This window comes from Sparus aurata, chromosome 8, assembly GCF_900880675.1.
Source record: "Sparus aurata chromosome 8, fSpaAur1.1, whole genome shotgun sequence".
Classification (NCBI taxonomy): Eukaryota; Metazoa; Chordata; class Actinopteri; order Spariformes; family Sparidae; genus Sparus; species Sparus aurata.
In genome coordinates this window covers 32,909,194-33,011,123 of record NC_044194.1, presented here as the reverse complement: position 1 = coordinate 33,011,123, position 101,930 = coordinate 32,909,194, and the positions used below count along the sequence as shown (strand labels likewise).

The following is a 101,930-nucleotide window of genomic DNA, read 5'->3' as shown; positions in this document are numbered from 1 at the left end:
AAGACCCAGATGTGGCTTTTCCTTTGTTCACAATTTGAACATCATGCATAGGATTTACATTGTCTCAAAAAAGTGTCTCTGCTTGATGTGCATTCTTGGTATCCGAGGAAACGATCTCTCTCTCTCTCTCTCTCTCTCTCCTGGGAACAAGGTAAAGATAAAACGCCAGTTGTTAAGAAGTTAAAATTTGCATGAAATATTTTGAGATAACCAAGATATTAAAATGTAAAAAAAAAGTATTTCTAAAATTTCATGGGTTCTGAATGTTTTAAAAGCAGTTGAAAAGTAATTCTTATTGCGTGTGAGAGTTCATGACCTGTAAGAGTTTTTACACTTCCGGGTAGCCCGGAGCGTGAGTGACGAGGAAGGAGCGGAGAGTTAATGGCGTTGAGCCGCTGACAGTGGACTGTGTGTCGTCAGTGTCGTGTTTGATCACTAACAGACTGTGAACTGTTGTCGGACGACGTGCTGTGAGTGTGTGAGTTGGACTCTCCATCGCAGTCGAAGTGTTTGTGTTTTATTGGACACAAAGCAAGTTCGGCTAAGCTAGCGAGGAGGAGCTAAGCTAGCTAGCAGGAGCTAGGCTAGCGGCCCGGCCATTGTCGATAGGACGTCTGCGCGGACGGGAGGAGCTTTGCCGGGTCGCCACGAAGAATGTCGCCGATGGACGGAGCTTCGCTGCCGCAGAGGGACACGGAGGTTTATCGCTGCGAGCATTTTGTTTTCACAGACTAACCTCGCCTCATAACAAGGCCGCGACCTCCTGTTAGCTCGCAAGTCCAGATTTACACGATGCCGATAATGACGCCATTGTGTGTAAGTAACTGTTACTGTTTTCTCCCTCGTTTAATTTTACTGTGACGTACGTTTCTTTATTCATACCACTCTTTTTAATTGTTTTCCAGCTGCCTGTAAGACATTACGAGACAGTACGCAGGACAACAAACAACCTGATCTTGCATCGCAGGTGGACGCTGTGAGGAGTTCAGCTCGGAGTCGATCGAGGACAAAGAGGGTAAGATTTATTAGATTAGATCCGTTTTTGGTCAATGTGACTATTATTCTATTAAATAAGATGTGTTGTATCCATACGTAGTGCATCGCGCAGTACTGATCGTCTTTATTGATTGTTTTTACAGCTGCTGGAAGCGAGACAGAGTGCTAGCTGAGGATGAGGTGGACCTTTGGAAGTGCGCCGCCATAGACCTGATGTCTGAGGAGGAAGACGGCACAAGATGGCGGGGTGTCTGGATGGATTGTGCGACCTCCGTCCTTTCGCAGCTGGGAGCTCACCGAACTCTGCGCCACACTGCAGTCACATGAGAGGCGATTCCGAAGTACAGCGCAGCCACCACAGACGTCTGCAGAAACAGACACTTCGCGGTGCTGTAGGATTTTGGGCCTCTTGTGAGCTTCCCGTTTGTTGTGTGGGCAGATTATGCTTTGTACATGCTGTGTTTGTGCTAATTAAACTCTTTCTTTGAATAAACAACTCCTTCCTGGCAAATGTTCCTTTCCTCAGTAAATTCATTCATGTCATTGATGATATCATAAATATAAATGAATGAATAAATCAAATAAATATATATATATTCCCACCGGGGTTTACATTTATAATGATCCAGGGTGACCAATCACGAGTGATTTTGCTTGTTTATGAGTAGTGGTTTCATCCAATACTGAGTGAGGATATTCAAGCCAGCCCACACATTCTCTGGCCAGGCGTGGTTTTGCTGCTATTCATATGGAAATTAGAGCCGTTCGCACCTCCGGGAGCTCCACTGACGTCATGGTTCGTTTCCGACAATTTTCGGCACAGACAAACGCCACGTTCACAGCCTGTAAATTGTTGTTAACTGCCGAAAATTAGGGAGATTTCCGGGCGTTTACGGGGCGAAAATCCCACTTTTCATGCAGTATTAAACGGGACGGCCTCCACCCAAACCAGGAGGGATCACGGCCTTTATCTGTCAACATTGACCTGACTGTCCGTTCCTGCACCACACCCACCTCCTGACTCACTGTAGACACACATGCACACGGACTGTCTGCCACTCACTCACCTTCACCCGCCCCTACCTACACTATACACGCCCCCCATTCAGTCGCCCCAGAGGCACAGGACAACATCCACACAATTGAGACCAGACTTTCACGCAGACAAATTAGACCCAGGACTGCTTTTAGACCAAACTGTGTTTTTAACATTCCTTTGAAAAGACATGATGAGCGCACGTGCACTCTCTTTTAAACAAATCTTTTATCATAAATTATGTTATTTTAGACAACAACTTAGACAGCATTCTCCTTACAGAGACATGGCTTGGCACTGATGCACCTGTTTTTTTCACTGAGGCTTCCCCACCAAATTTTAACTTTTTATTTTCTACAAGAGGGGGACAAAAAGGAGGTGGAACTGCAATAATCACTAAAGACACCATGTTGTCAGATGAAGTTTTTTTTTACAAATATTTATCATTTGAGTACCATGTCTTTGTTTTTAGCAGCCCCCCCATCCTCTGTATGACAGTCTACAGACCACCCTGCTATTCCACCTCTTTTAACAGTGAATTCTCAGAGCTACTGTCAATAACCCATAGCAATTATAACAGAATATTAATAACCGGTGATTTTAATTTACACATAGATAATTCCTCATATCCAATGTCGAGAGAATTTTTAAACCTTCTACAATGCTTACATTTTAATCAACATGTCACACAGCCGACCCACAGCAGGGGGCGCACCTTGGACCTGGTCATAACCTATGGCCTGTCCGTAAGTGCGCCCTCTGTTGTGGACCTGGTTGTGTCTGACCACTTTCTGTCGTTTTAACCAGCGGTAGGCCCCAGTGAGAACAGTGAGGAAACGCTACCTAACTTCTTAAGTGGCTGAAAATTTTATCCAGATTTTACAGAGCACTCCTGCAGAAATTTTACCAGCACCATGTGATTTTTTTGTTGACAGTTTTAACCATAAAATAAAATCAGCGCTGGTTTCTGTGGCTCCACTTTTAATAAAAACCATTAATACAAGACCTACACCCCCCTGGAGAAATACAGAAACTAAAAACTAAAGAGAAACTGCAGGAGAGCTGAGAGGAGATGGAGAAAAACAAAGTTAACAGTTCACCATGAAATTTTACGTGGACACCTCAAAACCTACAATAACGCAGTCAAACAGTCAAGAATTTCCCATTTCCAAAAATTAATCAACGAACATAAAAACAACCAAAAATTCCTCTTCTCCACAATTGACCTTTTAACAAACACAAATTTTAATAGATCCTCCAAAACACCAACTGATGCCCTTTGCGAGGACTTTGCAGACCACTTCAGAAGTAAAATCAATGACAAGTAAAGCCCACAACCTGCCTATTAGACCCAATTCCCACACCGTTTTTAAAAACACTTTGTGGATTCTTTGAGGATCAGCTGTTATACATGGTGAATTGCTCTCTTCAGACGGGTGTCTTCCCCGCCTCCCTTAAAACGGCGGTGGTGAAGCCCCTCCTAAAGAAGAGCAACCTAGATCCCAACATCTTTAATAATTTTCGGCCTGTATCCAACTTACCGTTTCTAAGTAAAATTTTGGAAAAACTTGTTTTCAATCAAGTGAATGATTTTTTAATCACAAACAACATTTTAGAGAAGTATCAGTCTGGTTTTAGGACGAACCACAGTACAGAGACAGCCCTTTTAAAGATTTTAAACGACATCAGGTGCAACTTAGATAACCAAAAACTCACAGTCATGGTACTACTGGATCTAACCGCCGCCTTCGATACAGTAGACATTTTATTAAATAGACTGAAGAACCTGGTTGGCCTCTCTGGTACTGTTCTTAACTGGTTCGTTTCTTACCTCACAGATCGACACTTCTTTTTAAGTATGGATACATGTTCCTCAGAAACCCACAAAATAAAGTGCGAGGTTCCCCAAGGGTCAATTTTAGGTCCAACTCTTTTTAATCTTTACATGCTTCCCCTTGGGGATGTCATCAGGAGGCACGGCATCAGCTTTCATAGTTATGCTGACGATAAACAACTGTACATCGCCGTGTCTCCTGATGACACAGGGCCTATTGATGTCCTTTTTAACTGCATTTTAGATATCAAGACATGGATGGCAGCAAATTTCCTACAGCTCAACCAGGACAAAACAGAGGTTTTACTCATTGGTCCTGAAGGCCAGAAAGAGAAACTTTTACCAAAGTTAAAGGATTTTAAACCATCACAATCTGTAAAAAATGTGGGTGTGATTTTTGACTCTGAGCTCTGTTTTATTTCATACATCAAAAATATAACAAAGACAGGTTTTTACCATCTTAAGAATATAGCCAGAGTCCGCCCATTTCTCTCTCAGGCCAGCATGGAGGTGCTGATGCACTCTATCTCTTGTCGTTTAGACTATTGTAATGCCCTGCTCTCTGGCCTTCCCTAAAAGAGCATTTCGAATCTACAATTATTACAAAACTCAGCTGCACGAGTGCTGACGAGGACCAGAGGGCGGGAGCACATTACACCAGTTTTAAAGTCACTGCATTGGCTCCCCGTGCGTTTCAGGATTGATTTTAAGGTTCTTTTACTAGTTTTTAAATGTCTTAATGGTCTTGGGCCTTCTTATTTATCTGACCTGCTTTTACTCTATCAGCCCCTGTGGACCCTGAGGTCCTCTGGCACCGGCCTTTTGACCATACCACAGGTTAGTTCAAAAAAGCACAGGGAGGCGGCTTTCAGTTGTTATGGGCCCCGACTGTGGAACAGCCTGCCGGAGAACCTTAGGGTCGCGGAGACCCACCTTTTTAACCAGGCTTTTAATTGATTTTTAAATTCTTTTAAATCCCTTTAATGCTGTGCTAATCAGAGCATTTGTATTTATTTATTTTTTATTCTTTTTATCCTTTTTTTTACTGTTTTAATCTCTCACGTTTTAGCCTTTATGCTTTTATGTTTTAGTCTCTCGTGTTTTTAGCCTTTATGCTTTTATGTTTTAGTCTCTCGTGTTTTTAGCCTTTATGCTTTTATGTTTTAGTCTCTCGTGTTTTTAGCCTTTATGTTTTAGTCTCTCGTGTTTTTAGCCTCTATGCTTTTATGTTTTATTCCCTCGTGTTTTTAGCCTCTATGCTTTTATGTTTTAGTTCCTTATTTTACCGTTTTAGTCTGTCAGTTTTTAATCTCCGGTGTTTCCTCATGGGGGCCTGCCAGACGGGGAGTGGTCTCTGGTCTGGCCGCGGGGGGTGCTGTCCCGTGGACAGTTCCGGCCTGGGTGACTAGAGGGCTCTGCACCTTGGTGTGTGGCCTCCTGTCTGCTTGGGTTGGGGTGGTCTCTGTGGCGCTGCTCCCTGCGGCCTTTGACCGGGATCTCTCCCAGTGTGGTTGGCCCCCCCAAAGGTAGCTTCCTCCACGCAACAGGTCTCGCTGCCCGGCCATGTCTCTTTAGTGACAGCTACTGTATGTGTGGGTGTGAGTGTGTGTGTCTGTGTGTCTGCGTACGTATGTGTGAGTGTGTGTATGAGTGTGTATGTCTCTGTGCATGTCTGTGGGGTTGGGAGGGTTGGGTTCTTTTAATTTTCTTCTCTTGATTTTATTTTGCTGTTTCTCTTTTTCTGCTGCTGTTTGTAAAATTTCTGAGGCACTTTGAGATACTTTTTTGTATGAAAAGCACCATATAAATAAAGATTGACTTTGATTTGATTTGATTTAAGTTACTAGTTCCTTTGCAGATTACATGCTGCATGCGAGCCAAAGTAGCATATTTAGATCATATTATTTCATCAACAATCAAAATACTACCAAAAATGATGATTTTCAGATCATTTACCATGAATGATCATTGACCATCAATGATCACCCCCTAGTTACAGCATATAGGACGACATGCATGTAAATATGTTGCTCGAAATACTGTTGGTACTTAAATACATTTAATATCAGATAAGACTTTTACTCAAGTACTATTGATATGGGTGAGATTCAGCAAACATTCATTCATTTTTTATTTATTTATCTATTGATATTTTACTTTTGATCAAGTATTACCTGTGCTGTGCTGCCACTGATGGTCAGTTTTGGAGCTACACAGCTCTTGAAATACATGATGTTGAAGGATTCAGAAAAGTCTGTTATGCCTTTCCCCAATATAAAGTGTGAACATACACTAATGAGGCCTAAGATTACAACCACTGACAGTAGAAGTGAAGCGAAGATAAGCTACTGTTGCTCAAATTGTTGAAGAAGTTAACGCTGGTTCTGATAGAAAGGTGTCGAATACTGTTATGTCCACCTGGCTCACGGCAGACTACAACAAAGGGGAGACTACACAGTTAAACCATTTCAATAATTTATTAAATTTATATGGACTGTTGCATTGAGAATGTGCAAACTAACAAGAAATAACCAAGAAGAACTGTTGGCAGTTGTCATCGCAGGCAGGGAGGGAGAGAGAGAGGCGGCCCTGGAATCTTCTCCCTAAATACTCTCCCAGGCAATCAGACCCAACCATGTGCACCTGGATTGGACCTGACCTGGAAAGCAAAAATGGGCAAGGCACCAGGGAAACAGTGCCTCCCCCACCACACAGGAGAAGGACACCTATCCCCAGGAATACAAAGATACATAACAATACACAGTCAATCACAGTGTGTTGCGTATGAGGCTGCATAGCCGCAGACCAGTCAGGGGGCGCATGCTGACCCTTGTTCACCACTGAAAGTACCAACAATGGGCCCATGAGCATGAGAACTGGACCACAGAGCAATGGAAGGTGGCCTGGTCTGATGAATCACATTTTCTTTTACATCACATGGATGACTAGGTGCATGTGCGTCGCTTACCTGGGGAACTCATGGCACCAGGATGCAGTATGGGAAGAAGGCAAGCCTGCGGAGGCAGTGTGATGCTTCGGGCAACTTCGGGAAACCTTGGGTCCTGTAAGAAGTAAGTTTAAAGCCTGCAACTCCCCTCCAGTTAGTTAGAACTGAAGAAGCCTCTTGGATGGGAGGTGAATCGTCTTCAATAAACTGAAGTCCAGATGTCTACAATACAGCACTTAGAATTACCATAACCTGGATGACTGAGAACCTTCATCAACAAATAACTATGACATTTTGGCAGGACATACACACAAACTTTCAAGTAGAAATGCATGCTTCATATGGGATAATGAGCGATGAATAGGGTTTCAATCATCTAACCCTAACCCTAACCAGGTATCAAAAAAACAACATTCTTACATTTGATTTTTATTTTGTTTATTGCTGTGAGCTTAAAAATACAGTTGTTGACACTCGTAACAATAGAATATATAATAAAGAAACATCTTATTAACTTTTATTAATAATTATTTATATCACATGTACATGTTCCAGTATTATTTGCACATACAGGTGACAAATGAGAATATATCTTGGGGCAATTCTTGTGAAGTGTGTGCATTTGGATGACAGTGGATTCACAAGGGTATTTGGCTCTTTTTCAGTCCTGTCACATTATGCAGTGTTACTTCTTGCTTTGACTTATATGCAGTAATATTCTAACTCAATGGAGCCACTAATGTATCAAACAAAAAAAACATTTGATGTGTACCTGTTAGACAGTGGTGTCTACTGTCTAACAGGTACACATCAAATGTTTTACAATACCTGCACAAAAGAAATCTTGCAGGCATATATTCTGTATAAACGTCTCTTACTAGCTTGACTACAACTATGATATATATGCCTACATACAAACTATGTTTGGCACAATCTCACCATAATACACAAACAAACAAACAAACAAACAAAAAAAGATCTAACAGCATAATATGTGTCATTTAGTCTTGTTAATCTATAGTAACATATAGCGGGTGATTCCCCCACCTCGAAGCTCCCGTAGGCGCTGGCAGTGTCGTAACATGTTCAAAATCCCCTGAAATCGTTTGTCCACCTTCAGCTGAGTAAATTCACGAATGTCATCCTCCACCACAAAATACTGACCTGAAACACATTTGAAAACCACAATGAGACCAGTGTCACCAACAGTCTGTCCAGGAAAATTTTCTAAATTTTGGTGATAACTTCCCACAAATGTGTGAATGCTTTCACATCTTTTCTGCATGCATTTTAACAGCAAATTAATAGCAAAATCTAACTATCTTAGTATGAAATACAGTTATACTGCATGGCATTTAATGATTGGGATGACTTTTAAGGCAAAATGAAAATATATCTAAATTAGGGCTGTCAAACGATTTATTTTTTTAATCGCGATTAATCGCATTTTGTCCATAGTTAACTCGCAATTGATCACATTTCTTTCTGTTCTAAATGTAACTTGATGTATTTTTGTCATGTTCTTAATACTTTTAACAACATAAGAAAGGGCAAATATGCTTGCTTTATAAAAATGTTTATTCAACACTTCAAATCATGCAGGAAAATGAAAGGCTCAAAAAATATCCCCTCATCCTAAATGGGATCAAAACATGGTGATGTCTGCTTTTGGCGAGGGGGGGCGGTGGGCTCTCTGCATCTGCCATGTGTTTGGCTTGCAAATGATATTTGAGACTCAACGTACTTCAGTGGTAACTCATTTCATGTCGACAGCACGTGCAGATAACTTTTGTCCTATGGACCGAACCATCTGGCCGTGTTTTGAAAGTGAATTTGCCATCTTAAGTCCTTTCTCCATTTACTTTCACTTTCGCTTTTCAGTCCACCATGTTTTTCCCGAACGCCAACCCTGCTTCTTCTTCTTCTGATTCCCTTTCTTATTCTTCTGCTACCCTCTGGATCAAGACTACAGGTGCCACTGACGGCCGTAAATCAAACAATGCGCGTTTCTTTTTTTTTTTTAATACCTAACATTAATCGCGCGTTAAAAAAGTTAACGGCATTAAGAGGATGTTGCCTTATTAAAGCGTTATTAAGTGAACTTTGACAGCCCTAATCCAAATACACAGTGCCAGCACTTGACTCGATTTTTGGGACATTTTCCTACAAAATAATCCTGCAGGAGTGATTATAATATTGGTTTCAAACTGTAGCCAACCTCTTTTATGTGATCCACTTCATGACATTTAATCAGTGTTGGGTACGTTACTTTAAAAAAGTAATCAGTTATAGTTACTAGTTACTTCTTCCAAAAAATAACTGAGTTCGTTACAGAATTACTCCACTATAAAAGTAACTAGTTACCAGGAAAAGTAACTATTGCGTTACTTTTAATTACTCCCTTTTGAGCTCAGCATTCATTTTAGCATCCATGTATTTAAAAAACTAGTGCAGTGCCCGTAGGAAATATGTATTCCTATAGAACAGTGGGCGGTTAAGTAGCTTTTTCATGGATGGCCAAATGATGCTGTGTTTGAAGGGGAGACGTCAGGGATATTTAGGTTTGTTGTGAAATCCGATATTCCAGTTCCGTTTTTGACTATTTTTGATTTTGCCATAATATTTCACCTTAAAAACTATTTACCTTGCCTTGCTTGGTGTCATTATTTTCATCACAACCTCACATGTGTGACTCTACAGTTATTTTTTCATTTCGACAAATTGTTATAACACCACGGACCTTAAATCACAAAAAAAACATAAAAGGAGATTTTTACTGTGAAAACCACAAATATGTTTAACGAACATTACTTATTATGCAAATATATAAATTGCTGTTAGCTAAAAAAAAAAAAAAAAGGAAATTTACAAAGTTACATGTAGTGATAGTGTTGTCACGATACCAAAGTTATGACTTCGGTATGATACCTGCCTAAAATATCTCGATACCGATACTGAAACGATACCACGAAGGAAAACTAAATATCATCAAAAGTAATGGCATAAATTTTAGATGACAGAATGTGGAACTTGAAATTATAATTTTTTAAAAATTATATATACATTTTTGTAAAAGCTGCTGAGCTTTATAGGTTATGTATCTGTATCCAAGAAGACAAGTGTCTTCTTGTTTTGTTCATTTGCCTTGTTTGCTCTCAGAGATTATTAAATAACCTGATTTTTCAGTGCCAGTAGTAGAAAAAAAATAACAGCACATTAACTACAATTTTGTTCAGCATAAAAATAATGAACATAAATGACATTAACTGCAAGTCTGGCAATTCATGAATTAAGACAATACTTTATTCGTCCCACAAAGGGGAAATTTGCAATTTGCATTTCATGTCGATAGAATTTCAACCTTGATTATTAGCCTGCAAACTACATTAGTGCACTAAAGTACAACACAAATGACACAGACCTGGTGGAGGTCTGTGCTCTAATCAGACCATTTTCTAATAATATAAATTACAATATATGTTATAAATTATTCACAAAAATGTACATGCTATGATTATATTACTAGTACTGATTGACTTAAAATAGATAATTTAAGTGGTGCTGTAAATCAGCATACTTATGAACACCAGCGCATGTTATGGTACAGTTCATGTTACCAGTGTGAACGTGTTTGCATACAGAGATGTGTGGAACCACATCGGACTGTTAAACATTTAGCGTTACCCCTGACTGCCTCGTGCAACTCTGATGGTGAAAAAGGTTCGCTTGTCACAACAAAAACCTCGCTTGACTTACATCTGAGGGATATTTAACGTTATCTATCGCTAACCTGCAGCTCTTTGAACACTTTGAACATGTCCACATGTCTGTCAGCTGAAAGTGGCATCAGGGCTCCTGCCAACCGTCCTAGGCTTGTAGAAGAGGCAGACGCACGGAGCCGACAGTAAGGGCAAGCCCACGGACACCACAAAGCCCGTCTGTAAACGATGCTTTAAATCGGTAATGACCAAGAGAGCCAACACGTCTGTCTGGCTCTGCTCTGTGACTGTCTGTCACTGTGAAACCACGCCCACTCTGTCAGCAGGCAGTGAGGAAGCAGACAGAAGCTGCACACAGACACGCTGCCCTGCTGTCGCACAAAGTTCATAAAGTATCAATACTAATAAAACATGAAGAAGTATTGTTCTTAACAGCTGGGTACCATGGTACCTTTCTAGTATCGGTTTACCGTGCAACACTACGTAGTGATATGTTTCCCCCAGCTACTTTGTGCCTGCTGAACATTCAGCAGTCTCCTCATTGTTTTGCCTAAAAAAAAACCCAAAAAAAACGACTCCACTACACACTAAACTAAACACTACATAACACACTAACAATACAATCCAAACACGCTTAATGTCACAAATCTCTCAACTCTCAAAACTCGCTATCTCTGTCGCTGTCACCGTCACTGTCACTGTCCCTGCGACAACTTCCCCCTGTTCCTAAGCAAGCAAATCACGTAGTTTGCCATTTAATTTTGTGATTTTGTGAATGCAGTTCCAACACATACGTCGGAACCGAGACTCACAGAAGCTGTGGCTTGCTGTCATCTTAAATTGGTCATGTGACGCACTGGCACGTCCGTCGACTCAGGAGGAGGGGGAGGTGGTACTGGTGGGGGTGGGCTAGCAGCTAGCTGCACACGAACATCCACAGTTTTTTTAAAAACTTTATTTATTGTATGTTTTTCCAATAAACAATACACAATGAACACAACAACAATCATTTATAAAATCCCTTCCCTCCCTCTCATAACCAACAGACATCTCGGAGAAAAACAAATAGTTAAGTCAGTCATAACCATAGTACTCTAGCTGTGGTACAAGATTAAAAGCCATTTTGGTTGGCGCAGAATAAAGGTAAAGGTGCAGTGGCAGTTCTAATGTGTTATTCTCTATCTCTAACATGGCTGCACGGAGTTGGGCTGCCCAATAATAAAGTTTCATATTAGGCAATCTTAGTCCCCCACGTTATGGTAGGTATAAGAGGGAGAGTCGCAGCCTCGGACGCTTGTTATTCCATATAAAGCAGGTGAAGTTGTTTTTAAGTGTGGAGAAAAAAGAGGCGGGCAGAGGGAGTGGGATAGACTGAAAAATATATAAAAATTTGGGCAGAATAGACATCTTTATAATATTAATACATCCTATCATAGAAATAGGCATTGAACTCCATTTCTCCAAAGAATCAGAATTCAGTAATAGTAAGGCACTTTTGGTGTTGTTGACTTTATAGCCAGAAAACTGGCCAAATTCCTTCAGAAGCTGGCAAAGCGCCTTAATTAATTAATTGAGGTTCCCAGATTTGTTAAAAACACTACAATATCATCTGCGAAAAGAGACAAGCGATGCTCTTACCTATAGTCATTCCTGTGATTTCAGCTGATTGACAGATAGACATGGCCAAGAGTTCGATGGCAAATAAAAACAAAAGAGGAGACATGGGACAGCCTTGTCATGTAGATCTATACAGATTAAAGGGCTTTGAAAATTGGCTATTCGTTTTGCTTTCTGCTAGTGGTTCAGTGTATAATAATTGAATCCATTTAAGACATGTTTCCCCTAAACCACATCTTCTAAGTATATTAAAAAGGTACTTCCATTCAATCCTGTCAAATGCCTTTTCGGCATCCAATGACAGGACTGCATGGTCCCTGGCGTTTTTTTTTTTTCATATAAAATATTCATCAGCCTGCGTGTATTATGAAACGCCTGTCTGCCCTGTACAAACCCATTTTGATCATTGGCAATCAGGGTAGGGATGATAGTTTCTATCCGCCTGGCCAGAGCCTTGCATAGTATTTTGGTATCACATGACATTAATGATATAGGACGGTACGATGTTCATCCGAGGGGGATTTGCCTGGTTTTAACAAGAGGGAAATTACTGCAGATCTTAAAGAAGGAGGTAGTATTCCTTTTTCAAAGGATTAATTAAACATCTCAAGTAGATGTGGTAACAATTTTCCAGAGAACTTCTTATATATTTCCAGTGGTATGCCATCCGGCCAGGAGCCTTTCCACTTCTCATGTTCTTTAACGCATCCGATAGTTCTACAATACTTAATTTTTTAAGATTTGTCTTGATCTCCTCAGTTAGCGTTGGGAAATGAAGCTGGTCTAAAAATTCATTCTCTTTTTGTGAGCTACCTGGTTATTCAGATTTATATAGATCTTCATAATAATTTTTAAAGGCAGTATTTATTTCAATTGGATCTACTAGTTCTTTCCCATCCTCTAATATAATGGAATTAATGGCTCTATCTTTTTGTATCTTCTTTATTCTCCATGCTAGCAACTTTCCAGCTTTTTCTCCCTGATCATAATATGATTGTTTTAACCACAACAAATTTGAAGCTATTTTATTTGTAGTTAAATTATTGTATTGGGCTTTCAATTGGAGAAGTTCCTGCTGTTTTTCTGGAGCATCACTGTCATAGAGCTCCTGCAAGCTATCGTTAGCTTGCTTAGCAGTCCTGCGTGTGTCAGGCATGGTGGTGTTTTGACTCGTTAAACTCGGTTTAGACAGTTGTATCTGTTACCTGGAGACTTGACAGTCATAAAAGCCGTGAAAGTGCGGTTATGAAGTTGAGCAGAAGCCTTATTAACAGGTAACTGGTGTCAAGCTTTGTCACCTTGTGTCCTCCCTACATGGCGTCGCACCGGATGTCCGCGCAAAGTGGCTATCTATAACAAATTTGTCAACCAACTTCTTTACCACAACAGAGGTCATCAGGGTTTTTAAAAGAACTTAATACTAGAAAAAAAACAGCTAGTCCAGATAATTTAGAGCCACTATTTCTTAAAATGGCTGAACTTACCTTGTTAACAAATAAAATCCCCAAGGACTGGAGAAGTGCTTTTGTTATTTCACTATTAAAAGGTGGTGATCCAACCAAATAATTATAGACCAATCTCTGTTTTGCAAAATAATACCTGGCTTCCAATTCAACGCTCTCTGTATTTCAGTCAGGATTTCACAAAGACCATAGTACTGCTACAGGTGCCACGAAGGTCATAAATACCGTAACTGAAGCCATCGATAATAAGCAGTGCAGTCTTTCGCTGTTAGATTTTTCCAAGGCCTTTGATATTTTTGACCACAATACACTTATTTGACGACATTATATTTTTATGCTGATGACGGTCATTTACTGCTTTGCAACTACTCCTGCTAGGGCTTCTGCCTACCCTCAGCATTCATTTGAGTACAAGCTGTCAATTGCAACTCGCCCTAAATGCAGATAAAACTAAACTTATGTACCTTACCACTTCATAAACATCAGATCTGCATTGTCTGTGTAAACACAAACTGAGCTCATACTTTCTTTTAAATACCAGGGTTTTTTAATTGATGACCACTTGACTTTTAGGTAACATTTCCAGTTTATTACAAAAAAGCTGAAACTATGACTGTAAACTTTACCATAGAAAAAAGGTTTGCTTTTCTTTTTGCGTCAAACAGAAATTGCCTGTTATTGTTATATATATATATTAATGCCTCTGGTAATTGTTTCCACATGCCGTGCATCACAAGGCTCCAAGATTTATTACAGACCGTGGTTTTCTTACTAATCATTGTGTGTTATACTCAAAAGTGAAATAGTCGCTTTACGGGAACACCACCACAATCACTGGCATGTTTTTTATTTAAAAGGGCATTCTTCCAAACTCCCTATTTTTCGTTTGAACTTGAAATGTGGAAGTCATAGTCTTTGTTTTCTAGACATTTTGCAATTTGTTTTTCCTTCCTAAAATCCAAACTGAATTGGGAAAGAAAGCGTTTAGGTTTTCAGCACTCACTGCATGGAACTATATATATAGACCGAACTTAAACTCCAGAACACTGTACCATTGAACAGCTTTAAGACTATGGTGAAATCAATGGAGCCCAGCTTGACTGTATGCAAATGTTTTATCTGATTATATGAGAGTGCTTCTCTCTGTCAATTTGTTGGCAGAACGCTGTATTACTGCCATTCTTGGCCAGGTCTAGAGTTGTCACGATACCAAAATGAGTAACCACGATACTATACCAGACAAAGTATCACGGTTCCGGGTATTATCGCGATACTGCAGCCTTTTTTTAATCATCATTATTTTTATGAACTGCAATGTATTTGTACAAGTTATAAATACTTATTAATTACTTATAATGTTGTTTGGTGCTTGATAAACATAATACTAATGAAGCATGAATTAGACTGAAACAAATACTTTTATGAATAACATTTATTAAAAAGTTAAAATAAAAAAAATAAAAAGGTATGGTCTTGGCCATGGGTTGCTTCCCTTTTGGGTTGGATGGCTCTCTCTAAAATAAGGAGTGGGAAATACATAACAAATTAGCCCAATGGTCCTAATGGTTTTAGTTCATAACTGGGTCAATAAGAGTACATGAACAAAAGCATACGAGCAATAAAAATGAAGTTAGAATTTATATGGTTGAAATCATATAATCATTTAGTTTCCTTTGCACATTATTTATGTTTAACTAATATAAATAATCAACTTAGGATAACAAATCCTCTGTCTTTTAAAAATATCTATTTGACAATAATATAACATAATAAACCATAGAGAACAAAATACAATAAAAAGGAACTGATTCCCTGTGAAAACTATATTTTTATGCATTTTCTAGGTGCTTTATACTTTGACATCCTTTAACTCTTCATTCCTCAGCCTGTACACGGAGCATATAGACTAATATTAGCCAATGAGAAAATAAACAGGGCATACTAACCTGGTATTCGACATATAAATCTGGGTGACGACCCTGCAGGTGTTTATGAGGTTGGATGTGTTCCCTCCTTTGGCTTCTATAGCTTGGTGGCAGCGCCTGCACAGTGGACGGCCATCGTCTTTTGCTTTACCATCTGTGCCTTGTTTAAAGCTAAAATAGTTCCAAATGTGACTTTTGGAGTTTGGTTTTTTGAGCAAAATTAGTGGTGCCACTGAGACGCCGCCGCGGCAGACTCGCCGCTCGGGCCTGGTGCTTCTGCCATGGTGAGTGTGTTGTCTCGTGTTAGTGACTGTAAGCTCGCATCTGGGTGAGACAGAACTTTAGCTTGTTGTTTGTTTTGAAGCGAATTTCTATCGAAGCGGAGCTGTCTTCACGGAGTTCGTTCTTGCCGGCAGAAACACACGAACAGCCAATCAGCTAACAGACGGGCGGACCCAGCGTGCGGAAACAGCCTATCATATCCCCGGACATCACCAGTAACAGGCAAACAGCCAATCATTCAGCAGCTGTGTAGTTCGGTTGCAGTAGTTAGCATGTGGGTTTGTTTACAAGGGAGTAGCATGCAGTGAGAAGCCGGGAGGAGAATAGAGGCGGCCGCTATGTAGCGGAAACTGGCACCGGTAGTGTAGTAATCCATGGTAGTACCGTCGTGTAGAATTTCTAGTATAGTAGGAACCGTTAGGATTTGGCACCGCGGGGTACCGTGGGTACCGCGGGTATCGTGCAACTCTAGCCAGGTCTACTGTGTAAAAGAGATCTATGATCTCAATGGGACTAACCTAATTAGATGACGGCTAAATAAAAAACATAGACACATAAATAAACAGAAGATCAAAATCAATCAGACAATAAAATCAATGTGTCATAAAATCTTACTGAATGAGATGTGAGAACCAAATCATTTCTAATGCGCATCAGTCAAAAAGAGAAAGCTGCAAAGGGAAATACCTTTCGTATCCTTGGTCTCCTGGTTTCTGAAGCGCTGGTGCAGCTTGCGTGCATTACTGTTGAGAGATTTCAGCGACTGACGCAGGATCTTGTATTTAGCTGTTACAGATGTGTTAATACTCTGCACCACAGCGTTAAGTTGACCATATGTTGCACGTCCTTTCATGTACCTGAGTGAAACACAACATTCAGCCTTTGAAAATAAAATAAAGGTTAAAAAGACACATAAAAAAACAACAACTATCTTTTGGCAATACCAAAACATCTCCTATTTAACATGCTATATTTACAGGGACAACTGGGGGGGTATGGTCAAAAGTCCACGACATGATATATGTGGGCCTGCTTGCAGTTTTAATGTATACGCTGCTCAAAAACATGAGATCACTTAATTGTCACATTATAACACCAAGTCAGTTAAATTTCAGCGATATCAATCCATCCATTTAGGGAGCACAAGTCATTGTGAATCAATTTCACCTGCTTGGTGCGAATGAAAGTGGCAACGGATGCAATGGAGAGGCAAATGCAAGACAATCCCCCAAAAGGGAATAATTTTGTATGTGGTGGCTACAGCCAATTGCTCTCTTCTTATCCTTCCTTGATTCTTTTGTTGTGTGTTGTGCTAGTGTCCTTTTCACATCTGGTATCATGAGCTGGTACATCCAGTTAGGGCTGAATGATGTATTGTTATCGTATCTTTATCAAGATATGAACATGTGCAATATTAATGTAGCAAAAAGCAACGATACTGATGATATCAAATTTCTCATCAGTTAATTGTCCTTTGAGGTGCCAGATTGATAGAGTGCCAGAGATGGTGTAGTTATATGTTTTATTTAGAGCTGAAACGATTACTTGGGTAACTAGAATAATTAGATTACAAAAAATGGTTAAAGCAAAATCTCTGCCTTGAGGCTTCCAATCACCCATGTTATGTGAATTGAGTGGGCGCGATGGCGGAGAGCCAAGAAAGCCAAGACAGAGAATGTCCAAAGTTTGGGATCCTTTCACACTTAAAAAAGAAGATAACAAAGTGCAATGTGTCTACTGCAAAGCAGAACTGGCTTACCACAACAGCACGTCAACAATGATTAAACATCTGAACCAAAAGCATCCAGTCGTTAACAACAGCTCACCAAGCTTCGCTGACACAAGGTCAAGTAAACATTTATCTTAGCTAATTTAACGTAGCCTCCCATCGCTTGTTAGAACGTATGGTACTTGTAGATGCTGTAGCCTGATGTCGGTATGACTAGATATCATGTTAAGATGTCGAAACTAATTTGTGTTAAATTGCAAGGGAGTAATAGCCTACACTAAATAACTCCTTTACATACAAACACACACACACACACACACACACACACACACACTCATCTCATCTCTCTCACTCTCCCTCATGTACACCCACAGACAAACAAACACACACCCTTACCCCCAGTGTTAGGAATAGCTGAATTTAATACCTGTATGTTTTTTTTCAGGAATAAAAGCCAATTGCTTGGTCTGTTTAACAGGCGTGTCATTTTCATTAGAGATGCACCGATCAGGATTTTTGGGGCCGATCACCGAAAGCGGTATCTGCCGATTACGATATTGCCGATCACCGATCACAGCGTCAAATCCATAAATTCTTCTATATTACTGTCTTGTATAACTTTCATATATTTAATTAATGATTCTTCTTACACAACATTGACATTGTATTAAGTATAAAAATTAGGAGATGAGAAAGTATCATGAATTGACCACCGTTTTATTGCAGGCTGAGGCAATGTGCAATATTTCACACTCTAGAGACTCTCTTAGAGACAGCTTGGACTCAGCTTACATAGAGTAACTGTAGCTTACTAGTGGGAATGCATGCAGTCAGGGTGGGAATTTTGTCATTTTAGGGGCAAGTCCATTTGGCCTTCAGTTTTTTTTCAGGGGCACCAAGGCCACATGACAGGGCACAAAGGCCACTGGGTAAAATGTGTTGATTTACCTTTCAGACTGATACCATAACATCTTAATTTATAATAAGACATGGATTGTGTATTAAAACATTTTTTTATACCAAAATCAAGTTACATTAGAAAGTAGTTTTTGTTAAGTAGGGTTAGGGTGAGGTGGGTTTTGTGACACCTCACTAAATATTAGTGTTATTGAATATTTCTCCCAATAGAAATTCCCCCAAATTATGGCAAAGCACATTTTTTCCAAACAAAAAATTGTAGAATAACCAGCAGGAGACCACTGATGTGTGTAGTGATTTTTGTGACACTACACTCTGAATAAAAGTGAAGTTATTAAATTTTTTGTAGTTTCTCTTTTCGGTGTTGCACTTTGTAGACGGTCCCTGCGCCCTCGTCTCACAGCTGGCTGACCATACAGACCAGAGTTAATGTCCAGACGCTCATTTTGATTAACATACGGTTGTAGCTCGTTGTCTACCTTACAACGGTAGAAAAGAGCCGTCGTTTGTGTTTTAACAAGGTTTCACTTGAGTTATTGATCCGGGAAGTTCGAATCTGTGAATATATTTCCAACTTTACCGGACTAAATCCTACCACATAAGTCAGTTACGTATCATGTCAAAACCGGCTACGCTCGCTTTCGCACCTGTGCTGTAATTTTCGTACTTCTGTTTTGAGACGCTGCTGCTGTTTGAGAGGCTTTCACATGAGATCATCGTGATGATGAGACTCCACCTGCGCGACCGCGGACTCACTGAAGTTACTGTGAGTGACTACTGTGCACTCAGGTGGCTGTAATTAAAGGCAAGCTCGCTACGCTGACCGGGCCAGGGGCACAGAGGCCACTGTGGCCGTATGATGAGTTTTTTTTTCACGGGGCATCAAGGCCAAAGTGCGGGGCAACGGCGGCCATGAAATTCCCTCACTGCATGCAGTTAATGCACTGTCTTTATACTTAAACGTCATCTGATCGGCCTGATGTGATCTATTTTGAGAACTCCGATCAAAACCGATAGGGGCATTATCGGCCGATTGTGATTGGTTGCCGATCGATCAGTGCATCTCTAATTTTCATCATGAATTATTTGGTATCGTTGTTTTTTAGAATAGACCCTTTGAGGGCAGGAGAGTGAACAATTCAACAATGGTTGATGAGCTAATCTTCCTCACAAAGAAAACTCTCAAAGAAGCCATGCACATAAATGCATACAACTGTTTTGTGGAATGTATGTTGTTTTTGGAATTCATTCTAATTTGTTTGTATCCTTGTTTGGGTAGTAAAGTTTACAATAAAGAGAAAAATTGCATTTCCTGCGAAAATACAGTGTGAATGCTGAAGGCCTAAGTGATTTTGGAAATCTGCTGAATGTACTTGAAAATGCATAAAACTATCAGAATGGTCAAGAATTTGCAGAAAAACCTGCATTTTTCAAAAGATTAAAAGGCAGAAAAGCTGAAAGGTTATAGGCTATAAGAGCTCAGAAATGTGACAAAAGGCTGAAAAGCTGTAGAGTGAAAGGGCTGGAAGAGCTTAAAAAGATGAGAAAAGGTGAAAAGCTGTAGAGTAAGAGGGCTGAAAAAGCTTAAAAAGGTGAAAAAAAGCTGTAGAGTAAGAGGGCTGAAAAAGCTTAAAAAGGTGAAAAAAAAAAGCTGTGGAGTAAGAGGGCTGAAAGAGCTTAAAAAGGTGAAAAAAGCTGTAGAGTAAGAGGGCTGGAAGAGGTTAAAATGGTGAAAAAAAGGCTGAAAAGGTGAAAAGCTGTAGAGTAAGAGGGCGGAAAGAGCTTCAAAAGGTGAAACAAGCTGTAGAGTAAAAGGGCTGGAAGAGGTTAAATGGTGAAAGAAGGCTAAATACGTTTAAAAAATTAAAGGCTGAAAGAGCTTCAAAAGGTGAAAAAAGGATGAAAAGCTGTAGAGTAAGAGGGCTGGAAGAGGTTAAAAAGATGAAAAAGGCATAAAAGGTGAAGAGCTGTAGAGTAAGCAGGTTAAAAAAAGTTTTTAAAAAAAGGCTAAAAAGGTGAAAAGTTAAAGGCTGAAAGAGGTTAAAAAGATGAAAAAAGGAAGAAAAGGATGAAAAGATGTAGAGTAAGAGGGCCGAGAAAGCACAAAGTACTGTTCTACTCACCTGTTTTTAATATTTATCAAATATTGTTTACTTGTTCTTGTTCTACCTCACCTGTTTTTAATATTTGTTAAATATTGTTTACTTGTTCTACCTCACCTTTTTAAATTTCAATAAATGTTCCTTTTTTTTTTAAATTGAGACTCGTAACATTTGTTATCGTCATTGTGTGAATGTTATGATGTAAATTGTGGGAGCTCCAAATATCGGCTCAAGAAAATCGGCAGTCTGTATCGGTCATAGGCTAAGGCTGATGAAAAAAAACGGTATCTGCATCGGCCCTAAAAAATCCATATCGGTCGATCCCTACTGAAAAGTACAAGGCTGAAAGAGCTTAAAAAGCCTAACATTTTAATAGTTGAAGGGTTTCTATAGCTGAAGGTATGCTGAAGTTGTAGCAGAATGAAATTTGAAAAAATTCCCGTAAGGATGAATGGGAAAAAATTTGCAGAAAAACCTTAATATTTCCAAGGGTAGAAAAGCCAAAAGTAGTAGCGATCATGTCCTTTAAAAGCTGAACATTTTGATAGTTGAATGGTTTCTGTAGCTGAAGATTTGTAGGAGGAGATAGGTGCCAAAAAACGTACAGAATCTTGAATAATAAAATCCAGAAGAACACTAGAAAAATTGCATTTCCTGCGAAAATACAGTGTGAATGCTGAAGGCCAAAGTGATTTTGGAAATCTGCTGAATGTACTGCCGAAAATGCATAAAAACTATAAGAATGGTGAAAAAAAGGTGAAAAGCTGTAAATTAAGAGGGCTGGAAGAGGTTAAAAGGATAAAAAAAAGGCTAAAAAGGTGAAAAGTTAAAGGCTGAAAGAGCTTAAAAAGGTGCAAAAATCTTCAGAGTAAGAGGGCTGGAAGAGGTTAAAATGGTTTTAAAAGGCAAAAAATTTGAAAAGTTAAAGGCTGAAAAAACTTAAAAAGGTTAAAAAAGGATGAAAAGCTGTAGAGTAAGAGGGCCGAAAAAGCTAAAAAAAAAGGGAAAAAAGGATGAAGTAAGAGGGCTTTTTCGCCCTCTTACTTCATCCTTTTTTAGCTTTTTCGGGTGATAAAGGATGAAAAGTTGTAGAGTAAGAGGGCTGGAAGAGGTTAAAATGGTTAAAAAAAAGGCTAAAAAGGTGAAAAGTTAAAGGCTGAAAGAGCTTAAAGAAGTGAAAAAACGATGAAAAGGATGGAAAGATGTAGAGTAAGAGGGCCGAAAAAGCTTTAAAAGGTGAAAAAAGGATGAAAAAGTAAAAAAGTTAAAGGGGGAAAGAGCTTAAAATGGCTGCACATATGCTGGAGCAGGAGCAACCATGGAGCAAGCCAACTGGATTTCCTACATTTGTAAGCAGAGATGGACAGAGTACTCGACCCCAGTACTTGAGTAAGAGTACAAATACTACTGTTCAAAATTTACTCCGTTACAAGTAAAAGTAGCTCAGTCGACATGTTACTTGAGTAAGAGTAAAAAAGTACTTGCTTTTAAAGGTACTTAAGTAAAAGTAAGAGTAAGAGTACATTTCTTATTTTTCACATCAATGAATTACTATAATTTTTTCTAAATGATTTTATGGACCTTTTAACTCGTTTCTGAGAATGAACTCTTTGAAACCACCTGCACTGATGTGCTTGCTTTTAGAACCACAATGTTATATAAAGCCTGCAGAAACACCTATGAAAACAAATCAAATGAATGGGATCACAGGAGGACAGCACAGTGATGTTGATAGGTTTTCAATGTAGTGAGTCCCTGGGACCCACAGGTGGTGAGTTGAGTGGGTCCCCTGGGAAATTCAATGGGTCCCGACTCCCGACTTGAGTGTTAAACTCCTTTGATGGTGGTATGATATGGTTATAATAAACGGATATATTCATGTATGTTCAAAATGTATCTGAAATTAAACAAATTAAATTCCAAGTCTGAAAAGTTTATTGTAAAACAACTGTCACAGTGGCATGACATATGACAGTAACAAAATGGCAGCTGGCCTTCAATGTAGTTTTCATCACCACCATCGGATTATGTTTTATTTATTTCATTACAGCACGTCCCCTAAATGTTAAAATATAATCGACACAAATGAGCACAGCATCGAGCAGTGGAAATGTCGGTTTATTTAATATAAAGTTTGTATTTTTAATTGTTGAAATCAGAGGTGTAGCAAGCTTTTCAAAAGTGTGGGGGATGGATGTGGTGGTGATGGTGGTGGTGGTGTTTTTTTAAAACAATTTTGGGTCAGGGGGTGATGATAAATGACACTTAAAACTGTGTCTATGATAACCACACCCTGACATGTAAATGTGACATCTGTCTTGATTTGTTTAATTATAATATTTGTAATAGAAGCCTACTGCAAGTGTACTTTTTTTTTTTTTACCATTAAATGTTATTTTATACATTATCATATTTTATAATGTTCTGTCACTTCACTGCTAACAGAAAAGAAAGCTGCTCGTTGCAGCTTCTTATCTTGATCTGCAGTCTTTGTTAATTTCTTGTCATGATTGTTATTATTAGTACTTAGATTATCAAAAATCTCTGTTACATGTCAGGATGTGGTTATTATAGACAGATTAAATATTTAACTGTCATATGTCATCACAGTAACAGTGTTACATACATTAACAGCTGTAAACACATTAAAACATTATAAAACACATCATGTGGTTTGGTGTCGACCTGTATACGGAACGTATCAGGACTAATCAACGTTTATAATAATCAGAGAACGTTACAGACATTGTTTTTGGTTGCTCTCCGTTTCCAGAGAATTCACAGAGAAGCTGGAGAAGTTCGTGACATTTTCATCCCGGATTTTTGTGAGGAGGGAATTAAACGCCTGTCCCAAATAAACGCCTGGTCTGTTAAGTGGTTGAGACAAATACACGCCCGGATATTATTTGGTATTTTACGGTAGATCCCGCCTCATCAGCACGAGCTGAACAATAAATCTAACACAGCAAGAGAGCCGGGACTTAAGGCAGAACAGCCAATCATCAGCCGGTCAGTCCCAAAGCCGGTGTCATGTTTGAATCAGCAACAGGAGAGGGAGGGGGAGAGGAGGCAGCTGCAGCGAGAGCAGACACAGAGCGGCCGGAGAAAGTGACTCCGGCCGCAGTGAGGCGTTTGTACAAAACTGCAGAAAAAGTGTGGGTGTTGAACCCTCTCACCGGGAAAAGTTTGGATGTTAACACACACATCCCCCACGGGTGCTTGTTGAAATGAAATCAGCGGTGACGGGCTAGTTGTTTGGTAGCGGCAAAATTAGCATGTCGCGATACTTTGTACAGGGGATCACGTTTGCGCCGAATAGATGCGCAGAGGGTTGAAACAGCGCTTGTCCGGTCTGCTAACAACAAGGTTTCTTTGCCAGTTACTGAGATTAAACACGAGTTGTTTAATGTTCACAATGTATCGTTTTTCATGGGAAAAATGAGGTGCGTCCCCGGGACGCAGGACGCGTACCTAGCAACATCACTGCAGCAGATGTTGCAGATGCAGATGTTTCTTAACAATCATTAAAACTGTAACCAAATGAACATGCACCGTCCAACTAACTCTCTATCATTTAGCTAAGTTGGGAACTTGAACCCCCTCAAAGACCAATGTTGTCCCCAGACCACTGGTTGAGAATCACTGCTTTACAAAAAACTACATCTGATGCAGCCATTGTCGCGATTTTGTGTTGACAAACGCAGTCGAGAGCGTGGCTACTTTGGTGGTATCTTTATGGGGTGGGATGACGTATTTCCGCTTTTACGTAGATCCGGTGGAGAGCGTGCACTGTGATAGGTTTCCTTCTTTGACAAACACAGCTTGTGTCCAATAGTATTTAAGAAAAAAAAAAAAAAAAAAAAAAGAGCAGACCTGAAAGTAACGAGTACTTTTCAGCCTTCCAAGAAATTAACTCGAGTAAAAGTAAAAATATTCTTGGAAATGTATTCAAGTAAGAGTAATAAGTACCAAAGAAATCTAATACTCAAGTAAAGTACAAATCCTCTGGATATGTACTTAAGTACAGTACTCAAGTAAATTTACTCCGTTACTGTACACCACTGTTTGTAAGTATATATTGTCTATGTAAAGTAAAAGATGTGGGATCCAAATCCAGCTGAAGAGAATACTTTCTCCAGATTTTCCAGCTGCTCTCCGCTCTAGCGATGATGTCACGCAATCTAGCTCACGCAATACACATACATTCTTCAGATACACACGCTGGAGAAATGGGAGAGACAAAGATAAAAAATGTCTCGATAAGAATGAATGGGTAAATGGCTCCAAAACTCCTGCAATTTTTGAAACCTGTAATGGTTATCACCAAAATATTTATATGTTGAGTGAGAGGAGACATGGTTGAACTCGGTCATGTAATTTTTTTTCTTTAGAGTGAGAAATGAGGGCATAAAAGCGAGAGACAAGTCAGGTACTGTCTGCTTTTCTCACGAAATTTAGCTTCAAAATGAACATTGCGGCATATGGGGGAGCTGCTCCAGTTCCTGACACTCCCGTCTATGTCAAGTATAAGATGTGGGATTAAAATCAAGCTAAAGAGAATTTTTTCTCCAGTTTTTGAAGCTGCTCCCCACTCTAGCGATGATGTCACGCACTCTAGCTGACGCAATACACACCCATTATGAATTGAGAAAACAGGCTAAAACCCCTTAAAACTAAAACTGATTATTTCAAAACCGTACAGAATTTTTAAAATCTGACTACAGGTCTAATAATTCAAGGTCTTGTGACTCTTTTAGAGTTGGAATGGTGTCTCTCGGTCAAAGCATGTGGGACAAGAAGGGGTGAAAGGCGATGAGTTTTGAAGAGGATTTGAAGATTTTCCCATTTGACTCAATTTTAATTTTTTTGGGGAAAAAGCTGAATTTCTGAAAAAGTTGAAAAGTTAAAAAGTTGAAAAGCACAAGGCTGAAATAGCTTAAAAAGCTGAACATTTTAATAGCTGAGCGGTTTCTATAGCTAAAGGTATGCTGAAGTTGTAGGAGAATGAAATTTGAAAAAATCCCTGTGAGGATGAATGGGAGAAATTTTGCAGAAAAAGCTGAATATTTTCAAAAGTATAAAGGATAGAAAAGCCAAAACTAATAGCAGTAATGTCCTTAAAAAGCTGAAAACGAGAAGAGCAATAGTGTGAATGCTAAAGGCATTCACACTATTGTTCTTACCGCAATCACCTGAGTGCATGCGTCCCATGATGCAAAAAGCAACTTGAACAGGAATTCTTAACCGCTGTACTATCGTCACAATCATGCTCACCCCTCAGTATTTATACTATATAACATATATCCCGCTGCCTGGGTAGCTGGCTATTGGCTAATATGGCGAAAGTAGAGCCGCTATTGTTCTACTTTATGTTGATGTAGCTATTGTAATGGAAAGCACGGGCGCTCGTGTATTGATTAACTGATATTTTATTCCAAAAGTCGTCATAAAATAAAGGGAACCACCACATTTAACAGCCCGGAGGATGAAGTAGATAAACCCGGTAGAAAGAGTGCCCGTCTGTATGCAACGCTCCTTGAAGTACAGCGAACGCACCCGCAAAGAAGCGGGTATAATCTGATTGGTCAACAGTAGCCGGCCTTCTATTGGTTGACAGTGTTGATACACAAGAAAAATCCGTGAGCAGAGCAGAGATCCGAGAGCAGAACTTGACCTGTGAGCAGGTGTGTGTTCCAAGTGCGTGCACTTAGATCTGAGCGCGCAGACAATTAGATCTGAGCGCGCAGAGGGCACATTTGAATGCGAGCGACATTTTTGTGTGCAAGAAGGAGAAATGTGAGCACAGACATGTGATTTTTTACTTCAAGCAGACATTTTGAAAGAAAGCAGAAGAAATTTAAATGCAAGCAAAAAATGTGAGCATGAGGAGAAAAAATCTGAGCACGCGAAGGAGCTGTGTCTGAAAAGGAATGAAATCATGCTCTCAAACTGAAAATCTATGCTCTTGATTAATGACATGATTCTACTTCCATAGAAAAGCTGTAGAGTAAGAGGGCCGAAAAAGCTTAAAAAGGTGAAAAAGCATGAAAATGTCAAAAAGTCCAAGGGTGAAAGAGCTTAAAATGGCTGCACATACACTGGAGGAGGAGCAACCATGAAGCCAGCCAACAAGACTTCCTACATTTTGTATGCATACATTGTCTATGTTAAGTAAAAGATTTGGGATTAAAATCCATCTGAAGATAATTCTTTCTCCAGATTTTTCAGCTGCTCTCCACTCTATTGATGATGTCACGCAATCTAGTTTATGCAATACACACGCATTCTTCAGATACACACGCTGAAGAAGTAGCAGAGACAGAGATGAAAATGTCCCCATAAGAATGAATGGGAAAACGCCTCCCAAACTCCTGCGATTTTTGAAAAAATTGTAATGGTTATCTCCCAAATATCTATATGGTGAGTTAGAGGAGACATGGCTGAACGCGCTCGTGTCATTTTTATTCTTGTCGAGTGAAAAAGGAGGGCAGAAAAGCGAGAGACAAATCAGGTACCATCTGCTCTCCTCCAGAAATTTAGCCTCAAAATTAACATTGCAGCTTATGGGGCAGCTGCTGGACTTCTTGTCGCTCTCGGGCTTCAAAATCCAAAACTGTAAGTTCTACATCTGAAATAAGATCATCAGCTGACACCCATATATTGTCCATGTCAAGTAAAAGATGTGGGATCAAAATCAAGCTGAAGAGAATTTTTTCTCCAATCTTTGAAGCTGCCCCTCACTCTAGCGATGATGTCACACACTCTAGCTGAAGCAATACACACCCATTATAAAATCAGAAGAGGAGCTAAAAATCCTTAAATCTAAAACTGCAACATTTTCAAAACCTGAATATTTCCAAAAGTATAACAGATAGAAAAGCCAAAAGTAGTAGCCATCATGTCCTCAAAAAGCTGAACATTTTGATAGTTGAATGGTTTCCATAGCACAAAGTTTGTAGGAGAAGCGTGCCGACAAACGTAAGAAGGAATAATAATAAATTCCAGAAGAACAAAAAATATTAAAAATATATAATGAAATACCTAACTGCATAAGAATTCACCCCCTTTGAAGTAACTGAATTCAGCAGAGGTCCAGCCAATTGGTGCTAGTATTCTCACAATTACCGCAATCACCTGAGTGCATTGAATGTGTCTCACGTGATTGAAGTATAAAGACACCTGTGTCTGAAGTTCCAGTCACTGGTTTATCAGCCAGGAATTGGCTACAATTAAACCATGAATACAATAGAACGCTCCAAGCAACTCAAATTACATTGTTTGTAAATTCAGTAATCAATGTGTGCTAAAGAGTAGGATGAGGAGTGGAGAGGAGGAGGGGAGAATGCCTTTGGTAAGGTGTCGAAAGCCACATGTGGAGCAATTTTCTACATGGGGGTTACAAGAAGGAATCCAATCCAATCCAACTTTATTTGTTAAGCACTTTAAACAACCAACGTTGACCAAAGTGCTGTACAGAAAAATAAATGAGACATCATAAATAAAAAGACATAACAGCTTACATGAGGCGCAAAAGTACATATAATATACAACAATAAATTAAAAGAAATAAAACATGAGTAAAAATAATAGCCATGCAATAAAAGCAATCAAAATAAGGAATAAGATCAAGTAGATGAAGTCGACCTCTTACTAGGTGTCAAAAGCCACAGAGAAGAGATGGGTTTTTAGAAGTGATTTTAAAACCAACAAAGAAGAGGCCTGTTTAACGTGCAGAGGCAGATCATTTCATAATTTAGGAGCTGACACAGCAAAAGCATGGTCCCCTCTGAGCTTTCGCTTAGATTTAGGCACACTCAAGAGCAGCTGATCGTCTGACCTGAGAGAGCAGATGGGTGTATAAGGGCGTAGAAGCTCAGAGAGGTAGGGTGGGGCAAGACCATTCAGGGATTTAAAAGCAAATACATTTATTTTAACATGGATCCTAAATAAAATAGGCAGCCAGTGGAGTGAGGCTAAAATTGGGGAAATGTGCTCATATTTACGTGTGCCAGTTAAAAGCATGCAGCTGCATTTTGTACCATCTGGAGACGGTCGATGGAGGACCCACTGACCCCCACATACAGGGCGTTACAGTAATTCAGCCGAGTGGTAACAAAGGCATGGATTACCGTCTCAAAGAATTGGCTTTATTTTTGCCAGCTGACTCAAGTGGCAAAAGCTTGATTTGACAAGAGCCTTGATCTGACTGTTGAACTTAAGCTCAGTGTCCACTTTAACCCCTAGATTTGTGATGTTTGGTTTAATATACTGGGCCAAGGAACCCAGATCTACAAGGGGGATCCCAGTGGTGCTACCACAAACCATCACTTCAGTCTTTTTATCATTAAAATTTAAAAAGTTCAGAGCCAGCCAGGCCTTTATGTCATCAAGACACTTAAGTAACAGTCTGACAAAGTGTTCATCTGTCTTTTTAAGAGGCACATAAATCTGACTGTTGTCTGCATAACAATGGAATGAAATGCCTTTCTTCGTAAGTATGGAACCAAGTGGGAGCAAATAGAGCAAGAAGACGACAGGGCCAAGAACTGAGCCCTGTGGGACCCCACACGAGAGAGGAGCAGAAAAGGATACCGAGTCACCAAGGCTGACACAGAAAGTTCCATCAACCAAGTACGACCTGAACCACTCCAGTGCTATGCCCCTGATGCCCACCCACTGCTTCAGACATGAGATCAATATTTCATGATCCACTGTGTCAAATGCAGTAGTTAAATCTAAAAGCACAATGATAAAACAGTCATCATAGTCAGTAGCTAAAAAAAATATATCATTAAAAACTCTTAAAAGAGCTGATTCTGTGCTGTGCAGGGTTTTAAAACCAGATTGGAAAACCTCTGGGATATTATGTTTTTCGAGAAAGGCCATTAATTGACTGTGCACATGGTCTCCAGGATTTTATTTAAAAAAAAGGCAGTTTGGAGATAGGCCTGAAATTAGCAAGAACTGCAAGATCTAGAGCAGGTTTTTTTAATCAGAGGTTGTACCACTGCATGTTTGAAATTTTCAGGGACCACACCTGAGGACAGACTGCTATTAATGAGTGCAATAACAGATGGTCCTACAGTGGGGAAAACCTCCTTAAATAGTCGAGGAGGGACAGCAAAGTCCTTCTAGGCAAGTCATGCCACTCGGCGGCCATCTTGGCGATGCCTCGAAAAGCCCAAAGAGACCAGACCCCTATTTAAATGAATGGAGGCATGGTCAAATCCACCCTTTAACGTGATAGCAGGATGGAAAAAACATACAGACATGCTCGCCAGTGAAATAAGATACAAATAAAAACCAAAAAACATCGACTTTACCGTAGAAATTATGTTTAAAATGCTCTTTTCCTACAGGGGAGAACTCCACTGCGCATGCGCGCGGATTTACGACACCGACGTCCATCGTACGGCTGAATCTGTGCTGGCTGCTGTGCTCTGGCTCTACTCTACCTGACCATTGATGTATGGACCAGTTAATGTCTAAAACATCATTTCTTATCATTCACTCTATAAATTAGATAAAGACAGAGACGTGAAGGACTTTGATGGTCTCTGTCGTAAAAACTACTTGTGTGCATGCGCTGGTGAAACAACATGATTGGGCTATAATTTTCCCGGTTCGGCTGTGACAACGCAGGTGACTGGCTGTTGGTGAAAGGGGCGGGATATGCGCCACCTTTGGCGTCGCAGATTTCCCCATTCAAAATGATCAGAGTGATCTGTCTCTACAATAGTAGAACGTCTCTGGGGACAGCATCATTTGGAGAACCTGAGGGCTTCAAATGACCAACAATCTCCTGTAAAAAGGAACAAGTCACTGGCTCAAACTGGTTGAAGACAGCAGAGCAGGGGACAGAGTTTGACGGGTCATAAGCAGATGGTGAGATTTGAGCCCCGATTGGAGTGACCTTATCAATAAAAAAGTTAAGGAAGTTTTCACACACAGCAGGTGACACCTCAACATTGGCAGTCCGCAGGGCATTAAGAAGAGAGTCAATAGTGTTAAACATAGTGTCACAATAGTGTTGTGACAGTTTGACAGGAAAATATCAGAGAAATGTTTTCTTTTAGCATCTTTTACAGTTTTCTGATAATGACACCAGCAGTCCCTTAACATTTGAAAAGACACCTGCAGTGTGTCCTCCTTCCACTTGCGCTCAGCTCTACGGCACTCATGTCTGCGAGCATGAGTTGTGTCATTTAGCTAGGGCTCAGGTTTAGTTTTAGGCTGCCTGAATTTTAATGGAGCCACAGTGTCCAAAGCAGTTTGGCAGGTGGAGTGAAACCATGAGCTAAGCTCCTCTGTATTGCACACAGACTCAGGAATGATGGAGTTCTAACTGAAAGCAACCAAGAACGGAACAGTAGTGGAAGGGTTAATAATGTGACAGCGCCGAGCAGCAGCGCGAGGTTTAAATGTATTACAAGCAAGAGCAGCTTCAAATAATACAGGCATATGGTCACAAATCTCTAAATTAAAAACAGGCAAACCACATGATAAGACCAAGACCAAGTGTGTTTCCCTGTTCTTGTGTAGGTCCAGACACATAATGCACAAGATTAAAAGAATCAATGAGGTTTAAAAAGCCTTTTGCCATTGGCTTATCAGGACAACACACATGAACATTAAAATCCCCGACAATAAGAACACGGTCATATTTAGGCATGATTTCAGCCAGGAAATCAGAAAAGTCATTTAAAAAGTCCTTATTGTACTTAAGAGGCTGATAGACCACAGCAAACAACACTGTGTGAGAGCGGCCAAGCTTAAATAAGCTCAGTTCAAAGCTGGTGAAAGAGGATGACAGCAGTAGCTGCTTACATTTATAATGACTCTATTAGACAGTAGCTATTCCTCCTCCTTGGCCCGACGTCGGCAGGGAGTTAAAATAGCAGCAATCCTGCGGGTAAAAGTTCAGTGAAAGCGCTGGACTCAACAACACTCAGCCATGTCTCAGTCACACAGAGGAAATCCAATCCTCTGGACATGAAGAAATCCTTTAAGACACAAGTCTTGCTCCCTAGTGATCTAGCATTTACCAGGTCAATCCTGGCAGGAGCTGGCAGGTCTATGGCATTGGCTGGCCAGGGAGCCCGACACAGAGGGCGTAAGCTGCAGTGATTCACCCCGCGTCAGTGGGGACGAGGAGAGCAGGTAGTCTACTGGAAATTTCTTGGACCCAGAAATCGTGTTTCCTATACATTTTTATGATTGAAATGTAATCTAAAGGCCTAGTGGATGAAATTCAACTTGGTTGCCAAGAGTTGCATGTTGGGCAATTTGAGTAATTAGCATAATTGCCTAATTAAGGGGAGACACTACAGGTGAAGAATAGGGACATTTTTTTAACTAATGTGTATCACCATGAAACTTACCCAGTCGATTGCTTACATTAAGACAATTATTTTTTGTATTATGAGTTTTCTGAAATTGTATGTTTAAATATGCAAATGAAATATTGCAAATTATCTCATTAAATATGCGCTAATTTGCATACATTTCCAGAACATAAATCTAAACATTGAATAAAGCCAGGATCAAAATTCCTGTTTCATTTTGTTGACATATTATAGCCAAATGTTTTTATAGAGGGAATTTTGGATGTCTCTTTTTATCACTCCATAAATCAGAAAATACTGTCAACAGCCATAAAAAAACAATTTTCGCCCTGTTTTTAGAAATAAAATTTTATATAAATCAGGCTATGAATGATATATGAACAAACCCCTCTGTTAAAACCTTTAGAATATAGATAGGAATAAAACTGTTAAGTTTGGTGTATATAAGTGTTACTGAAGTGGAGATTTTTGGCTCAGAGTATGAAAAAAAACTCATTTTGACAAAACGGCCTTTAAAGATATGTATTGTATATGAAATCTATAGAAGGGTGGAGGAGGGGTGTTAAGAAACATTCGGCGCTTTGGGATTTCTGGATATCACAAACATGGACTTAGACTCTTAGATAACCTTTCGAACTTAACTAGAAGCAAAATTATAGCCATTTTCAGTTTCTCGCGATTAGGGGAAACATGGCAGGCAAACACATCGTTTTTTATGAACTGTCAATTTTGAGATTTTGGGTTATTTTGCTTCCATAACATGTCTTCTTTCAGACTAGTGGAAATAAACATCCAAAATACACATTTAGGTGTTCATTTTACTTCACTTTGTCTATTTCCTTCTATAGATTTCTTAGACAATACATATGTTTAAAGGCCTTTTTCTCAAAATGAGTTTTTTCTCATACTCTGAGCCAAAAATCTCCACTTCAGTAGCACTTACATACACCAAACTTAACAGTTTTATTCCTATCTATATTCTGAAGGTTTTAGAAGAGAGGTTTGTTCATATATCATTTATAGCCTGATTTATATAACATTTTATGCCTCAAAACAGGGCAAAAATGTTTTTTTGTTTATGGCTGTTGACAGTATTTTCTGATTTATGGAGTAATAAAAAGAGATATCTAAAATAATATGTCAACAAAATGCAACAAGAATGTTGAACCTCGCTTTATCCAGTGTTTAGATTTATGTTCTGGAATGTATGCAAATTAGTGCATGAGACAATGCCTCATTTGCATATGTAAACATACAATTTCAGAAAAAACTCATAATACAAAAAGTAACTATCTTAATGTAAGTAATTAACTAGGGAAGTTTCATTGTTATACACATTAGTTAAAAAAATTACCCTATTCTTCACCTGTAGTGTCTCCCCTTAATTAGTTAATTATGCTAATTACACAAATTGCACAACATGCAACTTTTAGCAACCAAGCTTAATCTTATCTGCTAAACCTATAGATGACATTTTAATAATAAAAGTTCATAGGAAACAACATTTCTGGGTTTAGAATGGGCCATATAGGGGTTTCCAGTAGACTAAGGGACCGCTGGGCTGGAACACGTCTTTTCAGGCCGACGAAATGTACCAGCCAGATGCGACAGGGTCCAGCGAGCGTCAGTGAATAACGAGGCTAGGCACGGCTCCAATCTCATTCCAAGCAGGCGTAAAAAAGCACACGAGACGGACCTTCAGCCTCACCAGCCAGCCGCTTCGTTTTCCCTGGCGGCGGGAGCACTTACACCGAGGCAGTGGGACAGGGGAGCGGCACAGGTGAGCTGGGACCCTCACCAGGAGCGGCTGTAAAGTTTCACGTCCTCCATTATCCAATTTTACTACATCTTCGGCAGAAAGTCGAAGGTCCAGCAGCGTTTGGCGATCATACGACATCCAGAGCAAGAAGCAAAACAAACAGCAAAAACACACACAGCACTGGAAGTGACAGACGGCAGGCCACACACACTGGCGCCATCTTGCATCCCACTTTTCATCTATGATGATCTGTGTGCAATAACCGTTGCTGGGATTCTTCACCACACAAAGCTTTAAGGGAGAGTGGCAAGGAGATAGCCACTGTTGAAGAAGACTCATTAAATCTCCACTATAGTTCACCCAAAGGCATGTTCACTAGAGAAAAATGACTAATTATACGTTGTCAAGAATAGACCGCACCACGAAAATGTCATTGAAATTAAATAATGGTTGTCAGACAAGGCTAACTTCCTGTTGCCAGTATCTGGCACAATGAATCAAATCTTAATCATTTGTATCATATTTGTACATAAGTTTCTGAGGCCTCTATCTTATCAACATAATCAATACTTTATTTATATTGTTACTCATTTTTTCAAGGAAATATGTTCTATATTTCTTTATCCCTGAATGGTCATGTCACATTTTTGTAATGTAATCTACATCATGCCTACCACAATACAAACACACGCTATTTTGCCATCACTGCACCAGCGATCACTTCTCATATGTCTACTGTAAAGGTGTAAGGTGCATCTTTGCCTGAACAAGGACAGAAACTGCTTTTGTGCCGACCACAAAGTGAAAGAAATAGGCTGTGAAAAGTTTTATGTATAAAAAAACTATGAGAGAAACTGCCTGAAATGTAGGGCTGCACAAAAAATCGTTAAAAAATCGCGATCTCGATTCACACATACACGTGATCTCATTTCTACACACAGCGATTCTGAAGCATTTTATATCTCGAGCCGAATCACAAACAAATGCTCCTATTTTCCTCCCGGATTTTTTGAAGCGCCCCCAAACGCAGCACGGCCGCTTCCTCCTCCCTCAACCTGTGGTAAAGCGTCTTTACAACACGTGATTCAGTGGCGGAAGCCCACCTGCAGTTGAGTGTTTGGAAGGAATGTGAGAAGCCGTTTTTAGACACGGCAGCAAGCCGCCAATCTGCCCGTCCTATTGACGGCTAGGTCCGCGGTTTTAGACAGAGGGCGGCAAATTGGGGGTCTGTTTTGGTCCGCCGATTTGCTGCCTCGGACGGTACACTTATTTCCGCCTCGACTGCTAGCTTGTTGTTGTAGCGACAAGCTAGGAACGGTCGCTACTTTCAAATTAAAAGCCCCCCGCTAAGAACCCAGTTCTAAACTCCAATGGGGTGCAATGTAAAGCTCTTATTTTGAAGACAAATTTGTTGTCAACTGTTTGCAGCCCAACTTCGGGCTTCACGTCACGTCACCTCTGAGGCGGCTTTTGGAAAAGGAAGAATATTATGCCTCCGTTTTAGAAAGCCGATCACAGCAGCTATCACATATCACCTAGCCAAAGCTACGGCCCCAATAAACACTGTACAACATGAGGTATTAGAGGATGCCCTCTCATCTTGGAGACTAATTTTTTTTTTACTTTTGTAAAAATCATTTATCATCCAGTGATAGAACTAACAAAACAAAAAAAACATTGCTTTTTCATACTACAATGTTTTTTTTTTTGTTTTGTTCAAGTTCATCAGTGCAATAAACATTTTGTGAAAAAAATCGTGCCAGAGAATCGTGATCTCAATTCTAAGCAAAAAAATCGTGATTCACATTTTTTCCAGAATCGTGCAGCCCTACTGAAATGTTCTATATTTTCAAAATGTTATTTGCATAATTTGTTTTGTATCTAAAATCAACATTGTTGTGAGCAAAAACTTGCCAAAAATGCCCAATGTATCAAATGTGATACAAAAAGTATCCCATAGACAAAATGATATGGCAATTTTTTTTTAACTGATTTTGTTAAAAGGTTTTATAAACATCACAGTTCCAAAAAATTAGAATTTTATGGCAATTTTTTGATGTGTCAGGCTTTATAGGGTTAAGTGGCGCTTACAAGAGTGTTGGGCAGGACTTATGCAAATGATACAATTCACAAAGGTGAGTCACTGACCTTCGTCACACCACCCTTCCCGGGCACACCCTTCAACGAAAACTTCAGGTTTTAATTAACTTTTGAAAATGACAACACCATTTTTCCCCTTGTTGTATTTAACATACAATATGCAGAAAAATGCTGCTGCACTGATCAAGTATGTTCCAATAACAGCATCAACAATATCAATCAAAACATCATATTATTTTGGATATTAAAGGGATAATACTCACTGAGGGATGCTCTCAAACTCTGACATGGTGATAAACGCCATCTCCCTGACAGCAGTTTTGTTTGACTTTTTGACATCGTCCAACTGAACAGGCTGAACGTCCACTGCTTCATTCTGGGTCATTACAGCTTCACTTTCACTGAGAGATGACAGAAATTAAACAGTTATTTTGTATTAGCATGGTATTTTTTTGATAACTAGTCTGAAAAAGAAGAAAGAAAAATATCTGGATAGAACCTATGACAGTACTGAAGTCAGAGAGTCAGTTAGAGAGAGTTTTATGGGATAAACACAGTTCATGTTGTTTGAATAATGAATAATGTATTGGATTTGTATAGCGCTTTTCAAGACACTCAAAGCGCTCTGACAGGGTTCCAGGTTCCATTCATTCACACACAGTCATACTGGTGGTCGTAAACTACGATAGTAGCCACAGCTGCCCTGGAGCAGACTGACGTTTGGGTGAAGAGAAAAAGATGCGTTAGCTACTCCTGTATAAGGGTGGGTTGACAGTGCAGGAGCATCAGGCAGATTTAACCCCAATTTGCCCTCTCAACAATCAGGGGTGAAATCTGGTCCGAGAACTTGGTCGATCCCAAAGGTCTGCGAAGATCATCTGGTAATATTAGGATTTCACAGATCTAGTCTTAAACCTCCTGAACAGCTCACAGACCCAATCAGGGCCGGCCCAGTAAATATCAAACATGTATGAGATCTAGAAATACTCTATCACCAGATCCATTCTGTCCCCGTTTTATCGGAGAGAAAGAAGGAAAGAGATGGTGCCTGGACGTGGGCAACAGCTTGCCCATGACCAAATTAGCATAAAATATAATAACATTGCAAAGAAGAGCGACACCTGTATAAGGTGGATCCATCAATACACATTCAAACTGCAGACGCATTCATTTGAGTCAGCTTTCACTATTATACAGAATCCAGTCTAAAGTTCAAGCACTTTACTGGTAACCAGAATTTTAGAGTAACACTGGTCTTAGAAAGTTATAGTAGCACATCTACAGCTGTTCATACCTGTAAAATGGCTCACATTCTCTCATCCACCAGTGCTGTCTCTCTTTCTCCTTCCCTCTCTCCCTGTGTTGTACAATTTGTTTACACATTGAATTAATACTTATTGTTAAACCTCCAGAGTGTAAAGCAATATCTTGTTGCCAGGTAATTTTTAACCAAATCGCATGTCCTATTGTACACATTGCACATAGCAGTAGGGATGTCACAAAAGACCACAAATTTTGCTTATACCGTTGAGGGACTGTGATGACATCTAGCATCATATTACATGATTATTTTCCTCGTAAAGCTGATGGATCGAACAAGGGAAATCAGTATAAATGCAGTGTTTCCCACACATTGATTTATTTGTTGTAGTCTGCCACAATATCAACACTGGCCGGCACATATTTATTTTCTATTTTTGAAGCTGTGCGTTCCATTCTCACTCACTCAAGACAGTGCAACCGTCAGTGAATAGCATGAGGTTATATACTTCAACACAGTGGAGCTGGTAAAACCAATGAAGAAGAGGAGGATGACTATTTAATGCCACTGGCTTGACAGAATCTTCCTCTGCAAAGACGGCTGGCCTCATCATCAAGCTCAAGCCCCCACAAAGAGCACCAGGTCTTGAAGCCAGTTTTTGTTGTGGCCAAGCAGTGTAATTACATTGTCATGTGAGGCACTGTAGACTTTATCCCAAAAGCTAACACTGTGAAAGAGGCATCTGTAATAGTAATAAAAGCCACAATACTGCTGTGAAATGACTCGTTTTACTATCCCTTTTCACCTGTTTTTGTATATATTCATATGGATGCAGTTATAATGTGTTGTGATTGAGATCCTGACCTGCCATGCATCCTGGAAAGTGACAAATTTAAGTTTTTCGCTGAATTACATAATTACCATCCGTAAACAGAACGCTGTCTGGCTCTATCACTCGCGGGGGAGATGCTGTTTTCTGGGGGAAAAATCACTAAAGTCTCGGTTGTGAGGGCCTACCGTCGCTGTGATTTTTTTAAAGACTAACTACAACAACATAATAGTGGAAGGAGACAACTTTGTCAGTTTATGTTTTTTGCCGGGGATAAATGCTATTTTTCAAAATGTGATGAAGAGTGGGTAGCAAGCCCGGTTCTAGGCATGGGCACGGGGGGGCAATGCCCCCCAAATGCTTCAGCTGTCCCACTAGACTGACCCCGCTTCATTCCGGAAAAAAAAAAAGTATATTCAAATATATAAAATTGCACCGTATTCCCATAAATGCTGCTCAGAGAAATCGCAGTCCATGGCTCTTCTGCCAACAGAGCCGCTGTCTCTCTCTCTCTCTTGTACCGTGCATACAGTCAGTAGCAGCTTCTCTCAGTTAGAATCACATTAGATACTACAGGCACTCCAGGCTTGTCAGTTGCTAGCATGTCGGCTAGCAACTGCTAGTAGTAGCCTAATCCCATCAGCGGCTGCTGCCCAGTTTGTCTCTGTCCCGCTCTGCGGCATGGGAAGTGTCACACGGGCAGGCTACATACCGGTTGTGAAGCGGGTTTCAACTTTCAACCCTTGCCAGCCCCGCTGTTAGTCCTGTTGGCCCACAAGCCTCACCCACCCCCGCCGACAGGATTGAACAACACACATTAGTGAGAGGGGACTCCATAACCTGTAAATTCAGGTTAGCGCCGCCGGCCACTGTTTAACATTACTTCCTGGGGTCAGAGCCTCTGATGGGGCTAATCTGAGGCTGCTGGCATCTTGCAGGGAGAAACAGGGAATCCAGGCAGGCACACATGACTTTCTAAAGCGCAAGAAAGTGGTGCACAATAATAAAGCATCAACGAATCAGAAAGATTTATTATTTATTTTCATAGCGCTGTTTACAAAATTGCTTTGTCAGAGATTATAAAGAAACTTACATTTTGCCCCACCACCAAATTTCCCAACCTCCTTTTATATCTACCACAATGAATTTGGGAAATTTGGTGGTGGGGCAAAATGTAAGTGGCAGACTTACAATCTTAAACATGGGCAGATGTCAGAGGAACCACAAGCCCTTATGGGCCGGCTGACTGATCACTCTGTTCCCTGTCTAGCGTTATTCAAAGGCTAAATGACAATTTAGTCTCTCCAATTCCTTCACATCTGCTAAAACAACAATCTGATCACTATTTATATACCACATACAAGTCTATATATCACAGTTATGGTTACCCTCTACAGTCACGAACATTTACATCAGTCTGCATTCTTTTGTAGACAGTAATGATCATCATTGAGCTGCTGAACTCTACTGCACTCGGTATTCGACTCACAGGGCTCCCCCACAACAAGGAAGGCTTCTCGGGTGGTGAGTTTTGTTCATCTTTTCCGATAAATCCGGCAATGATATCAAATGTTTGATGCATCGAAATATGTGCTGGGACCCTATTTCTAATGTTGCTGAAGTTTGGTGCTGCTCTGAGCATTATTTGTGGCTGTTTGATGGCGGACCCATTTACTGCAATGTAATGTTGCCGTGCGGTCGTTTCTAAGGGATGCTAAAACTACGTTAGCTAGCGGTCTGCAAACTTGATCTCTCGAGAAGGAGTTTCACAGTTTCACGGTGTGTTAGGCCATCTCTCTATAAAAGCAAGGAATCTCTGTCTGTCTGTCTGTGTGTGTATGTGTCTGTGAGTCAAATATCTCTGCGGATCAGGATCACACTGACCTGAGACTTTCAACATGGCTGCTGCGTGGTTCAGTGGTGTGCAACTAAGCATTTGCTTGGACTGCAATGATACCGTGAATAAATTATTTCATAAATGCTTTACCGTGTGTTTTGGACACTCGGGTGAAGAGAGGGGCAGAGCTGTCAACTGATCACAACCTGGTGGTGAGTTGGTTTCGGTGGCAGGGGAAATCCCTGGACAGACCTGGTAAGCCCAAACGAGTAGTGCGGGTAAGCTGGGAACGTCTGGGGGAGGCCCCTGTCCGAGAAGCCTTCAACTCCCACCTCTTAAGGAGCTTCTCTAGCATCCCTGTGGAAGCTGGGGATATCTAACCTGAATGGATGATGTTCAAAGCTTCCATTGTTGAAGCTACAGCTGTGTCCTGTGGCCATAGGGTCTTAGGTGCCTCAAGGGGCGGCAACCCTCGGACACCGTGGTGGACACCGGTGGTCAGGGAAGCTGTCCGACTGAAGAAGGAGTCCTTCAGGGACATGTTGTCCCGGGGGACTCCTGAGGCAGTCTTGTGGTACCGACGGGCCCGAAGGGCAGCAGCCGCAGCTGTGTCAGAGGCAAAGCAGCGGGTGTGGGAGGAGTTCGGCGAGGCCATGGAGAAGGACTTTCGGGCGGCGCCAAAGCGCTTTTGGAAAACTGTCCGTCACCTCAGGAGGGGGAAACGGGGAACCATCCAAGCTGTATACAACAAGGATGGAACTTGTTGACTTCGACTGAGGAGGTCATATGGCGGTGGAAGGAGTGCTTTGGTGACCTCCTGAATCCCACTCAGCCACCCTCTGTTATGGAGACAGAGCTGGAGGATGATGGGGTATCATCGCCGATTTCCCTGGGTGAAGTCACTGTGGTAGTCAAACAACTCCACAGTGGCAAAGCCCCAGGGATCAATGAGATACCACCAGAAATGCTGAAGGCTCTGGGTGTTGAGGGGCTGTCTTGGTTGACACGCCTCTTCAACATTGCGTGGGGGTTGGGGTCGGTGCCGAAGGAGTGGCAAACAGGTGTGGTGGTACTCTCTTTAAGAAAGGGGACCAGAGGGTGTGTGCCAATTACAGGGGTATTACACTACTCAGCCTGCCTGGGAAAGTCTACTCCAAGGTGCTGGAAGGAGGGTCCGGCCGATTGTCGAACCTCAAATTGAAGAGGAACAATGCAGATTCCGTCCTGGTCGTGGAACAACGGACCAGCTCTTTACTCTGGCAGGGGTCTTGGAGGGGGCCTGGGATCTCCCAGTCCACATGTGTTTTGTGGATCTGGAGAAGGCATACGACCGGGTCCCCCGGAATGTTCTGTGGGAGGTGCTGCGGGAGTATGGGGTGAGGGGGTCCCTTCTCAGGGCCATCCAATCCCTATATTCTCAAAGCGAGAGCTGCGTGCGTATACTCGGAAGTAAGTCGGACTTGTTCCAAGTGGGTGTTGGCCTCCGCCAGGGCTGTGCCTTGTCCCCAATCCTGTTTGTGATATACATGGACAGGATTTCGAGGCGCAGTCGTGGTATGGAGGGGTTACAGGTCGGTGACCTTAAGATCGCATCACTGCTTTTTGCAGATGATGTGGTCTTGATGGCATCATCGGCTGTAGATCTACAACGCTCATTGGATCAGTTCGCAGCTGAGTGTGAAGCAGCAGGGATGAGGATCAGCACCTCTAAATCTGAGGCCATGGTTCTCAGTAGGAAACCGGTGGATTGCCTACTCCAGGTGGGGAATGTGTCCTTGCCCTAAGTGAAGGAGTTCAAGTACCTCGGGGTTTTGTTCATGAGTGAGGGGATGATGGGGCGTGAGATTGACAGGAGAGTCGGAGCAGCGGGTGCAGTGTTGCATGCGCTTCACCGCACGGTTGTGACGAAAAGGGAGCTGAGCCAAAAGGCCAAGCTCTCGATCTACCGGTCAATCTTCCTCCCTACCCTCACCTATGGTCATGAGCGATGGGTCATGACCGAAAGAATGAGATCGCGGGTACAAGCGGCCGAAATGGGTTTTCTTCGCAGGGTGGCTCGGTTCTCCCTTAGACATAGGGTAAGAAGCTCAGCCATCCGGGAGGGACTCGGAGTAGAGCTGCTACTCCTCTGCGTGGAAAGGAGCCAGTTGAGGTGGTTCGGACATCTGATGAGGATGCCACCAGGGCGCCTTCCTATGGAGGTGTTCCTGGCACGTCCAACTGGGAGGAGACCTAGGGGTAGACCCAGGACCAGGTGGAAGGATTATATCTCTTCTCTGGCCTGGGAGCGCCTGGGGATTCCCCAGTCAGGGTTAGCCGATGTGGCCGGGGAAAGGGATGTCTGGGGCTCGCTACTGAAGCTGCTGCCCCCGCGACCTGATTTTGGATAAGCAGTTGACAATGGATGGATAAATGCTTTACAAATTCCGCAAGCATTGTCCACCGGAGCCACCACAGTCACGTGCGCACCAAAACCAATAATAAATATTGTCCACCACGCTTTTTCGCGAACATTGCCATCACGTTTGCTTTGTGTCTGGCGCAGGAAGAAACGGTAACAACGGGCTTTCGTCACGAAAGTGTCCAAGCAGCAAGTTTGGTTGTTGAGGAACAGGAAGTTGTGGGAGGGACGTAGGCGGATGATTGACATGCAACGACGGTCGGTGTATATAGCGATATTGAGAGTTGAGAGATTTGTGACATTTAGCATGTTTAGAGTGTATAGTTAGTGTGTTATGTAGTATTTGGTGTAGTGTGTTTAGTGTGTAGTGGAGTCGGTTTTTTGTTTAATGAGTCAGAACAATGAGGAGAAGCTGAATGTGGAGCAGGCAGTCCAGCTCTTAAATCAGCTGGAAGGAGCACAGGCAGACCTGAGCATTGCCTGCATTTAAATGTAAATAGTTACATATAACTTCATAAATGTTTAAAATGTATGCACAAATTTAGCAAACAATTTATATTTGCATTATAACATTAAAAAAAAATTAAAAAAATGGTTTGTTAAACATATTTGTGGTTTTCACAGTAAAAAAAAATCTAACTTTTTCTACTCGGATTTTATGTTTTTTTGTGATTTTAGGTCCATTGTGTTAATACAGTTTGTCAAAATAAAAAAATAACTGTACAGTCACACATGTGAGGTTGTGCTGAAAATAATGACACCAAGTAAATAGTTTTTAAGGTGAAATATAATGGCAAAATCAAAAATAGTCAAAAACGGCCAATTATACCCTGGAATATCGGATTTCACAACAGACCTAAAAATCCCTGACGCCCCACCTTTAAACACAGCCTCATTTGGCCATCCATGAAAAATCTACTTAACCTCCCACTTACACTGGAATATCCCTTTAAGCTTAAGCTATTTTGCAAAGAAGAATGGGCAAATATTTCAGTCATTATATGTGCATCGCTGCTAGAGACTTACCCCATAAGACTTGCAGCTGTCATTGCAGCAAAAGGTGGTTCTACAAAGTATTGACATGGTCTGCTTCGGCACACAGACAGAGAAAAATAACTCCACGTCATCTCTAATAGCTAATGAATGTTCCCCCAAAGTCGCTTGGATTTTTGGTCAATACAAAAAGCCATTTAATGATGGAGTGGTTGTGAAGGAGTGCACGAGTGCAGCAGCTGAAACCTCACTTGAGGGGAAACAGAAACAGAAATTTTCTTTTTAAAAAATTAAGTACATTTTCACTATTTCATGTTTATATGCAGCCGTTCTTTGCCTTAAAGAAAAAACAAAATAAAACATTATTATATATCTGTGTAATTAAATGTTAATTGACAATAAAAATTGTCGAAATGTTTTTGAAATGTTCTTTCTTTATTTGATTTGACAGTCAGTTCTTGATTACATGCAGACGTTGATACAACACCAGGCTACTTCGATATATATCACACTGATTCAAATATGGAGACAATAGCCAAGCCAATGTGGAGACTTTTTGTTGACACAAGAAATTATTCTTATTTATATTAATTTTTATCTAATGTATTACGTTAATTTATGTGTTGTAACAAGCAGAGAAGAAATCAGAATCGGTACTCAGTATCGGCAAGTACACAATGAAAATACTGGTACTCGTACTCGGTTTAAAAAAAATGGTATTGGTGCAACCCTAATTTTTTTCCTCATACAAGTTACCAAAAACACAACCCGTTCCTATGTCATTGTTTTTTGGTCGTTGTTTCTTTGTGGGACATTTCTCTTTTAATTGTTGAGTGAAGGATCTGTTAAGGTTTCATGGCCCCGCTCCACGCCGCTGGCTTATCCATTCACGCAGGTTCAACCGAAATTGGCCAATGCTGCACCACAAGCCCCTTCAACACAGAGAAACCACATTATTGCCGCAGCAGTGGTTTGCCAGTTCTCCGCCACTGGTCATTCACACAGAGCTAAGCAGCACTGGCGTAAAGGCGAATCGCTGTCTAATTCACACAGAAAGCCAGTGCTGTGGCTCCTATAGAGGTGTGACAGTACATGTGATGATGGTGACGTTTGTGTGTTTTCAAGGTGTTTCCACGGTGTCCTCCTGTCAATCTAAACGTGCTGACTGTTTTTAATCACATGGATGTTGTTATAATGTGTAGTGACTGAGATCCTGACCCACCAAACATCCTGGAAAGTGACAAAGTTACATTTCTCGCTCTAAATTACATAATTACATAATCACCATCAGTAAACTGGATGCTGTCTGACTCTTTCACTCGCGGGGAGGGATGCTGTTTTCTGGGAGAAAGTTCACTGAAGACTCGGTCTGGAGCGCTGACTGGCGCGTTGATTTTTTCCAAACACAAACACCTGGGTAGTAAAAGTTTTTTGCCAGTGACAGTGGCTGTTTTTCGGGAAGAAATGTGACAAAGAGTCGGTATGACAGCCGAGTGGACAGATGCTTCTCCACGTACAACTGCAGTATTTTTTTGCTCGTATAGACAGTTACAGTTACTACATTACTTTTGTTTGGTGATGTAACGTTGCTTTGTGGGACATTTCTCTTTATTTAGTTGAGTGAGGTACCTGTGTAGTTATCAGACACCAGACCGACATGCCCTCTATACGCGCAGCTGGCTTATCAATTCACACTGGTCTGCCAATACTGCCCCTCTGATACTACCTCCAGAGGAAGATCAGCGCCGGAGTGAAATTTCACTCCTCGCCACCTCCGAGAAATTCACACAGAGGCAGATGCGGAGAATTGGCGCAGGATCCCCGTATCCAGCCGCAGCAAAATTTCACCCCTCACCGCATCTGAGACTTCCCCTCTCACTCAGATAGCAGTGCGAATGGAGCTAGTGTCAGAATTTGGGCAGTATGGTCCAATATAATTTGAAGAGTGTTGAAAAGCTACCTGATTACATTTTATCCTTATCCACGTAAGCTCTGTGCTAAACTGGAATTTAGCCGACTTGGTCGTCGGAGGTCTCAATTGTGCATGCTCTATGGTACCCCAGCTGGACAGCCACTGCCACCATTAAAGTCTGATTCTGTTTGAAACACTGTAAATGTATACTCAGCGTCTCCCCTAGGATGAAGTTATAGCAGCAGGATGTCATGTGTGCAAAGATTTATTCCTAAGTTTGTAAAGTGCGCTGTAAAAGTACATATGATGGGAGATGAGCCAGTATTTTAAACTCAAATGAAAGTTCAATCCTACAGGGGTGAAAATCTAGTTTCAGCTTTGGATGGCACACGTGCATTTCTTGGGTTCTTGAGTTGGACACCAAAAGTAAGCTGTAATCTGCTAATGAACACTGTCACCCTGCCATTAAAAAAACACTACATTATTCAATATTGTTTATTATCATTATTGTTTATTGTTATATTATTATATTATATCATATCACTGTATATTTTATCATTGTTTTTTTTCTAAATATTTTTTGGGCCTTTTATCAGCTTTATTGATAGAATAGCTGAATATAGATAGGAAACAGGATGGGGGGGCCTAGGCCAGGACTCAAACCCAGGGCTGGACTCGAACCCAGGGCTGTCGCAGAGAGGACAAACCCTCTGCACATGGGACAACCGCTCTACCAACTGAGCTAAACAACGCCCCTGATTTCTGATTCTTGTTCCTGACAACACTGCTAGTTGGGTCTACAGTGATGTATTGAGGGGGTAAATTATTTTGTTTCCAGGATGGGGGGGGTCATGCTCCCCTAATCCACCTGGGATTTATACCTATGTGATTATACTTATACTGACCATACTTATACTAAAGTCGTACAAGAAACTTTCATTTTAAATATAAACACAAACATTATAAGATTATTTTATTATGACTTCCAGTATGAGACACGTAAGGTAGACGCGCGCTCAATTTGCTCCCACTAAAGCACTTTTAATTACCTTTTTAAAACCCTCAATTTTTTCAGTATTTTTTTTTCTCAAACTGTTTACAACAGGTTTATAGAGCTGTACTGATTACTTAACAATGTCAAAGTCTAAAGGAAAAACCACTGAAAAGGACAAGGAAACTTCGCCTGCTGCTAGCATAACTTGCTGATTCAAGTCTTCCTTCGACTCGCTGACATCCACGCTGGATAACATCCACTCCACTGTGACGGACCACAAACAGCGGATCAGCTCTCTGGAGGTTAACACCACCAAGGTTGACCAACAGCTTTGACAACTTGAGACTGCTTGCGCCGCTTTGCAGGTAGACAAGAAGGCACTCACAGTCAAAGTGGCAGACCTGGAGGGGCACAGCAGGCGCCAAAATATCTGCATCATCAGCCTGCCTGAATCGATTGAGGGCCCTTGTCCATCAGCTCTCTTCTCTCAGTTCCTCGTTGATGTCCTCGGCACAGAGAACCTCACCCCCTGAGCTGGACTGGGCGCACCGGGGCTTCGCACCCAAACCTGCGCCGGGAGGCAGACCACGGCCTGTCATCCTGAGCTTCCACCGCTTCCAACGCTTCCAAATTAAAGACTTGGTGATCCGCAAGGCTCGCAGACAAGGTGTCCTGACCTACAAAGGCCATAAGGTCCGCTTCTACGATGATTACAGTCTCGACGTGCTGAAGCAGCGCGCCGAGTACAAGACCTCCATGGCCAAACCGTATCAGCGCAGCTGCAAGCCGGCTCTCCTTTACCCAGCCAAGCTGCGCATCAGCATGCCTGACGGAGAGAAGACCTAGCTCCCCTCTGCTTCAGTGGTGGTCAAGTTTGTCCAGGGTTTACACAAAGATCCGTAAGCAACTGATCTGGGATATTTTCCTCTTGTTATTTTATCCTGTTGTGATTTTTTCAGTGCAGTCTGTAGCTTCGTGACGAGACATTGTGCCTTGTCTCGTTCTGTAGACTTTTTTCTGCCCCTGACACTTGCCATATAGGCTTACTGATCCCATCCTCACTTGACCGCTCGTCTAACAAGCCGTGTGTCCAATCTAAATCATCCAACGTCATTTAGCTGTTCATGGAGCAATATGCAGTCTCAGATGTGTAGTGATTTTTCAATCCTAGCGCCAAGCAGTTCTCTTATTTTTTTTCTTATTGACAGCAAATTACTCTCCTCTGTCAGCTCATGCTCCTATAGCCCTATAGTAATCTCAGACCATGCAGCGGTCATAGTTGACATTTGCCTTCTTGGTAGATCCCTGTCGCGTTCCCCCTGGTGCTTTAATTTGCTACTTCTTCGCGATTCCAAATTTGTTAATACTATCAACAGTCGCATTGACCTCTTTATTTCCACTAATGTTGATTCGGCTGTGTCTGCGGCAGCAATCTGGGAGACATGCAAAGCCTTTTGAAGGGGAGAAGTAATATCCTATTCTGCTTACCATAGAAGGATTGCTGCTGAAAAGGGTACTTGTATCTCCAGTGCTATATCAGAACTGCAAACAAAAATGTATAGACTCACCTGACACAAATCTTTTTAAGGTTGTGAAAAAAGCAGAATTTGACATCCTGGCCTCTCATGAGGCAAAAAAAACCCTATTAAAAAACACGGCATAACTATTATGAATTCAGAGCTAAACCAAGTAGACTACTTGCTCACCAAATCCGACAATCTTCTTCGTCAATGCACATTACCAAAAATTAATGCTATCAGTCTCCACTTCTGCTAAACATGTACAATGAATCTCTACAGTCTGGCATCCTCCCTCCAACACTAGGCCAGGCCATTATTTCTCTTTTTTTTAAAAAAAGGATAAAGATCCCCTTTTCTGTAACAATTTTCGGCCTGTCTCTGTGCTCTGCACAGAAGTCAAGTTATTGGCTAAGATGCTAGCAAAACGCTTAGAGTCTGTTCTGGCTACTATTATTTCCACAGACCAAACAGGGTTTATTAATGATAGGATTAAGGTTTATTAAGGATTCTCCAGAATTAGTCATTTCAATGGATGCTGAGAAGGCATTAGACCGTGGCCCTATCTGTTCCACGCATTAAGACGCTTTGGATTTGGCAACACGTTTATTTCTTGGATAAAGCTTTTATATGCACATCCCCCATAGCCTGTGTCCGCGCAAACAATGATTACTCTGATTATTTCCCCCTCAATCGTGAAACTAAGCAGGGCTGTCCACTTTCCTCGTTACTGTTTGCCATCGCCATTGAACCTCTGGCAGTGGCCCTCAGGTCCAGGTCAGGCGTCTGGCATCTGGAGGGGAGGAGCTGAGCACAAACTTTTGTTGTATGCGGATGACCTCTTACTGTTCATCACTGACCTAGACTGATCTGTCCCCCTTGTGTTGGCCATGCTAAAGGAATTTGAGCAAATTTCTGGTTACAAACTAAATCTTCAGAAAAGTGAGCTTATGCCTATTAATACTGCAGCCGCAGCCTATCCCCTTTCGGACTTGCCATTTAAGACGTCTTTAAGTAATTTATTTATTTTTTGAACACTATATTGTAGATTTTCAGTTTTTATAGACAAACATCAAAGATTACGTACAAAAACAGAAAAAACAGACAAACACATCTCTTTATAAATGCAAGGAATCTCTGTCTGTCTGTGTGTGTGTGTGTTTCTGTTAGTCAAATATCTCTGCGGATCAGGATCACACTGACCTGAGACTTTCAACATGGCTGCTGCGTGGTTCAGTGGTGTGCATCTAAGCATTTGTTTGGACTGCAATGATACCGTGAATAAATTATTTCATGCTTTACAAATTCCGCCAAGCATTGTCCACTGGAGCCACCACAGTCACGTGCGCACCAGGGCCAATCACTGCACACCGTGGCCACGTGCACACCAGAGCCAATCACAGGGTCTCTGCAGGTTTGAACAAGTCAAATTTAAGACTTTTTAAGACCTTTTTAAGACCATTTTGAACTAAATTTAAGACCTACACGAAGTACGAAAAAGTAAGGAAAAATGCGGTCCCAGAATTGCTTTAAACAAATAACCACATTTATTGCCATTCACAGAGCAGCTCAAACAATTAAGAATGGAGGGAATGAGTGTGTGTCAGGGTTATTATAGTTTTAACATTTTCATTAGTTTTTATTTTAATTTAGTTTTTCAGTTTGTTTTTTCATTTTAGTTTAGTTTCAATTAGTTTAACAAGTGATCTAAGCAGTTTAAGTTTAGTTTTTATCAAGGAATTTAATTTGAGTTAACTATAATAACCATGGTGTGTGCGCACACACACTTACACTGACACACAGTGTTCAAAATCGAAAGCACCTCCGCTTTCAACGTCGGAGTCGGAGATTGTAAAATTTAAGACTTTTTAAGACTCCGCGGATACCCTGCAATCACTGCAGAGCTCAAGCCCACGACATACCTGAAGAAACAAGCAGATTTATACCTGCAGCGGTGCGAGCTGGACCGAGATTTTGCCAGCGGTTAGATCCCGTTCTGTTCTGTGCATCTAAACTGACTGTTGTGGATTAATGAGATTAAACGAGTCCGGACCGAGTCTGTTCGGGTCTGAGGAGATCCGGAGACGCGCGGACAACAAAGTGGGATCGGAAGCTGCTAGCCGCTAGCTACACGGCCCACCTCCCGAGGCGACGGACCGGACGCATTGGCACGTCCAAAACCGGACCTAGGGTAACTAACGTCCGCCATGCTTTTTCGCGAACATTGCCGTCACGTTTGCTTTGTGTCTGGTGCAGGAAGAAACGGTAAAAACGGGCTTTTGTCACGAAAGTGTCCAAGCAGCAAGTTTGGTTGTTCAGGAACAGAAAGTTGTGGGAGGGACCTAGGCGGATGATTGACATGCAACGACGGTCAGTGTGTAGACAGCGATACTGAGAGTTGAGAGATTTGTGACATTTAGCGTGTTTGGAGTGTTTAGTTAGTGTGTTACGTAGTGTTTGGTGTAGTGTGCTTAGTGTGTAGTGGAGTCGGTTTTTTGTTTAATGAGTCAGAACAATGAGGAAAAGCTGAATGTGGAGCAGGCAGTCCAGCTCTTAAGGAGCACAGGCAGACCTGAGCATTGTCTGCATTTAAATGCAAATAGTTACATGTAACTTTGTAAATTTTTTAAATGTATGCACAAATTTAGCAAACAACAATTTATATTTGCATTATAAGTAAAAAAAAAATAATAGTTTGTTAAACATTTGTGGTTTTCACAGTAAAAAAATCTAACTTTTTCTTGCTCGGATTTTATGTTTTTTTTTGTGATTTTAGGTCCATTGTGTTAATACAGTATGTCAAAATAAAAAAATAACTGTACAGTCACACATGTGAGGTTGTGCTGAAAATAATGACACCAAGTAAATAGCTTTTAAGGTGAAATATAATGGCAAAATCAAAAATAGTCAAAAACAGCCAATTATACCCTGGAATATCGGATTTCACAACAAACCTGAATATCCCTGACGTTCCACCTTCAAAACACAACCTCATTTGGCCATCCATGAAAAAGCTACTTAACCTCCCACTTTTTTATTGGAATAAATTTTTCTTACGGGCACTGCACTAGTGACACTAATACAAAAACAAAAGGCTCTACCATTCTCTATCCTCTGGAGGAAATAAAGGGGAAACAACAAAAACAAGACAAAACAAACAAACAAACAAAAACAGTGAAACAAAACAAAAAACAACAACAACCCTGCACTTAAAGAGTTCAACAGTTAACATAAAAAAACAGTGCCAGCTATGAGATGAAAGTTTATAGTATGTTGCCTTGACCGAGAGAAGGACCTGCATATATTATGCATATACATACACATGGATGCACACACATGCAAACAGATACACGCACAGCACATACCATGTCCGAACACGAATGCGATGACATTAATGCTTTATTCCGCTCTCGACAGGTAAGAGAGAAATGGTTGCCTCATTCTATCAAAGGTCACAGAATGATAGGAAGTAGTGCATCTAATCCTCTCAAGATGCAATAAATTGGTAACCTCTGCCAGCCATGCCCCGAAAGTAGGCACCTCTTCCTTTTTCGACAGGGTTAGAATATTCCTCTCTGCAATGACCAAACAGTACCGTATTGCCTTTGGTTGCAGAAGGGTTAAAGTTAAAGGGTGACGGGTCGTGCCCAGAATGGCGATGAATGGGTCAGGTACAATAACACAGTTATGCACTTCAGAAAGACACTTGAAAATATCTGACCAAAATGTGTTTATTTTGGGGCAAGACCAGAAAAGGTGGCCCAAGGTGCCCTCCGCAAATTTACATTTTGGGCAAATTGGAGAGACAGTAGTATAGAAAGAGTGTAGTTTAGTGCAGGAGTAGTGTAATCCGTGGATTACTTTAAATTGAATAAGCTGGTGTCTGGAATTTATAGAGCAGGTGTGAATAACCTTAAGGCTAGCCTCCCAGACTTCATCACCAATCGTCATACCAAGGTCGTTCTCCCAGGCTTCCTTTAAATACTGTGTGGAAACTGGGTTATGTGATGCAAAGAGACCGACAAACCAAGACACAAGTTTCCTTGAATCAGGGGCCTGTTTCATAAAAGTATACAGTTCAATGGGGGTGGGATTGATTCGAAATTTGATATATTTGTGCAAACGTAATCTCTGATCTGAAGGTAGCGAAAGAAATTTGAAGCTGGGAGTGAGTATTTGTCCTTCAGCTGGGCAAAGGTATCAAAAGTGTTGTCGATTGCAATAGCTGTGATGCCTTTATTTCCCCAAAGAGCGAAAGTGCTGTCAGTTAGTGATGGGGGGAAGGCATGGTTGTAGCACACTGTACTGTGAATAGAGGTGTCCAGCAAATTAAATGATTTCCTTAATTGGTGCCAGATATTTAAAGAGTTGGTAACCATAAAGTTGTTGACTGTAATGGATGCTGAGAATTTGGCTGGTGAGAAGAGGAGAGCGGAGAGAGAGCTTTTGGGGAGATCTTGCTCGATCGCCAGCCATGAAGGGGTGGAGGCAGAGACTTTGCCTGGGAGTGCATCTTGCCAATACATTAATGCTCTGGAGTTTGCCGCCCAGCAATAGTGCTGGAAGTTAGGTAGGCTAAGGCCTCCCATAAGTTTAGGCTTGGTTATGTGATTTTTGGCGATGCGGTGCGCTTTAAATCCCCAGATGAAGGGAAAAACAACAGAATCTAGTAATTTAAAGAAGGCTTTTGGTATGAATATAGGTAGGTTTTGGAAGAGGTAGAGAAACCTAGGGAGAGCCATCATTTTAATTGCGTTGACACGACCTAACATGGACAGAGGTAGCAGTCTCCATGCCTCAATGTTAGATATAAATTTTTCTATCATATTCAAGTAATTCAGCTTATAAATCAATTGGGATCTTTGGGGACAAAGACTCCTAGATATTGAATTTTTACTGCAGCGATATGAAAAGGTAGGTTTTTGAGAAACAATGGGCTCAGGTCACCCTTGAGCGGCATAACTCACTCTTTTCCCAATTTATCGTGTAGCCTGAGAGTTCCCCGAATGTATTAATAAGAGCTAACAGAGGAGGCAGTCATTCCTCAGGGTGGGAAAGGAACAAAACTATGTTGTCAGCATAGAGCGAGATGTGGTGATCGACCTTAACTAAAATCAGCGGGGAGATAGAGGGATGATTTCTTATGCTCACGGCAAGGGGCTCTATGGCCAGTGCAAAAAGCAGCGGGCTCACAGGGCAACCCTGTCGACAAGAACGATGTAATGAAAAGGAAGGTGATTTTTCATAGTTGGTAGTGACTGAGGCTGACGGGCAGGCATACAGCATTTCAACCCATGCAGCACAGTTATCGCCCAGACCAAACTACTTTATCACGGCCAAGATATACACTACTCACAATAAGTTAGGGATATTGTGGGAGACTCAGTGGATTTCATACATACGGTGTTTGTTTCACTTCAGAGAGTTTTGGGATAGGGAGGCAATTGTATTGGGGTGATAGACACACCTCATTTTGTGTTTTCCACGTAATGGTCTCACTGTGTACAGTGTGCCTTACATATTGGGGCCAATACCAAAAAACTAAAAGACAACCCTTTTCAATGTGGCATCAATTTCAACATTCTGTGGGTATAAAAAGCTGGTATTGTCAGTAAGTCATTCCAAGTTCATCATTCAAACAGCCATGAACACACGACGTCACTTAATGGACGAGCAGCGCCACCTGGCCATAGCGCGCCTTCGGGTCGGTGGCAGGCAGTCAGATGTTGCTCGTGAACTTGGTGTGTCTCAAAGTGTCATCAGCAGACTTGCATCAAGACACAGAACTACTGGCAGAGTTTGTGACAGACCCAGGAGTGGAGCCCCACGAGTGACAGACCGCGACGATCACCAGTACCTAAGGACCTATGCACTCAGACATCGTTATGCAACTGCCACACAGCTGCAGGCCCAGTTACGAGATGTGAGGGGTACTAGGGTTTCCAGACGAACCATTCGAAACCAACTCCACCGCTTTGGCTTGAATGCCAGACGACCGTTGCAGGTGACTCCACTGACACCAAGACACCGCCGTGAACGTTTGCAGTGGGCACAAGACCATGTGACCTGGACAATGCAGCAGTGGTCTACCGTCCTGTTCACTGATGAGTGTCGGGTCACCTTGCACAGAAATGATGGTCGTCAGCGTTGCTGGAGAAGGTGAGGTGAGCGATACGCCGAGGTCAACATGGTCCCCAGGGTTCCCTTTGGTGGAGGAGGTGCAACAGTCTGGGCAGGCATCACCAGTCAGCGCAAAACAGATTTGGTTATTGTAGATGGCTCAGTCACTGCATGTTCTTACCTCAGAGACATCATAGAACCCATCATCATCCCCCAATTCCGTCAGCATACCCCCAACTTTCTGTTCATGGATGATAATGCTCCACCACATCGTGGCAGAATTGTCACAGCTCGACTTCAGGAAGTCGGAGTGCCTCATATGGTATGGCCAGCAATGTCCCCTGACCTGAACCCCATAGCGCACGTCTGGGACCAGCTGAAGCAGAGACTGGATGATCGTACCCCACCCCCACGTGACCTGGCAGAACTGCGTGTAGCACTTGTGGAGGAGTGGAACGCATTGCCTCAGAACAACATCATGAGGCTAGTGAGGAGCATGAGACGTCACTGTCAAGCTGTCATTGCGGCAAATGGTGGAAACACCCGCTACTGACATTGTACATTTTTGTTATTTGGGGCTATCCTTGTTATTGTCTAAATTTTTGGGGTAATAAATATTAAACTAATGAAAATGGTGTTTCTTCTCATTCATTATTAGTAATATCAAAGGGAACTTTTACTTATTTCATTAAAATTCAGACCAAATAGGAAAAGCACTCATGTAAATAACAATATCCCTAACTTATTGTGAGTAGTGTATTTCCACTCAACCTGATCAAAAGCTTTTTTTGTATCAAGAGCTAGTATGGAAATTTTTGAATCTTTGCTATAATTGGAGTACATAATGTTCATCAGACGCCTGACATTAAAGAAGGAGAATCTGCCTGGGATGAAACCAGTTTGGTCCTGATGAATTATACTTGCAATACACTTATTGAGTCTATTTGCAAGTATCTCCGTAAAAACCTTAAGATCACAGCCGAGGAGAGCAATAGGGCGGTACGAGGCTGGATCTGTCTCATCCTGGTCTTTCTTCAATATTAAGGAGATGTTAGCTAAATAGAGTCAGGGAGTCGGCCAGTTGCAATGTTATGATTAAACATCCTTAACATGATGGGGGAGACTTTGTCCAAGTATGCTTTACAAAACTCTGCCAAATCCATCTGGATCAGGGGCTTTCCCATTAGGAAAGGAGCATATAGCCCCAGCAATTTCTTCTAAAGTAATATTTGCATTTAAATCTGTTTTTTGCTGTGGGGTTTAATTTGGGTAAATGCAGATTATGGAGGAAGTCGGAGATCTGCGAGATATCTTCAGTGGACTTGGAGGTGTAGAGCTCCTCATAAAACTTACGGAAACAATCATTCATTTTTTTCAGATCAGTGGAAATGGTTCCTGTTTCGGTTTTAATTTTGCGGATTGCCCCGTTAGCCTGTATGTTCCTGAGCTGTCGCGCCAAGAGTTTGTCAGGTTTATCAGCCAATTCGAAGTGTTTTTGTTTTACTTTTAATAGCCTCATGCTCACTTGTTTAGAAAGAATAGTGTTATATTTGAATTCAAGTTTTAATGTCATTCAGCATAGAGGGTGAGGCGGTAGTTCTGTAGATGTTTTCAAGAGCTGAAAGCTGGGCCACTATTTCTGACATCTCCCTCTCTCTATCTTTTTTCAGTTTAGCTTCGTAGGCTATAATATGTCCTCACATGACAGCCTTGAAGGCTTCCCAAAGAGTACAATCAGTTACATCAGACTTGTCATTGTGAGACAAATAGTCTGTTATCAGGTTGGCTGTTTGTTTGTGGAATAGCTTGTCATCGAGTAATAATGGGTTAAATCGCCAATCAAATGAGGGCTTTGCTCTGCCGAGGTCTATTTTTATTTCAACAGGGCTGTGGTCGGAGATTAAGATGTTGTGATATCTGGTTGAAATTACATCAGAAGTTAATTTAGCATCTATCAGAAAGTAGTCAATTCTTGTATATGATTTATGCATGTGCGAGAAAAAAGAACAGTCTCTATCAGTCGGGTGCTGCAGTCGCCATATATCAACAAGATTCATGGAGTCAATTAAGTTATTTAGAACAATGGTGGAATTAGAAGGGTTGGAGGGGTGAGTTGAAAGTCTATCTGTAAAAAGATCCAGAATAGCATTAAAATCTCCTTCTGCAATAAAGTGGGTGGCTGATAAATCGGGGATAAGATTGAAAACTCTCCTAAAGAATCCAGGATCATGAAAGTTAGGTGCATATATGTTTAAGAAGGTTACATGTCTTGGCAAAATGTGGCCTGTTACAATAAGGTAACGGCCATTCGGGTCAGAGGTGGTTGAGATATGTTCAAATGAGATGTTTCGGCAGTTGAGTATAGCTACACCTCTAGCCTTGGAGTAAAAAGTTGACTGATATATTTGTGAGATCCAGCTACATTTCAATCTCCATTGCTCAGTGTGTTTAATATGCATTTCTTAGATAAAAATAATTTTTTAAATGGTAGAAAAAATCTTTCCTCTCTTTAAGCCGGTTCTTGCGACCATAAAAGCACATTATTTGTACTAAAGAAGTAGTGGCATATTGACAGTGATAATAATGAAAATAAGATTGGTGCTGTTCCACAATAAAAGAGCAGGGAAGAAAGAAAAAACAACAAACAAACAACATACACTGTTAATCCCTCCCCCCATCCACTTCCCCAAACGAAGCGTAGCATAATTACCCCCATATACATTGAGAGACAGGTGAACACTACAAGAATATGCCTAATTACCTTAACTTTGTAGGTTGATGAAGGAAACACAACGTACCTCATAGGTGGGCTCACAAAACATCCTAGTCCACCCTTGTATGTCCATAAGGCTTATTTATTTGAGCTAGTTGAGCAGTCCTTGGTTATAACACACACACACACACACACACACACACACACACACACACACACACACACACACACACACACACACACACACACACACACACACACACACACACACACACACACAAAAAGGGAAACCAGAAACAGATTTTGTGCGGCTCATCTGGAAATAGCAGTGAGCTGGTTGGACTGAATGCCTCATGCCTGCTGTGTGGTAGTAGCGGGTGTAACAAACATGTCTATGAAGCTTTCGGCATCAGCCGGTTTCGTAATTATGATGTTGGAGCGTCTAGATCGAGCTTCAAGGTCGATTAGTTTCCGTTTCATAGTGATGTTGATTTCCATCAGCTCCGCACAGCGTCCCTCCAGGGCAGAAATGTGGGTCTTATGGTCGGAGGCACACCCCTCTAAGTCTGTGATATGTGTTGCATGGTCAGTCAGGGAGGCTTGGACCAGTTGTAGTTTTGAGTCCAGGGTGTTGAATCTGGTCGTCATGCCAACCTCCAGTTACCCAATAGCTGTTAAGATGCTAGCCAGTGTAGGCTGTGGGCTTAGTGCCTCATCGGCGCTACCGCAGGTGCCGCTAGCTAGGGCGGTTAGACTGTTAGCCTCATCATCTTCTTCAGCTGTAAAAACAGCTTTACCATCTTTCTTAGCTGCTGGTTTTGGGTTTGCAGGTTTCCACCTAGTCAGGTGTCTACCAGAGTTACTCATAATTGCACGTTAGTGGCGTAAGCATGGAATATAAATCTAATTTTAGCAAGGGTGTTTTGGAGCCTCCCGGCAGAACGTCTAATCCATGCGGTGCTCGCTAGCACCCCCTACTACTCTGATTTGTTTAAATGTAATTTCTCCCCTCTGCTTGCTCGGCTGACTCAAGACTTCCACCGTTGGTCTCTCATACCTTTATCTTTTGCTGGCAGAATAAACTGTATTAAAATGAATGTGCTACCCAAATTCCCCTATCTCTTTTAATTTATACCCCTATTTATTCCAAAATATTTTTTCCATTCACTCGACAGCCTGATCTCTTAGTTCATATGGAACAAAAAACCTCCCAGAATTTGAAAAAACACTCTATAAAAACCCAGCAGTGGGTGGACTAGCACTACCGAACTGTTTATGTTATTACTGGGCCGCTAATATTCGATCTGCACTGGGATCACATTAACAATCAGCCTCCACCGTGGCTGCAAATTGAGGTTGCCTCATGTGGCTCCTCCTCTCCAATGTCCCTTTTTTGCCTCCCCCTGACATGATCACCATTGTCTTATTAATATTATAATAAAAAACTGTCTCAAGATCTGGACTCAACTGAAACTACATTTGGGGTTACTGTCAATTTCTCTTTTATCCCCTGTGCATTCTAACCCTCTGTTTACTCCCTCAATTAATGATGAGGCTTTCGCAGCCTGGAAGGATCGTGGGATTGTCTGTCAAACATCTTTACATTGAGGGAATATTTGCATCCTTTAACCAACTAGTGGGTGTATTCAAATTGCAGAGATGCCACTTCTTCAGATATTTCCCTGGCTTCTCTGCTATTCCTCCTTCTACTCTGATTGACACTATTTTAAATATTAACCCCTACCTCAAAGGTACCATCTCAGAGCTATACTACTCTCTCCTTACACACCAATCCACGTCCTCTGATAAACTGCGCACTATTCAGTCCGAGGACTTAAATATAGAGATAGAGCCTGCGGTCTGGCAGTTCACTCTGAAATGGGTCCATGCATCATCTATTTGTGCCCGGCATGGGGTTTTGCAGTGCAAAGTAATTCATAGAGACGACTGGTCTAAAAGCAAACTAGCTCGCTTTTATCCAGGCACCGATCCAAATTGCGATATGTGTCACTTAGGGCCAGCTAACCTCAGTCACATGTTTTGGACCTGTCCCACTCTCTCTTGGTTCTGGAAGTCTATATTTGACTCACTCTTGGCCATCACATCTACTAAAGTCCTCCAATCACCCTTAGTAGGCCTGTTCAGTGTCCTGCTCGCTACCAACCAACTGCCATCCTACTTCACTGAACTTGTGGTTTTTCTCACATTATTAGCGAGGCGTGTCATTCTGATGAACTGGAAGAGCCCGTCTCTCCCCTCCCACACCCATTGGATAAGGGATGACTTATTCTTTTTGAAATTAGAGAAAATCAAACACTCCCTTCGTGGCTCCAATGAAAAATGTTTAAAGATTTGGCAACCCTTTCAAGAGCTTGTCAAGTCTCTGCAGCTGGATGCTCCCCCCACTGGCTAAACGGCCCCCTGAACTGCACCTTTTTGTGGCTCCTTGGTGGGTTACATTCTCTCACTGTACTAGCAGCACACAGTATGCCTCATCTTTTTTCCATTGGTATTATGTGTTTCCGGGTTTGTGATTCTGTGTGGGTATTGACAAACTTTATCCTCTTATTTTAAGTAACACCACTTTCTGCTATTAGTGCTTACCTCACCCCATTCAATGGACTGTTGTATCTTACTCGCTCACTGTATATATGGATCTGTGTCTGTTCTTTTTGTTGAAAACTCAATAAATAAATCATATTTAAAAAAGGTTATTTTATTATATTTGAATATTTTGTAAGATTTTCATTTGTTCTTCAATGACAATATTCTGATTACTTTCTTCGCGTCTGACTGGATGTCCACTCTGATCCCATCCATCCATCCATCCATCCATCCATCCATCCATCCATCAGTCATCTCTTACTGTTTATCCATTGCAGGGTCGTGGGAATGCTGGAGCCGATCCCAGCTGACACTGGGTGAGCAGCGGGGTACACCCTGGACAAGTCGCCAGTTTATCATAGGTCTTACATTTACACAAACAACCATTCATGGGCACATTCTCTCCTACAAGAAATTTAGAGTGAATGATTAACCCAACTTGCATGTCTTTGGATGGTGGTAGGAAGCCAGAGTACCTGGAAAGAAGCCACACAGGCACAGGGAGAACAAGCAAACTCTGCACAGAGGGGACTTGAGACCCCAACTGGGTCTCAAACCCAGGACATGTTTGCTGTGAGACAGCCATGCTACCCATTGTGCCTGACAATGCTATGACCCTAGCATATTGCAATTACGTCCAGGGGTTCACTAAAAACTCCCTAATTGCCCGTTGTTCTATTGTTTTATCACACAAAAACTGGACTGGTTTAAAATTAATTATTAACAGTTTCTTTCATTTTGGTCTGCCAGAAAATAAATTCCATTTATTAATGTAGTCTGAAAGGGAAGGGACAAACAGTAAGGGACAGGTCTGCTCAGATGATTTATAAACAGCATTAAACTCATATGAAGCTGATTTACGTGAGAATGTATGTAAAATGGAGGTTGAACCATGCACAGAAATCACAGATGCCCTGTGTAGTTTTTTTTTTATTTTTTTTTTTTCATACAAAAACATACAATCTCTCATGATTGCTAACCTCTCCTGATTGTTAAAATGAAAAATAAATTAATAATCAGATTAATCAAAAGTGAATGATTTCTTGCATGCTGCCAATAGCTTTTTGTTGTTGAAATTCCAATTTCCGAATAACATATCACCCAAATACAGAGTTTTAAATTTGAAAGAGATGTTTACTCCAAATATGTTATTTGTGTGTTTGTCTCAGTGACGATTAAGGTTTTAAGTTGACCAAAAATGTAAATAGGTTAAAACTGAGATCAATGTAGTTTTTACCTTTTATGAGGATGTTATGTACTCAATGTTAAAATTTCATTTTCAAAAAATATATTTTATGTGTTTTAATTTAGAGTTATTTGATGACACCAGTCAAAAATGTCCTACTGGATAACGTTAATGAATTTTCAAAATATTATTATATTAGAAGTTTTAAAGTCAATAATACTTAATACATATGTAAAGTAAGACAGTTACCAATATTTAAAGCTCAGAAAATGAAACTTAGACAATTCCTATTTTTCATTATAATGTGTTTGCTATAGACCCTACTTGCTCAAGTTCTCACCTACATTTTAATGCTGCAAAGTGATTCAATCTGCAAAATGTCTGAAAATCCTTAACAGTACTTAGCATCATACTTTTATTGTTTTCTCAACTCCATAAAATGAAATTATGCATTTTAAGGCATTTTAATCAGCGTTATCCCACCTGACTGAAATCGTTACTCGGTATGACACCTAATGTTTCCACTTGAAATGTCATCTTTACACAACCTAAATATTATTGATGTTCATCAATAATCCATGTTTACATCAGAGTAACAGCGGGACAGTCGACTCAGGGACACATAACATATTTTAAAAACTTTAAGCAATTTCCATCCATTCATTGTCAACCGCTTATCCAGAATCGGGTCGCGGGGGCAGCAGCTTCAGTAGCGAGTCCCAGACATCCCTTTCCCCGGCCACATTGGCTAACTCTGACTGGGGAATCCCCAGGCGCTCCCAGGCCAGAGAAGAGATATAATCCCTCCACCTGGTCCTGGGTCTACCCCTAGGTCTCCTCCCAGTTGGATGTGGCAGGAACACCTCCCTAGGAAGGCGCCCTGGTCTTTAAGCAATTTAAAGTGTTCAAATACTAAAAAAGTGCTTAAAAATACCATTATTAAAATATAATATGCCAGCAATAAATTTAAATGTGCATAATAATGTGTTAATATCACAATAAGAATGGAAATTATACAAATAAAAGCATAAAACAGTATTACTGTCAAATATGTGTCATTCTGTATTTAAATGACACTGTGGGGTAACAGAAAATAACTGTTATCCTATATGACAAAATCGTTATCCAGTATGACGAAACTGTTTGAAACTCAATCAGGCAGTTGTTTTGGCTACCTATAGAAATCTGGAAACTTGACCCTCAACATCATAATTTCACATAAAACAAACAAATTTGCATAAAATCAACATTATATATGTTTTTTAGCGTTATCCCATATGACACAGAATTTTACAACATAGCGTACCAGTGACTGAAAAGAGTAAATAAAGCACATTTTAAGAGAGACCTTTCACCATTGTTTGGGGGTCCTTTCGGGTCTTCCTGATGGCCTAACTTCCTGTCTGATAATGTGTGCAACCTAAATGCCCCATAAATTTGCTCCAGATTGCTTGTTATCCCGGATGACATTGGCTGACATACCAGTTTTTGGACGAGCTGCTCAAAAGCATAACAATCCACTGGATGTCTAATTTTTTGTAACATTTTCATATATCAAAGGCAACACAATAATGCCTGGGGCAGAGATTTTTTTAATTTATTTTCTTTTCAACTATTTTGTAGCTTTTTTGCATTTCACCATGAGGTACGGACAGTTATCCGGTATGACATTTTGTGAGCATTGTGTCTGATAACTCTTAAACTTTGTAAAACCCTCAATACATGTTCCTATCATTAGATAAGCAGACATTAATAGATTGAATTCATGTGTTTTTTATTAACATTTTTTGTGTTTTTACTCCATAAATGTTTTTTGGACATCAAAATTGCACGTCATGTCATTGTGCCGTTTATGAATCTTTTCCCAATACTGGAAAATCCAGAATAAGTGAAAGTGATTCGCTCCATACGTCCCATAGAGTCTCCAGCACCTTGATTTCTCGTTTCTGGATGGGTGTCACAAAAAAATGTTTTTTTTCCAGGAACACTCTCTCCAAATGTTCTGTTAACCTGTTGAGATCCACTGAAGCTGGCACATTTTCTCTATTTTGCAAATTTTAACCATTTCCTGACAGGATTTCAGAAAAGAGCCCAGCATAGGGTCATCTGAAACCGTCAGTTTACCTTGCAATAGTGATGTGCGGATCGATACTGAAATATCGATACCTCTGATACCAGATCTTTTTGCTCTAAAATCGATTCTCAAATCAAAATATCGATACTTTTAATACTTCAGTCATTTGAGGTAATATATATCATTAACAGTAACACAATGGAAAGTAACTAAACTATTGAGATCTTGTCTAAATGATATGCGGTTGGTGGGAACTACTTTTTCTTTCGCCTGGGTAAGTGCATAATGTGTAAACGCAGCGGCACGTTGCTCAGTCACTTAGTCTGTAGACACAATGGCAGAGCGTAAACGGAGTCATGTGTGGAGCCATTTCAGCTCCACAAACAGCCAAGACGCGGTTTGTGATGTTTTTGGAAAAACGGTAAGGAGCTGTGGCAACACAACAAACCTTGTGAAACACCTCAGGTTAAGGAAATCGGTAGTATCGAACATCACTACCTTGCAAATTAAAACGGATGTTACTGGTATTCCTTTTAGTTTCATGCCTTCCATTTCCTCTCATTGCGCAATGTATGTTGGTGCATATAGGCAAATTACTGGTCTCAGCTGAGCTGCGTGAAAATAATCCTGTAGGCAGGGAAGGCGCATTCCGTCCTTTTCTTCTTTCTTTTTTTTCATTTAATCTTAATCTTTAGCCTTTTTTCTTTGACATATGAATTTTAATAATAACCTATCATAGTCTAAAAGAAATACTAAGAGGTATTTTAACTGGCAGACACTGAAAACGGTAAAGCATTTGTGGAAGAACATTAATCCTAATCCTGGAGCTTTAACTCAAAAAGGAGATAACATTCCATTTTTGTGTCTGAGTTTATCATTGAATTTAAAGGCCAGTAGTTTAAATCAAACAATTTTGAATAGTCCTTTGGCAATGTGACTCCCATATATTATAAATTGCATCCCAATTCCATTTATACAGTTTCCTTATCTCAGTTGGTGGGTCATAATTAAGAGTCATTGCGCGCCGGTGGTCAAGTGGTTCGAGCGCATGCAGGCCGGAGGTCCTTTGCTGCATGTCACATCCCCCTCCTCGCTCCCATATTTCCTATCTGTCTACTTCTTAATAAAGGTGTCTATGCCAAAAAATCTTTAAAAAAAAATAAAATAAAAAATAGTCATTACCTGGGTCTTATTTATGTTAACTTTGTATCCAGATAGTAAACCATATTCCTTGAGCATTGCCATTAATTTTGAGAGTGTCTATGTAGGTTGTGATAAAGTTATCAATCTATCAATCAATCACCAGCAAACAGGGCAATTTTTTGTTCCCCAGGTGGCATCGTTACCCCTGTTTTATGAGACGTCTGCCTGATCCACTGGCTCGGGGGTTCTATAAACAGGGCAATGTGAAGTGGCGATGCACAACACCCTTGACTCGTTCCTCTTTCCAGAATGAATGACTTAGTAAGGTCACCATTAATTGAATGGGGGGGTTGGGTCTTTTTGTCACCCAGTTAATAGTTTTTAATAGTCTCTCATCTCATCTCATGAGATATGAGTTTTTAATATTGTTGGAACTAAATGGTCCTCCATTACTTTATACCATTCTGAGGTGAAACCATCTGACCACAGCAGCTTCTAGAGGCCATTTTGGCATATTGTTTTCCACAGTGCCACTGCTGCTATGAAGGAATATTGAAGTTACTGTTATGCAATAAATAAAGGTAATCTAGTAGTATAAATAAATAATTACAAGGTTAACATAAATGAAAGACTATAGGCCTTTGCATGAGTGGATGAATTAATGGGGAAAAAAGAGTAAAATAATATAAATATTAATAATATCGTTCCACATGATCAATCGCTTCTGATCGGTAATTGGATCGGTGAGGCTTTAGGTGATCGGTGATCCGTATCGGTCCCAAAAAACCTGATCGGACCATCTCTAGTTATTTTAGATATTAATTTATCATTTTGATCGTTCATGACCTTCGGTAAGTGTAACAAAGATAAAAAAGACATCAATCTGGTGGTCATCGCTCATTTGTGGTTGAGAACACATTACTTTGTAGTATTTTGTTAAGCATTGTTGGATTCTCTAGGCTAGTCTCTATTTCTTTAAGAAAATACAAGCACTTCCCTTAAGCCTTGGGTCTGAAACACTTTGTGGAGTTGTGTTTATAACATATACCTGTAACTGCAGTCGCAAGCAATTTTCCTGCCAGGGACAGACGCTGTTCTTCAGGCATAAATGTCACAACAAATATTACATCAACCACAGACTGGACTGGAGATCTAACACTGAAGCTGTTTACAAGAAGGGGATGAGCAGACTTTACTTCCTGAGGAAGCTGAGATCCTTCAACGTGTGCAGCAAGATGTTGGAGATCTTTTATCAGTCTGTGGTGACCCAGCGACACCAACAGACACAACAAACTGATCAGGAAGGCTGGCTCTGTGATTGGCTGCAAACAGGACACTCTGGAGGCCATGGTGGAGAGGAGGACACTGAAAAAAATGTTATCCATCATGGATAATCCTCTCCACCCTCTCCAACTCACACTGGTCAGACAGCAGAGTACCTTCTCCAGAAGGCTGCTTCAGCTTCACTGTCGTAGCAATAGATACAGGAAATCTTTCCTGCCACAAGCCATCACTTTATACAATAACTCTCTCACCTCTGCCTGAGATCACCTCTGCCTATTGGCTTCTATTAATGTTATGTACAAAGTGTTTTTTTGCGGACCCACTACTGCTGTAACAAAATAATTTCCCAGTCTGGGATCATTAAAGTAATTCTATCTATCTATCTATCTATCTATCTATCTATCTATCTATCTATCTATCTATCTATCTATCTATCTTTATTAGGGGGCTATTGCTGGCAAGCCACCATTTTTGAAAATCATAACTTTCCATTTCTCTTTTGTGTCAAAATACTCAATGACGAATGTTCTATTGAGACCAAAATTCCCACAATGCTTTTCTGAGATATCATGCTCAGGGAAGCAGGACACCTTACGGCAGGGCTCAACAGTGCGAGCATTTCACTCACATTTGCCCCCAAAAAAATGCATGTGCGAAGCGGTAAAATTATTTTGGTGCACAGTGTGCGAGCAAAGGTCTCAAGTTACCGTCACAACCTATTTTGTCTGCAACCATTTAAAGACTACAATCCTCTGGCTGCAACGCACCAATAACAGTAGTATTCTGTAATGACGCAACCAGTGTCACGTGCAAGGTGACAGGTCAACGGACTGTGGTGAAGTTAGTTTCAGTTCGGATATTGTTTTATCCTGCATTATCCTGAACCATTGAAGCTAAATTTCGTTCCCATTGCACTTTAAAGTGTAAGTCAAATGACAAGAAAAGAAAGTCTAAGTAATGAAGTTACTTGGCATAAATATATTAATACAAAATAACTGCAGTTTTTTTCAATATCTTCCATGTCATGTGACCCAGCGACTCCAAACCGGCAGCAGATTGTATAAGTAAACTGGACGAATAAGACAAACCTCTTTCTATCATATTTGAGTGCTTCCTCGTTGTATTTTATGTATTAATATGCAGAATCTTTTTTTTTCTCAATAGCTTCCAAGTCATGTGACCCCGTGACTCCAAACCAGCATCAAACCTATTTGCTAAGTGGGCCAAATAAGACACACCTCTTTTTGTTGTATTTTAGTGCTTCCTCTATTTTATATGAATATTAATATGCACTTAGACAACTGACATCCTTTTGTGTTTAGTACACATTGGATACAAAATGGGGGGGGGGGGGTCAAGTACGGTCACAATAGGCTATATTAGAAATGAGACTGACAACTTCTCTCATGAAATGCGCAACAGCACAACTTTAATAGCCCAATCTGCTGCAGAATGAAAAAAAGCAAGCCGTGTTTTGACAAAATGAATATGGGTTTTAAAAAAGTTGCCGTCGCTCTGCTTCGAAGAAAGGTTCTGGCTACACTGTGTTGATGCCATGACCTGCACCTTCTTCTTGTGCACTTCTGTTTGACAGTGTGCCTGCAGTGCATGGCTGCCCTTGTTTGCATAGTTAATGGCCGTTTTTATACTGGGCAGCAAGCCGTCAATTTGCCCGTACTTTTCGCAGCCAGGTCCGCAGATTTAGACAGAGGGCGGTCAATTGGGGGTCTGTTTTCGTCCGCCAATTTTCCACCTTGGAGGGTACACTTATTTCCGCCTAGCCTGCTATCTAAAAACAAGGCGGCAATGTGCCAGCCTCTGCATGAGATGTGCGGAGGTGTCGATGACCTGCACTGTTGTGTGAACCACAGCCGGGGAGTTTTAAAACCAGGAAACAGCTGATCACAACATTCAGGCCATCACTTCATCCACGGACGTCAAGATGAGCAACTGGACAGCTGGTGAGATTCAGGAGATGCTAGCGTCTCCTCGGTCTCTGTAGCTGCCTTCGTTGTCAGCTTGTTGTTGTAGTGACGAGCTACTACCGTTCGCTACTTTCAAATTAAACTCCCCCTGCTAAGAACCCAGTTCTAAACTCCAATGGGTTGCAATATAAAGCTCTTATTTTGTATACAAATTCGTTGTCTTTCTGACAGAGAATGCAACTTACTTTACGTTCAGCCTCCAATCAGTCCCCTCACCTCAGCATCATCCACACATCATCCATGCGCACATGTTTGGCCGTCTAATCAGTTCATCCTTGAGTCTAGGTGGATGTGCCAAATTTGAAGAAATTCCCTTGATGAGTTTCTGTGCTTACTATTCATGAGAATGGGATGCACAGCAACCTTGTCCTTTGACCACCAACATTGAAACTTTATCCTTGCGTACAACCGAACATCTGTGCAAAATTTGAAAAGGTTCCCTCATATCATTCTTGAGATATCAGACCGACAACCCAAAAAAATATAGTTTTAAAAAACAAAAGCAAATGAAGCATCATAGATATGTCCTCACTTATCTGGGCCTTTCTTCCGAGGTATGTGTGCCGGTATGTTGTCCATAATATGCTGGACATCCTCCAAATCCATCACGAATGAATCCTCAAGTTCCTGGAACACAAGCATTCTCTATCATTGTATGTCTGAAGTCATTTTGAAACAGTTCTTCACCAAAAAGTGCAGATCTGAAATGTCCCCATACAATATTTAGGGCCAGTTGCAAACAGTGCGAGGGCCCACTTGAAATGCAAGGAATTATATTCCATCCTTCCGTCTGTTCTTTTTTTCCTTCTATACCTAAAGGAGATCACGTTTTTGGAGAGCCTAAACATGCACATAAGTTGTCGAAATTGAAAATGTAGCCCTGGGTCTGCTTAGGCATACATACATAAAATTAAGGAAACAAACAGTTTATCTCACACCTAGACCTACAAAAAAAAGTATATGTTCCATGACCTAAAACCAACAGGAAGCCTGAAATTTTGAATTTAGAGCTCATTTCCACGTGGTGGACTTGAGCTTAAACCTTAACCCAATGGCCCTTAGTTGTCTGGGCAATCTTAAGGACTTTGCAATTAAAAGTAAAATCAAAAATCAAAAGCTTGAGCTTTCAGGCGTGGCCTGTACAACTATGGCAAATATCAATGTTTCTCCAGGAAACAGCAAGTTGGGGACAATTGACAGATTACCTCAGAGACATTAATGATTATCAGGACAGGATTCATTCAAAAGAATGAATTCTAACCCATCATCAATGGTAATTATTTATCACTAAAGTGTTGTTATTTTAGGTTAATTAGCACTGCTTGATAAAACAACAATGTGGTGATACAAGTACATTTAAGGGAAAAGGTTGGTAAAGAATAAATTGTTAAAAGGATGAATTACATTAAGCTAGTCGCTAGCGTTCAGTGGATAATAATAATAACAATAATAATTATTATAATAATTATACTTTTTTTTTTAAAGGCGCCTCTATGGGCACTTGATGAATACCGTACTATACATAGAAAAAAACAGTAAGAAACAGACAGAAAAATACAATGTAGAGAGTTAAGTGGGGTATGCAGTTCTGAATAGGTGAGTTTCTAGGATGGAAATGGTTAACTAGTGGGTGATAGGGGTCACAAAAAAACCAAAAGCTACTTTGTTTGTTTGACAGGTGATGTGAATAACATTCACACAGTGATGTTGATAGGTTTTCAATGTAGTGAGTCCCCGGGACCCACAGGTGGTGAGTTGAGTGGGTCCCATGGAAATTCAATGGGTCTCGACTCCCCAGTTAAAAAAATTTATTTCTTTCTTACATTATTCTGTTTCTTAATTTTTATTGTGTGTTAAACTCCTTTGATGGTGGTATGATATGGTTATAATAAAACGGATATATTCATGTATGTTCAAAATGTATCTGAAATTAAACAAATAAATTCCAAATCTGAAAAGTTTATTCCAAAACAACTGTCACAGTGGCATGACACATGACAGTCAAATCAAACAGCATTTTTGTAGCAACATAAATAGCACCAAAATAAAAAATTACTAAAATTCAAATAGTCTGCTGACCTGCAATAGGTTTTATCTTTTTCTTTGGTGGCATTTTTGCGTTCTCCTTTTCCTGCTTACTCAAGAAAAAACGGGATCTCGTTAGAAGCGCGATGTATGCGCAGACGCCATTTGGGCATAACAAAATGGCGGCTGCCATTCAATGTAGTTTTCATCGCCACCACCGGATTATGTTTTATTTATTTCATTACAGCACGTCCCCTAAACATTAAAACATAATCGACACGAATGAGCACAGCATCGAGCAGTGGAAACGTGGGTTTATTTACTATGAAGTTCGTATTTTTAATTGTTGAAATCAGAGGTGTAGCAAGCTTTTCAAAAGTGCGGGGGATGGATGTGGTGGTGGTGTTTTTTTTTTTAAATTTTGGGTCGGGGGCTGATGATAAATGACACTTAAATACTAAATCTGTGTCTATAATAACCACACCCTGACATGTAAATTTGACATCTGTCTTGATTCGTGTAATTATAATATTTATAATAGAAGCCTACTGCAACAGTACTTTTTCTTTTTTACCATTAAATGTTATTTTATACATTATCATCTTTGATAATGTTCTGTCATGGACTATGTCACTTCACTGCTTACAGAAAAGAGAGCTGCTCACTGCCAGTTGCAGCTTCTTATCCTGATCTGCAGTCTTTGTTAATTTTTTGTCATGATTGTTATTATTAGTACTTAGGTTATCAAAAATCACAGTTACATGTCAGGATGTGGTTATTATAGACAGATTAAATATTTAACTGTCATATGTCATCACAGTAACAGCGTTACATACATCAGCAGCTGTAAACACATAAAAACATTATAAAACACATCCTGTGGTTTGGTGTCGACCTGTATACTGAACATATCAGGAGTAATCAACGTTTATAATCATCAGAGAACGTTACAGACATCGTTTTTGGTTGCTCTCCGTTTCCAGAGAATACACAGAGAAGCTGGAGAAGTTCGTGACATTTTCATCCCGGATTTTTGTGAGGAGGGAATTAAACGCCTGTCCCAAATAAACACCTGGTCTGTTAAGTGGTTGAGACAAATACACGCCCGGCTATTATTTGTTATTTTACGGCAGATCCCGCCTCATCAGCACGAGCTGAACAATAAATCTAACATAGCAAGAGAGGCGGGACTTAAGGCAGAACAGCCAGTCATCAGCCGGTCAGTCCCAAAGCCGGTGTCATGTTTGAAGCAGCAACAGGAGAGGGAGGAGCGAGGAGACAGCTGCAGCGAGCGCAGACACAGAGCAGCCGGAGAAAGTGACTCCGGCCGCAGTAAGGCGTTTGTGCAAAACTGCAGAAAAAGTGTGGGTGTTGAACCCTCTCACCGGGAAAAGTGTGGTTGTTAAAACACACACATCCCCCACGGGTGCGACGCCCCTGGTTGAAATGAAATCAGCAGTGACGGGCTAAATTAGCATGTCGCGATACTTTGTACAGGGATCACGTCTGCGCAGAGTAGATGCGCAGAGGGTTGAAACAGTGCGTGTCCGGTCTGCTAAGGTTTCTTTTGCCAGTTACTGTGATTAAACACGAGTTGTTTAATGTTCACAATGTATCGTTTTTCATGGGAAAAATGAGGTGCGTCCCCAGGACGCATGGATAGTGATTTTAGTGCGTCCTTTCAGATTTTAATGCGTCAGGGACGCAGGACGCGTACCTAGCAACATCACTGTTCACACTATTGTCCTTCTGAAATGTCATTGCTGCTTCCGTTCATTTTTCGGCTCGCTTCTTTTCCTACAAATGTTGAACTACAGACACCATCATGTTCAACTTTTTAAGGACATGGTGGCTTGTATTTTTAGCTTTTCTATCTTTCATTCTTTTGGAAATATTCAGCTTTTTCTGCAAAGTTTTTCCCATTCATCCTTATGGGGAATTTTTAAAAATTCATTCTGCTACTTCTTCAGCATTCGTAAAGCTAGAGAACCGTTCAACTATAAAAATGTTAAGCTTTTTAAGCTCTTTCTCAAAATGAGTTTTTTCTCATACTCTGAGCCAAAAATCTCCACTAGTGTTGTGTCGGTCGCGAACGTGTCGTTCAAAGAAACGAATCTTTTGAGTGAACGAAGTGAACGGAATCACTTCATGAACTGATTCGTTCCTTTCTCAGTTCAGTTGAGCTCAGCCGCGAGCATGCCGGCAGGGAGTGGAACTGCCGCGACTCATACAGAGAACTGTGAGGACGTGATTAATGTTCGCGTTGTGAGTCGTTCATGATTCGCGAACCTACTGCACACAGAGAACGTGATTCACGTTCACAAACGTGATTCACGTTCACGCTGATTCAAGTGACAGCGCGAACGTGAGTCACGTCCTCAACAGGTCATTTGCGAACAAGGGACGCCAGGACGTGAATCACGTTTGCGCTGTCACTAACTCATGATTCGCGTTGCTGAGGACATGATTCTCGTTCACGTACTGTGCCGAAAGTGGCGCTGTGTCACTCTCTCACTCACTCACTCACTCAGGGCAGAGGAGTTGATTCATGTTCAGTAACCGTACTGCCAAAACTAGCGCTGTGTTGCTAACATCCGTGTAGCATCATGTTAAGTGATTTTACTGTGCACAGAGGACACTTTCACCATGTAATAATTTTTGTGCATGTATACCACTCAAAGCAGCGCTGCGTCTCCCACGAATGATTGTGTCCGATAGTCTGTGAACGCACCGTCCCTCAGTAAGTGAACGTGAACCTCAGGGCTGATTATTGAACTGAATGATGAATTGTTTGGCTGCTTATCAGTTCAGGGAGTTGGAGAGCACTGAACGATTTGGTGAACGAATCTTATGAACGGGTTCTAGAGATTCAGTACAGTCAAAAGAACTGCCATTCCCATCACTAATCTCCACTTCAGTAGCACTTATATACACAACAAACTTTCCAGTTTTATTCCTATCTGTGTTCTGAAGGTTTTAACAGAGGGGTTTGTTCATATATCATTCATAGCCTGAACATTTTATTCCTAAAAACAGGGAGAAGATTGTTTTTTTATGGCAGTGACAGTATTTTCTGATTTATGGAGTGATAAAAAGAGATATCCCAAATTCCCTCTATAAAAACCTTTGGCTATAATATGTCAACAAAATGAAACAGGAATTAGGGGTGCTGTTGAGCTGGCGATGGAGTAAGACGTGTTTTGATTGGGCTCCCGTCGAACTTCTTTTTTACTTTTTTATCTAAAGTTAATCAACGCGATGCACATTGTTACATCGACCAATCTGCTCTGAAAGTATCTCCGAAGCCGAGTGACGGCCTTCATTTGAGTGAATGGCGAGGAATCTGCGCAAATTCAAGTAAACTGGTTCAGCGAACAAGAGGCCCGACACCACCTCAAGCCACACTGCTGCTGCCACCCCGGCAAAAACGTCTTTGCCAGGGTCAACTACAGCAAAGATGGACACCGAGTCCCTGAAATTGGAGATTCTTCTCTCATTGAAAACTGAAATTTCGGCAGTGATAAAGTCAGAAATGAGAAGTGCACTTGCTGAGGACTTCGACTTCCTTAAAAGTGAGCTGCAGGCAGTGAAAGCAGAAATTAAAAATAGCACGGCGGCGATTCATTCTGAGATCGACCAAATGAAAACCATAATCCAGGACATGGAGACCGGAATGTCAACATGGTCAGACGAGGTGGTGACTCTGCAGACCATGGTAAATACCCTGAAGACGGAGGTAGCAGAGCTCCGAGACAAATGCGAGGACATGGAAGGAAGAGCACGGCGGTGCAACATAAGAATACTGGGGGTCCCTGAGATGACTGGATCGAGCTCCACGACATCATTCTCAAAGCTGCTACGAGAAGTACTACAACTGGATAAAGACGTACTCATTGACCTTTCACACAGAAGTCTGGCTTCAAGTAAACCCAGTGAGAAACCACGAGTAATAGTGGCCAAACTTCACTACTTCCAAGACTGTGTCGAGGTACTGAGCCGGGCGGTACAACGGGGAGACTGTTGCTATTTTTCCGAACTACACTTCAAGAGTCGCCAAAGCCAGAGCCGCGTTCACCAAGGTCCAAAAGCTACTCCACAACTATCCGAATGTCCGGTTTGGCATACTCTCTCCAGCCCGTCTCCGTGTCACACACAACGGAGAAGTGAAGGAATTTACCGACGCAGAAAAAGCAATGACCTAAGTTAAGAAGCACATCGTCCCTGCAGCAGAGCAGCGTGAGTGAGACTGTTTTTGTTAGAGATGCACCAATCGATCGGCCACCGATCTCAATCAGCCGATAATGCCCCTATCGGTTTTGATCGGAGCTCTCAAAATAGATCACATCAGGCCGATCAGATGACGTTTAAGTATAAAGAATTTCATGGCCGCCGTTGCCCCGCACTTTGGCCTTGATGCCCTGTGAAAAAAAAACTCATCGTACGGCCACAGTGGCCTCTGTGCCCCTGGCCAGGTCAGCGTAGCGAGCTTGCCTTTAATTACAGCCACCTGAGTGCACAGTAGTCACTCACAGTAACTTCAGTGAGTCCGCGGTTCGCGCAGGTGGAGTCTCATCATCACGATGATCTCACATGAAAGCCTCTCAAACAGCAGCAGCGTCTCAAAACAGAAGAACAAAACTTACAGCACAGGTGCGAAAGCGAGCGCAGCCGGTTTTGACATGAGACGTAACTGACTTATGTGGTAGGATTTAGTCCGGTAAAGTTGGAAATATACTCACAGATTCGAACTTCCCGGATCAATAACTCATAAGTGAAACCTTGTTAAAACACAAACGACGGCTCTTTTCTACCGTAGTAAGGTAGACAACGAGCTACAACCGTATGTTAATCAAAATGAGCGTCTGGACATTAACTCTGGTCTGTATGATCAGCCAGCTGTGAGACGAGGGCGCAGGGACCGTCTACAAAGTGCAGCACTGAAAAGAGAAACTACAAACAATTCAATAATTTCACTATTATTCAGAGTGTAGTGTCACCAAAATCACTCTACACATCAGTGGTCTCCTGCTGGTTATTCTATCATTTTTGTTTGGAAAAAATGTGCTTTGCCATAATTTTGGGGAATTTCTATTGGGAGAAATATTCAATAACACTAATATTCAGTGAGGTGTCACAAAACCCACCTCACCCTAACCCTACTTAACAAAAACTACTTTCTAATGTAACTTTAACTTGATTTTGGTATAAAAAAAAATGTTTTAATACACAATTCATGTCTTATTATAAATTAGGATGTTATGGTATCAGTCTGAAAGGTAAATCAACACATTTTACCCAGTGGCCTTTGTGCCCTGTCATGTGGCCTTGGTGCCCCTGAAAAAAAAAGTGAAGGCCAAATGGACTTGCCCCTAAAAAGAGGAAATTCCCACCCTGACTGCATGCATTCCCACTAGTAAGCTACAGTTACTCTATGTAAGCTGAGTCCAAGTTGTCTCTAAGAGTCTCTAGAGTGTGAAATATTGCACATTGCCTCAGCCTGCAATAAAACGGGGGTCAATTCATGATACTTTCTCATCTCCTAATTTTTATACTTAATAATACAATGTCAATGTTGTGTAAGAAGAATCATTAATTAAATATATGAAAGTTACACAAGACAACAATATAGAAGAATTTATGGATTTGACGCTGTGATCGGTGATCGGCAATATCGGGATCGGCAGATACTGCTTTTGGTAATCGGTGATCGGTGATCGGCCCCAAAAATCCTGATCGGTGCATCTCTAGTTTTTGTGTTTAGCCTCAGATTCCTCCTACTCTGACAATACTATACTATATCTGTTTACATTCATGGAGAGGAAACCAAACTGGCTGTACCCAGGGGACTAATGTCATTGTTGCCACTCTGAAGGACTGTTACAGTATCACCAGCTCATGGTGTGCAAGGGGGTCAATATTCAAAATGAAGAGTGAATGCAAAATGACTTGACCAAAGGACCCTTTTTCTCTCGCTTTTTTTTCTTCTCTTTTTCCTCTATCAGTGCTGATCACTTTTACTCATAGGCCAAATAGTGTTTTGTTGCTTAAAGGTTGCCTTATAGTGCAAAGTTCTGTAAACATAACTTAATATAATGTGGCTAATCTGCAGTGTTGAATTTCTAACGCCTTTAAACTACTTATTTGACTCCATAAGAGATGTGTGGCATATAATGGCACAATAACTATGCGCTGATTTGGTTATCATGAAGTGTTCAATGGGAGCTTGAATGGCTGGCTCTGTAGAGTTCCCCACCACAAACACTTATGTGTGGATTCGTTCTTGAGGGGTATCATGTTCACCTTGTTTTCCCAGGTACTGGGTGGGGTGGGTGGGGTGGGACTATACCAGACTTGTTTATATCTCGGATTTAGTTTTTCTATATCTTTTTTCCTTTGTTTATTCAGCCAGATGTGAATTTCAAGTGTATGACATCTCTTATTCAGTAGGTTATGACTGATCCTAATTCTACCAGAGAGCAGCATGGACTCTCAGTCAACTTTGTGAGCTTAAACGTGAAGTCACTTAATCATCCAGTTAAATGTAAAAAAGGTATACACTTAAAACAACTTAAAACTGATATTGCATCTCTCCAAGAGACGCATTTGCGCACGGCAGACCTGTTTCAAATGAAGAGAGGATGGTCAGGACAAGTTTACCACTCCAATTTCCACTCAAAGACTAGGGGTGCAGCCATCCTAATTGACAAAAATATACCATTTACTATGACTAACGTTGATTCAGATCCTGCAGGGCGCTACATTATTGTGATGGGGCAACTTTTTTCTCTTCCGGTCATCCTGGCCAACATTTACGCACCAAATTGGGACAATCCAGCATGCTTCTCAAAACGTTTTTTCTCGCCAAACATTGCATCACACCATCTTATTCTTGGGGGTGATATAAATTGCATACTGTCTCCTGCCTTCGATCGCAGCTCCTCCAAAAAGACCTCTCTGTCTAAATCAGTTCACACTATCCAGCTTTTTCTTGAAACATATGGGGTAGCAGATGTGTGGCGGTTTCGCAATCCCACTTCTAGAGCATACTCCTTTTACTCCCCAGTCCGTCAGAGTTACTCTCGCATAGATTATTTTTTTACTTGATAAAAGACTTCTTTCCTCTGTAACTAAATGTGATTATGAAGCCATAGTCATTTCAGATCATGGTCCCTTAACCACAAAAATCCGCATTACTAACACACAGTATGGCTACCGCCCTTGGAGACTCAATCCTCTTCTCTTATCAGAAGAGTCTTTTATCAATTTTATCTAATCTGAAATGAAATTATTTCTTGACACTAATCAAATGCCAGGAGTGTCCTGTTCAATTATATGGGAGTCTCTAAAAGCATATTTACGGGGCCAGATCATTTCTTACTGTGCGAATAAAAAAAAAAAAAAAAATACAGCACGCCTTAAAGAACTAACAGATCAGATACTGGAGCTAGATACATCATACAGTTATCAACCATCTGCTGACATAATGAAAAAGCGTCTGTCCTTACAAACTGAATTTGACATCCTATCAGCACAGCAGGCTGAATACCTCCTCTCAAAGTCTCGACACAGATGCTACGAACATGGAGAAAAAATTGTTCGAATCCTTGCTCATGAGCTACGACAGAGAACTGCCAATCAGACTATACCTGCAATCAATGATGAAATGGGTTTGAAGACTACAGATAGCCTCAAAATTAACTCCTGTTTTCAAAATTCCTACCAATCATTATACACATCAGATCTATCAACAATACCCACCGCGATGGAAGATTTTTTAAGCCCCCTGCATGTTCCATGCGTAGACCCAAACATGGCTGATACGTTAGAGAAGGACCTCTCGACCCTGGAGATAACATCTGCGATCAGATCTATGCAAAGCAGCAAGTCCCCAGGGCCGGATGGTTATCCGACGGAGTTTTTCAAAAAATTCTCAAACCAACTTGCCCCCTTACTACTGTCAGTGTTTGAAGAATCACTTTCATTTAAGACCTTACCTCCAACTATGCGCCAAGCAGTTATCTCTGTAATTCTCAAAAAAGGAAAAAACCCTCTAGAGTGCAACTCTTTCGCCCAATTTCTCTCCTGAATACCAATGCAAAAATCCTTGCCAAAGTTCTGGCATGCCGACTGAAGGGTGTTCTTCCTTTCATTATATCACCTGACCAAACAGGTTTTATTAAGAATCGTTACTCTTTTTTCAATATTAGACGCCTTTTTAACATCCTTTATAGCCCCTCTCCACCTGGCATGTCAGGGGTAGTCCTTTCACTTGACGCTGAAAAGGCGTTTGACCAGGTGGAGTGGGGCTATCTTTTCAGCACACTGGAGAGATTCAGATTCGGCCATAAATTCATATCATGGATCAGACTTTTATATACTTCTCCAATGGCTGTTGTCCGCACTAATAATAATCCAGTGTTTCCTCTACATTCATTTAGGAGTGGCGGCCCTAGCCAAATTTATTTTTTTTTTATTGTCGCAAATACACCACCTCCGCATCATATCTCCACCTTCACAGCAGAGTCCTGCACTGGGTCGGGTGTCGCGAGTGCTGAGGTAAATTAGATAAGTATCTTGCTCAGTATCTACTCTTTGGAGTAGACACCCCCCCCCCCCCCCCCACCCCCAAGAACTTACTGGTCTTGAAAGTGACATCACGTCAAGCACCCAGGCACCAGGTCGGAGAGTCAAAGGAGTGTCATCTTGTAAATAGGGCAACGACTCACCGGAGAAAAGGTAGACTTATTAGCTTAAGAAAACTTATAATAGATTTTATAAGTTCAATAGACATTCATAAAATATTGATCGCCAGCTAAGGTTACGTAACATATCTGTAGCTTAATTAATTGGGCCCAGTGCCAACTCAACTCAGTGACTGCATTTTCAGATGAGCTTGTTCAAATATTTCTTGAAGAAGGAAAGACATCCAGGGTTCGACATAACCCATGGCCCGATGGCCCAGGGCTAGTAAAAGTAGGTGCAGGGCATGTCGATTGGCTGACCAATCGCTGATTACACTGATTGGCCAGTCACTGCCCGTATGACAATCGTGATTCGCTAGAATGCATGCGGGAAATGTTTAGAGTGACAGCGGCGAAGGAGTGCTACGAGTCCGAGAGGAGGAAAAGGGGATTTCTCCCGAGGTGGAGGGATCAGTATACCTGGCTGAATGTATTGTGAAGTATGTCGGCAGTTTCCAGTGAAGGCTGACCGCGGTCAGGGGCGTCGCGCCCGTGGGGGATGTGGGTGTTTTACCACACTTTTCCTGGTAAGAGTGTTCAACACACACACTTTTTCTGCCGTTTATCCGCAGTTTTGCACAAACACCTCACTGCAGTCGCTCAGTTTCTCTGGCCGCTCTGTGTCTGCGCTCGCTGCAGCTGCCTCCTCTCCCCATCCCTCTCCTGTTGCTGCTTCAAACTTGACACCGGCTTTGGGACTGACCGGCTGATGATTGGCTGTTCTGCCTTAAGTACCGCCTCTCTTGCTGTGGTAGATTTATTGTTCAGCTCGTGCTGACGAGGGGGGAACTAACAGAAAATACCAAATAATAGTCGGGGATTTATTTGTTTCAATCACTTAACAGACCAGGTGTTTATTTGGGACAGGCGTTTAATTCCCTCCTCACAAAAATCCAGGATGAAAATGTCTCAAACTTCGCCAGCTTCTCTGTGAATTCTCTGGCATCCTTTTGGGCACAACACGTGAAAAAGGCGAAGAGGAAAAAGGTGCAGTGTCAGTGGTCGCGTCTTCTTCCTTGATGTTTTTTCAAAATAAATTAGACTCGGCATTTATTTGGAACCCGCGGTTATTTACCAAAATATACACCTGCACCCAGCATTTAAAGGGGACCACATGATGTGTTTATAATGTTTTTATGTGTTTACAGCTGCCAATTTATGTAACGCTGTTACTGTGATGATATATGAAATGTGAAATATTGAATATGTCTATAATAACCACATCATGACATGTAACTGTGATTTTTGATAATCTAAGTAGCCTACTAATAATAACAATCATGACAAAAAATTAACAAAGACTGCAGATCACGATAAGAAGCTGCAACTGGCAGTGAGCTGCTTTCTTTTCTGTTTGCAGTGAAGTGATGCACTCCATGACAGAACATTATAGAATATGATAATGTATAAAATAACATTTAATGGTAAAAAAAAAAAGTACAGTTGCAGTAAATATATGCAGCATAAATATGCAGCATATAAATAGTTTATTATTATTATTACTACTATTTTTCTGCATATTCTTGACTTTGAATGGGAGCTGCTGTAAAGCATTTCTGGTTCTGATTCATATATTATGCAGTCAGTTTTCCATATTTTAAGTTAAATTAAATGAATCAAGACAGATGTCACATTTACTTGTCAAGGTGTGGTTATTATAGACACAGATTCAATATTTAAGTGTCATTTATCATCACAGTAACAGTGTCACATACGCCGTCGCGGTGGTTCAGCCAGGTATACTGATCCCTCCACTTCGGGAGAAATAATGGTACTGTTTGTACAGTGCTTTCAGAACATCAATCACCTGACAAATGATAACAGTATTATAGGAGTGAGAGAAATGATACATCTCAAAATATTAAACTTTAATACTTGTTATTACGCAAACCCCTATTACTTTTTGCCATCATTGCCAAATCATACAGATTTTTCAGGGACAGACTCTCTAAACAATTAAATGGGAACAATTTCAATAAATAAACAAGTCTTTTTCTCTTCTTTTTTTTTAAAAAAAAGTGTTATTTTTATTTTTCGTGGCTGGGCCACTAAAATTACACATGGGGCCAGTAAAACTCGAATCTACTGGCCAAGCGGGCCAGTAAGAAAAAAATGTTATGTTGGACATCTGATGAAGATGACGCTAGTCAGTTATCATTAGCCTTTTACTGACTCAAATGATGATGGTTAGGTAAAAAATTGTGTTCACACTTGTAATCAGATGTGATGTGAGTGTAAATTATCTAACGTTAATGTTTTATGTAATCGTATAAGACAAGTAACATTAGGGAGGAGCAGTGGAACAAAGTGAAGGAGAGCAGAGTACAGCAGGGGGAGAGCCGAGTGAAGGAGCAGGAGAGCAAAGTGATGGTGCAGGAGAGAGAAAGATGAGAGTAGAGGAGAAAAACCTAAAGGGAAGCACAGGCTATCAGGCTGGGACCCTAAATTAAATAACATTTAAATCAAATTTTAAAAAATACATTATTTTATTGTTGTATTTTTTGTTATTATTTTTTATTTTTACATTCAACCTTTAAAAAGCCATTTTCCATGCCAGCCATTCAATAAAAAGGGGGATTATGATGGGCATAAAAGTAAAATCTGTAGTCAAGTGTCATTTGTTAACGCCGCCGCGGCTCCCCGGAGAGCCTGCCCCCGCTGCTGAAAAATATCCTAGAGGAAACACTGTAATCTGTCCCCATTTTTCCAGTTTAAATGTGGTACAAGACAGGGATGCCCCATGTCCCCGCTCCTTTTCACAGTTGCAATGGAACCGCTAGCTCAAGCATTGAGGCAGAATGCTGAAATCAAAGGAATTCAACGAGCAGGGTAGGAGCATAAAGTCTCGCTTTATGCAGATGACATGCTATTATATATCAGAAAAGTGAGCTGATGCCTGTTGGCTCTAGTAATAGTGAGACATCCTTAAATTCACTTCCCTTTAAAATTAGCCCTAAAAAATTCAAATACCTCGGCATATGGATTACAGATAAACATAAAGATCTTTATGCTGCTAACTATCAGCTGTCGTTTTTTAATTCAAATCAAGATATTGAACGATGGGATCCCCTGCATCTCTCTTTTGGTGGAATAATTAATGCAGTAGAGATGAATATACTTCCTAAGTTTTTATATATATATTTCAGTGCCTTCTGGTCTTTTTAACTAAATCTTTTTTTACCAAATTAAACAAATCAGATATCAAGTTTTATTCGGCACAAAAAAACACCCCGAATAAAGAGAAGTGTGCTTCAGAGACCTCGCTCAAGGGGAGGGATGGCATTCCCCATTTTCCTGTATTACTATTGCTATACTGGCTGGGTAATGATATGATAACACTGACACTTAATGGCTAAATCTGGAGGGAGCATCTTTAAATCGCACTTCTTTAAAAGCCTTACTATGTTCTAAGCTGCCATTTACACAGCCCATGTCTGACTTTACTTCTTACCCAGTCGTTTTACATTCAATCAAGATCTGGAACCAGTTTAGAAGATCCTTCTCACTTGGAGATCAATCTCAGGCCACACCAATCACTAAAAATCATATGTTTGCCCCATCATTAATAGATGATGTCTTTGATGGGTGGTCCAGAGGAGGTATGGTTTCTCTGTCCAATCTGTATATTGACAGTAGTTTTGGTTCCTATGAACAGGGGTATCATATTCCCAAATCACATTTTTATAGATATTTGCAACTTCGAAATTTTGCATTCTCAAAATTAAAATGCTTTCCCTCATGTCCTCCAACTAGCCTGTTAGACTCAATTTTTGATTGCAAACTAGTAAGAAAACGAACTATTAGCACAATATACAAAATACTGTATTCTCATAACTTGACACCTCTGACCTCCTCAAAAATAAATGGGAGACCAATTTAAATGAAACAATCACAGATGACACCTGGCACAAAATAATACAGGGAATTTTCTTCCATCTGTCTTAGGCATGCTGTTATTCAGTTCAAAATTGTACACTATTTGCACTGGTCTAAAGTCAGACTTTCTAAGATCAAAGCTGATATAGACCCCACTTGTGATCGATGCGGCCGGGACCCAGCCACTCTGTTACACATGTTCTGGACATGTCCGAAGCTGGGCACTTTCTGGCAGTCCATCTTTGAGAACTTTTCTAAGATTTTTGGGAAAGTGCTTGTGCCGTCTCCATTCATTGCAGTTTTTGGTGTAGCCCAGATGTACCCCCCTCTTGAGGTGTGGGAAAGAACTGTGCTGGCTTTCTTCTCTCTGCTAGCTAGGAGGCGGATATTATTGAAATGGAAAGACCCAGCACCTCCAACATACAGTCATTGGATTAGGGAAACTATGCACCATATCAAGTTGGAGAAGATCAGATACACAATCAGGGGATCTACTAGGAAATTTTGCAACATTTGGCAGCCTTTCTGAATGTTTATTGAGGATATGGAGGCCGATAACTTAGCACTGTAAACCTCTGATGCTGCCCTCGGTCACTTACTTTATTTCATTTCTCTTATTTATTTATTTATTTGTTTGTTTATCATATTTTTCTTCTTCATGTCTGGCTGTGTGAACTCAATGTCTTGAACTTTGTATTTTAGGCTGTCAATACTGCAAGTCTTAAGTCTGGGGGAAAGGGGGGGGGATTTATTGTCCTGTACGGTTGGACCTGTGTAAATTGTAAACTGTCAAAACAAAATAAAAAGACCTTGATCAAAAAAGAAAATGAAACAGTAATTTTGATCCTGGCTTTAGATCAGATATGTTTAGATTCATGTTCTGGAAATGTATGCAAATAAGCGCATATTTAATTAGAGAATGCCTCATTTGCATATTTACACATACAATTTCAGAAAACTCATAATACAAAAAATAATTGTCATAATGTAAGTAATCAACTGGGGAATTTTCATGTTGATACACATTAGTTAAAAAAAGTCCCTATTATTCACCTGTAGTGTCTCCCCTTAATTAGCTAATTATGCCAATTATGCAAATTGCCCAACATGCAACTCTTAGCAACCAAGTTGAATTTCATCCACTAGGCCTATAGATTACATTTCAATCATAAAAGTTTATAGGAAACATGATTTCTGGGTCCAAGACATTTCCAGTAGACTAGTTCAGCTTTTTGAGGTCTCTTTCAGTCCTCTTAATTTTCAGCTTTTTCTACAATATCTAGACCATTCATTCTTATAGTTGTATGCATTTCCGTCAAGTATTCTCCAGTACATTCAGCAGATTTCCAAAATCACTTCAACCATCAGCATTCACACTGCAGGACATGCAAGTGTTTCTAGTAGTTACAATAGATGTTCTCCTTGGAAACCCTGGGTTAGTAAACCCTTTCAAGGCAACTTCACTGCCCCATATCATAGATCTTGCTAAAAATAACATCTGAGCAGCCAAAATCCCTTTTAAACATATTTTGACAAAAGATTTCCTAAGGAGTGTTAATAATCATTGCACATATAAAAATATATAATATATCTTTTCTACAAATTAGTTACACTAACAATTAAAAATGTTTTAACATAACGATTACATTTTACTGGATGTAATATTTTTTAATATTACATGTTTATATTTCATAGCTTTTTTTCCTACAGTGTTAACTCCAAAGTTTTCTGTCTCTGTGTAATAACTAATGGGCCTGCTTTGCACAGTGTACAATGGTTTAGTTTGTTGGATACTAGATGATGTTATCTTGTTCCATGTCAGGACAAAATATTATTTTTAGTTTCTTAAAATTCGTTATTGCCATCGACAGCATGTCTTTCACGATACATATTGCTTTCACCCAGGTCTAATTCAAAAAATCTCAAAAAGTGGATTTTTCAGCTCTAAAGATACATTTAGCAAGATCTGTGGTATTAAATTTCTGCTTAAATAAATTCTAGATGTAACAGAACTACATGTATACTACACAGAATCAAAATGTGGCTGCAGCAAGAAAGTCACAACAACTTGAGCTATTAATGATTTATTGTTATTAAATCAATTACTGTAACTATTCTGTTACAACTATTTAAGTGAATAAATATTGTAACTCATTCCTAGTGTCTTGGACGGTCTGGACACATTTAAACCCAATGCAGTGAGAAAAAAAAGCAATTGGTGAGGCTTGAGAATACACATGCAAAGAATAACATAAATAATGACATTTAAAATGTAATTATTGCCTACAGTGAATGCATAACTAAAAAGGTATTTGGGGCTTCCCTGCATGTATATTGTCCATAAAAATACAATGCTGATGAGGTTGCAATGGAAACAAACTAAAAAAGGGTTAATGGTTGTTTGTACCTGGTGCACAACTGCATTAATTTTACAATATAACAGCAGTATGAAGTGGAGACTTTACACTAGTATAAGCTTCACAACCTACGGCCTTCAGTTTACCTTGAGATGGGTTAGTCGCTCTTTCTGTTGACCAACACATTTTTCAAACTCCTCCAGAAGTCCCTCGAGTGCACAGAGTTCTTGTCCAACTTTCTTAATCTTATTTCGAGGCAATTCTTAAGTTTGGAGACAAAAAGAACACATGATTAGGGTTGGGTATCATTTGGATTTTTAACAATTTTGAATTTGATTTTGCTTATCGATTCATGTTCTTCAGGGTCAAAACTGGTTACATGTTTACTTTACCTCGATTGGGGCCCGAGCACTGAGGTATTCGGGAACCTATTTGTAAAAATTACAAGGGCCCCAAAGGTCCCTGGCATTTAGGGTAAATAAAACCTTTGGGATATGGAGAGAAAATTAGGGCCCAGACACTGAAGGTTCTAGGTCCGAACGATTTCTGAGGACTGTCCATGTAAGGAAGCTATTGATTTTGTAGAGATATTTAATATGGTATTATCATTATGGCCCAAGCTCCAAGTTTGCCGGGGGAGAAACACTCCCCAACACCAAAGTCACAAGAGGTCAAAGCATTTTGTGGCATAAAGAGGAAGCTGCATGTAATCTAAAATTGTTTCCACTAATGTCACTTAGTTGCTAATTCCTTTGAGGGTAAAAGGGACTAGGTTTTAAAAAAGTAGTCCGCTGGTGAACTGAACATCACTGGACACAAACCAGATTACATGCAGTTTATCCGGGAGCCACTTTGGGCTCTAACCATTTAGGAAACAAGGAGTTTCCTTGAAAAATGTGAATACCATAAACATGCACTATTTGTGAACATCAGTTATGTTGAAGTTGTGTTAAAATGAAAATTAAATGTTAGTATGATGTGAGGTACTGTTAAAAAATGTCCAGCAATCTGTAGCCAAAAATAGCAAGGCAGAGTTCAAGTGGGTAAACAATACAGGTCACACTGAAGTTGTTTAAGCTTTATATATTGGTTTCTGTCTCACTTACAGTATATGTTAAGTATTATTGATTAAAAAAGTTATGATGATAGTATTTTGAATATTCATGAACATTATCCTGTATGACACCTTCTATGGTTTCATCAAATTAGTCTCAAACAACTTAAACCATGCTGTCTGATAACAGGCTTTAACTATTATGTAAATACTCTCATCACAGAAACTACTTTGATGAGCATTTCAAACTAACTTCCATTTTTGTCAACCTTAGCCATCACTGGCCCTCAGCACGTTTACTGAGAGCAATGATAAACTCAAGATTTTATATGACAAATGCATTAGAAGACATGCATCCATTCAACTTGCATAACTATAGGCCCAGATGGATAGCTAGGTCCTAACAGATAACAGGTCTTTGCAATACCCCATTTTGAGACTAGAATTACATTTATGAAGGAACCAGGAAACAGAACTTGAATAAAAATGTCTTGCCTATGGAATCAAAACTTTGGATTTGGTTACCAGTTAACAGTCCTGACGCATATAATTCAGTGTGTCATACCAACGACTGACAGATCCAGCATGCGTTGCAAGGATGATATCCTGACGTGAATGTGGTGGCCGATATACTCCAGCTCACTCATTTTCCTGAAAGATAGACACATTCATTCATTGATTTACGCATCATTAATAATTACCCAGTACATTTTATGGATAAAGCCATTAAGAACTGTAAGATTTCTAATAACATAATTCCTTAGGTTAGATAAGGGGTAATACGAAACTGGATTTTTCAAGCAACATACATTGTAAAATTTAAATAAATACATCAGATTAAAAAAAATTCTTATCAAATAGATATCAAATATGAAACATGTTTACATAAAGCACTCAACACTTGTAAGACCTAAAAATGTACACTGGTTAGTCTGTCAATAACTGCATGGTGCCTACCACCAACTTACCCCTATTTCAGAGTAACACAGGACTACATTAACTGGTGACCGTCAGCCAATTCCGTCTGTGGTCGCCACTAATAAGCACAACCTTTTTGAAATGCAGTTACGCGCGCTAAAGTGCCCCCTTGGTTGGAAAAACACACTAAACTGCCCCCTTGGCTGGTTAAAACATTATAAACTGCCCTCTTGTGTGGCAAAAACACGCGCTAAAGTGCCCTCTTGGAAGCCAAAACACGTGCTAAAGTGTCCTTCTTTTCGCCCCTGCCCTTCAAAAAGTCTGTGCACGCCACTGACTGACAGCCACATCTGGGTTGCAGAAGAAGGCCAGATCAACTTGTAACTACAGTGTCTGTTCACCGTGTCTGTACTGTGACGGTTTAACACAAATAAGCATAACCTTTATGAAATGCACTTGCTCATCTTTGCTGTCTATTTAAGTAAACATTCTTCACATAGAAGAACTATGGAGCCCTGTTAAACGAAACTGAGAAAAAATAAAATGATATACGGGACTTGAACTTAGACTCATTGAGGAAAGAAGCAATCTGTCACGGAATAACCAATCCACTACACCATACAAACAAAGGCTTGAGTGACGGTATAGCCTCTCAGCATACACAGTAGCCCCATTCACACTGGCGTTTGGATGCGGCTTGAGTGCGCCAATTCCCCGCCTCTGTCTCACTGTGAATTTCTCGGAGGCGTGACCGGGCGCTCACACCAAAAGCGACTTGAGCGACCAACTGCCATTCATTTTCAATGTACGCTGGCGACGAGGAGCGACCGGCGGCGTGAGCAACGCGATTTCAGTGACGCGACGCCAGCGATGCGTGCGACGAAAGTTGACAGACGCTCAACTTTATGCAAATGAGCAGCGGTGCGACCGCAGCGACAGCCAATTGGGGGCTGATCTGGATTCCGAAGGCGGAAAAAGGCGGAAATGCCTACTGCTTGAAAGACCCGTCCTTCGGTCGCTTTGGTCGCTTCAGTCGCTGCCACACAGGCGACTGCAGCGACGCAATGTGAGCGACCAGAGCGACCACAGGCAGTTTTATCGCTTTTGGTGAGAGCGCCCGGTTAGGGGTTAAATTTCGCTGCGCGGCTCATGCGCCTCAGGAGGTAATATCAGGGCGGCATTATTGCTGAACCAAACCAGTGTGAACGGATAAGCCGGCTTTGCATATCGAGGGCGTGTCGATTGTACAGTCGGTTCACTGCACAGGTCCCTCACTCAACTCAATAAAGAGAAATTTCCCACAAAGCAACGTTATATGACCAAACAAAAGTAAAGTAATAATTTTAACTGTCTTTGGCAACTTATATGAGGAAAATAATACCACTGCTGTACGTGGAGAAGAATCTGTCCTCCCATCCTACCAACTCTTCATCACATTTCTGCCTGAAAACAGCATCCGTCACCGGCAAAAAACTTTAACTCACCAAGTGTTTGTGATGAAAGCAAATCCCTGTGACGGACAGCCCTCTTGACCAAGACATTAGTGAACTTTCCCCGGAAACAGCCTCCATCCCCGCGAGTGAGGGAGTCAGACAGCTTCCATTCCATTCAATGGTGATTATGTAATTTAGCGCAAAAAACGTTACTTTGTCACTTTCCAGGATGCTTGGTGGGATACAATCTCAATCACAACACATTAAAACAGCATCCATATGATTACAAACAATCAGCGGGTTTAGATTAACACGGGGACACCAGGGGAAACTCCTCGAAAAAACACAGACATCACCATCATGTCATGTACTGGCACGCCTCTTTAGGAGCCGCAGCGCCGGCTTTCTGTGTGATTTACACAGCAGTTCGTCTTTAAGGCGAAATGCTTGCTTCCGTTAAATTTAACATTTACTGTATATTTAACATTAAATTTAGATTTAACATTGAAATTATATTTTTTTCAAGAGAGGTAAATATCACAAAGTCCACAAATATTGCTGTAAATATGGTTAAAAGTAACATAAAAAAGTCACATATGTTTTCTAAACATGGTTTGCTGCTAAATGTAGGGAAAAGTTGCTGTTTATTTTAGCATGTGCAACTTTACAATCAGTGCCCCATAGTGCCTGTGGGTATGCCGATAGTGTATGTCGAGCAAGTATGTCACTTAATCCATTGTTTGTCTGGTGTAGTGGATTGGTAATCCCGCAACAGATTATCCTCATTCACACTGCCGTTCGCATGCGGGGATCCTGCGCCAGTTCTCTGCATGTTGCTCTGGTGCTGATCCGCCTTTGGAGGTAGCATCAGGGCGTATTATTGGTGAACCGAACCAGTGTGAACAGATAAGCCGGCGGCGTGGAGCAGGGGCGTGTCGATCGTACAGTCTGACAACTGATTCAACTAAATGAAGAGAAATTTCCCACGAAGAAAGGTTTAATGACTAAACAAAAGTACCGTAGTAACTCTAATTGTCTATGTCAACTTATATGAGAAAAAAATACTACAGCTGAGTCCTACCGACTCCCTCCCCGCGAGTGAGTCGGACAGGTCCTGTTTACTGATGGCCATTATGCAATTATGTAACTTAGCACGCAAGACGTAATTTCATCACTTTCCAGGATGTTTGGTGGGACAGGATCTCAATCACAATACGTTATAACACCATCTACATGATTATAAACTATCTGGGTTAAGATTGACGGGGGGACACCTTGAAAACACACCGACTTCATTATCATGACGTGTACCACCATGCCTCTTTAGGAGTCGCAGAAGTGAAGTCGCAAAACGGGAAGAGAAGGCGTAGCTGTCCTCTGATAATCCTCTTTGGTCAGGTTTTCCCTGTTCAAAACATACCTGATATGTGTTTGGGCTCCTGTTTGTTAAACATGTCTAATCCTCAGTCGCTGTATCAAAGTTGCTGGTTGTTACGAAAGACGTTGTAAACAGGAAAAGGAAGAGTCCTCCTGTGAACGTGTGTCTCTAATAAACCTCTATTAAAAACACGTACTCGTGTCTTCTCCCCGTTTAAGTTAACATGCATTACATAGAGGAACTATGGAACTCTTTTAAACAAAAAACTAAAATAAAAAAGAATTACGGGACTTGAACTCACATTCACTGAGGGAAAAAACAATACCAGCGCGGTAATCAATCCAATTCGCGGTATAACCTATTTCACTCCTCACAGCAGACACACAGACACCTCTGGGTCGCAGAAGAAGGCCAGATCAACTTGTGACCGCAGTGTCTGTATGTGATGAATTATAACACAAATAAGATTTTCCAAATGAATATGTTCTTTCTTGCTACAATGACGTCAGTTAAAACCCCCTCGTGGGGAGGCACTCATGTTATTGGCTGTAAAGGAGTGAGACATCTGATTGGCTGCAGACGACCCTTTTGCAGAAAAAACGCATTTGTGAATCGGAGTCGCTAGCAGGGCTGTACAGTGCGAGCATTTTACTCGCACAGGCGCCTAAAAATAGATTGTGCGAGTAGAAAAAATAAAAAGGGAGCACACGTGCGAGTACGGATTTTTCTAAGTAACGGGTAATCTACTCATCTACTAATTACTATTTCCAGCGTTACAACGCCATTACCTTTACCGACTATTAAATATGGCGCATTACAAACTGAAGCTGATCATTGAAGCTGTTTTCATCCGACTCGGCTCTCAGCCACCGGAGCTGCAGAGCTGTTTTATTTTCCTCCGGTGAGGGAGGAGGGAGGGGCATAAGTGATGATGATTGGCTCTCTAATGGGGCGTTCAGACCGAACGCGATAGACGCGAATGGAGCGGCAACTCTACATTGAAAATCAATGTAAATGGCGCGATGACACGCGATTCAGGCGACGGCGGCGCGAATGGAGCGTCTGGCGCGGCGCGAATGAAGCGTCGGGCGCGGCGCGAATAAAGTTGAAAATATCCAACTTTTCAGGCGGCATCGCGTCGCGACATCCAATCAGCGACGAGTTCGAGCCGACGACGTCACTTCCCTCACGTACGGTTGTTTACGGTTGCTCAGAGCAACGATGGAGGAGAAGCTAATTGTAGCTGTGTGTGGGCACCCGGTGCTGTACGACACCGCAACTCACCTCAGACAGATGGACAGGCGCTCCAGACACGACGGCGGGTGGTTTTCCGGCGTTTCTGGGACTTGAACGGCAGGTACAGTGCAGCAACGGTGGTGATATCAGCCATGATAGACGTGGAAAGACAGCGGGTTGATTCAAAAATGAGCGGGCAAGCGCGAATGACGCGAATGAAGCGATTGACGCGAATGAAGCGAATAGTCCAAAATGATCACGCGGCGCGAATGAAGCGTCTGAAGCGATTGTATTCGCGTCTGTCGCGTTCGGTCTGAACGCCACATAACGTTGAGTGAGAGTTCTAAAGCCAATCAGTGGCAATGTTTGGTTTACACACAAGCCACACACGCACACAGCAGCCTCACACACACAAAATAGCAGAGGTGAACTGCAGCAATGAAGAGTCCGGAGGGAAAGTTAACGTTTTCAAAGTGGAAGTACAGACACTACTTTAATCTCCTTTGTCCACGTCCATTGCAGCGCCATAGAGAGAAAGAGTTGCGACACTCTGTGATGTCGCCGCCGGGGTGGTCACGTGGTTCATGTAAGCCCCAATAGTTCCAAAACACAGGCTGGCTGTCATGTTCTTCTATGGGACAGACAGCAGCGATTGCGTTTTTGAGCGGTAAATATTAAAAAACACACACATCCAAGTACTTTTTTAGCTGTTATTGTGTTATTGCATTTTTGTTAATGTCAGTTTTGCATTTGGAGAGTCAGGGTGACAACGAAAAGCTGTGTATTACTTAGATAACTTTTACATTTTTGGAGGGAAAAGCTTAGTGTTCATGTTTAACTTTTCTTTTAATTATCATGCATGTCATGATAATCGTCTCATGATTTTCATTTTTTATTTATTCAAATAAATGAATTATATATATATATATACATATCTATATATATATATCTATATATATATATATATATATACATATCTACATATCTATATATATCTATATATATATCTATATATATCTATATATATCTATATATATATATATATATATATATATATATATATATATATATATATATATATATATATATATATATATATATATATATATATATATATATATATATAGTTCCTCTATGTGATGCATGTTTACTCAAACAGTTAGAAGAGAATAGTTTTCTTAATAAAGGTTTATCAGAGATACACATTCACAGGAAGAGCAACTCTCTGTTTTCCTATTTACAACGTCTTCCATAACAACCAGCAACTTTTATACAGTGATTGAGAGTTAGACACGTTTACTCAAACAGGAGACCAAACACGTATCAGGTATGTTTTGTACAGAGAAAACCTGAACAAAGAGGCATATCAGAGGACAGCTACGTCTTCTCGTCCCGTTTCAACATCTGTCGCTACGGCGACCGCAGACGCATTCGGCTGACGGTCGCCAGTTAACATAGTCCCGTGTTATTCCGTAAAACCCCAATTCTTTATAGAACAGTGTTGTAGAGTGTTGTACAGTGCTGCTACTCGTTCCGCCATTTATCATCGCCCCGGTCTAAAAAAAACACACAAAAAAACAAGAGGAAGCAGACAACACACCGACTAAGTCCGTAGATCTACCCGTAAGCTGAAACGACGCCGTTTAAGATAACTTACACAAAGTAGTGTCTTCTGTGAGCCGCTGCTTGTCCTCCCTCCACTTCAGTCTGAATTTCAAATGTGAGACGTTACCGCCAACGACGAAGATACGCCTCCTCCGGTGGACCAGCCCTCGCGAGTTCTTCTTCTCCTTCTTCTTCTTCTTCTTCTTCTGCTTCTGCTTCTTCTTCTTTGGTGTTTAATGGCAGTCGGCATCCTTAATGTTGCGTATACCGCCATCTGCTGGACTTTACTTTTCTCGTTTTTCTTCTTCTTCCTTTTAATTAATCCAGTTGATAGAAGAAATCTGAAGATGATTCTCCTCCCTTCTCTAGATTTTCCACATTCTATAATATTATTAAAGTTAATTTCCCTTACTCCCACCTTCCGCAACCCTGTAGCCATCATCTCCCTCTCCCGTTCATAACCAGGACATGCCATCACCACATGTTCTACTGTCTCCCTCTCCCCACAGTTACACAAACCCGTTGTATGTTTGCCTATCAGACTAAGTGTGCTGTTCAATTTACTGTGCCCTATTCTCATTCTGCTCATGATTACTTGTTCTGTTCTATTATCTTCATAACATCCTATATCTCCTACTACACTTTGTAATTTATTTAGATGTCTCCCTTTTTCCTCCTGCTTCCAATGTTGACTCCATTGATTATTTATTTCCTTCCATACTAAACTTTTCCCCTCTGCTTTTGATAATTTTACTTTCATTTCCACCTCTTCTTTCTTCACTGCCTCCTTAGCAATTTTGTCTGCTTTTTCATTTCCTTGTATTCCTGAATGCGCTGGAACCCACATGAACGTTATTTCCCTACCCTGTTGTATTAATCTGGATGTTTTTACGAGTATTTCATAGAGTATTTCTTGATGTGTTTTACCTGTCCTGTTTTTAATGCTCAGTATTGATGAAACTGAATCACTACATATGACTATCTTTTTGTCCACCTTGTCCTCCATCGATTCTATTGCTAGTAATATTGTGCATAGCTCTACTGCATATATGCTTAAATGATCTGATGTTCTCTTTGATATTGTGGTATGATGGCTGGGAATCACTACTGCTGCACCTGTTGCTCCTGTTATCGGCTCTTTTGAACCATCTGTGTATATGTACACATATTCCCCATACTTTTCATCTACATAGTTATAAAATTCCTGTACTAGATCTGCTGTCTTATTTCTTCTCTTGATGTTCCATATTTCTAGATCTACACATGATTCTTCTAACATCCATTCTGGTCTTGTTGTCCACAGAACTGTTGGGCTGAATTCTCTCTGCTGTATCTTTAGTTGTTGTGCTAAACCCTCACTGACCCACCCAAAGCTTGTTTTTTGTTCTTTCCCTTTTTCCCAACACATCTCCAATACTCTCTTTGTTGGGTGATCCTCACTGTGCCCTTTTAGGTTTGTCCAGTAGTTGGCTATAAGCTGTTTCCTTCTAATCGATAATGGCATTTCTCCTGCTTCCACCTGAAGGGAGCATACTGGTGCTGATGTCATTGCTCCTAGACAAATTCTTAGTGCTCGAGCTTGGATAACATCTAGCTGTGAGAGGACCGTTTTAGCTGCTGATCCATATCCCACACTACCATACTCTATTCTAGACCTAATTAGTGCTACATATATGTATTTTAATGAAGTAAAATCCGCTCCCCATTCTAATCCGGCCAAACACCTCATAACATTTAATACTCCCTCACTTTTTTCTACTATTCTCTTCACATGTTCTCTCCACGTTAATCTAGAATCAAAAATCAACCCCAAGAATCGAAAGCTGTTTACTCTGTCTAAGTTCTTTCCGTATAAGTTTAACTTTTTATTTTCACTGATTTTCATTTTTTGAGAAGAACATTACTTTGCTTTTTTCCACTGAGAATTTAAAACCCCATTCTGCTCCCCATTTTTCCACTTGGTCGATCCCTTCCTGCAGCTTCTTCACTAAATGGTCTATGTTGCCTCCCTTCTTCCATAATGCCCAATCATCTGCAAACAGAGATCTTCCCATTCGCCCTCACTAGTTTTCTCCTCTTCTTCTTCTTCTTCTTCTTCTTCTTCTTCTTCTTCTTCTTCTTCTTCTTCTTTTGGCGTTTGGCAACCAACTTGTAGGGGCTTTTACCACCACCTATTGGACTGGAGTGTGGGTCATGAGATCGTCAGAACTATAAAAAAAATAATGAAAAATAAAATAAAACAAAATAAAACAAAATGAATAAATTAACTACTATTCCCTATAGCCTATATCCATTACCCGTGTCCTTTAGGTATTTCATTAAAACACTCAACCCCTTTTGTGATGTGCTTCCTAATAAATTCCCTAAAGTCAATTCCAGCTATTCTTTTGCCAGCATTTGGATCATCTCCTGTCGTTCCTCCCTGTACCTATACACTCCAGCTATGCATGTTGGACTGTTGTGTACATTGTGAACAATGTTGGATGTTTCCCTATTTTACAGAGTGTGTGTTTGAGTCTTGTGTGTCATATTCTGAGTCGAGTTATGATAATTTCTTCCCTCCACTTTCTGCCCCGTATTTCACTATTTTTGACTTGATACTGTAAAGATGTCTTCCTGTGTTCATACTATCCAAACTTTCCTGTCAAATTTTGCACATGTGTTTACCGCACTGTAATCCTAACCATCCTGTAATGTCCTTTCATCACAAAACATGGTGGGTAGGTTCACAACAGGACTGGTAATCTGCCTACCAAAGCATGTTGAGCTCAGCATGTTGCGGCTATATTAAGGGTTCTAACTGCGAAGGGGTAGACCATCATAAACCATTTGACGGAATTTCACCAAATTTGGTATGCATGCTCTAGGGGCAAGTATTAAGTAATATCTTGAGTGCCATGTTGACAGGTGAAAGTGGGTGTGGCCTACTTGTCATTAACCATCATTGTTTGCGTTTTATTAATTCATGGCAAGCTGGAAGGACCCAGAGACACGAAATTTGGTACACTGAGTATAAATGATGTCCAAATGCTGTTCCAAAAATTCAATCCCAATCCGTCAGATGGGGGTGCTATAACATAGGGTGTGAACTTCGAAAGGCTCTCCCCGCCAAGCCATAAGTGCTACTGACTTAAAATTTTTCTTACACGTCCTCCTGATAGTACTCTACAAAAAAGCCTCTTGCACCATGAAAGCTGCTATTACAGATTTTTTCTAATTTGCATAACGTTAAAAACATCAAAATGAATAGAACTTTTGAAAGATTGACTCTCCCAACACCAAATATGCAATACAGCTTCGGGGGATGAAAAGACAAATTTCTACCATAAATTAGCCAGATTGGTCAAAAACATGGCCGCCAGGGACCCATGTATTTTTGCAAATGGCTGGCTTAGAAATGACTGGCCATAACTCCCACACCCTTTGTCCTATCATCACAAAACTTGGTGGGTAGGTTCCCAACAGGACTGGTAATCTGCCTACCAAAGCATGTTGAGCTAAACCTATAGGGGGTGCTATAAATTCCATTAGCATGTAGCTGAAAACTACCAATTTGGAAAAATCTGGGCCTCATCATTGTCAGGTTGGGGTTTTAGGGAAGACGTGGGGAACAAGGACCAGACAGGAGCAGGCACATGGACGGGAGCATGGACAAAGACAGACGCTGACAAGAACAATGACCAGACAAGGAGTGAAGGGAACACAGAGACTAAATACACAAACACTGATGACAAGACGAGGAACAGGTGAGGTGGACCAACAGGTGAGATAACGAAGGGGAGGAGCACATGAGAACATGAAGGGACCAGGGCAATGGACAGAGGGAGCCAGAGGGAACATAGGAAAAAACACAGGAGAACTTAAAGGACACATGAGGGCATGGGAAAAACAAGACAAAAGACAAGATACATAGACAGAAATCAAATACAAGAAACTACAAGACAAAACCAGACACAACAACCAAGAATCTACAGTCATGACAATCATGGCTATCTGTTGCACAGAGCTTTGAGGAACATGGCGGCTGATGTCATTGACTGCAGGGGATGAGAGTCAGGGTGGCCGGTTTGGGCCAAAAGGAGTTAGAACCCACGGATTGTTGCTTGCGGCTATATAGTTGTTTTTTTTTCTCACGTTTGGTCACTTTTATTTTGAAAGCGAACAAAAGACCGGTAGCGGAAGCAGCTGTTGCTATGGCTACAGCGGCTAACTTTTTTTTTTTTTTCATTTTTTTATTATTGAATGATAATTGTACACAACATTTTGGCATAGTACATTGCAGTACAGAATAAACAAGGCACATGGACAAGCCTAAGAATAACATCAACTGTGTAAGACGAAAGAAAGGAAGAAATCTCAGAAAAATAAATAAATAAATAAAATAATGACAATAATAATATTTGGGAAAAGTAAAAGTAAAAGTAAAATAAGTAAATAAAGGGGGGAGAGCTAGGGGTTTTCAGTAAGATTAAGCTCCTCTACTAACCTACAAAGTTTCAATGCATTTTTCTTCTCCATACATTTCAAGGCGGCAGGGGCCTTTAAGACCAGGGGCCCGTTGCACAAAAGTAGGATTAAGACATCCAGGATAAGTGACTGAGCTGAGCTCAATGAATCCAAAACAAGAGCGTCCAGGCTTAATTGGTTGCACAAAGACCAAGCCAGGATGAGCAGACACGGATTCATCGAGCCAGGTGAAACCAATCCTGGATAAGTGCGCGCTCACGGCTCCCTCAAATAGACCCCGCCACCGATCACAGATTCACTGATTCACCATGGCAAGTAGAGCGGCTTACTTTTCCCCGCCGGAAGCAGAAATCCTCATGGAGGCATACGAGGAGGTAAAAGACATAATTAAAAAGAAAGGCAACACCGCCACAGTGATAAAGCAAAGAGAAAAGGCGTGGCAAAGTATTGCTGACCGCCTGAATGCGTAAGTAGTGCACAATTACACACTCACCGCTCCGCTGAAACATCACAATTAAAATCCAAATAGTAAATTCACATCTCCAAAAACGCAGTTGTACTCTGATTATGAATCAGTTGAATTTTTAATTGAAATGGACTGCAGATATGAGTGAAACTGTATAAATGTAACTCGAATGTATTAATCATTATTCTCCTTTCCTCCCCAGCTCCAAGAAGATGACACATCTTAAATAAAAAAATAAAAGGTCAATCCTCGTAGTCAAGTGAGCCAATAGCCTATATGAAGGCCCAAAATGGTGTGTTCCTTTCTGCTCTGACAATGGCGAGTGAGGGACCAATATGTGTTAAATTATTTTAGTTAATATGCATGCTTTAAATTTAAGTTAAATATGTCCTGCAGTGGTAGAGGCGCATGCTGTGAATTTCAGTTAAATATGTTTGTGTTAAATGTGGGGGGTTTTTTTGGTTTTGTTTTTTATTTAATTTAAATTGATTTGGCCTCTTATGATGTTTGTGCTGTATACTGTGTAAGCTTGCAGGGATGCTACTGCATCCATTCATTTGTCTGTTCATTTGATGTGTATGGATTTGTCCTGCATTTATTTCAGTGTGCAGACATGCGGGGTGTATTATATACAGACCTTTGAATGTGTATTTATCCTTGTGTTGTATAATATGCTTTGATTCTGTGCTTTCCATCTTCCATCAGTTTTGAAAGGAGCTGATGGTTTACCTGTTTTGCTTTGTCCTTATTCAATAAAGGAACATAATGTTACACTTTGATGTGTATTTATATTTATATGGGATGTGTATTTTATACAACGGAGTATTAGGGCCACACTGAGGAAGAAAGAAAAAGTCATAAATTATGAGACTGGTTTTTTCTGCGTAAAAGATGCATTTTCTTGCATAATCTTTTTAAAGTCCTGATACTTATGACAATGTGATGCTGATGTGCCAAAAGATTAAGTATCACCTTGTTTGTGAAACCTATACTGAAGTACAATTCTACGAAATGCTCCACAGCCCTCATTTTAACAACTCTCCACCTCTAATACAACGGGTTACAATATTATGACTTTATTCTCAAAGTCTGTGAATTTTTTTTTTCTTTCTCTGTGGCCCTAATATTCCGTCATTTTATATATTGCCTTATAGTCTATGGGAAACTGTAAATTATCTAATGATAGCAACATCATCTAAAATAATAATTTATCCAAAATGATTGAAATTAATCATCACAAACGTTTAAATAATGACAGTGGGTCTAGTTATATGTGATAACAATGTGTAGTGGGCAGTGGAATAACTATTGGTTTCCATTTGTGGTGACTGCTGACTGAGATAAGGGATGAGATTAAATAGATCCTGGAACTTAGCCTGGTCTGGAGCAGGCTAGCTCCACTGAATAAATCTCCATGGTAACTTATACCATAACATATCCTACTGCCCCCTATCCTGCTTTTGTGCAACCGGATCACGGATAAGTTGAGCCAGGATAACCAAGATATCCCGGCTTAATCCCTTATCCTAGTTTTGTGCAACAGGCCCCTGGTTAAAAGAAAATCCTTATTTCTATTTTGCAAAGGGCAGAATGCACATCATCTGTTACTGCAGGAAACTCATTCTTCTGACACAGATGTGAACTTTTGGATTAATATGTGGGGGGATCGAATATTATTCAGCCATGGAAGCAACAGGTCTGCTGGTGTTGCTATTTGTTTTCATAGATTTCCAGGTGATGTAATCACACACAGAGCAGATAGAGAAGGTCACTGGCTAATAGCAGTTTTAAAAGTTGAAAGTCATTTTCTGATTTTAATCAATATATATGGTTACAAATCTGTTGCCCAAAACAGACAAATGCTTGAAAATATTACTTCTTAGATAACAGAGCTGAAAGTACTCCACCCCACTGACTTTATTTTAATGGAAGGTGATTGGAATATGGTGCCCGATGAGTGGGAAGATAGATGGCCCTCCAAATTTGATAATCATCATTTTAATCCCCTTATGGAAGAATTCATCAGAGATAATAGCTTAGTGGATATTTGGAGAAATCAAAACCCAGGGAAAAACGATACTCCTGGTACAAGCCTAATGGTAACGCTAAATCTAGAATTGACTACTGACTTGCAGCAGATACGCTTGGAGGACATATCTCAGAAGCTGTCATTTCCAAAGCTCCTTTAACTGACCACTGTATAACTGAAATAATATTGAATCTGTTTTACAGGAAAAGTAAAAACAAAGCTTATTGGAAATGTAATTCTAACCTACTAAAAGATAAAAATGATTGTGCTTAAATAAAAGAAATTATAATTGAAATTGAAAAGAATAAACGCATAAATAGTTTTTGTAATAAATGGGAATATGTTAAATATAAAATTAGAGAATTCTCTATTGAATTCAGTAAAGAACTAAACAAAGAAAGAAGAAGGGAAGAAAGCAATTTGTTATCTGAAATTAGTCAATGTTGTAGCAAGACAGATTTGAAGACAAGGAAAAATTACTGCTCTTACAATCCTAACTTGATGATATCTTTCTTTCTGATATGTTTAAAGAAATGTGTGATTCTGATTAAAAAATAGAAGAATTTGATGCTGTCAGTTTGAAATTGTCACAAAACAAATCCCCTGGTTCTGATGGGCTCACTGTCAATTTCTACCATTTCTTTTGGAAAATATAAGAAGTTTGTTGCTCAAAGCAATTCAAGAATGCATTGAAAAACAAGAACTAATGCCCAGTATGAAACAAGGTGTGATAACACTAATTCCCAAACACAGCAAAGACAAAAGAACATTGGACAGCTTCAGACCTATCACTCTTTTTAATACTGATTATAAACTGCTTTCTGGATGTATAGCAACTAGAATAAAAATAGGTTTGTCACAACTTATTGATGAAACGCAATCTGGTTTTCTGAGTGGTCGATCTATTCACAACAACATATGACTGGTTTTGGACCTGATTTACTATAGTCATATATTTGCAAAAGAGGGGTTCATTCTCTTCCTAGACTTTTATAAGTCTTTCGATTCTGTGGAGCACCTCTTCATATTAAATACTCTAAATTACTTTGGTTTTGGTCATAAACCTGATAGGTGTGTTATACAGGGATATTAATAGTTGTGTGGCTTTGGAACACGGTACATGCACAAGATTTCAAGCCAACAGGGGTATTAGACAAGGTTGCAACAGCTCCCCCTTACTATTTATTCTAGTGACCGAGCTATTACAAGGATTACAAGTACCTGGGTGTTACCATCAACCACAGACTGGACTGGAGATCTAACACTGAAGCTGTGTACAAGAAGGGGATGAACAGACTTTACTTCCTGAGGAAGCTGAGATCCTTCAACATGTGCAGCAAGATGTTGGAGATCATTTATCAGTCTGTGGTGGCCAGTGTACTTTTCTTTGCTGTGGTTTGTTGGGGAAGCAGCATTGGAGCCAGCGACACCAACAGACTCAACAAACTGATCAGGAAGGCTGGCTCTGTGATTGGCTGCAAACAGGACACTCTGGAGGCTGTGGTGGAGAGGAGGACACTGAAAAAACTGTTATCCATCATGGATAATCCTCTCCACCCTCTCCAACTCACACTGGTCAGACAGTGGAGCACCTTCTCCGGAAGACTGCTTCAGCTTCGCTGTCGAAGCAATAGATACAGGAAATCTTTCCTGCCACAATCCATCACTTTATATAATAACTCTCTCACCTCTGCCTGACAGAGAACTCTGGTCTCTCTACTGTTTTGTTGTATATATTATTATTGTTATAGTATATTTTGCATATTTTGTTTTGTTGTATATATTATTATTGTTTACTGTTTATAGCACACTGTGCACTGTATATATACACTATGTATATATTGGATTCTATTTATGTATGAAATGTTTTATTTGCGGACCCACTACTGCTGTAACAAAATAATTTCCCAGTCTGGGATCATTAAAGTAATTCTATTTATCTATCTATCTATTATCAATTATGATAAAAAAAATAATGGTATTGATGGAATAGACATTTTAGAAAGACATATTATAATTAGTCAATTTGCAGACGATACGACATTATTTACCGATTAAAATGCAAGTCAAATACTTAGGCATAGTTATTACCAGGAATAAAGAATTAAGGGAGAGAGAAAATGTTTGTAAAAATGTGGATAAATGCAAAACCACTCTGAACTCTTGGTTACAGAGAGACATCACTGTATTTGGGAGGGTTTTGCTTTTTTAAAATGGAAAGTTTGTCAAGAGCTATTTATCCTGCTTTCTCACTGGAAATTTCAGACAAAATGACTAAACTTATCAACAATATAAACTTTAAATTTATTTGGAAAAACAAATGCCAGTATATTAGAAGAGCTGATGTGGCCAAGAGTATTGAAGGGGGTGGCTTAAATGCTATAGATTTCTCAGTTATGAATGTTTGATGAAGGAATTTGGGCTGTTTAACATCTATTGGATGATCATGGCAATTTCCTAATTCATGAGAACCTTTGTGTTAAATATAACTTTCAGTGCTCACCTATGGAGTACAATAAAATAACTAAATGCATTCCAATTCCCCTTAAAACAATGACTCAACAACTGGTGATGCATTCAAATGTCCTGGAAATGAGATCACTACATGTGGAAGGAGTCAGTTTAGGTAGTAAATTATTCTCTAATAAGTTTATTAAAAATATTTTGACTGCACAATACTACCCTTATCAACTAAAAGAAAATATGTTCTAAGAGATTACAGTGTTGTGGAGGCAAGAAAGATAAGGAAACGATATTTATCTTATCCAATCCCTCATAAAGCAAAATAGGTCACATTTAAAATACTAAATGATATGTATCCATCGAACCACTTCTTACTTATAAGATTTAATTGGGATAATAATTTATGTGGATTTTGCGAGAGTGACTCTGAAACGGTGAACCATATTTTCTTTGAATGTGAACATGCTATACAATTTTGGATATTGTTTCAAAGCTGGTTGTTAACCAAATTATTTTGCATCCGTTGAACTGGATGTCGATTAAAGTTGGAGTGCAATTAGAGGAGAAGAACTTAGACTTCTTAGTGAACAATTTGATCATACTTGGAAAACATTTCATATAGATGCAAATACCTTAAGGTGAAGCCCCACATCAACCGATGGAAGAATGAACTCAAAATATACAAAAAATCCTTGTATTACATGACAAACAAAAATGCCCAGATACTCTTTTCTTTATTGGACTTATAAGACCCTCACATTGTTATTTTTTTTTTCTTTTTTCTTTTCTTTTCATTTGTGCTGCTAGCTGGTTCAACATTTTCAATCTTTGTATCACAATTGTGCCTTAATTGTTTGTAATTTGATGATCAAATGATAAAAAAAAAAAAAAACATTTCAAGGCGGCCTCTGTTCTCCTGCAGCCCCCAGTCTGACCGACCGTGCTATACAATACGTCAGCGGGCGGTGTGCATATTCGACGCTGGAGCAAGAGGAGAGACAAGAGGAGTGTGTGAAGGCTGTGTTGGTAGCAGGTAGCATATACTGTGGTCCAAGCACGTGCACACATAAGGCCCAAGGGGTGCTTGAGCATCTCCCCTTTTTACCTCGTATCATAAACTGCCCTTTTTGTGTGTTTTTTAAATGGATAAATAAATTCCTGTTGTGCAAAGGGATGTCAAAAAAAGGCGGTATAAAAACGCCACGATTATCTAACGTATGCATTTCCTCGTAATATGGTGTTGGGACAAGAGCGTAG

At 40.6% G+C, this 101,930-nt stretch overlaps 1 protein-coding gene across 2 annotated transcripts; it reads right to left on the bottom strand.

Annotated features, from left to right (window-relative positions):
* Nucleotides 1-7,234: 7,234 nt before the first annotated feature.
* On the bottom strand, nucleotides 7,235-91,434 carry ska1 (spindle and kinetochore associated complex subunit 1). Of its 2 annotated transcripts, XM_030426957.1 has the most exons (8): nucleotides 91,301-91,434; nucleotides 85,244-85,329; nucleotides 83,771-83,886; nucleotides 67,158-67,252; nucleotides 37,067-37,129; nucleotides 36,036-36,173; nucleotides 16,507-16,676; nucleotides 7,235-7,977 (listed from the first exon to the last, which is right to left on the bottom strand). In XM_030426957.1, the coding sequence occupies exons 2-8, from the start codon at nucleotides 85,323-85,325 to the stop codon at nucleotides 7,829-7,831; spliced, it is 813 nt and encodes a 270-aa protein (XP_030282817.1). In that variant the 5' UTR covers nucleotides 85,326-85,329; nucleotides 91,301-91,434; the 3' UTR covers nucleotides 7,235-7,828. The 2 variants fall into 2 exon arrangements, with proteins under 2 accessions (XP_030282817.1, XP_030282818.1); XM_030426958.1 differs by lacking the exon at nucleotides 37,067-37,129.
* Nucleotides 91,435-101,930: the final 10,496 nt, after the last annotated feature.

Coding starts and splice junctions, on each gene's coding strand:
- ska1 (XM_030426957.1), bottom strand. CDS start 85,325: ATGAGTGAGCTGGAGTATATCGGCCACCACATTCACGTCAGGATATCA. Junction 67,253..83,770: donor AGCGACTAACCCATCTCAAG/GTAAACTGAAGG, acceptor CTTGTGTTCCAG/GAACTTGAGGATTCATTCGT. Junction 16,677..36,035: donor GAGTTTGAGAGCATCCCTCA/GTGAGTATTATC, acceptor TGTTTCACTCAG/GTACATGAAAGGACGTGCAA.